The sequence below is a fragment of the Lynx canadensis genome, chromosome A3 (assembly GCF_007474595.2).
Source record: "Lynx canadensis isolate LIC74 chromosome A3, mLynCan4.pri.v2, whole genome shotgun sequence".
NCBI classification, from domain to species: domain Eukaryota; kingdom Metazoa; phylum Chordata; class Mammalia; order Carnivora; family Felidae; genus Lynx; species Lynx canadensis.
The window spans coordinates 91,109,993-91,254,171 of record NC_044305.1 but is presented as its reverse complement, the minus strand read 5'-3'; the positions used below and the strand labels follow the sequence as shown (position 1 = coordinate 91,254,171).

At 43.5% G+C, this 144,179-nt stretch overlaps 1 protein-coding gene across 1 annotated transcript; it reads left to right on the top strand.

Moving 5' to 3' along the window:
• The first annotated feature begins 44,893 nt into the window (after positions 1-44,893).
• EVA1A (eva-1 homolog A, regulator of programmed cell death) lies at positions 44,894-124,174 on the top strand. The gene is made up of 9 exons (XM_030311799.1): positions 44,894-44,902; positions 46,108-46,276; positions 47,605-47,699; positions 73,700-73,864; positions 77,272-77,388; positions 77,473-77,506; positions 101,251-101,373; positions 107,340-107,507; positions 122,882-124,174. The coding sequence occupies exons 1-9, from the start codon at positions 44,894-44,896 to the stop codon at positions 123,253-123,255; spliced, it is 1,254 nt and encodes a 417-aa protein (XP_030167659.1). The 3' UTR covers positions 123,256-124,174.
• The last annotated feature ends 20,005 nt before the right edge of the window (positions 124,175-144,179 follow it).

The following is a 144,179-nucleotide window of genomic DNA, read 5'->3' as shown; positions in this document are numbered from 1 at the left end:
CAGCACCTGGGAACAGGTTAAAAATGCAGACTCTCAAGCCCCACCCTAAGCCTACTGAGTCGTAAACTCTGGGGGTGGAGCCCAGCAATCTGTGCTTTAAGGAATCTTCCACGTGAGCCTGATGATTCTTCAAGTATGAGAACCATCAGCGTAGAGGCAGGGGAGATAGGAAAAGGCGCTTAGGAAAGCAAATTCAGGCCAAACAAGGTTCCGACATGTATTAGCTGTGAGACTTTAAGCATCTTCTCTCTGCCCTCATTTCCTTCTTGGTACTAGGATATAAGTATACCTGCCTCACCTGGTTGCTATATGGAGTTAATCCAGATAATCCATAAATAAAGTTCTTAGGTAGATGTCTGGATCACAATACGTTCTTTTTTTTTTTTTTTTTTTTAAATTTTTTTTTTTTCAACGTTTATTTATCTTTGGGACAGAGAGAGACAGAGCATGAACGGGGGAGGGGCAGAGAGAGAGGGAGACACAGAATCGGAAGCAGGCTCCAGGCTCTGAGCCATCAGCCCAGAGCCTGACGCGGGGCTCGAACTCACGGACCGCGAGATCGTGACCTGGCTGAAGTCGGACGCTTAACCGACTGCGCCACCCAGGCGCCCCTCACAATACGTTCTTAATTAGTGTTAAACTTACTTTAAAGATGCAAAACAGCTCCTAGACCAACAAGAAGAGACTATAAGCTAATCCATGTATTAATCCATGTATTAACTCACCCAAAGAAAAAAATCTTTTCATCCAAAGAGGGGTTGGTCATCATGGTTGCCTAGAAAACCAGAGTCATAACGCAAGATGTTGGCCAGTCACTGCCACAAAAGGAAGGAGCTTTCGCCAAGTGATTTGGGAAATTCCAGGTCCATTGATGAGTTCATCTTGGGGTAAAGATAGACTCATGGGGCTGTAACCAACATTTGTGGAGTTGTTTGGCTCCACTGATGAAATTATTCCTAGTATGAGGTGATCCCTTAGACTATTGCCATGAAACATTGCAAACCTATGCTTAACTACCTTTGTTCTGATTCTATGTTTATCAAGCAAGTCTCTCATTCTTATCTGATATGAAATTATGCCTTCAGAGAGAGAAAGTGCTTGTCATAGAGATGTAAGTATTCTGGTATGCTGGCCAGCAAAATTTTTTGTCTCATTATAATTTAATAACTAGCATTCGGTGTTGTCATAGAAGTCTCATAGATCTAGTTCATGTGAGTCTGACTAAAGATGAATCTGTTATGCCGAGCTGACGAATCTATTTCTGGTCTTCCAAGGCAGAGGGAAGACCCAGGGCCATGACAAATTCTCCAAAGCAAGCATATTACATATGAAGTCTTGTGGTATTTTTCTGCCTGGATAAAATACCTTGACATTACCTCAAAATCACACACACACACACACACACACACACACACACCCTTTATTAGCTATCTATTTCTGGGTGAGAAATTACTCCAAAATTAGACAAACATTTATTGTCTCACAGTTCTGCGGGTCAGGAATCCAGGGGGTGGCTGAGCTGGGTGATTCTGACTCAGGGTCTCTCTTCAGGCTGCGATCGAGTTGTGGGCTGGGGCCACAGTCATCTCAAAGCTCACCTAAGACGAGATCCACTTTCAAGCTCTCTCACGTGTCTGGTGGCAGGTCTTGCTGGCTGTTGGCTGGAGACATCAGTTGCCTACCACAAGGGCCTTTCCATAGGGCATAATCTGATGGCAGCTTCCCCGAGAGTGAGCTAGCAAGAGACAGAAAGCGAGTGGGGCAGAAGTCACAGTCCTTTTGTTATCTAATTTAGAAGCGACATCCCTTCATTATCGCTGTGTTCTACTCATTAGAAACAAGTCATTAGGTCCAGCTCACACTCAGGGAGAGAGGACCACAGGATCATAAATACTAGGAAGCAGGAATGGTTGGAGGCCACCTTAGAAGTTACCCGCCAGAGAGCCATTTTTGTATTCAAATGTGCATAAGTTTAATATTTGTCTTCTATAAGCAGCTCAGTATTGCCTCTCAACAGAGCCTGCTCCACTGGGTCATGGAATAGTGAATGTGGAGAAAGACACCACCCTGTCTTCTGTACATGTCCCGCAATTGTCCTTCCTTGTTGCCTCCTGTAACGTCTTCCCTTCATAGATATAATCACGCGTGGTAGTCAAATATTTAACAGTCTTGTGGCAGGGGCATCAGCCAGTCAGAATGGACCTGCCAATTCTTTCACATACCTGCTGCCCCTCTCAGCCTATTAGCAATCACTCTATACCAAAAGCTATGTAAACGTATGACCTTGAAAAAATGTTTGGAAAAAGGATATACTCAGGCAGAGTGTCTTCTGCTTTCCAAATCTGAATTAGCTTTTCAGATTGTGCTGGGGCCAGGGGTAGCATGGGCAGCACATTCTGGGCTATCTCAGCTCAACCAAAGAAAGCAATTCCATGGTTTATCTGTTCTGTGAACTAGACTTCCACGGTAAGATAATGTTTCCAAAAAAGGTAGCAAGGCTAAGCATGTTTGAATCCACTGAGTTGTACACATTAATTGATGCTGAGAGCTGAGACCTCCTGCATCAACAGAAACTGAACAGAAGAAAAGACCGCAAACTAACAACTTTACTGTGTGCTTCAGAAAACTGTTGTTCACGGAGTTACCTGGGTGGTTTGCTCTCTGGTCAAACAGCTGTCTTATCAAGGAGGCAGTTTGTTCACTGACCCAGTAAGTCACTTCTCAGGAGGATATTTTGCTCATAAAAGCGTGCCTTCAGACCCTCACCTTGCCATGTCCACTAATCCTAAACTACTATGCCAGCTACTTTCCTGCCTTGGAAAACCCACCTTAAATCATGAGAGCTTAGACTCCAAAATTCTGTAAGTACCTTCGACCTACTTTCCCCTTTGACTCTATCAAGGTGGTGTTTCCCCTTGCTGCAATAAGTAATAATCAGCTTTGCTTGGTCAAGAGGTTTTTATGTTGGTCTCTGTGCAGAGTCAACAGTTGACCATCCATTCGTTCAGCAAATATTTAGTAAGCCCTACTAGGTGCCAGGCACTATTCTAGGTACTTATCACATATCAATAAGCCAAACAGGTAAGAAACTCCCTACCTCGTGGAACTTACACTCTAATGGGAATAAAGACAATAAACCAAACCTAAGTGTGGAAATATAACTCTATTATGCACTAGATTCTGATCAGTTCTCTGAAAGGAAACAAAGCAGGAAGGAACAGGCACAGTGGCACCTGCAGTGGTTCAATTTTTAAAAAAAAACTTTTTTTACATTTCTTTATTTTTGAGAGACAGAGTGTGAGTGGGGAGGGGCAGAGAGAGAGGGAGGCAGAGAATCCGAAGCAGGCTCCAGGCTCTGAGCTGTCAGCACAGAGCTTGATGTGGGGCTCAAACCCACGAACCGTGAGATCATGACCTGAGCTGAAGTCGGATGCTTAACCAGCTGAGACACCCAGGTGCCCCTGCAGTGGTTCAATTTTAAGTGACATGGTTTACAGTTCACCAAGAAGGTAAACATGGAACAAAGACCTGAAGGAGTTGAGGGAATGAGCCATGTGGCTATGTGGGTGTCTAGAAGAGGAGTTTCCCAGTGTTAGAAAACAGCAAACACAAGGGTCCTGAGTTGAGAGGGTCCCTGCTCTGGACAGTGCAGAGGGGAACAGCAAAGAGGCCAGCGTGCCTGAGTGGATAGAGTTCAGGAGACGAGGTCCGAGAGAGAATGGGAAAGCAAATTCTGTCAGACCCTATAAACTTCTGTGAGGACTTTGGTTTTACTCTGCATGAAAAGGGCAGCTGCAGAGGCATCTGAGCAGAGGGACCCTGTGTCTCACATTAGCAGGATCGGTCTGGCTGCAGCATAGAGAGACGGAGGCAGAGACAGATGGAGGATGGATGCAGGAAGGATGCAGGGTGGATGCAAGGGGACCAGTTAGGAAGCTACTGAAATAACTCAGATTCTGTGTCTCCCTCTCTCTGCTCCTGACCCACTCTCCCTCTGTCTCTTTCTCAAACTTAATCTATGCGAACATGGGGAGGGAAGTACGTTCTGAGGAGGAGGGGTTGCCTCCCCAGCAGATGAAAGCTGCTCCCCAGGTCTGCTGTCTTGTTTCCCAGGCAGGCAGAGAAGAGCGACAGGTGCTCTGGAGAGAGTTCTGCAGACAGGAAACAACCAAAGGAAGGTGTGGTGGCTTGGTGGCCCTGGGCCTCCTTGTCTCGTTGTCCCTAAGTTCCCCGATTTCAGCGTATGGAGTCCATTTTAAACTGTGGGTAAAGTAAATCAATAGAAATTAAATACAGACATTTGGAAGCTAGTGGAATCAGGTTTTGGGCCAAAAAGACAACATAGCTACCCATTCCCACACTAGACATCTAATTTGTTATCATTTGCTATCACTATATCTCTGGACTGTGGTGCTTGCTCGTACACAGGAGTTAACATCTGAACATCCTTTCCCTTCCGGTTCAAAACATTGTCTTTGATATTTACTTACTCGCATAACTATTTGAGTCATGCCTGGACTCTTGTTTTCATTTGTTTTCAGCTTTATTGTTTTCAGTAACATACCAATTTGTTTCTTCTCTCTTTCTCTGTGTGTATGTGCGTGTTTAATTGTGGTAAAACATACAAAACACACATTTTACCATTTTTTAAAGTTTTTATTTTGAGACAGAGAGAGTGAGAGAGAGAGTGTGAGCGGGGAAGGGACAGAGAGTGAGGGAGAGAGAGAGAATCCCAAACAGGATCCACACTGTCAGGGCAGAGTCTGATGTGGGGCTCAATCCCACAAACTATGAGATCATTACCTGAATCAAAATCAAGAGTCTTATGCTTAACCGGCTGAGCCACCCACGTGCCCCAAATTTTGCCATTTTAATTATTTTTATTTAGGGGTGCCTGGGTGGCTCAGCCGGTTAAGCATCCAATTCCAGTTCAGGTCGTGGTCTCACGGTTCATGGGTTTGAGTCCCTCGAGGGGCTCTGTGCTGACAGCTCAGAGCCTGGAACCTGCTTCGGATTCTGTGTCTCCCTCTCTCTGCTCCTCCCCCGCTCGCACTCTGTCTCTTTCTCAGAAATAATAAACTTTAAAAAATATTTTTATTTATTTAATTCTAGTAAGCTTTACACCCAATGTGGGTCTTGATCTCATGATCCTGAGGTCAAGAATCACATGTTCTACCAACCGAGCCAGCCACACGCTCCTAATTATTTTTAAGTGTACATTTAGTGACAATTCAATTGCAGTGTTGCACAGCCATTACTACTGTCCATCTCCAGAATATCATCCCCGACGGAAACTTTGTACCTATTAAACACTCAATCCCTGTCACTCTCTCCCAAGCCTCTGGCAACTTCTACTATTTTCCATCTATTAATTTGTCTATCCTAGGCACCTTGTTTGCATGGAATCATACAATGTGTAGCCTTTGATGTCTGGCTTTTTTCCCTTAGCAACATGTTTTCAAGGTTCATCCATGTTGTGATATGATCAGAATTTCATTCTTTTTAAGGGCTGAATAATATTCCCTTGCGTGTATGCTACATTTTGTATATCCATTCATCTGTTAATGGACATTTGGGCTATTTCCTCTTTTGGGTTATGGTGAATAGTGCTGCTACAAACATTGATGTAAAATATCTGAGTTCCTGCTCTCCATTCTTTCGGGGAGTGGAATTGTTACGTCATATGATAATACTATGCTTCAGTTTTTGAGGAACCTCCTTTTCACAACCGTCACAACATTCTACATTCCCACAAACAATGTAGGAGGGTTTCTCTATATCCTCACTAACACTTGTTATTTTCTCTTTCTTTCATTTTTTTTCTTTTTCTGAAAATAGTCATCCTAATAGGTGGAAGTGATAGCTCATTGAGGTTTTGATTTGTATTTCCCTAATGATTATGAGGTTGGGGATCTTTTCGTGTGCTCATTGGTCATTGGTATGTCTTCTTTAGAGAAATGTCTACTCAAGTGATTTGCTCATTTAAAAATTGGATTGGTTGTTTTGCTGTTGAGTTATAGGAGTTCTTCATATATGCTGGATATTAATCTTCTATCAGATATATATGTCTTGCAAATAGTTTCTCCCATTCTATAGGTTGGCTTTTTGCCATCTTGATAGTTCCTTTTGCTGCACCAAAGTTTTTAATTTTGAAGAAGTCCAATTGATTTTGTCTTTTGTTGACTATGCTTTTGGTGTCACATCCCACAAATCATTGTCAAATCCAGTATCATAATGGGTTTCTCCTATGTTTTCTTCTAAGAGTCTTACAGTTTTAGCTCTTAAGTGTAGGTCTTTAATCTATTTTGAGTAACATTTCCTATGGAGTGTAAGGTAAGGGCCCAATTTCATTCTCTTGCATGTGGATATCCAGTTTTCCCAGCACCATTTGTTGAAAAGACTGTCCCTTTCCCCTTGAAAACAAAGGTTCTGTTTGCTATGGGTCTTGTCACAGTTCTTACCAGCAAGTTCACATTCTTCCCCTAACTCTTGTCACAGACACAGCCACCGCATACAAACTATCATGGGGATATTCTGCAGAATAGCATTACCAGCATAGAGAGGCAAGCTTGTGATTGGCTGTTGGGCAGTAACATGTTCGTGAGAAATGTCCAATCTTTAAGGACCAAAAAGTAATTCTCAACAGGATTCAGGGTACCTTGTTGATCTTTGCTATCCGAAGGGGGTAGAGCCCCCCACTCCATCCTCTTAAGTCAGAGGAATGAAAAAAATTCCCTTCACCAGGAAAATGCAAATGAATTTGCTTCCACTGGAAAGATGCATTGCATATAAGACGATGGTTGTGGTGATATTTTTCCAATATGTTACTAATGTTAAGTGATTATTCTTTTAAAAATGTAAAATCGGACTCTCATACAAATATAAAACAAACGCTTGTGAAATGTTCTATGCAGCTCATTAATTAATGAGGAAAACAAGAGGATGTTATATGACCCATCCAGAGGAGCCTCAACACTGTCCACGCTTATATTCAGATAAGCAGTGCTGAAGTGAATTCGCAGATAGATGCCACAGGATGATCTCACATTCCTCCCAACCCTATTTGTTTTCCATGGACAAGAATTACTTGTATTACTATCCATTTTCTATAACTTTCAGAGTTGTAGAATACCACAAAGCAAGGAAGGCTGGAAGTAACACTGATGGGTGAGCTCATTTCAGTCTTTCCAATTTCCCTACAGAAGAAAAGTGTACTTGAACCTGTAGTACATGAGTTTGCATGGTGGCAGATTTCGCTTTTCCCGGAGCATGAAGCTTCCTATTTGACAGCTGCTACTTGTCATGGATGATTTTCTTCTCTTTCCTTGGAATAAATAAGAGGAAGAGAATGGGAGCTGAATGGGTACAACTGGGTTTCTTTCTTTTCTTATTTTGTCAGTTTTCCAATAAAATATTGGATGTTCCAATAAATGCCCTAATATGCTATAGCAACCTTACTCCATTGTTTGCTTTAAAAAGTATACATATACATATTTTTTTCTTAAAACATCTCTTTAATGTTTATTTATTTTTGAGAGAGAGAAAGAGCACCAGCTGGGGAGGAGCAAAGAGGGAGACACAGAAGCCAAAGCAGGCTCCAGGATCTGAGCTGTCAGCACAGAGCCTGATGTGGGGCTTAAACCCATGAACCTGAGCCAAAGTCGGTCGCTTAACCACCTGAGCCACCCAGGCGCCCCTATCTATGCATTTTCAATTACAAAGTAAAAGCAAAGTTGATGACTCTCATACTCGTTCCTTTTACGTTTTCAGAAGAATATTTATCAAGCATCTCCTGTGTTTTAAGAACTATTACAGGCACTAGAGACCCACCAGTGAGCAAAATAAGGCCCCTGCCCTCCCTGAGCTTACATTCTTGTGGGGGCACACAGACAATAGGTGTAATATGACATCAGACAATAGTAAGTGCTCTGAAGGGTAAGAGAATGAAGTGGATAATGTGAGCAGAAAACGGAATGAAGTGAAGGAGGAGGCCACGTGAATACCTGAGAGAGGCTAGTAGCACAGGGACAAAAACTTATAGGGACATCAGTAGCCCAGCAAAATCATAGAGGCTCATATTCGTATACTAACAAACTTTACCTGCGCCCCCACCGTATATCAGGCACTCTGCTGCGTGCTTACAGTACAAACCCTTGGGGAGGCCAGAATATTACTATCACTAAGGATTCCTCAAGAGGAAGGTGTATTTCTGTCAGCTGATTTCTTGTTTCCTCTACCTGCCCCCCCATCATACATGGTTTTCCAAAATCCAACTTCATTGATTGGCCCTTCTTCTAAAAAGCATTTTCTCTCACTTAGCCTCCACTGTATGCTCTCAGAGAACTTGGTGCATATTTGCATTAAAGCCCGCATTATGCTTGATTATAATAATCTCTTTGTTGTCCGCCAGCCTTCCCCACTGGACAGCACACTCCCTAAAAGCAAGCTCATCACTGTATTCACCTCTGCACTTTTGAGACCCAGCACAAAACCTGGAATATTCTGGCTCTTGATAAGTACAGGCAGAGGGGACAAAAGTAGCGAGAGTTTGTGGTCGGGGGTGGGGGAGGGTCTCACTACTTTTTCATTTCTTCCCTCTAAATCTGGAATAAGTTTATTTTGGCTTTACAAAGGAAAAGCAATCCACTGTATTTCTAAAACATGAATGCACAGACTATGGCTAGTTCTTCCTTTAGACAGTTTTTCTGCATGATGGCGGAAAAGCAGCAATGGCCTCGAATGAAGCTAACCCAATGACAGAAAATGGTGACAGTAACTCACAGGAAACAATGATAACAATATTCTTATAATGGCTAGAAGATCATGTAATACATTTAATAAAGATTTTCATCCAAATGGCTGGGAGGGGTGTGGGGAGGGAAGTTGCTTGCGAGCTATCTGAAAAACACTGCATTCTGAGGGCTCTGAAAGGCAAAGCTCCACAACATTGATGTTACACTGCCCTCTGGTGGATACGGCACCACACAGCAAGGCTGGAAGTTCTAGGTCCACTCCAGTGTTTCTAGAGCTTCCCTTCAGAAGTCTTGTCTTTTTACAATTGAATGGTACTCTCTGCAAATACCCCAGGACATAAGTTGGAGAAGAAACCCTCAAGCAAATATACCAGGTTCTGAAATTCCAGATAGTCCTTTGCTTAATAATCCTATTCTTATTACTAATACGCATAAAACAGTTGATTAAGCCTTCTCACAATATTGTAGGCTGTGTAAATTCTGAAATGATGAGACACCTGAGGCTTGCAGGAAAGCAATGACTGGTCAAAGGCCACACAACGCATGTGTTGGATGTTTTACATAGTCACAAGTAAATACTGTGCACCTGCTGTGAGCCAGTCATAAAGATGGGCCTAGAGAAATAGTTTACTCTGAAAAAAGCATGACAGTACAGAATGGAGATTGCTGGGGTGGAGGCGTGTATCCCAGTTGCCATGGCGATCAGAAATGTGTTTTGTCCAGATTGGGGCAGTTGGGAAAGTTTCCCAGCAGAAAGGAGAATTGCGCTGAGCCCTGAAGATACAATGTATATAACTGAGGACGTCAAAAGACAAGTCAGAAGACCAGAGAAGGATATCCTTCCCTCGCTGACACATGCACAAATAGGAGACTCCAGCTGGGAGATGGATGGATGTAGAATGCTCTGTACTACAGGCAGTGCTGGAGTCTTCACTGTATTGGACAAGTTTTCTGGAAAGTTGAGTAACTGCTTTGGGCAATATAAATATATTTTAAAACCAGTAGCCAGTACTTTGAAAATGTGTTACAGATATCCTTATTACCAACATCAGATCTTTATAATATTCCCTCAGATTGTTCCTCCTCTTGGTCCTTCATCTTAGGAAATAGCAAACCAAACCTGACCCCCCTCCCAATGGAGTCCCTAATTATTCCTGTTTCCTATTTTAATAACACTTGGATTAAATGACAGATATTCTTTCAGGGCTTCGTTTCTTTTTCATTTGCCTCCCTCACCAAACTGAGATGTATGACATCAGGGAATAGGCCTGAGCTCTTGGGAAAACACTGCATACTCAGACTCAGAGCGGCAGAGCTCCACAGCACTGCTGGTTAAGCTGCCCTCTGGTGGACATGGCACCACACAACAAGCTGGAAGTTCTCGTTAGGAGAGGAGGATGGGGAGGTGGGTGCAGGGCATGAAGGGATTTGGAAGTCATAATGACTTCCTCTTTGGGAGGAAACTGAGGGGTGTTCAGAGATTTAAAGAAAAAGAATGACAAGGGTTCCATATCCCAGATGAGCACCGTCTCCCCTGGCAACAAAAAAAAAACAAGAAAGAAAGACAAGATCAGGTTTGCACTTGAGAAAGGTCTTTGTCACTGCGGAGTCGAGAATGGGCTGCAGCTGCAGTTTAGGGAGATGATTTGATTGAGGTAGGGGCAATGATCTCAGCAAGACATGCCAGTGCCCTGGGCTCAGGTGGCATCGGAGGATAAATGAGAAGTGACAGTAGAAATGAGGACAAAGAATCAACAAACCGCGCTGACAGGCAATGGGAGAAGCTCTGACTCCTTCCTGGGCATTTGGGTGGATGGTGGCATCATGTGCTGATAGGGGTTTGAGGTGGGGGGTGGGGAGCTGATTTGGGGGAACAGGCTCAGTATATGTTTTTGAACCATTACCTTTGGGGTGCCTATGTCACACGCAAGCAGAAAAGTCCTCTAGAAAGCTGGAGGGGGGGGTGGAGCCTGGAGCTCAGGAAAGAGGAGGCGGGGAGTGGGGCGGGGGAGGGACGGGGCTGCAAGAGCCACTGGAACCACGGAGACGAGACCACTCAGGAGGGGCTGGGATGTGAGACGGGAAGAGGGCCTAGGGCAGAGGCCTGGAGAATAGCAACTTCTAAGATTTATGTCGGTAAATGAGCCATCAAGGATCCAGAGAAGGAGCTGCCAGAGACAAAGAAACTTGGACGATGGGCAAGCTGATGGGAGAGAGGAAATGGTAGGTAGGTCGAGTGCCAAAGGTCCTGAGATGTCTCCTGAGATGGAGCTGACAACTGGCTCTTGATGTAGTTCCAGAGAGTTGAGTGGTAACCTTAGTGAGCACTGTTTAGTAAGAAGCCCCACCGCGGTTTTAAATTAATACTTTTTAGAAAGCGTATGAGAGTCAAGGGATTGAAAACACTGAGGAGAGATGTTACAGAGTAACTTGCTGAGATACAGCTAATTAATCTTAGTGCTTCCTTTTCCCACCCCCACTGGAAGGCAAGCCTCCTTCCTGTGTCTAAAGCTGGGAGATGGCCTCCCCTCCTTCCAACCCTAGGGAAATCCAGAGCTTATGATTTTAGGACCCTGAGGAGATCATGCTTCTTTCTCCCCGGGGAGACAAGGGTAGAGACAACTTTGGAGGAGAGGTTGAAGCCTCTGGATCTAGAGAGATTAGCACATTTAGCTGCTACTGAAGAAGGGGGGCCGGCGTTTGGAGGAATGCACGGTGCATGGGCAGAATCCCTTGCCCACTCTTAGGCATATAGGAAGCTAGATGGGGAAATCACTGCAAGACGCCAGCTATGGGGGCACCTGGGTGGTTCAGTCCATTAAGTGTCAGTCCTTCCGACTTCATCTCAGATCATGATCTTGTGGTTCATGAGTTCAAGCCCTGAGTCGGCTCTGTGCTGACAGCTCAGAGCCTAGAGCCTACTTCAGATTCTGAGTCTCCCTCTCTCTCAGCCCCACCCCAGCGTGTTCTCTCTCTCTCTCTCTAAAAAATAAATAAATATTAAACAAAAACAACCCCCCCCCAAAAAAAAGGTGCCAACTATTGAAAGGAGTGGCTGCAGGGATCGGCTCCAGACTATCCAGAATTAGTTTTACTAGAAAACTGAATTTTGCTGAGATGCTTGAGAAATATGTTTTCTAATCTAAAAGGCAATAGTCATAAAATGTAATGACTTAGCCTCCCATTTTCTGTCCTAGGTATTTGGGTATTTGTTTATAGAAACATATCAATGCATTTCAGTCAATTTTATTTATTATTTTTTTAACATTTATTGTTGAGAGAGAGAGAGACTGGCAGAGAGTAAGGGAGACATAGAATTCAAATCAGGCTCTAGGCTCTGAGCTGTCAGCACTGAGCCCAGTGTTCGGCTTGAACTCACCAATGGTGAGATCATGACCTGAACCGAAGTCAAATGCTTAACTGACTGAGCCACCCAGGCGCCCCTCAATCAGTGTTAACTAGAGAATCAAGGAAGGAAAGTAACAATTTGCTAGAGAAGGATCATTTCTAATTTTATAATAATGTCAATTGGTTTGCTATCACAAAAGTAATACATACTTGGAGGAAGTAGCATTTGATTTTACCCTACTTATAAGCAAATAAGTTAGCCTATTGCTGTTTCTTGGGTACTAGTAGAAAACACAAGACCACTGGCCAGGTGGCAAGGACTTTATTGCTCATGACAGGAAGCAGCATGAGCATGTTTGCAAAAATCTCTTTACCCCCAGATCCCACATGGGTGACACCATGGGACAAACGGGTGGTGCACATGCAATGTGTTTGCTTTGCATCTGGGGAACAGTGAACTTGGTAAGGGCTCTGCTTTTATAGCAAGCAGTAAACAAGCCTGTTCTTTTTCCTGGTGAGACACGACCTTATCCCTCAAGGCTGCTGACTGCAAACTCAACCTTGATTAAGGATCTGGGCAAAGAGCAGTCAGAGCTCTGCATTCCTGGCAGACCCAGTAAGACATGTAGGAGCTCCAGAGACCTGTGGAGGATTATCTCTCTCAATAGTACTTGTTATGGGAAAGGTGAAAAAATAAATAACAAATAAAATCTACCCCCACTTATGTTTCCCACCAACTTCATTGTGAATTTACTTCTACATAATGGATCCAAAGTTGAGCAAGGTTCATGGGCAACCATTGGAGTCACACATCAAGTTTTGGCGATAATATTTTTGAAACTGTGATATAAATACTCTTGTTAGGGATAACTAAAACTCCTCTTCATTCTTGTCCTTACTTCTTGGGACTGGGATTACTCAGGAAGGGCCACTGAGGGGTCTCCACTTTCCCAAATCTCAAGGATGGTACTTCAGGTGCCCCAAAGATGGTGCTAATGTCCTCTGTCTCAGAACATGCTGGAAGTTTCCCCACAGAGCCTACAACTGTTCACTTCTAAGCCCTTGTCTTTCACCAGCAGGCTGCCAAACCTCAGCAAGTACCCCCAAAATGGCTTAGAATAAGGACTGATCTCCACAGCAGAACACCCACATTCACTTCTGGGCTCAGAAGACCCCTGCTCCTTGAGCCGTGTCACATTTCAGAACTCTTTCTGTTGCTCCACTTACATTCATTATTTACCCTTCATTCAGTTTATTAAATATATATTGAGATGCTACCAGGCTGGGAACTCTGCTAGGCACTGAGAGCTCACACTTCTGCCCTCAGGAAACCAAACCTGAGGAAATCTCAGGCAAGTATTTTTAAGCCACATATTCACTACTATGGAAGTCAACTATGCCATGTGACCTTTTCATCATAGATAAATAAGGTGCTGTATTGCCATTTAAAATTAAAGGTGCAACAAGCCTGGCAGTGTGCAAGTAGCCCAGACAGGGGCCATGCCACTCCACAGTGAGTCCTGTGCCTGGGAGAGGGGAAGATAAGGTACACACCATTCTGACTGTGGCCCCAGTGGTGGGCTGGGGGCAGACATCAGGCCTGACTGTAGCCCCGCCCACCAACACAAGTTACTCCAGACAGCACAGAGGAGGTGCCCTGCAGTTCAGCGCCACCCCAGGGACTACCCAAAATGACGAAATGGAAGAATTCTCCTCAAAAGAAACTCCAGGAAGTAGCAACAGCTAACGAATTGATCAAAAACGATTTAAGCAATATAATGGAACAAGAATTTCGAATAATAGTTATAAAATTAATCGCTGGGTTTGAAAAAGGCAGAGAGGACAGCAGAGAATCTATTACTACAGAGATTAAGGGACTAAGAAATAGTCATGAGGAGTAAAAAAAATGCTATAAATGAGGTGCAAAATAAAATGGAGGCGGCCATAGCATGGATTGAAGAGGCAGAGGAGAGAATAGGTGAATTAGAAGATAAAATTATGGAAAAAGAGGAAGCTGAGAAAAAGAGAGAGAAAAAAATCCAGGAGTATGAGGGGGAGAATTAGAGAACTAAGTGATGCAGTCAAATGGAACAATATCCGTATCATAGGAATTCCAGAAGAAGAAGACAGAGAGAAAGGGGCTGAAGGTGTACTTGAACAAATCATAGCTGAGAACTTCCCTGATCTGGGGAAGGAAACAAGCATTGAAATCCAAGAGGCACAGAGAACCCCCTTCAGACACAACTTGAATAGATCTTCTGCATGACATATCATAGTGAAACTGGCAAAATATAGGGATAACAAGAAAATTCTGAAAGCAGCTAGGGATAAACAGGCTCTAACTTACAAATGGAGACCCATAAGACTAGTGGCAGACCTATCTACTGAAACTTGGCAAGCCAGAAAGGAATGGCAGGAAATTTCCAATGTGATGAACAGAAAAAATTTACAGCCGAGAATCCTTTATCCAGTAAGTCTGTCATTCAGAATAGGAGAGATAAAGGTCTTCCCGAACAAACAAAAACTGAAGGAATTCATCACCACTAAACCAGCCCTACAAGAGATCCTAAAGGGGATTCTGTGAGTGAAATGTTGCAAGGACCACAAAGTACCAGAGACATCACTACAAGCATGAAACCTACAGACATCACAATGACTCTAAACCCATATCTTTCTATAATAACACTGAATGTAAATGGACTAAATGCACCAACCAAAAGACATAGGGTATCAGAATGGATAAAAAAACAAGACCCATCTATTTGCTGTCTACAAGAGACTCATTTTAGACCTGAGGACACCTTCAGATTGAGAGTGAGGGGATGGAGAACTATTTATCATGCCACTGGAAGTCAAAAGAAAGCTGGAGTAGCCATACTTATATCAGACGAACTAGACTTTAAATTAAAGGTTGTAACAAGAGATGAAGAAGGGCATTATATAATAATTACAGGGTCTATCCATCAGGAAGAGCTAACAATTATAAATGTCTATGCGCCGAAATATATAAAACAATTAATCACAAACATAAGCAACCTTATTGATAAGAATGTGGTAATTGCAGGGGACTTTAATACCCCACTTACAACAATGGATAGATCATCCAGACACAGAATCAATAAAGAAACAAGGGCCCTGAATGATGCATTGGATCAGATGGACTTGACAGATATATTTAGAACTCTGCATCCCAAAGCAACAGAGTGCTTTCTTCTTGAGTGCACATGGAACCTTCTCCAAGATAGATCACATACTGGGTCACAAAACAGCCCTTCATAAGTATAAAAGAATTGAGATCATACCATGCACACTTTCAGACCACAATGCTATGAAACTTGAAATCAACCACAGGGAAAAGTCTGGAAAACCTCTAAAAGCATAGAGGTTAAAGAACACTCTACTAAAGAATGAATGGGTCAACCAGGCAATTACAGAAGAAACTTAAACTATATGGAAATTGGGGCACTGGGTGCTCAGCCGGTTAAGCGGCCGACTTCAGTTCAGGTCATGATCTCGCGGTCCATGAGTTCGAGCCCCGCATCAGGCTCTGAGCAGGCTCTGTGCTGACAGCTCAGAGCCTGGAGCCTGTTTCAGATTCTGTGTGTCTCTCTCTCTGGCCCTCCTCTGTTCATGTTCTGTCTCTCCCTGTCTCAAAAATAAATAAAACGTTAAAAAAAATATATATATGGAAACAAATGAAGATGAAAATACAACAATCCAAATGCTTTGGGATGCAGCGAAAGCAGTCCTGAGAGGAAAATACATTGCAATCCAGGCCTATCTCAAGAAACAAGAAAAATCCCAAACACAAAATCTAACAGCACACCTAAAAGAAATAGAAGCAGAACAGCAAAGACACCCCAAATCCAGCAGAAGAAGAGAAATAATAAATATCAGAGCAGAAATAGACAATATAGAATCTAAAAAAACTGTAGAGCAGATCAATGAAACCAAGAGTTGGTTTTTTGAAAAAATAAAGGAAATTGATAAACCTCTAGCCAGGATTCTCAAAAAGAAAAGGGAGATGACCCAAATGGATAAAATCATGAATGAAAATGGAATTATTGCAACCAATCCCTCATAAATACAAGCAATTATCAGGGAATACGATGAAAAATTATATGCCAACAAACTGGACAACCTGGAAGAAATGGACAAATTCCTAAGCACCCACACACTTCCAAAACTCAAACAGGAAGAAATAGAAAACTTGAACAGACCCATAACCAGTGAAGAAATTGAATCAGTTGTCAAAAATCTCCCAACAAATAAGAGTCCAGGACCAGATGGATTCCCTGGGGAATTCTACCAGACATTTAAAGCATAGATAACACCTATCCTTCTCAAGCTGTTCCAAAAAACAGAAAGGGAAGGAAAACTTCCAGACTCATTCTATGAAGCCAGCATTACTTTGATTCCTAAACCAGACTGAGACCCAACAAAAAAGAGAGAACTACAGGTCAATATCCCTGATGAATATGGATGAAAAAATTCTCAGTAAGATACTAGCAAATCGAATTCAACAGCATATAAAAAGAATTATTCACCATGATCAAGTGGGATTCATTCCTGGGATGCAGGGCTGGTTCAAGATTCGCAAATCAATCAATGTGATACATCACATTAATAAAAGAAAAGAAAAGAACCATATGATCCTGTCAATCGATGCAGAAAAAGCATTTGACAAAATTCAGCATTCTTTCTTAATAAAAGCCCTTGAGAAAGTCAGGATAGAAGATACATACTTAAACATCATAAAAACCATTTATGTAAAGCCCACAGCTAATATCATCCTCAATGGGGAAAAACTACAGCTTTCCCCCTGAGATCAAGAACACGACAGGGATGTCCACTCTCACCGCTATTGTTTAACACAGCATTGGAAGTTCTAGCATCAGCAATAAGACAACAAAAGGAAATCAAAGGATTCAGAATTGGCAAAGATGAAGTCAATCTTTCACTTTTTGCAGATGACATGATATTATACATGGAAAACCCAACAGACTCCACCAAAAGTCTGCTAGAACTGATACATCAATTCAGCAAAGTTGCAGGATACAAAATTAATGTTCAGAAATCAGTTGTACTCTTATACACTAACAATGAAGCAACAGAAAGACAAATAAAGAAACTGATCCCATTCACAATTGCACCAAGAAGCATAAAATACCTAGGAATAAACCTAACCAAAGATGTAAAAGATCTATATGCTGAAAACTATAGAAAGCGTATGAAGGAAATTGAAGAAGATATAAAGAAATGGAAAAATATTCCGTGCTCATGGATTGGAAGAATAAATATTGTTAAAATGTCAATACTACCCAAAGCTATCTACATATTCAATGCAATCCCAATCAAAATTGCACCAGCATTCTTCTCGAAGCTAGAACAAGCAATCCTAAAATTTGTATGGAGCTACAAAAGACCCCAAATAGCCAAAGTAATATTGAAAAGAAGACGAGAGTGGGAGGCATCACAATCCCAGACTTTAGCCTCTATTACAAAGCTGTAATCATCAAGACAGCATGGTTTATTGGCACAAAAACAGACACATAGACCAATGGAATAGAATAGAGACTCCAGAATTGGCCCCACAAATGTATGGCCAACTAATCTTTGACAAGCAGGAAAGGATATCCAATGGAAAAAAGACAGTCTCTTTAACAAATGGTGCTGGGAGAACTGGACAGCAACATACAGAAGAATGAAACTAGACCACTTTCTTACACCATTCACAAAAACAAACTCAAAATGGACAAAGGACCTGAATGTGAGACAGGAAACCATCAAAACCCTACAGCAGAAAGCAGGAAAAAAACCTCTCTGACCTCAGCCACAGCAATTTCTTACTTGACACATCCCCAAAGGCAAGGGAATTAAAAGCAAACATGAACTATTGGGACCTCATGAAGATAAAAAGCTTCTGTACTGCAAAGGAAACAGTCAACAAAACTAAAAGGCAACCAACGGAATGGGAAAAGATATTTGCAAATGACATATCAGACAAAGGGCTTGTATCCAAAATCTATAAAGAACTCACCTGAAACACAAGTAATCCAGTGAAGAAATGGGAAGAAGACATGAATAGACACTTCTCTAAAGAAGACATCCATGGGGCGCCTGGGTGGCTCAGTCAGCTAAGTGTCCGACTTCAGCTCAGGTCACGATCTCGCAGTTCGTGGGTTTGAGCCCCGCATCAGGCTCTGTGCTGACAGCTCAGAGCCTGAAGCCTGTTTCAGATTCTGTGTCTCCCTCTCTCTCTGACCCATGCTCTATCTCTCTCTGTCTCAAAAATAGATAAACGTTAAAAAAAAATTAAAAAAAAAAAAGAAGACATCCAGATTGCCAACAGGCACATGAAAAGATGCTCAACATCGCTCCTCATCAAGGAAATACAAATCAAAACCACACTCAGATACCACCTCACACCAGTCAGAGTGGCTAAAATGAACAAATCAGGAGACTATAGATGCTGGCGAGGATATGGAGAAACGGGAACCCTCCTGCACTGTTGGTGGGAATGCAAACTGGTGCAGCCACTCTGGAAAACAGTGTGGAGGTTCCTCAAGAAATTAAAAATAGATCTACCCTATGACCCAGCAATAGCACTGCTAGGAATTTACCCAAGGGATACAGGAGTGCTGATGCATAGGGGCACTTGTGCCCCAATGTTTATAGCAGCACTTTCAACAATAGCCAATTATGGAAAGAGCCTAAATGTCCATCAACTGATGAATGGATAAAGAAATTGTAGTTTAGGGGCGCCTGGGTGGTGCAGTCGGTTAAGCGTCCGACTTCAGCCAGGTCACGATCTCGCGGTCCGTGAGTTCCAGCCCCGCGTCGGGCTCTGGGCTGATGGCTCAGAGCCTGGAGCCTGTTTCCCATTCTGTGTCTCCCTCTCTCTCTGCCCCTCCCCCGTTCATGCTCTGTCTCTCTCTGTCCCAAAAATAAATAAACGTTGAAAAAAAAAAAAAAAAAGAAATTGTAGTTTATATACACAATGGAATACTACTTGGCAATGAGAAAGAATGAAATATGGCCTTTTGTAGCAACGTGGATGGAACTGGAGAGTGTGATGCTAAGTGAAATAAGTCACACAGAGAAAGACAGATACCATATGTTTTCACTCTTATGTGGATCCTGAGAAACTTGACAGAAGACCATGGGGGAGGGGAAGGAAAAAAAAAAATTAGAGAGGGAGAGAGCCAAAGCATAAGAGACTCTTAAAAACTGAGAAAAAACTGAGGGTTGATGGGGGGGCAGGGGGGTGAAAGGGTGGGGAGGGTGGGTGATGGGCATTGAGTAGGGCACCTGTTGGGATGAGCACTGGGTGTTGTATGGAAACCAATTTAACAATAAATTTCATATTAAAAAAATTAAATTAAATTAAATTAAATTAAATTAAAGGTGCAGGAAAAATAGTTGCTTGATCTGTGTAGAATCCTTAAGAAGAAGCTACTGTATTTATATGCCTTGATATTATCAGCAAAGATGCATTTGTGATGTTAAAAATGCCCCAGACAATGAATTGAGCAGAAAGTATACAAGAAAACATCAACATCTCTGTCGACAATGTTTACGAAGGAAGAAAGTCATCCAGAATGAACAACTAAGTAAATGAACCAAGACAAGATCTGCAAAGACCTTGACTTAGGTTGTGCTATCTCCCTCTCACTTTCCCAAGGTAAGAAGAGACTGGCCACTCAGTGGCAACACAGGCCAGCCCAGCTGTGCACTCTCAGTGCAACAGCTCATTGTCCTGGTACCCAGGGAGGTGCGGGCCCACAAACACCTCTCCAGTAGCACCCATCAGAAATAATCCCTCATGGGGTGGTCATGTCACTGTCCCCCACCTTTGCAACATGCTTTCCTAGCAAACACTAACACTTTGAAACAAGTTGGTTTTTTTGTGTGTTTTTTAAAACTTTAAAAAAGTTTTATTTATTTTTGAGAGAGCAAGGGCACAATCAGGAGAGGGGCACAGAGAGAGGGAGAGAGAGAATCCCAAGCAGGCTCTGCACTGTCCATGCAGAGCCTGATGTGGGGCTTGAACCCACAAAACATGAGGTCATGACCTGAACTGAAATCAAGAATCGGATGCTTAACCTACTGAGCACCCAAGCTCCCCTGTTTTTTTTTTTTTTTTTCAAGAAAAAACTTCTTGGATTCTATTGATTAGTTTTGTCTTTCCTTTTCTTTTCTTTTTTTTTTTTTCTGAGAGAGAGATGAGGGAGAGAGTGAGAGGGAGAGAGAGAAGCAGGGCTCATGCAAGGCATGGCTAGAGCTCACCTAAAGTGGGGCTAGTGCTCACCCCATGTGGGACTCAAACTCACGAACCATGAGATCATGACCTGAGCTGAAGTCAGATGCTTAACCAACTAAGCCATCCAGGCACCCCTCTTAAAGAAATTTTAATCTCTTAGCTCCACATTAGCAAAATACCGCTTTGTAGTCATTTACAAGTCACTAGATTTAGCCTCTAGCACTAATATTCCTTTGATCAATTTATCAAAGAAGATGTGAGGGGTTGCTGATTGTGGAATGGTATTTTGTAGTGAGTACATCTTCAAAGTGGCAGAAATCTAACTAAATAGTAATCAATTAATCCTATTCCCAGGCCTTTCCTCTGAGGGGCGTTGGCATCAGCCAACCAAGGGGGTGTCTTCAGGTCAAGACCACGCTTGCAGAAACTGTGTGCTAGGTATTATTGATCCTGGTATATGCAAACAACACTGAGCTTAATAACATGTTCAAAGCTACTTTCACTCAGCTAAATGACTGATTCAAGCCAGGTCTATCAAATCCCTAAATCTGTGCTTTTCAGAGCAGGGAAGAGAGAAAATTTGGTGAACATGGAGTCTGAGGGTAGAACACCAATCCTTACCCCTTCCCAACTGCAACCAGTGACCTGGTCCACTGCATGTCTTAAGCATCTGGCTGAGATTATATTCAAAGAAATGCATTTTTTGGTTAAAAAGAAAGAAAATAAAAGAAAAACCCTACTCAGATAATTTGAGGCTGTGTTAAATAAGCATGGATGGTTATTATCAAAATTCTCAGCCTATAATAGTGATTCTCAAGTCTTAAGAAGCAGCTTGGATATTTGGTTAACCTGGAGATTTATTTCTAAGCCCCACCCTCAGAGATCTGATTGAATGGTCTGGGGAGTTTAACAGGTATCCCAGGAGAATTTGCTGCAGGTGTGGAGAGAGCTGCATTTTAAAAAACTAAGCAAAGATATTTTGAAATAAATACAAGCTGTGAGTGCAAGAAGTGGTCCAATGTTCTCCATTCAGTGCAAGTGCCATCCCTTTGGAGAGCCCTCCTTAAATGGCCCAGCAAAGCAGTGTTTTACATCCCCAATATCCAGCCTGATTTGAGGTCTGAGAGAGAAGAGTTACTGCAATGGGATAAAGAAGATGAGTCTTGGGATCCAGTATAAACTCCCTTATGTAAGACAGAGGCTAATGAACAAGGGACACGTAGAGAGAAAAGTTAGGGTGTTCCAAAACCAGCAGAAAGGAGACCCTCAATAAGAAGAACAAGTGAAAGAAACAAAAGAAATGAGCAAAGAAATTATCCTCCTGAAGAATATTGAGTAGTATTGTTGCAGAACTCAGAGGCAGGCATAATTCTAATCTACAAATCATGGCCTGACAGTCAGCTCCAGTCCAGTCCTTTTCCACTGGGAGCCATGTTCTGAGAATCCTTCCTCCTTGGACTCAACATTGCTGACACATCCCAGAAAGGATTAAGGATAAGAATGTGAGGTCCATGAAGCAGCAGTGATGGGATTAGTGGTAGTCCCAGGTTTTTTGTTTTTTCTTTTTGCAGGAGGAGTTATATGCAGCAATCTGTAGGTAGGGGGAGTTTGAAGCTGTGTTTGCTAAGGACGTTATGAGACATTGACAAAAATTATAATCTGCATCAAATTTATTTCCCAGATAGAGATAAGTGAGAAGGGTTTGTGGTTTAAATGCCTCTCCCCAGCCACCGTGTTCTAACACATGGGATAGAACTTGATGATTGGTTGGTTTTATTATCTTTCTCTGCCTTGCTGTTTCTCCCAGGAGAGAGAGAAGCTATGAAAGTTCCAGGGTTGTTAAGTTTGCACTTGCCAAGGTTTGGTCCAGCTCATATCAGGGAAAGTGTGCTGTTTCTGGTGCAACCAGGACTATCAGACACAGACTATCTGTGCAGGCGGATCATCAAGGCCACAGACAGGCTTCAGTGGGGAAGCATGGCCGACCTAGAATGACCAGTGGTCTGTGTGTGTGTTAGTAGATTGTTTCCCACAGATGCTACCAGTCCATGTAGGCCATGAGTGGTTCCCAAACATGGCTGTTCCCTCTTAGTCCCTTGTGTGGAATTCTTCTTATATGTTTCCTATATGTTCAGAGACTGCTGGCTTGCTGGTCATCTCCACACATTCTCCCAGGGGGATCTCAAATTTGCCATGTTCCAAATTAAATTAATCATTTCCTACCTATCCAGATACTCTCCTGCATTTCTATCTTGATGGATGAAATACTCAGCCATTCAGCTGCCCAAACCACAATGTTAGGATCCTCACTCACTCCTCCCTCTGGCCTACCCTGGATCTACCAACCAAGACCTGTCTTATTAGTTTTACTTCATAAATGTTCCTCACACCCATCCCCTCCTCTGGATCCTTTAGCCACTGCTCTGGCTTAGGTCTACATCATTTCTTCAGTAGATCTGCAATCACTTCCTTACTGATCTCTCTTCCAAAGTTTTTCAAAGGAGAAAGGGCTATTGGCATTTTGAGAAGGACAGGTGTGCATTTGTGTACAATTTCCCAGTACTCTATGACTTTTAGCATCCATAGATGCATGCATGACATGTGGGCCCCTCTGATCGTAAGAACAATCCTCCCACAGATGGTGCTGGAAAGGTGTTTTAGTGCTGATCAAAGACCCAGGGATATCGAGGGAGCAAAGTGGAACCATAGGAACTATCAGGGGGGAACTGAGACAAATCTGGAAGCAAGACCTGTCTCCTGAGGGGACTTTTATACCCTCCTGGTGTGGGAATATGCTCCTCCAAGGGCCTTAGATACAGCAGGCATCACATTTCTGCTCTACCACGCCCTGTCCTCCTTCAGCTGTGTCTTTGGTCTCTTTCTTTTCCTCTTCTCATTCTACATATTACCCCAAGAGACTGATTTTACTTGCAAGCCCCCTGCCTCCAAGCTAGAAGCTGAATTCCCTTCAGTTTGGGTGGAAGGAAACCCCCCCTAGTCTGGCAAAAAAACACCCCCCGATATTAATTGACCTAAAGCCTGGATCCCAACCTGTCAAAATATGCCAACATATGGTCCCATGGGAGGCACACCTAGGGATCCTCACACACTTGGACAGGCTACTCAAATGGGGACTTCTAAAATGATGCCAGTCCCCATGGAATACTCCCTCTGCTGCCCATGAAAAAGCCTGGGACAAATGGTCACCGTGCTGTACAGGACCTAAGAACCATTCATGAAGCAGTCATCACACTGCATTCAGCATTGTCTAACCCATACACTCTACTAGAACTCATACCCTTGGAAGCAAGATGGTTCACATTTCTAGATTTAAAAGACGCCTTCTTCTGTCTCCAGCTAGCACCTAATAGCCAACTCCTATTTGCTTTTGAATGGGAAAACCCTACCACAGGGCACAGTTCACTGGGACTAGACTGCCACAAGGATTCAAAAATTCACCAACCTTATTCAGTAGGGCGCTGGCATCTGATTTAGCCAGGTTTCTGGGACGGGACCTAGGATGTGTCCTCCTTCAGTATGTGGACGATCTTCTGCTAGCCAGTCCCACACAGACCCAGTGCTGGGAGTGAACCAGGGCCATATTCAGGCTACTAGCAAGGCAAGATACTGGGTATCAAAGAAAAAGGCACAGGTTTGCCAGCAGGAAGTTAAATATTTGGGCTTTAAAATTTACCCAAGGCAAACGGTTGCTGGGAATTGAAAGGAAACAGGCAGTCTGTACCATTCCAGCTCCCACTATCTGCCAGCAGGTCTGAGAGTTCTGGGAGCAGCAGGATTCTGTTGAATATGGATCCCAGGGTTCTTGGAGTTGGCCAGACCTCTATATGAGGCACTAAGGGGGAGGAGAGAGCACTCCTTTTATGGGGCCCTAATCAAGAAAAGGCATTCGAAACTATAAAAACAAAACTCTCAGAGACACCAGCCTTGGGACTCCCAGATGTATCACGAGATTTCAACCTGTTTGTACATGAGAAGAATGGGGTGACTCTGGGGGTTCTCACCCAGGAATTTGGAGCTTGGTGAAGACTAGTGGCATACCTTTCAAAGCAGACTGACTCAGTTGTAGCGGGATGGTCATCCTATCTGAGGGTCACTGGCAGCCACCACACTTTTAATCAAGGAAGCAGACAAACTCACGTTGGGGCAAAACCTAAATGTTAAGGTTCCCCATTTCTGTTATTACCTTGATGGATGCCAGAGGGCGACACTGGCTAATGCATGCACCGGTGATACATTATCAGGGACAGCTATGTGAGAACCGACGACTAAGATTGGAAGCTGTAAAAACTCTAAACTCTGCCACTTTCTAGTCTGCAGTGGCGGGGGCCCCCAGAACACGATTGTCTACCAGTACTTGATGAAGTCTATTCTAGCCGATCCAACCTATCAGACAGGCCCTTACAAAATCCTGACCTCGTCCAGTACACCCACAGCAGCAGCTTCATGAACAAAGGCAAAAGATACGCTGGTTATGCAGAAGTCTCTGATTTTGAGGTCATGAAAGCAGCCCTTCTACAAGGATGGTCAGCCCAAAGAGCAGAACTGTGGGCCCTAATAAGAGCACTAGGACTCAGTAAAGACAAACGGGCCAACACGTACACTGACTCGCACTATGCCTTGGCCACTGTACATGTACATGGGGCTCTATACAAGGAGAGAGGACTTTTGACTGCAAGAGGAAGAGAGATCAAAAATTGGGAAGAAATCCTAAATGCCCTATTAAGGGCAGTCTGGGAACCGAGGAAGGTAGCTGCCATCCACTGCAAGGGACACCAAGGAGGAAAGGACTCAGTGTCAGAAGGTAACCGATGAGCCGACACTACAGCTAAACAAGCAGTGGGAAAAGAAACAACAACCTCAACAATCATGCTGCCCTCAGAACTGCCAACTTCCCCAAGGTACACAATCCATGAAACAAAATGGGCACAATAGGAAAAAGGAGGCCAGACAAAAGACAGATGGTGAGTACTTCCAGACCAGAGAGTCTATACATACCGGAGCAGCTAGCCCATCAGGTGGTTCTCCAACAGCAGGAGTTCACCCACTTAGGAAAAACTGCCCTTGAAACCTTATTGAGCTGTTACTATGTAATTGCTCAACTCCTGCCCCTCTGTGCCTCAGTCTTTCAATGCTGCCTCCTCTGTGCTCAAAATAATGCCAAACAAGTCCCCACTGGGCCCATGGAAATCCAATGCTGTGGTCAGGCACACTGTGAAGATTTAGAGGTAGGCTTTACCGAAATAAGACCCAGTAAAGGATACAAATATCTTTTGGTATTCATCTGCATGTTTTGGGGCTGGGTTGAAGCCTATCCCACATATATAGAAAAGGCAAGAGAAATAACCAGGCCCTTGCCAAGGGATATCATTCCCAGACATGGTATACCGTTAACCATAGGCTCAGACAATGGCCCAGATTTCGTGGCCACATTGGTGCAGCAAGTAGCCAAAGCCCTAGGTATCCAATGGAACTTACATGCAGCTACCAGCCCCAGAGTTCAGGGAAAGTGGAATGTATGAACTGGACCCTTAAATCAGCCATGGCAAAACTATGTCAGGAAACTAACTTGCCCTGGCCAGATATACTAACTCTTCTCTGAATATGCTCTACACGCTGGGCAAAAATGGGATTCTCCCCATTCGAGATCCTATATGGAAGACCCTTCCACTAGCCAAATTCAAGGGGGACCTGACAGAGATATGGAATTTAGAAATACAAAAACAACTACAAGGACTAGAGAAAACTGTATTTGAGACACATAGATGAGTGACAGAATACCTATTTCCCTAGGAATAACTGTACATCTCCACAAACCTGGGGATCAGGTTTGGATAAAAGATTGGAAGAAGGAACCCACTTACACCTACATTGAAGGGTCCTTATTTAATTGTGCTAACCACGCCCACAGTTCTCAAGGTTGCAGGACTAACCACCTGGATCCACCATTCCCGAGTAAAGGCAGACCACCTGCCACCTGACAACCACTCGAAATGGAAAGTAACTGCTAACCAGGATAATCCTCTCCAGACCCCCCTTAAGAAGACAGCAGACGATAAGTGGCCTGCAGCCAACACCTGAGAACTCTCTGTAACCAGAAGCTTGAGGAAAATCAAGCAACTTAAATGAACTACAACAAATCGTTCTTTCTCAGATTTCCTTGTCATCCCCTACCTACTTCTCTTTCCATACTTGTTGCTATACTCTTTGCTGTAGGGCTGGACCTGCTAACTGCCGAAAGGGGAGGACTATGTCTTTTCCTACATGAAGAATGTTGCTTCTATGTCAACCAATTGGGGATAGTCTGAAAATGGTCCAGCAGTTAAGGGAGTGAATCAACAAAGACAGGAATTAGCAGATTCATGGAACTCTTGGAGCAACTTATGGAATTGGGCATCTTGGCTCCTCCCTTTAGCTGTCCTCCCCTAATGCTTTTCAGAGCCCTCCTGTGTGGTCCTTATATTCTTAATATGCTAACCAGGCTTGTTTCCTCTCATCTAGAAGTTATAAAACTCCAGATGATGCTCCAGTTGGACCATCCTAGCTGTTGCTACTCTCCTTTCGATGATGAAGAACCTTAGCTGCCTCACCCCTCCCTTCAGCGTCCCTGTCCAGCAGGAAGAATTCAGAATGGTCTTTGCCCCTCCTCCCATGGCAGCAAAGGGTTCCCTGGCCCCCACAAACTGATTTTCTGTAAGTCTGCCACAGCAGCTTGAGAATTAAGAGGGGGAAATGAGAAGAAAATCTAGTAAAAACAAGATAAAAGGGGCCAGCCAGATGTCCAAGGCTGGATACTCCCCCTGCATACTTTTGGCTTCTGTAATCTTGTTTGCTTCCTATGTCCACCAACTGCCCAAGTACCATTGATAAGTGTCCCCTCCCCCCTTTCTTTTGTTTCTCAACCCCCTACCATCCCAGCCATAAAAGGAGGCCGATGTCAAGGTTCAGGGCTCAGACTTTGGAGGTGACTCCGCTGGGCCGGCACAAGTGCACAATAAACAGTCTTCTCTGATTCCCTGAGTGCATGTCGCTTTTCCTGGGTGCCGAGTATTTGCTGTAACACAGGGTGGGCTCAGAGAAAGAAAGTGTGGGGCAGGCAGTACCCTCTGGCCTCCTTAGGTCTTAAGCTTATAGTATTGGGGCTCTGCTGAGGCTGTTTAAAATGGTAGGCTAGACAAAGGGATTCCAGGTGGAAAGACAGACATCCAGCATGGATTTGACAAATTTCTTTTTTTTTTAATAGTATTTTTTAAATTCAGCAGCGGGGGGTGGGGGGTGGGGTGGGCAGAGAGAGAGAAGGAGAGAATCCCAGCCAGGCTCTGCACTGTTATCACAGAGCTGGACGTGGGACTTGAACTCACAAAACATGAGATCATGACCTGAGATGAAATCAAGAGTCAAACCCTTAACAGACTGAGCCACCCAGGTACCCCTTGACAAACTTCTTAAGAACTAAACCTGGCAGACAGAGTAGCAGAAACCAACTTGGGATCTTTATTTCAAACATTACTCACAGTATGCCCTCAACAAAAGTTAGTTCAAGAATTTAGAGGCACCTGGGTGGCTCAGTCGGTTAAGCGGCCAACTATGGCTCAGGTCATGACCTCACAGTTCATGGGTTTAAGCCCTGCATCAGACTCTACTGACAGCTTGGAGCCTGGAACCTACTTCAGATCCTGTGTCTCTCTTTCTCCCTGCCCCTCCTCCACACATGCTCTGTCTCTCAAAAATAAATAAACATTAAATAAAAAAAATTTTTTTAAATGAACATGATAGAAATGTGGTAAAAAAGAAAAAAAATAGGACATAAAAACTCAAGTTTACAAAATTTAATTCTTTTTTTTTAACGTTTATATATTTTTGAGAGAGAGAGAGAGACAGAGAGACAGTGCAAGTAGGGAAGGGGCAGAGAGAGAGGAAGACACAGAATCCAGAAACAGTCTCCAAGCTCTGAGCTGTTCAGCAGAGAACCAAATGTGGGGCTCAAACTCATAAATCAGGAGATCATGACCTGAGCTGAAGTTGGACACTTAACCAACTAAGCCACCCAGGCGTCCCATACAAAATTTCTTTTTTTTTTTTTTAAGTTTGTTTATCTATTTTGAGAGAGACAGAGACAGTGTGAGTGGAGGATAGAGAGCGAGAATCCCAAGCAGGTTCCAATCTGCCGGTGTAGAGCCTGCTGCAGGACTCCAACTCATGAAACCGTGAGATCGTGACCTGAGCCAAAACCAAAAGTCGGATGCTTAACTGACTGAGTCACCTGGGTGTCCCTCAAATTTACAGAATTTAAAAGCAGATAGTATGGGGACTGAGTAGGTCCTAGGGGAATTACTATGTGGACCCACAATAAACATTTAGTGAGCACTTACTGGGTGTCAAACATGCTAGGAACTGGAAATGAACGGTGGAATAAGACATCCTTGGCCTCCTGGAGGTGCTGTTATAGAGCATGCCTTTCTCATAGGGCATGAATCCTCCCTTTCTCTTTCTTCTCTACTAGGGATTTTCTGACCATCCTTCTAGACTAAATTCAAATCTTACTTGCTCTATGAAACCCTGTCCAACAGCTCTAAGAAAAAAGAAAATTATCTCTTTCTTCTCTTTGCTTCTAGAGCATTCTTTTAAACTTGTTTTATGTTTTTTGTGCTTTATTGCTATTATTTGTTTCTATTTTTGTCTCCTCCACAGAGTGTGTGTAAGAGAAACACTTTGTGCTGTTTGGATTTGGCTCTGTTAGATTCATGATGTTAATTAAAATTTGACTCACAAGTGGGTTTTGAAAGCAGTAGATTGTGAGCAGTATATTTTAAAAATGGAGAAGAGAACAGAAACCATCAAAGTGATCCAGACATTATAAGGATGAATAACGTCTCATGAAATTTGTTTCTGTTATCTATTTGGTTGTCCTGAGTCACAATAAAATGTTCTTATTGAGGATAAGTAAAATAACAAACAAACAAACAAACAAACAAACAAATAAATGGAGGCTCAGAGAGTTGGCGTAGACCCTAGGAAGAAAACTATATCCGGAGATTCTGAATCTTTCAAACTATGACGGGATCTGCACCATACAGAGAGCAATGGGCCAACTGATACAAGTTCATAGCTTAAATGAGCAAATAAAAGAACCAAGGGTTTTGATGGAGGCAACAAACTATGTCTGTGAAGATGGTAAATATTTTAGATTTTGTGGGCTATAAGGTGTCTGTCATAGCTACTCAACTCTGCCATGGTAAGGCCAAAGGAGTCACAGACAATATGTAAATGAACGAATGTAACTGGATTCCAATAAAATTTGAATTTCGTATATATTCAGGTGTTATGAAATATTATTCTTCTTTTGATTTTTTCAATTATTTAAGAATGTGAAAGCCATTCTTAGCTAATCATGTTTTAAAATATACCATTTCTTTTAAGTAAAATGTTTATTTATTTATTTTGAGTGAGAGAGAGTGTGAGTGGGGAAGGGGAAGAGAGAGAGGGAGACAGAGAATCCTGACCAGGCTCCTCACTGTCAGCACAGAGCCCAATGCGGGGCTCGAACTCATGAACCATGAGATCATGACCTGAACCGAAACTAACAGTCAGATGATTTACCCACTAAGCCACCCAGGCGCTCCTAAAATATACCAGTTAATAGAAAATATGAGGTCTAGTAAGGTCTACACATCAGATGACTGCCACTAAAAAGACAGTTTGTTACTCACAGTTCCCAAGAGGAAAGGGTCCATCATGTCAAGGGATGGGGGGAGGGGAGAGCACACAGGAAGCACTAGGGTCACTCCAGAGAACAGGGAGAAATTGCAGGCAAAATCCCTTTTTTCTGGTTTCTGTGGGAAGGAATGAGTGAGTCAGGGTAAGCGTGCTTAGGATTGGCTAGTTTGAATAATTTCAGCAGGCTCTGGGGCACAGGGTCTGTCCCTGGTTATCTAGTACCTGGCCCTGGGGGGATTAGGGCAGGTGGATAGTGGCCTGGAGTGTGAGAGCCCAATAAAGGGGATGGTTGGGTGTGTGGGCTCTAGACTGGTTGGTTTGTATTTGAACAGTGTGCTCATACGTCTTTAAGAATTGACTAATTTAGGGAAGGCCAGGGTCCAGGTGTCAGAGCATCAGAATACAGAAAATAAAAGACATGGTTAACACACATGGACCGTGTGAAAACAGGGGCAGGAGGGGCACATGGGTGGCTCAGTCATTTAAGTGTCTGACTCTTGATTTCAGCTCAGGTCATGATGGTTTGTGGGATCCAGTCCTGTGTGGGCTCTGACAGTGTGGAGCCTGCTTGGGGTTATCTGTCTCCCTCTTATTCTCTGCCCCTCACCTGCTCAAGCAATTGATCTCTCTCTCAAAATAAATAAATATACATTAAAAAAATTAAAAACAAAATAGAAGGCAGGCCAGATTTGGCCCATGGGCTATAGATTGCCATCCCATGGGTTAAGAGCCCAAAGATAACGTTGAATGTCACACACGCAGTTGTTGTGAAAAATAAGTATTTTATAGCAAATTAATAAATGTGCCAAATCATGAAGCTTCTTGATTCTTGCACATAAACATTAAAGAGCGAAATCATAATTTAGGATAGTAAGAAACACCTGCATCCATTCAAACTTAAGGAAGACCTCATCTTATTTGGCCTATGTATCCTCTAGTCCTCAGAACATGATATTCCCTAACCTGCACTATCTGTCTTTACTGATAAGGGCAATAGCTAGAACAGAACTAGGAATTCTCAAAGTAGTTGTCAACATGGTTATATCTGCACAAGCCCTCTAGTAGAATATTAGTGAAATCTCTGTCATCTCATCATTTTACCCAAGACTAAATTAAAGTTTTTAGAGTTCATAATCTAATTATACCATTGTGAATCCCTGAAGGCAAGGATACTGTTTTCCTTCCCATTACTTCCTCCTCCTCCTCCTCCTCCTCCTCCTCCTTTAGAGTAGAATTTAGTGATTTATCACTTATATACCACACCGAGTGCTCGTCCCAACAAGTGCCCTCCTTAATGCCCACCACGCATTTAGCCCATCCCCCCCACCCAACACTTTTCCAGCAACCCTCAGTTTGTTCTCCGTATTTAAGAGTCCCTTATGGTTTGCCTCCTTCTCTGTTTTTATCTTATTTTTCCTTCCCTTCACCCATGTTCATCTGTTTTGTTTCTTAAATTCCAAATATAAGTGAAATCATATGATTTTTATCTTTCTCTGAGTTATTTTGCTTAGCATGATACATTCTAGTGACATCCATGTTGTTGCAAATGGCAAGATTTCATTCTTTTTGATTGCCAAGCAATATTCCATTGTATATATATTACATCTTCTTTATCTGTTCATCAGTCAATGGACATTTGGGCTCTTTCCATAATTCAGCTATTGTTGATAGTGCTGCTATAAACATTGGGGTGTATGTGCCCCTTCGAATCAGCATTTTTGTTTCCTTTGGATAAATACCTAGTAGTACAATTGCTGATTTGTGGGGTAGCTCTATTTTTAATTTTGTGGGGAACCTCTATACTATTCTCCAGAGTGGCTGCACCAGTTTGCACTCTCACCAGCAGTGCGAAAGTGCTTCCCTTTCTCCACATTCCCGCCAACATCTGTTGTCTCCTGATTGTTCATTTTAGCCATTCTGACAGCTATGATGTGGCATCTCATTGTGGCTTTGATTTGTATTTCCTTGATGATGAGCGATGTTGAGCATCTTTTCATATGTCTGTTAGCCATCTGGATGTCTTCTTTGGAAAAGTGTCTATTCATGTCTTCTGCCCATTTCTTCACTGGATTATTTGTTCACTGGGTGTTGAGTTTGATAAGTTCTTTATAGATTTTGGATACTAACCCTTTAACTGAGACGTCATTTGCAAACGTCTTTTCCCATTCTGTGTCTCCCTCTCTCTCTCTGCTCCTCCCCCATTCACATTCTGTCTCTGTCTCTCTCTCAAAAATAAACATTAAAAATTAAAACTTAAAAAATGAGTTTTAAAAAAAACTACGTATGTGTTCATTTCATAATGGAATAAGAAACGGATGCACAGTCCACACCCAGATCTTCTCTCCATCCTGTGCCTTTTGTGGAGTGTTGCTGGACAGCTGTAGTATAGTGCCCAGCATGTGGGCTCCAGAGCCACAGTACTAGGGTTCATATGCTGTGCCTTGTGACTTTGGGTCTCAGTTTCCTCATATGGAAAATGGGGATAGTAATAGCACCCATCTCCTATAATTGCTCTGAAGACGTGATGAGCAAATACATGCACAATATTCAGAATGGTGTCTGCAAAACAGTAAGGCCCAAATCAGTGTTAACTATCATTACTATTTGTACATGATGTTAATACCTAAAAGAAAACATAGCAAGCATAATGACATGAAATGGTTATAAAAGTCTGCTTACAGTGTTGTGTTGAGTTGTGACACAGGTTAGAAGACTTTCCATTCAAAATAACAAAAAGAAAATAGTTGTGTTGCTCAAAACCATACTCTAGCTATGGGAAGACCCTGGTTCTGCAAACCATGTCCTTCCAGGCTCTGGAAGGCCTACGTTTGGCTCTGTTTAGACTGCCCTCTGGTGGAGAGCTTGCAAGAGGGCTGGAGGCTAAAACCACCATATTCTCACTTAACACAACAAAACAAAAACACATAGACAAACTCCCCTTCACTACTTGCAGAAAGTGATTTTTTAATGGAACTGTCTCACTAGCCAACAGCCCGCAGCATGGGTTGTGGTGTGGACTCCGGGTTCTGATTGTCAAATATGCCCTCCTTGTGAGGCCCACTGAGCTCTGCCATGCTTTTCAGTGCACAAAGCATTGGTTTAATCCTTACCAATGTGCGATGGGCACATTGATCCCCATTTTAATGATGAGGACACTGAGATTTATAGAAAATCAATGACATGCTCAACATCACACATCAATAATGTATTGGGTTGTCTGTTATTCTTTTTTTTTTTTTTTTTTTTTTGAGAGAGAGAAGGTGGGGTGGGGAAAGAATCTCAACCAGGCTCCATGCTCAGCACAGAGTCTGACACAGGGCTCAGTCCCACAACCCTGGGATCATGACCTGAGCCAAAATCAAGAGTTGGGTGCTTAACTGACTGAGCCACCCGGGTGCCCCTGGGTCATCCATTATTCACTGTGCCAAGTAGACCCAGGGACAAGGAGTTGAATAATCCCCTCACAAGGGCTCAGGGAGTGCTATGAGAAAACCATTACGTGTAATGGTTGCTGGGGTAAGAGCTGGCCCAGTGGCCTGGGGGAATGGTCAGAAATGGCACTTATACAGACCTGGAAGAGTCTTATACAGTCCCCAGGAAGAGTCCCCAGAAGTGGAGCAACTGAACTCAGTCTTGAAATAGGAGTGGCACCTTGCCAGATGACAACATCTGGGGAATATAGGCCTCCTGAAAGGCCTGGGGAGTAAAACCTCCCTTGTAATATAATACCTTGTAAGACACATGGGACCCAGCATAAACTATAATATACATTTAATCTTTTTACTTTGATCATTAAGTTTAAATTTTTAAAATTATTACTTTTTCACAATTTGAGTTCATTATTAAAATTCTGAAAATTACAGGAACACAAATAATAAATATTTTGGTTTACATATTTCATATCCTTTTTGTCTGCATAAAGAACAGTGTATATATCAACCCAACGAGAAGTCAGGAACATTCTCCTGTGTCAACACACATGCACATTCAACACATTCTTAACGTTTGCCGAGGGTTAAATCTCATAGTTGCACCACAATTCATTTGGCTGCTACCCTGCTGGTGGACATTAGGGCCATTTACTGAACAACTCAGAAGCTATGCCAAGCTGAGCTGGAGAATGGGGCCGAGATACAAGCAAGCTGGGGACAAATCAAGTAATAATTACCCAGTGACCCACCCTTGCCTTTCTTATAAGTTATTTGCCTTAGATTTAACTGAGATTTTGAAAACTAGTCTGGGTATTTTGCAAGAAGAACAAATAAGCAGAAGTACCCTTTGAAACCTTAAATGTAGACGTGGGTTGTATGCAGTGAAATCTCAGAGCCGGGCTGAAGTGGCCCCTGGGAACAGGTGGGTGTGTGAAGGCACCAGACTGGTGATCTTCCTGAGGATGAGTTCGTTATGGGAGTAGAACCTGAAATGGAATATAACCCTGTTTTAAAAAAGAAACAAAAATATTCCGATGTCACTTTATCTTGTTTTGAAAATGAAATTTGTGTCCACAAAAGTGTGGTGTGCTTATATCCTAATGAAGCCTTACAAGATTTTCTGAGCTCCAACGTAGACATGAGTACTTTAAAGACTCCCAATGGTGTGACCTTGAAATCAACACACCTTGGCTACTTCTTCCCCCTCTTCCCCTTTTCTTCACCCTCTCCCAGTTGCTTGATTACCAACTTTGTGCCAGATGTATTGCAGGCACTGGGGATACATATGGAAACACACAGACCTTACCTGTGAAGACCTTTTGCACAGTCCCTGGGCCAATGGCAAATCTACAAATGCGCATGTGAGGGCCGTGTGTGTAGGTCTGAGGGAAGCAAGTACAACGGTGTCGATGGAGGTCAAAGAGCTTTACAGAGCAGCTGACGTTTGAGCAGAATCTTGCCAGGAAGCAAGGGGGAGATGCTTGTGCAAAGGCACCAAGGGTGAAATCATGAGAAGTACACAGAGAGAAGTACATGGCACCCGGAGTGCTGGGAGTCTGCTGGAGGTGCAGCCAAGGCTGGAGAGTGAACAGGGCTTTCTACAGAGACAGACTCAGCCTTTCTGCCACACCCAGTGAGGAGGCATCAAAGGACTTAGTGAAGAAATTACAGTATGTGATCACTCACGATCTTTCTTGGTTCCTTGCCTGCAAGCATACTCCACCCTGAAATGGCCTTCCCAATCCCATCTTCCTCTTCATCTGGCTAACTCTGATTCATTCTTTAAGTTTCAGCTCAAAGGTCACTTCCCCCAAGAGTCTCTACCAGAGACATCCCTTCTAGTTCTGACACCGCTACTCAGTACCCACATCATGGCCTACCATGATGGGCCTCCGTCACCTGTAAAATGAGGATCACAACATTGTCCCACTTCTAGGCAGGGACAGGATGTGAGGAGGAAGGGAAAGGGATTGCAGACGATGGTTACTGTTGATTGGTCTGTCCCTGGAAACACGACAGCAGCAGGGAGATGACTGTGGAGGCAGGTTGCAGTCCTGAGAAGACTGGATGTTGGGTGGGGGCTGCTCAGGGGCAGAGGTGGGATGTGAGTCATTGGGGGAAGAGTTGGTACCTTGCAGATGGTTTGGGGATGGCGGTGGGGCAGAGAGAGAGAGAGCTGAGAACCGCTGTGACAGGGAGAATCAGGGAAGTTCAGGCCCAGAACTGCCTCTTCAGCCTCCTCCCCAGGCCCTGAAGAGCATCACCAGGTTTGGGGCAGCCCCTGGAGAGTGGTGTCCTGTAAGAGCTGGGCAGAGCCTCAGGGGGCAGGCCGTCACCATGGAGTCCTCAATGAAGAGAGGAAGAGAGAGAGAGGGAGCACCTCAGAGATCTCTGAACTCAAGAGCACCCAGTCTGCTGTGATCCCCAGCGCGTGGGCTACTTCCTGTTCCCACTAAGGGTCACAGTGGAGGCACTAAACTTTCTCTAGCAGGCTCTGGAGGGTAGAAGATTTAGCTCCTCAGCAGGGAGTGATGCAGACGGAGTGCCCGGTAATGATTTGTTGCATATATTGCAACTTCTATGTTGAACAAACCCAAGTGGGACATAATCAAAATATATGTTTATTTTTGCTCTACCACCTTTTAAAATTTGCCTAGGACCCTTGACTTTTCCACTCTCACTCGGACCATAACAGTCTTGCAATCACTTCAGTTGCAAACAGTCTCACTCAAATAATTAGAAAGGCTGATTTGTGTAATAATAATAAAAAAAAAAATCAGGATAGAAATCAGCATTTAATCTTGCTCCCTCCTCCTAGCTATAGCAGGAGGTTGGTGAAAACCTGCTGTCTAAGAGGCAGGTGGTCAGCTTCTAACTTTCTCGGTTTCTGTCCCCGAGACTTGCTAATGAAGGTTGGCAATCTGGGGTGGGGGGGGGGGGGGTTGGTGGTGGTGGTGAGATAATTAGGGTCTCTGGTGGTGGGACTGTGTCTGAGGGATCCTCCTCAGGAGGCAGGTATCTGAAGCGGAGACTCCCCCTTGTGCCTCCTGAAGGGACTCTTCAGAGACCCTCTGCGGCTCCCTCGGGCCACAGCCCCCGTGACGTGGGCAGTGTGTTCCGTCTCTTTTGATGTTCTCCTGCGCCCCTGGCTGGCGGGTGGCCCACCGCTCATGGAATCTCACTGCTGGGGTCCCCTCGGACTCCCAGACTCTGCTCTCTGGCAGAGTTTAAAAACCTCCCTGGCCGGGTTCTTCCAAGTCTGGGAAGCCCTCGCAGGTCCTCACTGATGAGTCCCGGGACAGCAGCTGTCACGTGCGTGCAGCCTCCTCTGTCCTGTGCTGCTGCCCCGGACGCCTCAGCAATCAGAGCACCTCCTGCACCGTCCCGGCCCCCACCCCTGCAGCCCCCACCCCTGCAGCCCCCACCCCTGCAGCCCCCACCATTGCAGCCCCCACCCCTGCCCCTGTGGGAACACAGCGCACTGGGATGTTCTGCTGCAGTCCGGGAAGGCCCCTCCTCAGGCTGGAGGGGAGGAGGCCTCCCCCCAACACTCCTCGAAGACGGAAATGCGCCCTTGGCCACAGTGCCCTCCAGAGAAATCTTTTCACAGCTCCTCCCCTCCTCTCCAGGCACTGCACAGACCCTTCTGTGTTCCCAGTTAGGGGACAGGGCCCGGGGATCACAGAACCTGCTCCAGGAGATGTTCTCTGAATTGTAGATATGGGGAGCTGGCTCACACCCAACTCTGCGGCGCCCGGTGAGACTACGACAGGAAAAGTCCCATCTGCCAGCTCTGTTACAGTGTAGCTGAAAACGCTGGCAGGTGGAGTGTCAAGTTCAGACACTCTCAGTTCACTGCTCCTCTGCTCTCGCCCCCCTCGCTCACAAAATGTCTGTTCTGAGAATCAGGAACCCGGAACCACCCGGGGACGGGACAGACTAACATCTAAGCAGTCCTTATTCATTCACTTTAATGGCCTTTGAGTCATCAGTTTTCAGGTGAGGCTATCGGCTGGGACTAAATTCAACTGAGTATGGAAGTGGGTAGGACTGCCCACAAACTTGCTATGCAAAAGCGGGCACATCTCTTTCGTTTTCCAACACATGGCAAGTAACCTCCACCTATTTGGCAGAAAACGGGCATCTCCTTGAGGTCAGCCCCCTCACCTGTCAGAGAAGGTGGGAGAAGGTCAGGGCGTGCGAGAGACGGCCTCAGGATCCGCGGCACCCGCCGCCGCCGCCGCTTCCCGGCGCTGCCACACGGTGGCGCCGTTGAAGGACTCGCCGCCTCCACAAAGCGGCTTTTGTCCGCGTCCCCGCGCAGCCGCTCAGGTTCTCCCGGGGCGGGTGACCCCATTCCCTCAGCGGTAACCTCAGCTAGGGGTGACCCCCACTTGAGCTCACGAGGTTGCAGCTCAGCTGAGTTCTGCCTCCAGTGTTTTTTCACAGCCGCCGTCCAGGTGCCAGCTGGTCCCTGGAGCCCCAGGGCAGCACAGGCTGCCGCGAATCCTAACGAGCCTTTGTTTTCAACTGGAAACACAAAGCGAGCTCTATCACCTCCCCTGTCTGGACAGAGGGCTTGCTGGCATCCATCTAGACTTCTGAGAAAATTACCCTCGGTGACTCGTGAGGGGAGTCCAGGATGCCCTATCTCTTCCCTGCTGCTCTCCTCCACCTCTGCTCAGCCCATGAAGGCCACCACGCTGGTTTTGTCTGAGTCTACAGGCCAAAAGAGAAGTTGGTACTTTTCCCACGAAAGCAGGGGACGACAAGTGTAATCTTTTAATCTCTCGCAGGCACCCCTCTTGTAAGTCACTCTGCCTCAAAGTAAAACTGTGTCTAACATGCTTTAAAATATAGAACAGTCCGTGGCCCTGACCTTCAGAGCAGACCTCTGGGAGCACATTTGAAAAGGGTGCAGAGGTACGACCTCTCCGACTTAAGGAAGTGACTTTAGATTCCAAGGGCTTGCTCAAGCATGGCAATTAGTTTTTTAAGCTTGCAAGAGCAAAGGGTAGACTCCATTCAGATGCAGAGTGGGGAACCCAGTGGTTTCTGTTGTTGTTGTTGTTTTCAGAGATGGAAGTCACAGAGTGCTGGATATCACACCAGTGACTAAACCACCCCTTACCTTTACTCAATAGGAGCCAGGCACCCGAGGGAGCAGAGGCCTCCCAGGGTGGGATGATACATCCCAGTATCCAGGATAACACTGGCTGCCATCTTTGAACATGGGCTATACTCAAAGCATCTGGGGTGGGTGGGGGTGACATACTTTGCATATGTTATTTCTAATCCTCCTGACCAGGCTATTTGGTAGGTATTTATTACCCCCCTTTTACAGATGAGGAAAGTGGCTCAGAGAAGTTTAAGTAACCAGTCCAGTGTCACACAGCTCGTTATTAGTGGAGTTGGGATTCAAACCCAGATCTTAGGACCCTACAACTCATCCTTGTCCCATAATGCTACGCTGCCTCTTGGGAATGGTGTCTACTTTGGAAGAGGATGGCAAGGAGAATATAATTGGGTGTGGATCTTGCCATATTTCAGGGTTCCTTATGAAATTTCAGTTTTAGACAAATGATAGCTTTGCCTATGAGTCAGCCATGAAAATCATTCTGACTTACAGTCCCTGGCAGAAAGAGTGGGTGGGAGCAAAGGACACAGAATGAACATGACCACTTCTTTTTCTTGGTGGCATATGGGTTCTTGTTAATCTGGCATCCTCTTTCACACGTCTGAGTCCTTGCTCCCACTGCTCCTCTCCTTGGAGTTACTTTCACCCTCTACCCTGCTCCACTTGGGGAAGGTTTGTCTCCTCCGCAGAAGGCTTTCTTTCCCCAGGGCTCCCCTAACACACAGGTGGAGCTAGGCACTCTCTCATCTGTGTTCCCATTGTTCTTGTCGAGGCCCCAGTGCAACAGACATTATTCAAGGCATTATTCATTGTTTGTTTAGGCCCAGAGGCTGGTAGGAGGGGAATTCTCTTTTACTCAAGACCAAAGCAGATGCCAGGAATGATCAGAGCCCCAACCACTCAAGAACAAGGAGATCGGAAGGCATCTCCCTCAAAAGGGGGCCATGGTCAGGGGGTGAAGCTGGGGCCAGGAGCAAGGAACCTAGAGAGCAGAGTGGGAGCAAGCGCAAGGCAGGTATGAAGGTGCATGTGATGCAGTGTCTGCATGTAGATGGTCAGTCCTCGGTAAGCGGGTGATGAACGGGGAGAAAAGGATGAAGTGATGAACAGCCTTCGTAAGCCAAACCTGAGGCTGTATTTGTCATAGGCAGTTACCGCAGGATGGGTTGAACTCGTCATGCTCCTGGAACTTCCCCCTGTGTTTCCCAACTGACTTCCCCACCAGTTTGGCCAGACCTGGACCACTTGAATTGGTAAACCACAGGGACCATCCCAGCCAGCCACACTCTGAGCACTGCTTCCCCCTTCAGGCGCCTGTTTCCAGCCCTACAGGGTAGTACAGAATGACTCACCCCCCTCATTTGGGGGCCAGCCCCTACTCCTGGCTTTGAATCTAATTGTGCCCAACACCCCTTTGTTTTTCTAACTAGGTGTTGGGAATTTCCTTGGTTAAGCCTCCAGGTCTTCCTTCCTTCTGGATTTAATGAGCTCATTTATTTTTCTTTTTCAGTTAGCAGGTTTTAGGGCTGGTTAATGAGTGGTGGGGTTCTCTTTAAGAGCCAAGTTGGGCCAAGCTCAGGGCACTGTTCTGGCCCTTTCCAGTTCTGAAGTCCCCAGAGTCTCTTGCCGTCTCTCCGGCTCTCTGGCAGCCACCCTCCTCAGTGCAGTTCCCATCTGTGGAAGTTTCTGGAATACAATGACACATAGGCCTCAGGGTTTTATTTTGTTTTGCTTCTTCACATCTTCCCTGGGACAGTTGTTTCAAAATGATCTTGTGCCTTCTAAAAAGAAACTGTTCAGGTGCCAGGGAAAGAGATCCATTTTTAAATGCAGTTTCCTCTTAGGTTTTGTCTGAAGCTTTTGGTAGATTTTTGGGTTGGGGGGCTGGCTGTGAATTCCAGGGAGATTGCCAGAGGCTATTTAAACCTCCTTTGTGTGAAGTATTGTAAAGAGCTGCCAGGAGGGAGCACTAATAGAAGGGAACTTGGAAGCCTTGCTGTGGTGGTTAGCACTTGGGAAATTTTCAGTCCAGAGAGAATGAGAAAGAATGCAGGGTCCATGTGGCAAGAATAGGGATCCACAGGGACTCAATGGCTTACTCAGTTCCCAGAAGTTCCTTGAGGTAATGACTTCACAGCTGCTTTGTTGAATCATGTACCACAGAAAGTTTAGCTCAAAGAATCCCCTTGAATGTTTGTCCATCCATTTGTCAGTCTGTCCGTCCATCCATCCATCCATCCATCCATGCAACCATCCACTTGAGGCAGGCCATGGGCTAGGCCCTGGGGTGGCGGGAGGAATGACTGGACACAGTCCTAATGACCACAGATTATCTGCACACATTTCAGAGTGAGGATCCTGTGCAGGAGAGTCAGAGAGACAGTGGGAAGGCACCAGAGGATAAGTCACAGAAACCTCAGCATGCCATGTTTGGGTAGTTTGCGGAGCTGTGGTTAACTCCTTGTTTCCTGCTGAACTCCTGAAGCTTAGGCAAAACACTCCCCTCCTGAACTCCATTCCCTACTGTGAAGTCACACCCTTCAGCCTGCCTCTGGAGGGGTCCAGGAGGAGGGTAGCAATGGACAGCCTGAGGGGGCCAGAGTCACGGTGGCCCCAAATGCATTTTGGAGCTTGCTGTGATCTGACCCCAGCAAAGACCAGAGAGGGGAGGCAGCCTGCCTTTGGCTGTGTCAGCTGTGCGTTCTTCGTTTTCTAGGGCTGCTGTCACAAAGCCCCACAGAATAGGGAGGAACAGAAGTTTATTGCTTAACAGTTCTGGAGGCTAGAAGTCCCTGGTCAAGCTGTCAGCAGGGCTGATTCCTTCAAGGGCTGGGAGGGACAATCCGTTCCAAGCCTCTCTCCTAGCGTCTGGAGGTTTGCTGGCAGTCTTTGGCATTCCTTGGCTTTTAGCAGGACCACCCCAATCTCTGCCCTCATCTTCACATGGCGTTCTCCCCATGTGTGCGCCTCTGTGTCTAAAATTTCCCCTTTTATAAGGATACCAGTCCTATTGGATGAGGGTCCATGCTTATGACAGTTACAGCTGCCATCACCCCAATTCCAAATAAAGTTACATTCTCAGGTACTGGGGGTTAGACTTTAAGATGGGAATTTTTAGAGGACATGGTTCAACCCGTAATACCACGTTTCTGATTTTATTGCCCTCCTGCTACCATCAGCAATGCCTGTGAGGAGGCGGCCAGAATGATGGTGCCTGGGAGGGCCGGGCGGGAGGTCAGGGGTGGTGCCCCAGGAAGAAATCAAAGGGTGGTCTGCAAAACAGGGAAACATCTGCTGGGAGGAGAGCATTTGTGCTGGAAAGTAGCATGTCCTGGGCAGCTGCAGCAGCAGGGAGTTAGCCGTGCAGGGGTTGGTCCCCTATGCCTTTGTGCCTAGAGCTGGCAGGAACCTGAAGGGAAGGAAAAAGCCCCAAGCAGGCAGCCCCACTTGCCTGGGACGAAGCTGCCAGGGGAGAGCAGGGTCAGGCTGCCCCTACAAGCTGGGTGAAGTGATCCCTGGAACCTGAGGGACAGGGGAGAAAAGCAGCCAAGGTCCAGAGTTCTGAGGTACATCCAAGTAGTCTGGTGGGCAGGAACTGGCGTGTGGGGCTGCTTGCAAGGGTGCCTGCGGGGACAGAGGCTGTGTGAGTGACTTGGCGCTCCTTCGTGCAACCATCCAGGATTTGCTGCCACTCTCTTAACCACAACCTCTTTGAAACACAGATGAATTTAATGGAAAAGCGTAATTATAGTGGGGCATCATAACAGAGCACTTGTAGGCTGTGACAATTTTGAAAAAGAAAATTGGGGACATTTACCTCACCAAATATTAAAATTTAAGATAAAGTGATTGTCATCGAGAAAATGTATTTTGGCACCTGAATAAATAACTCAGTGGAATAGGCTTGATGTCGGGAATGAACGTAGTGTGTTGCCATACTTAAAATTGGATAAAGGTGACATTTCAATTCAGTGGGAAAATTATGATTGATTCAAGAAATGGTGTTGACCTAATTGGCTCTCATTCTGGGAGAAAAAAAGCAAGGTAGCTACTACCTCGTACCGTATGCAGCAATAAATCTCAGATGGGTTTGGGTTAAGGATATAACTCTAAGTAAACAAATAAGCACATAAAGTATTTGAAAAAAATTTAGTGGAAAATTCACTTTCCAAATTTACAAATTTGTATAACTTTGGAGCAGAAAGGATATTTTTAATAATTGTAGAAATCCCCAAAACTGAGAGAAAAAAGGACACATGCCTACATATTTTTTTTTCAAATTTTAAGGAAAAAAAATGCCATAAGGAAAGTCAAATGACAAACTATAGATTCAGATAAACCTGGGCTGCACATATGAGAAGATGTTATCCTTAATTTACCCAAAGCTCATATAAACTGGTAATAAAATGGCAAAAGGCAATAGGAATGTAGGGGAAAACATGAACAGGCAATTCACAGAAGAGAAAATAAAGATTAAAGTGGAGCTGAAAAGGATTGGTCAAAAGGAAGTTCAAATTTAATGATTTTATTTTATCGAATTTAATGATTTATTTGTCAGATTGGCAAAAATGAACAACACCAGTAACATCTTGTGCTTGAGAGAATGTAGGAGGATGAACGCTTTCATACCTTGCTGGTAGGAGTACAAACCACTGAAACCTCCAGGAAAAATAATCTGGCGATGCTTTTTAAAGTTTAAAGTGCCACCATTGACTCAGCAAACCCATTGGGGGCAGTTATTCCAGTAGATGTAAAAACACCCCTATCCAAGAATATATGCACATGAATGTTTACAGAAGCACTCTTTGCTGTGGCAAAATATTGGGCAATGCATAGTTATCTATCAACAATAAAAGAACTGAATAAACATGGTGTCTCCATGCTATGGGATATTATGTAGCTATCACAAAGAGTTAGATTTATCAACATACTCATGTAGAGAGATGCTAATATATTAAGTGCAAGAGCAAGTTGCGGAAAGTGTGTACGCTATGATCCCTTTTCATAAAAAATTCAAATAAGCAGATGAAACTGAATGTACATGCCCATATTGCGTTTGCGTGTATTTGTCCCAGTGTCGAGAAGCGTGTCTTAACAGCATGTGCTACCTCAAGGCGGAGGCATGAGATGGAAAGATTTTTAACTTCTTGTTTCTGTATTTTTGGCCTTTATGCTTATTACAAGAATCACGTTTTTGCTTTTTAAATTAAAAGCAATTGGATAAAGGCAATTTTAAAGGGAAAAAAGGACAAAGTGTTTAAAACACTTCTATGACTCATCGGGCCCTCAGGATAAAGTCCACTCTCTTTAACAGACTTACAAGGCCCCTGGGATCTGGTGTCCATATACAGTACCAGCCTCTTTTCCTTTTGTTCTGCTTTTTTCCCTCTGTTTTCCAGCTGTGCATTCCCAGAAGCATTCTTGACCACATTCTGTTCTCACCATAGACCTCCTTCCCATGGGCTGGGCAAAGTATCCACCTACCTATTCCAATAGCTCCTTGTACCTATATCCCTGTGGGCTATAGGGATTGTGGGCCTCCCCCTCAATCACCTGCTAGCTTAGTGTTCTCCCCAATGGATGGTAATTACCAAGAGGGCAGGAGTAGCATTTGTCATGGTGTCCCTAGTGCCTTGTGTAGCTCATTGTAGGTGCTAAATACAATAAATGTTTGTCAAACGAATAAAGGAAAGAAGGATGAAATGAATGAAGGAACATGAAGCATTAGAAATACCAAGAAGAAAACATAGTCTGTGCCCTCAAAATTGCATGTTAGAGAGACAGGCCTGTAAATAGCCCAGTTATAATACAAGAAGATAATTATCGTTATAGGACCAAGGGAACACAGACTACCCCAAATTGCCTGGGGGAAGTCTGGAAGGTTTCACAAGTGAGGAAATATCTAATCAAAGATGTGAAGAATGAACAGACATTTACCAGGAAATAAGAGGATGGTGTGATGTTTCTGGCACTAGGACCAGCCCCTGCAAGGACATGAAGGCATATTCTGAAAGCTTTCAGTGATTTAATATTGCTTGAGCATCAAGTTCAAGGTTGGGGAAAAGGAGTATATGAAAGAAGACAAACGGAGGCAGTTATACTGGAACCAACTCATTCATGAAGGTCCCTGCAGGCCATGCCAGTGAGTTTAGAGTTTAGAGGGGGAAGAACTGTGGAAGATTTAAGCAGGGGTGTGACATGAGGGGTTTTAGATCACACTAGCGGAATGAGAAGGGTAAGTGAGGGGGGGGGGGGTCTCAGATGATGTCAGATGAAGGGAGATTGGCCCAGTGTGCAAAACAGGAAGGAGGTCACTACGATATTCTCCTGGTGAAGGCACCAGGCTGAACCAGGGCAGAGACTCATGCAGTAAAAGGTCAAGTTGATGTGACTTGGCACTTGATGATGGGCTGGCATGAGGACAGGGGTGGGGGGCAGTCAAAGTGGACTCTCAAATTTCTGACTCGGCAGCTTGTTTCCTTTATCACAACACAGATTAGCAGAAGAGAAGCAAGTCTGAGAAAGGCAGAAAATGGAGAACTCAGTTTGGGCCACGTTGACATTACTCCTTTCCTAGGGCTGCTAAGTTCTATAAACTGCATGGCTTCAAACAACAGAACTGGAATTGTCTCACAGTTCTAGAGGATGGAAGTCCTCATCAAGGTGTGGGCAGGGCTTGCTCCCAGACTCTGGGTGGGATTCTTCCTTCCCTCTCCCCAGCTTCTGCTGGTGGCCTCCAACCTTTAGTGTCCTTGGTTTGTAGCCACGTCGGTCCATCTCAGCCTATGTCCTCACGTGGTGTTCTCCCTGTGTGTGTCTTCCTATTGCACTTTTCTCTTCATAGAAGGACACCAGTCATACTGGATTAGGGCCCACCCCAGTGACCTCATCTTAACTTGATTACATCTGCAAAGACCCTATTTCCCTTTAAAGTCACATTCATAGGTACTGGGAGTTAGGATGTCAGTCCTTTGTCCGTGGGGCGGCTGGACATAGTTCAACCTATAACACTGAGTTTGAAGGGCCATGGGACCTTGGGTGGAGAGGTCCAGGAGGCCTCTGGATAGATGGGAGTGAGGGCTCAGGGGAGATGTCTGGGATGCATCTTTATTTAGAATCTATCAGCAAAAGACACCAGCATGAGGTGATCATAGCAAACAGGTGAGTGGCCAGAGAAGAGAAACCTTGGGGAAGGTCCTGTTTAAGGAGGTGCAGGGGGCAGAGGATCCCATGTAGGAGGTGACTGAGAAGAAGGGTCAGAGCATGGTGTGCGTGTGAGGGACTCTGTGGGCATGGCTGGCACTGAGCTGGCCTGTGCCCTTCCTTTACCAGGAGCTGACCATCACCCCCTGCAGTGCCAGACTGTGTTTTCTGTTGCCTGGTTCCTTCATGTCTGAATCTCTCCCCCACATTTGACATGGCCTTTTTTCCCTTATTTAGGAAGCCGTGGAGTCCTGGAGCCATCTCCTGAAGGAGTCAGCATGGGCATTACAAGATGTTGTTGGGGCAGCCGCCTCCCTAAACCCAGCACTACAGTACAGCATTGATAAAGCAAACAAGGCTGGCTTGTTTGTGTTTTGCATTTCTTCAGAAATGAGCTGGCAGTTTTGTAATAACACTGAGGAATTACACTTTACAGCATCACCAAAATATTCCCATATGGCCATAAAAGTGTTGTCCAGAGTGTACACAGTCTTTCCCCTCCCATCGCACACACCCACTCACCCGTAAGAGAGTCTGCAAAGCCAGCTTTTGGGTATCAGAGAAAGCTGCAGATTCTTCAATGTGAGACTGAGAGTCAGGGCAGTCTCCAGTGACTGAGCCGAGGACTTCTGAAAGGTGTGCCTTTAAAATATAGTAAACAATAGAACGTGCTCTCCAGGAGGGCTGGGTCCTCCTTGGCTGGGTTGTTCCCTGTTGGAGGCTCTGCATCTGGCAGACACTCAACAAACATCTCCAGGCTCTGTGTGGCCTAGGATGTGAGATGAGTGTCCACACTGGGATCTGGAGTCACTGGGTCAGCAATGCTCAGCCAATGTGGGCTCTCCACCCACAGATGCTGGGTGAGCAGGAGAGAGATGTTTGCATGGTCACCTTTTCTTTTCCCCCATGGGGCTCTGGTGACCAGTGGCCAGGCCAACTGTAGATCGGCAGTGCTGGGCTAACATTGCTCATTCTAGTAAGACCCATCTTCTCCGGCTCTGGGAAATGTATGGCAAACCATGACTAGAGTGTCTATTTGCATTATGACTTAATAAAAACAATGGCTAATATTTATCAAGTATTTGCTATGGATCAGGCTCTGTGCTAAGTGTTTAATATGTATTATTTCAAGTAAGTCTTGCAACAACTCTTTGAGATAGGTGCTATCTATATCACCATTTTAAAACATAAACCAAACTTAAAATGATGAAATCACATTATCCAAGTGCTCGCAGCTAGAATGTGGTCCTGGAGGTGTTTGAACCCAGATTGTCTGGGACTAGGGCCCACCTACCGAGCCCTTTGTTGTGCTTGTGAGTTTTGTCAATCTCCCGTCAAGATTTCTTGTTCATTTACTGCATGCTTAACTTAGGAATTATTGCCCAAGAAATGGGGCAAGAATGACGTGGATGGTTAGGAAGCCCTCAGGAAAGCTGCTGTCAGGTTCCAGGAATTAGGATACAATTTTGGCTTTGGGAAGAAAAACAGCAGAGAGTCTAGCGGGAAATGCAGAGGGGCCTCGGCGCCCAGGGTCATTGCTGCCCTGTGAGCTCTGCATGTCTGTCAGGCTCTGTTAAACTGTCACCGCATGCATGCTGGTTTACAAAGGGCATGGACCTGCAGACTGGGCTTCTTTGTCAGTCAGCAAATTATGCAGCAGATCCAGTGACTCATCGCCTTTGGGGGTTGGCAAGGCCCTCAAAGATAATCCAGTTTGACTCTTTGATTTCACAGGTGAGAAGCCTGAGGCCCAAAAGGCATATCGAGGACTGTGGCAGATTAAAGATGGCTGCAAATTCTTTGACACCGCTCCCACTGAGAGCAGAACTGTATCCCTCCCCTGGAATCTGGGCAGGTTCTGTGACCACTTAGCTAACAGAAAGCTGTCTAAGTGACATGGTACCAGTTTCTGGACTCAGGCCTTACTTAAGAGACTGGTTGCTTCTACTTCCTGCTCTGTGAACATGGACTCTTGGAATCCAGATGCCATGCTGGGAGGAAGTCCAAGTAGCACCCTAGAGACACACAGAGAGAGGAATTGCGGTCCCTGGTCAACAGCCCCTGCTGACACTCCATATTTTGTGGCCAACTTGGTAGTGGATCCTATAGCTCCAGGCAACCACTCCTTCCTGGAAACACATGGAACAGAAACAGCCATCTCTGCAGACCCCTGCCCCAAATGCGGATCTTGAGCAAATGAAATGCTTGTTGGTATTTTAAGCCACTAGGTTTTGGGCTGGTTTGCTGTGCAGCAATAGATAATCAGAACAAGAACCAAGTAGTAGGTGTTATGACCCTCAGTCAGTGTTTCTTTCACTCTATTTTATTGGCGCTCGTGACTTCCTTTGGGTCGCCTGATGGCTCACCAGTCTCAGTGGTCTGTGACATTGGAAAGGCTGGTGCATTACCTTGCATGAGGACTGCTGGACTTGAATGTCTTCAGCGAAAGTTACCAAACCTAATGATCATAAGAATCCCTGGAGTCCAGGGGTTAGGTACATAGATTCTTAGGGCACATTCCAGCATATATTGAATAAGAATTCTTGGGGGGGACACCCAGACATTTCCATCTTTGTTTGTTTCCCAGGTGATTCTGAAGATCAGCCAGCTTTGGGAGCCACACTGATCATGAATCATTTGCAATTGAGAGAAATGTCCCAGTATCACCTATGTGCGCAGATTATCCTAAACTAGATATTACTGAAATGTTTCCATTTATGTTAAAATTCCTGGGTGCAATGAGTTATTTCTATTCTCCAGTTAAGCCAGCCTGGGGATTCCATGTTCTTAAAATACTTACTCTTCACTTAATGTGATGATGGCCTGGATATCTCTGATGCCCCTGGACCAAGCCAATGTGTGTAAATAAAAGGAAAGAACCCATTAGTCGTTAGTGTTGTTTGCTAAATATTTATGGCTTTCTCCTCTTCTCACATACTAAGATTGCATTTCCTGGATCCCTGTGATGGAGTGGGACCATATACATAACTCTAGTTAATGAGCAGAAGTGATACGTGTCACTCCTGGGTCAGAGCATTTTGTTACAAGTGCAAAACGCTCCAGAATTCTCTCTCTCAAACTGCGTTGTGACTGGCAATGTTCTGGGTGGTACTTGTTTTCTCAGCATGATCCCCTGACTGAAAATGATGTATAGGGCCTCCTTGCTGACCCACAATGGACACATGATATTAGCAAGAACAGAATTTTTATTGTTTGAAGCCACTGAAATTTGGGGGACACTTGTATTATAACATCATTGAGCTAGCCAAATGATATAGCCAGAGATGTTAGGCTTATCACTCTGAAGCCTCCTATCTCTGTGTCTAGTGGGAAGGATATGCCCCATAGCCAATTTGAATTTTTTTGTGTTTCCTCTTTATAGACTTATTAATCACAAAGTTCTATTCCCTTTCTTGCATGAATGAACACTTTTCCCCCCAGTAAACTTGTCAGGGAACTGTCAGTATTCTCAGAACAGCCAGTAAGCGTTGAGAACATGATGTTATCAGTTGAAAGGTAATAGCTTTTGTTTGCCTATCACAGGGGACTCTAATAACGATGGATCCTGGGGCATAAACTGATTCAGTGAAAATTCTACTTAAATGTATAAAACACATTGTGTAATAGTATCTTTTCAAAGGGCTGTCTTATAAAAATTTTTTAAAAATAAAGGGCTAGGTCTTACAAGGCACGTTTCTTGACTTTTTTGAAAAGCTGAAGGTGTAAGATGATCTTTTTGTCAGTGAAATGAATGTGGGTGTCCTACACTCAGCAAAATTGTGCTCTACATATTCAGATTTTATTGTTAGAGATAGTTTTTCTCTCATTTTGTAGTAGAGATGCTGAGAATCCTGGTATCAGAGAGAGGAAGGGCCGTGTTGTCTCCTAAGCCAGCCGTGGTGCTACACCTTAGGCAGCTGCAGCTTGCCATTGATCCTTGTTCCTTTCCTTGGGATGAGAACATGCACTGAATAGGTGCTTTATTTCATCTTGTTTGCAAAGATAGCCACCAATGCTTCCTGGTATCCTAGGTGGTGTGTTTATTTTACCAGTTAACAAATAATTAAGTATCTCCCTATTTGATCTATATTTGAGTTTGGTTTCTGAATTTAGAAGCTTTAATGTTTTATTCAAGTAATATGTGTATATATTCTAACAGATAATTCAATTATTGCAAATAATGCTGAAACCCCTCTTTGCTAACTCCCATTTCCCATTCTCTTTTCCAAGGTGGATTGTTGTCATCAATTATATGTGGATCCCTTCACATTTTTATACACCTGCTTACACACAAAAATGTACCTGTAAAATTAGGTGGTATTCATGCATTTTAATTTTTATTTCTTTACATACATGGAATCCAGTGTACCTACCGTTTGCAGATTTCTTTCTTCACTTACTAACATATCTTAGAAAGTTTTCCATGTTGGAACGCCTGGGTGACAGTCATTTAAGTGTCCAACTTCAGCTCAGGTCATGGTCTTGAGGTGTGTGAGTTTGAGCCCCACACTGGCCTCTGCAGTGGTAGTATGGAACCTGCTTGGGATTCTCTCTCTTTCTCTCTCTTTCTGCCCCTTCCCCACTTTCTCTTTCTCTTTCTCTTTCAAAATAAATAAACTTAAAAAAAAGTTTTCCATGTCAGTATAGAGAAATCTGTTTTCTATTTAATTGTTTCCCATAACATGGCTGTGCCATAGTATATTTAATAATTTCTTTATTTAAAAGCATTAAGGTTATTTCCAAGATTTTGTATTACAAATAGCGTGGCCACAAACATCTTTAATATGTGATTTGTGCAAATATGCGAATGTTTCTTTAGAGTTCATACAGAAATATGGAATGGCTTTGTCAAAAAGTCTCAGACTTTCATTTTAATAGATAACTCTCCAATCTCCCTCCAGGTGGCTGGATCATCACATAAGAACTGCCATTTCCCACTCTTTTTTCCATCATTTATATTAAGAAACTTTTATCTCAAAGGTGAAAATGATATTTGCATTCTCCAATTAATAGTGCGGTTAAACTGTTTCTATATTTTTATTTCTATAAATTACTTCTTTAGAATCTTGTCTCATTTTCCTATTGGACCGCTTGTCTTTTTCTTACTGATTTATTGGCATTCCTTTTATTTTCTGCATATTCTTCCTTTATCTGTTGTATTCACTGCAATTATTTTCTGAGGATTTCTTTTAACTTTTTTGTGTTTGTTTTTTCCTGGATGCCCCATTACCTCTGTTTTCCATCAGTCAGGTTCTTGTGTTCCTTGAGTCTGGTGTCTCTTTTTAAAGGTGTTAGCTTTCCGGGGCACCTGGGTGGCTCAGTTAAGCAGCAGACTTCAGCTCGGGTCATGATCTCAAGGTTTGTGAGTTTGAGCCCCGTGTCAGGCTCTGTGCTGACAGCTTAAGAGCCTGGAGACTGCCTCAGCTTCTGTGTCTCCCTCTCTCTCTCTGTCCCTCCCCCAGCTCACGCTCTGTCTCTCTCTCTCAAAACTAAATAAATGTTAAAAATTTTAATGAAAGGAATCCCTCAAAAATAAAGGTGTTAGCTTTCCTTCAATGTTTGAGGATTTGTGATTATAAGCAATTCTCCGTATATGGTCTTGTCTGTTAGCTGTGATGCATGTGTTACCTGCTTACTAGCCTGCATAGCACAGGGTGAGAGGTAGGGGAGAGAGGCATTGCACGCTGCTGTACTTATACTCTAGTGCACCCAAAGTGTGGCTAATGAGGAGCAAATTGCTGCTAGGTGTGTTACCTTGTTAGTTAGACTCGGGCAGAAGAGCTCCTCCCACTTGCTGGGGGGTGTGAGCTGCCCAAGGGAAGAGTCAGCTTCTCTGTCCAAGCACATGTGCTTATTGCTCATCTGTAAGTGCGGATATAGCCCAGTTGTTTGCTGCCTGATCCAAGTGATCAGTCCAAGTGGGAGGCATGGGAGGAAGAAGGGAAGATGGAAAGAGAGGAAGGAGGAAGGATGCTACACACTTGGTGGCTCTTACAGTTGAAGCTTAGAGAAGAACCCAGTTAGTGATTACAGGACCCTCCTTTTCTGACCTCCTGGTAGGCTGTGCCGTTTTTGCTTTGCCTTTCATAGGTGCCCACTTCTGTGTGCATTTTGGTTGTGGTTTTCTCCTTCAATCCAATCCTATCTGTATTCCATGTTTTAGTCACTTTCCCCTGATTTCTGGTCCACTGATGGTACATCTTATTTTTCATTAAAATTTCTAAAAAATATTTATTTAATTTTGAGAGAGAGAGAGAGAGAGGGAGACAGAGAGAGAGAGAGAGAGCATGCATCAGTGGGAGAGGGGCAAAGAGAGAGGGGACAGAAGACCCGAAGCTGGCTCTGTACTGACAGCAGCAAGCTCGATGTAGGACTCCAACTCACAAATGGCAAGATCATAACCTAAGCCAAAGTCTGAGCTTGACCGACTGAGCCACCCAGGTGCCCCACATCTTATTTTTCAGAGTGGATTATCCTTTCTTTTTCTTTTTAAATTTTTTTTAATGCTTATTTATTTTTGAGAGAAAGAGACAGAGCATGAGCAGTGGAGGGGCAATGAGAGAGGGAGACACAGAATCAGAAGCAGGCTCCAGGCTCTGAGCAGTCAGCACAGAGCCCAGTGTGGGGCTCAAACCCATGGACTGCAAGATCCTGACCTGAGCTGAAGTCGGACACTTAACCGTCGGAGTCACCTAGGCACCCCAATACTGGATTATCCTTTCTAAGAATTTGGAGTGAAAGCAGAAGTTACCATGTGAAATCTGTCAGCCATCTTGAATTAGAAGATCAGAATTCATCCGACCTGATTTATATTGCTCTATTCAGTCAGATAATTCTGAAATATTAAATGCTTCTCTTGAGCAAGAGAACAGAGGAAGATTGGGTGGTTTGTCTCATTAATGTAAATATTCTCATCTACCCTTAGTTGTGCTAGACTATTTATGTAAGCTAAACAGGATAGATAGAAGGGAGAAATCCTGACAGTGTAAAAAAAAAAAAATCTATTTTCAGATTTATCTCTGACCGTATTTTCTACTGGCATTTCCCCAAAGGCCCAATCCTGACTTATGAGCCGCATGTGTCCATTGTTTTTGAATACTATTTACATATTCATATCCTAGTCAGTTTTCAAGTTGCAGCACGTCTACAGCCCTCACTAATAAGTCTCCTGGGAACAAAACTGTCCTCCAACAAACCTGGAGCAAATGAGATGGAAACAAACAAACCGTAAATCTCACAGAGCAGCCTTGGCTTGTGGCTTGTGGCTTGGGGCAATATTTTTGTAAGTTGCTCATGCCCATGACAAATATGTGCCCTTGCAACTTCTCCTTGACTGGGCTTTGCCTCCAGTGAACAGGGAAAACTCTGCTCATGGACGGTGGGCCTTGGCAAACAGCTCTTAATTTTTCCTTTCCATCTTGTTCCCTTTCAGTAGCCCAGGCTCTGTATGACCTCCTCCCACCTATGAGCACAGGACAAGAGAAAAAAGGACCAACTCTTGATCTCAGTGAGTTTCAGTCAATGTGTTATTTGATCCTGGGGTGATGCGGGGTTTTGCGCCCCCCCCCCCAACCGATATACACAGTACCTTGGGAAAATTCAGTTCTTGTGTCACAGATGGGCCACCACAATGAAGCGTAGGACTGGAATCTACATTTATGTTAACAGAGAAGATAGGTGACCGCAAGATAGTTTCCATGAATCTATCAGGAAATTTTCTCCTGTGAATGTTTGTATAGGTTTTCTTACACGATAAGAAAGAGAAAGTAAACACGGCTGAATTTTCTTCAAGACTGTATCTTGAGAAATATTTGAATAAGATGAAGCAGAAAATAAAAGTTGATTTTATTTAACATAGTCAGAAGAGGTTAACTGGGCTTTGTTTTCAGATCACCAGTTTGAGGAAATTGACTGTATCCTGAGAGATCCCATTTATCTTGTTCTCAGTGGCTCAGAGAAATTTACATCCTTGAAGAAATGACAAGACATGAACACACTGACCTTGAAACTGCAGGGGGAAAAAGTCAAGAGGACCTCTCATTTATGGAAGGTAAAGTAAAGATATTCAGATTCAAATTGGACATATCTTCCCTTATCAAACTGCCCTGAATTCAGAGGGAATACAGATTTGTGGGAATTGTAGATACTTGATGGAAATGAATTCACAGTATTAAAAGAAAGTCTCAAATTTTTAAAATGCATATGAATCATTATTTATGTTTCTGTAGCTGCTCTTGGAATGGAAACTTCAAGATATTCAGAACTGCTGAACATTAGCTCCCAGCAGTCTGACTATTTGGGTGAAAAGTGTGTTGTATCCACTGGGAAGAAGTCATAATCCTGAAGTTCTGGAGATAGGGATATACATACTAGACTAAACTACAAATATATTCCATAGGCTTGATAACAATGTTGCCTGTTGATACCATATCCATAATTAACAGGAACAAAATTGAACTCAGACTAGTAACAGGCCTTTAAATGTTTTATGGAAACAAAATTTATTAAAATATGTTTTGATTTGCTTTGGCATTCAAGCTAAAAAGGCCCATATTTCTGGCTAGCAAATGGAATATCTGTAAAACCTACATACAATTCATACACATCTGCGGCCCATCACTGGAAAAATAAAATGCCCAGCTGGATGGGGTATCTTTGGAGGGGTTCTGACTCTTGGCTGGTCTCCACAACAGTTTCAGGATTCCTAAATGCCCGAGGATGATTGTGCAAGATGGGTGCAGGTGCTGGTATCATTTGGCCAGATTTTTCCCCATGTAAATGGGATGATGCTCTCTTTCATCTTTGTGCTTAAGGTTCTGTTTTCATCAGCTTTCTGTAAGGAGCCCTCATCAGGGGGAATGACAGACTCATTCAAGCAAAGGCTGTCCATGATACAATGCAATCCCTGCATGCTTTATGCTCTGTTTTTTTGCCTGTGGCGTTCCAGCTCCCTGACTTGGATTTTCCTTGGTCTTTTTTTGCATGATGATTGTTGCATGATGCATTTTTGGTAATAACACTTAAATCTTTGTTCTGGATAAATGCCATCCTTAAATATATGTTTTTCAGCTTGGACTATTGCCACACTTATTTTACAAACATTTGTCTGCACTAAAATGTAATTTTAGATTTTTGTCCAAGATCTGTGACAGATTCTAATCCCCCTCACTTCCCCCACCCCGGCTTTGTTTTCCATCTTTATATACAGGACACTCATCTCCAGTGGAGATATCTTTGGCATACTTTTCTATCTTGCTGGCCCTCTTTCCTCTAAGCCATTTGTGACTTAGAAGCATGCAGACAGTTTTTTTTTTCTTCAGTTCTAATGGATTACGCCATAGTTCATGTTCTTAAAAAAAATCCTTATAAGTGGTTTTATGCTGTGCAATCTTCAGACATTAATTTGCAGCCCTTCAACATTCTATAGTCAGGCAAAGCCTGGGGGAGAGAGGAGAGTGGTTGGCCTCTAAACCCTTGACACAATGAAACTAGCTCAAATCTTTGTATGGATTTTTTTATTATGAAAGTAATATAATACCTATTGGAGAAAACAGAAAAAGAACCCAGTATCCAGAGGAAACGTGTATTCATTTTGAGTGTCTTTTTTTCTATTCACTTAAGTTGCATAGTAGTTGGGCCTCCAACTTAGATTTGTATCCAGCTTTTAAATTTCATATGACATCATAAATATTTCCTTATGTTAATATTAACTTCATATGGCTTCAAGACATGTAGTCATAGAGATGTACCATAATTTAACAGCTCCTATATTGTTGTTTCCCAATTTTCACAGGTGTATATAATGATGTAATGAACATCTTTGTGCATTATGGCTTTTAAAAATTATTTTCTTAGGCTGGTAGTCTGCTGCCTAGGACTAGACTCAAAACTCCAGAGAAAGTCTCTCCAGCATGAAGTTCAAATATAACAGGGAAATCTGAAAAACCTCTTATGTACCCATGGTACATAACAAAAGAAACTAACATAGGTGCCATGCATTGACTAAAGTATAGACTTCTTCTAGATGTCCCTAGTTTTTTTCCTGATGTCTTTTTTTCTGTTCTAGGAGGCAACCCAAGACACCCTATAGCTTTTAGGATTCAACTTTTAAAACATGGTAATAGGGGGCGCCTGGGTGGCTCAGCCGGTGTCTGACTCTTGATTTCCGCTCACATCATGATCTCATGGTTCCTAAGTTTGAGCCCCGAGTTGGGCTCTGTGCTGACAGTGCAGAGCCTGCCTGGGATTCTCTCCCTCCCTCCCTCTCTGCCTCTCTCCTACTCTCTCTCTCTCAAAATAAATAAATAAACTTAAAAACAAACAAACAAACATGGTGATAGTAGTTCATTCAGGAAAAGGAGATGAGATGTGTGTTTTCTGGGTCCTTGCATAGCTAATAATATCTTCCTGACTCCAGCCTTATGGGTGGGATTCTTGAGTCACAGTTTCCTGCCTGTTTTCCCTCTTTAAGTATTTGAATATAATTATCATGTTCCTTCCGTCTGATCACTCTGAGCCCCTTGAGTTTTCCTCCTGTGAACTGGTTCCTCATATGATCTGGCTCCCTGTATAATAATTGGCAAAGCTTCACAACTCAGATTGCTTGCAGCTTGTCAGAACCTCACTGGTGGTTTGCTGTCTGGCACTGGATCCAAACTCAAGCGGTCTCATCAACATGAAGTATAGTAGAATTTCTACCACTTCCATCTTCAACACGAAAGTAATGGTTTTTTGACACAGCCCCTGATTATGATACCTCCTTTAGCAGCTGTATCTCTTTGTTGACTCATACCGAATGTCTCTTCAAATAAAATGTGAATACCAAATCAAAAGTTGGTGATAACATGAGGAAATGCTTATGATATCATATGAATTTGAATATTGCCTGTTCAAATAAAATAAAATGCATGAGTTATTTCTCGATCTTAATCCATGCTTTCTCAGTGGGAGTGACTAGTGGAAATATCTCTACATTTCAATGGTTTGTGGCTCTCCAAAGCTGAGCCCTACCCAACAAAATCTTTTTCCTTAGTATTTAATTTCTTTTATGGAGAGGTTAAATCACATTAAAATGTTTTCCTTAGGAGAGGTGATAATGAAAGTTATACAGTTGTTATCTTCAACAAAATACAGATTGTCCCAATCTGATAAGTTAATTTCATATCTAGGGAGGTCTAAATGTAAATCTTTATTATGAATTGACCCAAGCCATCAATAAATAATAAACTACTAAAAGGCAGCATCTTGGTTATAAGCAAAATTAGTACCTTGGTATGATTATTAACAGACCAAATATTCCCCCTCATAGATAACATGATATCATTTTGAACACATAATGAAAGACTCTGCTATAATAAAATGAAGACAGAATAGGGTTAATGGTATTTCCTTCATTTATCAGATTAACAACCCAAGTTAAATAGTAAGTGAAATCAGTCTGGAACAACTATTGATATATCTTTCCCAGTCTTTAATGATCATTGCACTCTCTCTTAATGCTTATAAATCATCACTACCTTCATCACCATCAGCATCATCACTATTTTTATTGAGCAACTGGTATGTGTAGGTTCAATGATAAATGTCTTACCTTCATCACCACTTATAATCTTCACAAAAACTCCTGTGGAGGTAAGTATTAATAATTTATTTTACAGAAAAGGAAACAGAGGCTCAGGGAAGATAAGCATATTTTCAACTTTCTATTTCTCATAAAGGGGTGAAGCTGGCTTTCAAGGCCTGCCTGATTCCAAAACCCATCTGAACTTGCCTTGCATTCATATTGTCATATTTTTATTTTCATAGTCACTAATATGTTCCAGACTCCATCTAATTGGCATCATTCCTGGGATTCACTTTTCTCCCTGTTTGAAAATTTGAATATTACTTTATTAATCTTCACTTTGATTTCTTGGAAACTATTAACTACTTCCTTGATCATATTCTACGTGTTCCTTCAGCAAACTGGCATGGTATAGATTTGGGCCTGGAGAATTAACTTTACTTAATTAGAACCAGCTTACCACCGCCAGCACAATTAGGGTTTGAATTTAGTATAGAAAGAGTTTGGGAACCATCTGGTTTAGGTAATGAAATCCCTTGGGTCTGAGAATTTGCTAAAGAAAAAAGCCCTCCCTACTAATCCTAGCTCTGAGGGAATTCTGCCAGGAGAATGCATGTTCTAGCTTCAGAGTTAGTATGGCTAAAAATTTTATGAATCATTTGACTCTCTCCATATTAAGCCCTGGTCAGGTTTTCCTGTTTTGCCCAGGGTTTGACCTGGCCATGGTCAACATGTGAGGTAGATAGGTTGTGGGGACAAGAAGACTGCTTTAAGGCAGCTGAAGTTGACAGGTTGGTGGCATTCAGCATGGCTCTTGCAGGATATGGAACCCTCTGACCAATTCTGGGTCACCAATTCCATTATGGCTGTCTTCTCTTAGAAATCCTGGGGCTTCTAGGTTAGCCCAATGTTTGGTGCTATCCTGCTTGACTCTTAGTGCATCTTAAGCATAGGAAAGTATTAAAACATTTTGATGGATTCACATGTTATGATAGAAAGGGCAACAGGTCTTTGATTTTTGAATTGGGGGAAAAATACAAAAGAACTACAGAGAATGAACATTAATGTGCTGAACTCCAAAAACCAATAAATGGTTGTCAAATTTGCTTTTGTTTCTTTTTCTTTTTAAAGAGGTAAAACATTACAATAAAGTTGAACTTCCTTTTGCTCATCTCCCTAGTTCCATTCACCTTCTTCCTTCTCCAGAAGCAAGGACCACCACGAATTTGTCATGTATAAATGTACATACATATACATCCACAAACAATATATCATCGTTTTTCACAAAATGTACAGAAATGGTCTCATATGGTACATATATGCAACTTTCCCCACCCAACATTATATTACTGAAATTTATTTATGCTGATATATAAAAAGTACATATAAAATAAATAAAATATAGAATAAGTATATAAAAATATATAATAAAAATTCAGCCACTAATTGTATTATATTTTATTACTTATATCAGTACTTACCCATTTTCCTTTTTTTAAAAAAATTTTTTCTTGGGGCGCCTGGGTGGCGCAGTCGGTTAAGCGTCCGACTTCAGCCAGGTCACGATGTCGCGGTCCGCGAGTTCGAGCCCCGCGTCAGGCTCTGGGCTGACGGCTCGGAGCCTGGAGCCTGTTTCCGATTCTGTGTCTCCCTCTCTCTCTGCCCCTCCCCCGTTCATGCTCTGTCTCTCTCTGTCCCAAAAATAAATAAACGTTAAAAAAAAAAATTAAAAAATAAAAAAATTTTTTCTTAATGTTTATTTTTGAGAGAGAAAGAGAGTGTAAGTGGGGGAGGGGCAGAAAGGGAGAGGAACAGAGGATCTGAAGCAGGCTCTGTACTGACAGTAGAGATCCCGATGAGGGGTTGGAACCCATGAACCATGAGATCATGACTTGAACCAAAGTCGGATGCTTAACTGACTGAGCCACCCAAATGCCCCTATCTCTTTTCCTTCTGATGGAGGTTTGGGATGTTTTCAATATTTTATGATTGCAAACAGAGCTCTCTTCTAGAGCATAGGGTTAGGACTTCACCTCAGGTATTAAGTTGAAGTTGGAATGAGTGGGTTGTCACCTTCCATGTTCCAATTTTTATGGAATGATTCTCCAAAGTGGTTGAATCAAATAGAACTTGCATTTGCAGTTTTGACAATTCCTGTTTTTCTTTACCTTAGCCAAAAGGAATATGTCAGACTTTAAGCTTTTGTCCCATTGAGAAATGTTAAATGGAAGCTCAGTGCTATTTTGTTTCATTTTCCTTGTACTAGTATTTCATATGCTAATCATCCATTTATGTTATTCTGTGAATACCAGGAAGGAACACTTATCCCTCTCAATAAAGTGACCTTTATTGTACTGAAGTTATAGTTTTGATTTAATCAAATTAATCAGGCCTTTATGATTTATGATTTTTTTATGATTTTTGTATTTTGTTTAGGAGTTCCTTTCCTTTCCAAGGTCATATAGATACTGTTATTTTCTCATTCAGTCTGGAAATTATTTTTTGAATGGTGTAAAATGGAGGTTCAATGGCATTTTCTAGCTGTGAAAATTTCTGTATGGAAATCAAGTTGTCTCGGTTCCATTTATTAAATAATCTTTTCCCCAGTGATTTAGAATGCCTCAATCTACTCTATACCAAAGACTTTAATATATCTACTTTATACTGGGTCTATTTCTATGCTCTTTATTCTATTCCACTGATCTGTTTGTCCATCTCTGGGCTGTTATTCTTGCTGTCCTATTTTATAGTAAGCTTATAAGGTAAGTTCTTTGTTCCAGAATTATTTTGGCTGCATCTTGGCTTTTTGTTTTTCCATATGCAGTTTAGAAGAAATATGTCCATTTCAATGAAAGCGCCTATTGAGATTTTGATTAGAATTGCATAGAATTTATATGTTAATTTGATAAGAATATTATACCAAATATCTTCTACTTCTTCCTTCAAATTCACCCTTTCATTATTTTTTTTTAGTTTTATTTATTTATTTTGAGAGAGAGAAAGCAGGGGAGGGGCATAGAAAGAGGGAGACAGGGAATCCCAAGCAGGCTCCACCCTGTCAGTGCAGAGTCCGACATGGGGCTTGAACTCATGAACTGTGAGATCATGACCCAGGCCGAAACCAAAAGTGGTATGCTTAACCGAATGAGCCACCCAGGCGCCCCACAAATTCACCCTTTTAAGATAAGTAAAACATTACAATAAATTTGAATTCATTTCTCTCTTACTGTCTTACTCTGGAAGGCTTTTACTCAACTACTTTTCCAGATCTCAGTTTCCCCATATATAATATGGGATTAACAAGAGTAGTTGTGATAAGAATTGTTACAAGGAATTCATATGTCTAGCCATATATGTATAATATATTCTAATGATATATTATAACATTGTAATGATATATACTAGCCCTATATGTAGGTTAGTAAATAAATGAATACAATATCCTAAGAGTTAAGGAACAGAATAATATCCATATGAAGAACAAGGATTTGTGAAACAAAAACAATTTCGATATGAATCCTGAACATAGGAGAATCTTGACATAGCAAAAAAAAAAAAAAAAAAAAAAAAAAAAAAAAAAAAAACAGAAATCCTGGAAATGTCAGTATATTCTCTGAAATTTAAAATACAAATCAATACATAAAATAAGCTCTAGATTGGGAACTCTTTAGAGATAATTGATGAGTTGGCATATGGTATGGTAGAAATCACACAGAAGCTATAGAGCTAGAGATTTTAAAAAAAATGAATGTGATGATATGGAAGGCAGGCAAAAAGTTTCCAACACAAATTAAAGAGGATATAAAGAAGTACAAAATAAAGGAAATGGGATATGGCAGAAAATCAATATTAGAAGCAATAATAGCAGAATGTCAGAACAACAGAAAAATATGAGTTTTAAGATTGTAAGAATATACAGGGTGCTGAGTAGGATGAAATAAACTCACAAGTGGACATATTAATGGGAACTCCAGAACATGAAGGATAAAGAGAAATTGTTACCAATTAATAAAGATAAAAGAAAAAAACAGTTAAACTGACAAAAGACATTACATTAGTAACAATAGATGCCAGAAGACAGTAACACCTTTAAAGTTATGAAGGAATATCTCTGCCAACCTAGAATTCTGTACCCAATCAAACTGTACACGAGGAGAGAAAAAGATACATAAACTGTACCCAAACTGTACCCAATCAAACTGTACACTCCTGTACATGAGGAGAGAAAATAAAGATATTCTTAGAAATATAAAAAGCATGAGTACTGACCTTTCATAGACCCTTGGAGAAAGAGTTACTAAAGGATGTAATTCAGCAACAAGATATGTACATTCATGCTGATGACATGGGATGGAAGAAATGAGGCAAAGAGAGTAGAATTTATTGGTAAATCTAATGAAATAATTTGGGGAAGTTAAAAAGATGAAACTAATGTAAGAAAGCTGTGAATTTCAATAAGGAGATAATACATGTAAGGCCTTTCTCTTCAAGGTGTGGATGGGTGACAATCACTTGATGTAAAGCCAAACTGTTAACAAACCACAGTCCTAAGTGTGGTCTCAGCTTTCAGTGGTCATCGCTGATGAGGTGAGCCTAGCTCTGGTGTCTTGGCAGGCACAGGGTGCTTTTAAGTCTCATCATGCTTCAGGAGTTGAAATTCCTCATCTTAGTTAGCTCAGACTGCTATGCTAAAACACCACAGGCTAGGTGGCTTAACCAACAGACATTTATTTCTCAGAGTTCTGGAGTCCAAGATCAAGATGCCGGCAGTTTCAGTTCCTGGGGAGGGCTGGCCTTCTGGCTTCAGATGACTGCCATCTCACTATATGCTCACATAACCTCTTTGTGTGCTTCTGGAGATACTGAGCAACTCTGGTTTTTCTTCTTCTTCTCGTAAGGACACTAATCCTATTATGGGGACTCTACCCTCCTGGCCTGAGCTAAACCTAATCACCTCTCAAAGTTTCCACGCCTAATACTATCACAAGGGGATTAGGGTTTTAACATGAATTTTAAGGGGAAACACTCAGTCCATCACATCCCTAAAGGGCTAGGATTCTAACCCTCTCTGTCCATTTCTGGATTCATAGATTTATGGCTTCAGCCCCTGTTCGTTGCTATCTCATTCTTGTTTGTGAGCATGCCTTATCTTACTTAAAAACATTTAGGGGCACCTGGGTGGCTCAGTTGGTTAAGTATCTCATTTCGGCTCAGGTCATGATCTTGCGGTTTGTGAGTTTGAGCCCCATGTCAGGATCTGTGCTGACAGCTCAGAGCCTGGAGCCTGCTTTGGATTCTGTGTCTCCCTCTCTTTGTTGCCCCTCCCTCCCCCGTGCTCTGTCTGTCTCTCTCTCAAAAAATAAATGAATATTAAAAACATTTTTTAAAAACTGTTTTTACTGTCTTTGGAGAAGGGAGAATTTCAAGCCAAACTTGCATAGTATTATGCATGTTTCACTGACTGAAACCCCCCCAAAGTTTCAGCTGGATTATCTGTAGTCAGCTCAGTATCACCACCACCCACTTCCACCGACAGACTCCCTGTATCACCCAAGGAGAGGCCAGGAATGACATTTCCCAAAGTTCCCTTCTCTTTATGATCCCAGGGTCATGTTGGTCACTGAGAGGCATTTGCATGAGATTGGAAGGCAGAGGAGTGGGACAGTCCACGCTCATCGAAGGCAGGTGTGAAGTTCTCAGCAGCTGCAGGGTCCTCTCCTATGAAAGAACCTCTCGGGTACAGTTGTCAGCTGAGATTGCCAACGGTAGCTTCTAGAGAATCTCTTGCTTCAGAGTTGCCAGCTAAGATGGATGGAAGGAATTTCTCAAAGTTTTCTGATATCTAAAGCAGCTTCCAAGTAAGCTCTTCAGACCCTCTTATGATGGTAATGCAGGCTGAGATCATCACAAATAGACTCCTTGACTTTTGCTCCCTTGTCCTGCAAACACATGTGAAAGCCTCAAATGCCCTGCTTTAAAGTCTTTATTACTTAGAGTACATCAAGGGATGTGGTAGCCACATTGATATAGCCCCACGATTGCTTTCTCTTGGTATTCATGACTTCACGGAGTCCTTTCCAGTGTCAATCAGGGATGGCTCTGTACATAGAGTCAGGTGGGAGGAATGGTGTATGACTTCTGAGACCAGGTCATAAAAGACGTTACAGCTTCTGCGTTGGCCTTTTGGAAGTCTTGCTCTGGGGAAAGCCAGTTTTCGAGTCACCAAGACACTTAGGCCTCTGGAAGGCCTACCTGATGGGGAACTGAGACACCCACCAATAATCAGCATCAGTCTGCCAGCTGTGTGAGTGGAGTGAAGACTTGGAGTGGACCCTCCAGTTCCAGGTAAGTCCACAGATGACTTAAACCCCAGTCAACCTCCGGAGAGACCCCAAGCTAGTATTTCCCAATTGGGCCACTTCCAAACTCCTGGCCCCTAGAAACCATGAAAAATAATAAATGGTTATTGTTATTATAAGCCACTAAGGTTTTTTTTGGGGGGGAGGGGCGTGTGATTATGCAGAAAGAGATAACTAATACAAGTAGTTTCTAATTTCCTGACCTATCCCTTATTTAAAAACTTTTCATTCTTATCTTTCCTATATTGCCTTACATACCTATACAGTCACTAAATAATGGAGTTAGACTCATTGCCATTTTTTTGCTTGGATTTGACAAGCCCAGGCAGTTTGCTGGGTGTGAGTGTGTGTGTGTGTGTGTGTGTGTGTGTGTGTGTGCTAAGTAGGCTCCATACCCAATGTGGGAGCTTGAACTCACGACTCTGAGGTCAAGAGCTACATACTCTACTGACTGAGCCAGCCAGGCACCTCAGCTTGTGTTTTTTAAACCGGCTGCCAATTTCCAGCTGGAAGTGTTGTTTGTATCTCCAAAAATTATCAGCATGCCAACTGCTTATTCTTTTTGCAGGAAGAAGATGGCAGGTTTGAGATTGGTCAGGTGTGACTGGTTGAATCCCGTCTTTACTATTTTTGGTGGCTGTATAATCTTAAGCACATTTCTAAAACTTTCTGAATATTAGTTTTCTTAACTATTAAGTATGAATAATAGTACCTACCACACAAGTTTAAAAGCAGGTTAGGGGCGCCTGGGTGGCGCAGTCGGTTAAGCGTCCGACTTCAGCCAGGTCACGTTCTCGCGGTCCGTGAGTTCGAGCCCCGCGTCAGGCTCTGGGCTGATGGCTCAGAGCCTGGAGCCTGTTTCCGATTCTGTGTCTCTCTCTCTCTCTGCCCCTCCCCCGTTCATGCTCTGTCTCTCTCTGTCCCAAAAAATAAATAAACGTTGAAAAAAAAAAATTTAAAAGCAGGTTAAATCTTAAGAGCGTATTCAAAATTTATAACATAGTGTCTGGCACATAGTGATAATTTACTAACAGTTTCGATAATGATGATGGCATTGATGATCAAGTATACACTTTGGTGTTTGGCGTTCAAGACCTCCCATAAGTACTTTCCTGTTTCAATTGTCTACTGCCATATAACATACCACTCCCGCATTCGTATCTAGCAGCATGGAACATTTTATTATTTCTCACTCTTGTGTGGGTTGGCTGGAATCACTTGAGTGGATCTTCTGCTCCATGTGGCATCAACCGCAGTCATCTGGGGCTAGACTGGGTTGGGATATGCAAGATGGCTCACTCACATGGCTAGTCTTAATAATGTCTGTTGGCCAGGAGCTCAGTTGGGGATTTGATCAAAGAGCCTACACATGGCTTCTACATATGGCTTGAGCTTCTCACAGCATGGTGTCTGGGTTCTAAGAGACAGTGTCTCAAGAGCAAAAGTTCCAAGAAGCAGGAAGGACAAGCTGCTGATTCTCTTAAAGGCTAAGTCCCAAACTGGCACGGCGTGTTTCTGCTACCAGCCCAGATTCAAGAATAGGAGAAGTAAAGGCTACCTCTCCATAGGAATAGTGACAAAGAACACGCCATCATCTTTAATCAACTGTATTTCCCAATTTCCTTTCCAAAAATCTCCCAAAATTCCCTTAAGGGGATCCTAAGGAGTGTAAGTCTACTAGCATTTTCAAAATATGTCTTGCTCTTTGCCTCTTTGTTCAGAGCAAGTCCACGCCTCTCCATAAAGCTTTCCCTTGGATACCTCTACCCTCTGGGGGACCCTTAGAATTGACTGTCAGGATCAGCCTTTGATTAGTGCCTCCTGCATAGTTTTATGACAACGCATGTACCTGTCACTTCCAGACTTGAAAACTGATGCTATATGTAGCTGCCCACTGAGTGGGTTTTTCTACTTCTTGGCTTTCCCTGTAAGCCTGGTATAGGTCTTGCCATTAATTAGTATTTTCTGATATGAATGATAGGTTGTGGGGAGACAGTGGTGATAAGGAACTGGCATGTATTGACCGCTTAGAGTCAAGCATGATGCTAAGTTTACACACTTTTTACCTTTTCCACGACTGTCCTATAAGGTAAGCGTTATCATTCCCATCCAACCGCTGAGGAAACTGAGTACTAACCCTGCTTCACACCGAGTAAGTGGAAGAACCAGAACTGGGTGCAGGTCTGTTTGATGCCAAGGCCGTTATCTTTCACTGGTATTGTCCTGCCTACAACTCCCTGAAATGAGGCTATCTGGGAAAAGAAGGGAAAACTATGCAACTACAGACTGTGGTTTTTAGAACATTTGAACCATAAACTCCCCATGGCCAGGGCATGTTCTTGTCAGCCTCTCTGCGTGCAGGCATTTACCACTGCCTGGGACCAAAGCTAAACATTAACCCACACCAGCTCTGCTTTTTCTTTCCGTTTGCAAACTGTCATGGCTCCCAGTGGCTCCCAGAGGGCCATAGACCCTCTCTTTTATTATTCCCTTCTAAACAGCTTCTGGGCATCGTGATGACATGTTTGGAAACACCGTGGTATATTTGTGGTGACTAAACCTCGCTAAAATGCCTGGGTCCTCAGCTTCTACAGGCTCCCTGGCTCCAGCATCACCTGGGAGCCTCTACTTTATGCCTCTGTTTGAGGAATCTCAAGGGGGTGCTTGTGGCTCCTTCTCCCCAGGCTTGGAGGGGAGAAAAAAAATGCTGGCCAGGCATTTCCAGAGGGTTTCACGGGGATCAAAGAGAGAAAAGCAAACACTGAGGGAAAATGTGCTATTTATTCTTGGAACAAAGTTACGTTGGCAGCTTTCTCCTCCCCAGTAATGCTTGTTTTCCTGAAAGGATTACACACGCGTTTGCTTCCTCCCACAGGATTTAACCACCACTCAGCTCCTGACCTGCACCGTCTACCTCCCGCCCCCTCCCAGCCATGCTCTCTCCCAGTTTTCTCACAGGCTGGGCAAAAATTAAAGAGATTAAAATCATCCATGAGAGAAAGTGGGTTAGTGCAGCTGCTGTAAATGCCCATGTCAGCAATCCAAGTCAGCAGCTCAAATAAACTTGGCCATGTGAGTGGTGTCCTGGGCCACAGACGGGAGGATCCCAGAGATTTTTAGGCCTCCCTCCCTGGTGCAGGAATAAGGAGGCTTAGTCTGAGTGAGGAGGGCTGCCAGGTGGAGGTGTCTTTCTTTGGGAGAGCAAATTCATTCTTGTTTTTCATGGGCATTTCTGCTTTTAATTACGCGATTAATTAAATTCATTGAAGGTTATGTGGCACAATAATGTACTGAGATATTCTTTTGTATCGTGTTCTTTTTGCCGTATTCTTCTTTCCTCTGCCTCAAGAAGGTAGGAAGACCGTGGTGTGTGCTTGTTTTGGGGGGCCCTTGGGCATTTACAGCAGCTGCACTAACCCACTTACAGACTTTCTAGTAGGAGAAGTCATCCTTATTCTTGTTTTTTTTTTTTTTTTTTTTTTTTTTTAGCTGCCTACATCCATTGAGGGGAATTGTATTGTTCTGTGTGGGGGTGGGTGGGGGGGGGTGAAGAGTTGGGGGAAGGGTATGGGGGTGCGGTAAGGGAGGAGGGGTGGCTTTGAGTTTCTGAGGGTGTGCATCCTGACTGAGGCTAAGGGAGTTCCTGAATAGGAAAGAAAGAACAGGATCACTGGGGTGTTCATGAAGTGTGAACACCTGGACCCAGCACCCACACTGGGGGCTGCTGGAGGGGGAGGGGAGATGTAGAAATAACTAAACATTAAGGGCTGTGGCCTTACGAACATCTACGCAAAAAAATTCCAAGACCCAGGCCTCAGCAGAAACTGCCCCCTGGTTCCAAGCAGGATTTGGACAATAAGCCTAGATGTGGTAACAAGTGCGGACAGAGTCCAGAGGGCCCTCTCTGCATGCTCTTTATGGATTACATCACCAGGGACCTTCCCCTGACCCTGGGGAGATGGCATGCCCCAATAATGACTGAGATTACATTTCCTTATGGAGACAGTCAGAAGCTCAGAGCAAATCCAATTCAATTCAATTCAAAGAAATAAGTGCGTGATGTCCCCTGCACCCTAATCATGTAGTAGCACCTACTAAGTGCCAGGCACTGAGCCAAACTCTGCAGAGCCAGCTCCCACTGCCCTGGCAGCACCGGGCCTCAGATGAGGCAACACGGTGCAGAGCTCACAGTGTAGACGTGTCACTGATGCTGCAGACTCAGGAGGCTCTGCCTCAATTTGGGGGCAGGGAAGCCTTGTCAGAATTGCTCACCTTTGTTCTGAGTCTTAGAAGATGAGCTGGAATTCCTCAGGGGAGGATGGGGGTGGCGTCGAGAACATTTTGTACAAAAGGTACAGAAGCGTGAAACAGCATTGACATGTTTGGGAGACCGTAAAGAGGCTGATGGGGTGAAGGCTCGACAGGTTGTTACTGGATGAGTGGGAGAGGCAGGCAGGGGCCGACCTGAGGGGCTTGGCTAAGGAATCTAGACTGGATCCTGTGAGAGGCGGGAGACCCCTGAAGGATTTTAGTGACAAGAACAGATGTGTTTGTTATGAAGCAAAGCCAGCTCAGGAAGGTCACAAAGGAGGAGGGATCACAAAGGTAGGAGGGGATCTAGGAGATGGGGAAGTGCACACGTGAAGGGGAAAGTGTGCTGAGGGAAGCGACCAATCGTGGCCAACACTGCAGGGAGGTCACCAGCACAAGTTCAGGAGCAGTAACTGGATTTTGAAATTTGGGGGCTCTTGGTGACTTTAATTAATGAGGGCAGTTTCAGGGGAGTGCTGGGAACAGACCAGACCACAGTGAGTTGAGTACTGAATGGAGGTTACGAAAGTAATGATGGTAAACACACCCATTTGTTCGAGACTTTTGCTCATGAAAATAAATACAGTAAAACCTTGGTTTGTGAGCATAATTCCTTCTGGAAACATGCTTGTAATCCAAAGCACTTGTACATCAAAGCAAATTTCTCCACAAGAAATAATGGAAACTCAGATGATTTGTTCCACAACCCCAAAATATTCATATAAAAATAATTACAATAAGGACGACTTCCACTATCACTAATGGAATCACTGCTATCTCTCGGCTCCATGGAATCTTTTTCTGCATGGGGACCATTGTATACGCTCGCACAGTACAGTATTAATGAACTCTTGTCATATACTATATTTAATGCAGCCGAGGAAAGGGTCTATACCTGCAGGTGGCCTGACCTAGAATGAAGCAAAGCATTCCTAAGCTTACTCTTGGATGGAAAAGCAAAGAATGGTTCATAGGTGCTTTGGCAAAAAATACACTAGTGCCAAATGTGAGCACCTCCCAATGTTCCGAAAAATCATTGATTTCTGCCAAACATTGCGGCCTGAGACCAAGCCTCTGAGCATGGGTGAGAGATGGTCACCCACAATCCTGCAGAGAGAGAGAGAGAGAGAGAGAGAGAGAGAGAGAGAACAACCATTGGCTCAGTTGTGATCATGTGACATTGTGTCAAGTACTACTCGTATTGCAAGACATCACTCGTTTATCAAGTTAAAATTTATTAGAAATGTTTGTTCGTCTTGCAGAACACTGGCAGAACAAGTTACTTGCAATCCAAGGTTTTACTGTATTTAGAGAAGCATCAATAAATGGGTACATAATGTAGAAGGTTTATTTAACAATAATGTGGGTTTTTTTTTTTTAATTTTGGAGAGAGAGAGAGAGTGAGAGAGAAAATATTTAGCAGGATCCACACTCAGCACAGAGCTCAACGTAGGGCTCAATCCCACAACCCTGGGATCACGACCAGAGCAGAAATCAAGAGTCAGATGCTCAACCAACTGAGCTACCTAGGTGCCCCTATTAATGTGTTTTAAACGATGGAGCAGGTTCCAGCATGTTCAAGGTTGCAGGGAAGGATACAGTGGGAAGATCAAAGACAAGGAAAGAGGAAGTAGAGTAAGGAAGAAAGTTCCAGCAAGCAGGGGTTTGAAGGGCAGAGAAGACCCCGTAACCTGACCAAACTTCCTGTATGCCCAGGGGCTTTAGTTCACACATCTGCGTGGATGCTCTGTCACCCTGTACATCTCATTACAAATAAACCCTGTGCTTCTGAGAAGTGTATTCAACCATTAGAAATAAAGCAAATGGGCCATATGGTAAATACATTAATCAAACTCACTAATTTAAAGAATTCCAAGTGTGGACTTTTAGGTGAAGCAAATGAATCAAGCCTTTCATTTATCATCTCTTCTTCTGTTAGGACCATGGTCTTAGACTCCTTGTTCACACTCAAAGTAGATCCCAAACTCCATCAGCTGTGCCCAGACACAGAAGGCTGACTGGTTGCTGGTTGCACAGACCAGGTGAGTAATAGAAATTACTCTAGTTTTAGCACTGGGTTAGTGCACTCTCTTCAAGGAAATGGATAGTTTGGTACGTTTTGTCATCTGTCCTGCTTGCCCATTTACTTTTCAGACCAACATGCTCTAATTTGTCTATGGTTTTCTCAAGCTCACACCTTTCACATTTATAGGAAATGAGTCTTGGAGGAATTTGGAACCACTGCAGGCAGTCTTGTAAGGAAACACTGAAAGAGGGCACAATGTCCAGTTCAGTTACCCTGGTAGGTTGAGCTAATTTAATTTAAATTTTATAGTCTGTTTTAAGCTCTACTATTTCTTATTCCTCTAAAAATGTGACTTTTAATTTGCCACATATGAAGTGTAATTTTTTTAATGTATATTTATTTTTGAGAGAGAGAGAGACAGGCAGAGTGTGAGTGGGGGAGGGGCAGAGAGCGAGGGAGACACAGAATCCAAAGCAGGGTCCAAGCTCTGAGCTGTCAGCACAGAGCCTGACATGGGGCTCAAACTCATGGACCGTGAGATTATGACCTGAGCCGAAGTCAGATACTTAACCAACAGAGCCACCCAGGTGCTCCTGAAGTGTAATTTTTAAAAAAATGTTTATTTATTTTGAGTAGGAGGGGCAGAGAGAAAGAGGGAGAGAGAGGATCCCAGGCAGGCTCCTGGCTGTCAGCATAGAGCCCGATGTGGGGCTCCAACTCACAAACTGGGAAATCATGACCTCAGCAGAAATCAAGAGTCGGACGCTTAACCAACTGAGCCACCCAGGCACCCCAAAACATAATTTTTAAATAGGTCATGAGACTAAAATTATAGTAAGATATTTCAGTTTTATAATGAGTCCATGGTATTTTCAATATAAAAGTAGAAAGAGATATTTATATTCTGGGTAACTTTTTAGGGTCATATATATTGTGGCTAAAAGATCTAACTTGCGTTTTCTTAAAGGACAACTATTAGCAGTTTCACTAGGCATGCTTCACAGTTCGGTCTTCTCATATATATTTTTTTTAATAACTGCAAACTCTCGCTTTTACAGTGGCTTGCTGTTGGTTAGAGTGGCTTGCTGTTGCTTGTATGATTTGTTAAAGTTCCGTTTATGTGTATTTACCCTTGTTGGCTGAGATGAAGAAAGTAAAGGAGGTGTCAGCCTGGGCATGAGAATCTCCCTATGGAAAATGGAGGAGGGAAAAAAGATGCAAAGTTTATACTAGGCTATGTTTATGCTTTAACTGGTGGATATGTTTCGACGGCCACGAGCCATCATTAATCAGAGGTAATGTATTGGGTAGCAGCAGCTGGCTAGAGAAATATTTTGATTTCTACTCTAGTACTCCAAGTAAGACACAGTGGTTGAGCCAAGAGTATTTATTTTATTTTTTTTTTCAACGTTTATTTATTTTTGGGACAGAGAGAGACAGAGCATGAATGGGGGAGGGGCAGAGAGAGGGAGACACAGAATCGGAAACAGGCTCCAGGCTCCGAGCCATCAGCCCAGAGCCCGACGCGGGGCTCGAACTCACGGACCGCGAGATCGTGACCTGGCTGAAGTCGGACGCTTAACCGACTGCGCCACCCAGGCGCCCCAAGCCAAGAGTATTTAGATTTCAATTCTTCTGACTGGGGCCTGTGACAGAAATAATTTCATAAGAGATAAGCCTCCCTTTTGAAACAGAATAGAGAGGATGCTTAATTGCTGTTTTCTCCTCATTATCTCGTCCCTTTTGGGCACACCACATTTTAAGAAAGGTGGGGGAGGTGATTAGCACATTGCGGGAGAGGAGGGACTCATCTGTACAGCTTATATTCCCTGGGCTTTTTCAGTCTATTAAAATTTCTTTGAAACAACTGACTGGTGTGCTCAGCAACCCCTCATACAGGTAAAACTTCACTTGCAGAAAAGGCAGAGAAAGCTAGGGCACATGGATATTATAATTTGGTTGTCTACATCTGGAAAATAGAACTTCAGAGAGGACATAGCCATCAACATTGATTTATTTGGTGATTAAAGGCATCCATTAGCACTTGTAAAAAGTTGGTAAAAGTTGGCCTGTTTAAGAGTGTGTTCCATTCTCTGACCTTTGCTGTCTGGGAGGTGTTAGTAGCTAAGACTATCAGATGAGCAGTTTCATTTGAGCAGGCTGTTGTGAGACAGTGAGTTAAAGGTGAGACAGTGGGTAAAAAAAAAAAAAAAAAAGAAAGAAAGAAAGAAAGAAAAACAAATTGTCCTGCTGCCCCAAACTAATATTTTAAACAAGTACACATTTTCTTTCCAAGCTCACTTTTGTAAGACGAATAAGATGAATAAATGTGAAATGACCACAGGGCAGAACATTTAAAAAAAAAAAAAAAATCCCGGCCTCTTGATTTTCCCGAAGTGACATCATTAATGGTGACACATTGGTGTCTCTGTCTGCACATCCATTAGCCTCTCATTGGGCCATGAGGCAATTTCCTTTGTCTTTCATTATTCGGTTTACATGACTGCTCTGTCGCTCCTGGAGATCATTTACTACTTCTGGAATTCATAAGCGCTGGACTTTTGAAGGCTTCTTGTAAATAGCAGTGCCATAGGAGAAGGGGCAAGGATTCTGGTTTCAATCATTTGTACCTTCTTGGGCCAGAACCAGATTTCCTACGTTTGACCATGTGGGGATGACCTCACTCGCTCAAGGTTGAGATAAATCTAGGGATTTTTGTCAGTTTGGCATCGTCTTCACATGCTTTGGACAAGGGAGTGATTTCAGTATTTTCCTTTTCCTGATGACTTTTGGAAACCATCCACTCCTAGACTGAGCTTACTGTTTTATAAACTTCTCATCTGTTGGGACCTAGGTTTTGTTTCTGCATTGCCTACAGAAATGGTTCTCAATCCTGACTGCATGTTTTGATTACCTGTAGAGGTTAAAAAAAAAAAAAAGTCCCACCCATAGAGATTCTGATTGAACTGGTCTGGTCTGATGTCCAGCCTGTTCTTACAAAACACTCCCCAGGTGAGGACCGAGTGTCACGTGTCGGTTCCCTATGGTATCTGGACAATTCCCTGTGAAGGGCAAGTGGTCTGCAGGAAATGACAGTTAACTGAACTGCACCGATAGGTACATGGGCTGCACAGGGCTGGGTGGTTTGGACTGAGGACACACTGGACAAACCTCACTGCTGCAGCTCATCATTTCGGGGTAGAATCTTTGGACCTGCAAGTCTCACCTTAGTTCAGCTGGTAGCTTGGCTTTAATTTGTTGTCTGCCTTTGGGTGTTGTGCCTTGGTTTCCTTATCAATAAAATGGGGCTAATCAAAGCCTGAGGTCATATTTTTGTTTGAGGCAAAAACCAGTAGTAAAATTTGCCACCACAAGCTTTTTGTAAAATGGTCACATTGCTGTCATAGAAACATGGATGGGAGTTTTGAAAGTGGAAGCAGCAGGGATGTGTCTGGGATCCTGGTCAGCTAATCCATGGGGCCCAGATGCAGACCTATGGATCCTCCTATCTGATCCTGCCATCAAGAAGTGGCTGAAGGAATGTCACAGCCTCCCCTCACTGGTGGTTAGAACTACCGCATCTCCTTTGTGCTAACGGAGGGGACCTTCCCACGAGTTGGATATGCTGTAGCCCAGGACGTCAGTGTGCGGTGGTGGAGCCCTGTTCTGGGCACCGGTGCCCTGGGGGCCCTGCACACCCTGCAGGGAGGAGCAGGCCTGCTGGCAGCCACACCAGTAAGGCTGCTCACACTTGAGCCCAGCTCCCAGGCCTGGACCTGGACCATGGAGTGGTTACTTCAGATCCTGGTTTCCTGAGATAAACTTTTTTCTCTAATTCCCCATCCCTGGCTGTACCTAGAGCTGCACGCTGCACCTGCACACATGGGCTCCCTCCTGCTTCTGCCCCTGTCCAGCTTGTCCTATAGATCTCAAGCCCGGCTTGTGCGCTCACCCACCCCCACCCTTCAGGCCAGTCCAGCAGATCCTACGGGCCCGGGGGGAGCAGCTCTGCAAGGCGGCCACTGAGCATCTGCCCTGGTCTGGCACAGGGGCCTCATGCCCCTCCCTTACATCTGACCTAATGTCGGAATCGCTGGGTAATGCTATTCTTTCATGATGTCCTCATGCAAAATAGATGATGCAAAATAGATGATGCAAAATAGAAGATTTCCTCTTTTATGATAGTTGTGCTATTAGGGAAATGCTGGATCTTCTCGTCTTGGGATAAATAAGATGAGACCCTGATTACTTTCAATTTCTCTTAGTCTACAGGTTATGTCCCCTCATCACCTCTAAGGCTATGGGGTGTCAAGCCACACAAAATACCTGAATAAAAAGGCAATCACAGACAACTATTTTACGGGTGGGAAAATAGAGCATAGAGAGTTTTCTTGATATGTAATTGTACAAGTGAATGGGACTTGAAGTGAGGACTCTTTTCCATGGAAGGGGCAGGGTCAGGGGTGGGGATGGCAGTGGACATGGGCAATGGTGGCAGTAGAATGTACTGCCTAAGGAGCTTGGCTGCAGGGACAAACCTGTCAGGATGCTGTGAGGATTAAAAGAAAGATATGTGACAAGGAAGGGCGCAGGGCCTGGCAACGGAGAGGCCAGTACGCGTACAACATGTGCACATCCACACGCTTCACTGAAGCCAGCGGCTTCGAGCAGTCCTTTTCTAAGGTTCAGCCATAGCCCATGGGGTGGTCTGGGACAGCTTCTGGGAGCATCTGTTTCTGTAGGACCCTGGAGCAGTCACTTCAAAGCCATTCCTTCAAAGTTGGTCTCTATGCAAATATGTATGTTCTGGAGAGTGAGCCTAAGACTCCCAAGAGGGTTCTTGAGCCTCCTAGGTCGAGCTGTACAACCAGAGGCAGGGGCTGCCTTAGACAGCAGCTCTCATCCCTCTGTATCTGTGGCTCCTAAAACCAGCTGGAATGCAGGGGCTCAGCAGTGGCGTTCATTATAATGAAATGAGGTGATCCTAAGCAGAGTATTTAGTCCAATGCCTGTGCGCCCTAAGTATTCAACAAATGTTAGCAGTTCTTAACAGCTGTTGTAAACCCAAAGCTAGGTTCATGGATCAGAGAGTATTTCCAAATGTCCTTCCTCCAGGTTTAGGGGGGCAAATAAATAGGCTCTGGATTAGGGCCAGATTATGGTAAATCTATGCCATCTATTGGCATTAGTGTGTTTAATTATTTACTCATATATTTAGCACACATTTATTGAGCACCAATTATGTGTGTAGCCCTGTGCCCAGCACACAGTCCTCTGATCCCTCATGTTCGTGCATGGCCATGCACAGGGCAGACACACATATTACACCAGGAAAACCCACTTCTTAATACGGCCTCTCCATCTGCCTGCTGATAAAGCTGGAGAGTTAGGGAGATCTCTGATCGCGGCACCTTACAGGCTAGGGTGTGGAATCTAGAGTTAGTCAGGTGTGTATTTTACAGATAAGTAGACTGACGCCTGAGAGGGGAGTAGTGCCCAAGTTCAGACAGTAATTTAGCAGCCATCTGAGGCTAGAGCTGCTTTCCTGATGAATTTAGGAAACAAGGGTGGTTTTGAGCAGACCAGTCACCTCTGTGTGGGAGAGAGATAATTAGTCTTTACGTTTTCATTTAGACATGGGTGTTCTTTTCTTTTCTGAAGAGGTGCATTTCAAGATTAAATGAAGTAGCTCTTGAATAAGTCTAGAACAGTGGTCCTCAATCCTGACTGTATTAGATCATCTGGAAAGCATTTCAAAAATACTGATGTTGGAGCCCCACCCCAAAGCCAATTAAATAAGCATTTGAGAGGGTGGAACAGGGGCCTCATCATAGTTTTTAAAGCTCCCCAGGTATTTCTAATATACAGTAGGGGCTTCACAGTCTAACATGCAGTCACTCTAGTATACAGGCAGTGGTCTAGAAAGCAGTGCTTCCGAAATTGTAGCGCACGTGTGATTTTCTGGAGATCATGCTAAAATGCAGATTCTGATTCAGTAGGTCAAGTGGGACTGGAAAGTACCTATTTCGAACAAGCTCCCAGTTGATATTAATACTGCCAGTCCACTAGGGTAGCAGCTCTAGAAGGCACCCTGGATTCTCTTCATACACTGGCCACTGGTTACTCCAGCCAGAGGTCTGGAAGTTACTTCTTTCCTTCATCGTCTCCCCATCTGCCCCAGCAGCTCTTGGTCCCCGTCTCTTGTCAATTCCACCCCACTGCACCCTGCCCTGCGGCTCCTCCGCTCGAATCCTTTCTTGATGTACTGGATCCACATTCTCTTCCCCCTCCCCCGCCACCACTCCGCACTCCCGGCCATGTTCTCTGCTAGACTGCCTCTTGATGGGGCTTTCTCATTCCTCCTAGCCTCTGCCCAAGCTGTTTTTAATGACCTATCTCTTAAGAGACCACAGCATCCCTGGAGCTTCTCTCTGCTTGTACTAGTCACCTAGGACGATGGTCCACGAACAACATGCCCTTCTGATTCATTTCTGCGTTGCCAGCGCCCAGCTCAGCGCCTATCAGGCTTTGCATAAATAGTTGCAGAATTTAACAAACAGAACCTCAACTCTGAATACGCAAGGCCAAACAAAGACCTCAGCGCTCTCCTTCTGATCAAAATGAACATTCCTTCGAGATTATGCATCAGGCTTTAAACTTCCCGATTGGGGGGGGGGGGGGAGTTGATCAAATTTAACAAAGTAAGTACCTATATCCTGTCTTCTGGGCTGGGTGGTTTAATAGGGGGCTCAAAGCAGGCGACGGGACAGGAATGAGAGATGGATGCTGGCAAGAGCTTGGAGGTCTGCTTTCAAATCTCCACTCATCCCAGCAGGGGGAAAGGCTAGAGTTCTGGGACAGGGTGGGGACGGCGGATGGGGAACCTTCCGCGGCCCTGGAGTGGGTCGGAAGCGTGGGGAGGCAGGCAGGAGTTGGGGAGCGTGAACTAACTTGGCGTGGAGGGAGGCGCCGCACGCCGCAGCCGTTCAGGTTTCCCGTCTTTCCAGCGCCCACACGGGCCGCTGGCTTGGGGAAGGGGGCGGGGGAGAGGGAGGGCAGGTCCGGAGCCGAGGGGGTGGAGGAGGGGGGAGACCGAAGGAAATGAGACAACCTTTTCCTCCCACTGACTCGGGTTGCTCCAGCGTCTGCGGGGCTCGGTGCGGCCGCCCGTGAGCGCCGAGGCCAGGACCCCGCGCCCCGTGCCAGCCCTGGCGTCTCCTCCACTGGGATTTCTTTCCGAGGCGTCAGTGCCAGCCCAAGTCCGGGGCACCGCTTTGCCGCTTCCCCCCCCTCGGTGATCGGCTCCGGGTCCCCCGGCTCGGCTCCGCGCGCCCCGAGCGCAGCCCCCGGAAGTGCGCGCCGGCGGCCCCGGCGAAGGTAAGCGGCGCCCGAGAGCGCGCCCCGGGAGCAGGGGCGCCAGGCATCCTCAGCGGGCCTGGGCGTCCCCTGAGCGCCCCCTCTTCGGAAGCACCCAGAGCACTTCTGACCTGAAGCCGCTCCTTTGTTCCTGACCCCCTGCCCAGGTGTTGTAGGCTGGGTCCCCGAGGGAACTCTGCTTCCCAGTGCTTTCTTTTTTGCTTCCTCTTCCAATTTTCCTGTTGCTTCCCCGCCCCTAGCTTCTTTTTCTCAACCCCCAAACTCTTAGCTCTCTGACTCTGCAGCCGGGCTTCGGAGAGCGGGTCCTTCCTTCCCAGATCTCGGCGCTTCTGTCCTCCTCCGCCTCCGGGAGCACGGGCTGACCTGGCCCGCCCGCGGCAGCGACTGGCTTTGACCCCGGGCCTGCCGGGTGCGGACCTGCCCCAAATCTCTGTGGCGCACGTTGAACTCACTGATCTCACCCCTTTCGGAGGCACCCAGTTCGCCGTGCGCTTTTGGCGACCCCCAGGACGCCGGAATCAGAGCCTACTGGGGAGTGGAAAGGCTCTTGGCGCCCCCTAAAGCCTCAGTGGGAGGCTCTGCTGGTGGAAAAGGGCGCAGGCGGCTCCTTGGTGTTCTGTCCGGGTTCCCCACGATTGTAAGGAGTGAGGGGAGCACGGGATCCCGGACGCAAGGAGGCATGGAAGTAATGAGGATATCTCTCTGAAGGAGAGGAGGGCCAACCACATCGTGCTAGCTTGCCATTTTGCTTTTAAACTGCCTGAGTGGTCACATCAAGCCTCTGAGTAGGGACTCTACCCTTATTTTGCAAACGGGCAAAATGAGATGCAGAGAGGTCAGGTAATGTGTCCAGGGCCACACAGCTGGGAAGGGGCCCAGCCAGGATTTGGGTACCAGTTGGTTTATACCACATATCCCATATCCAACCCTGTACATGGTTCCTCTATCCGGAGTGAGCAGGAACTCATCACCTCCCAACGGCTCACACCATGGAGGATCAGACTTTTTCTTTTTTGAGCAAATGCAACTTGATGCTTTTCAAACCCAAATGATTTATTTAGTTCCTACTATGCTCGAAGTTCAGTGCCAAGCCCTGAGGTTTCATCTTTGACCCTCACTCCTTCAAACTCTAATCATCATCTGGTCTCTCCAGAAATACATAATTCTGCCCCAGAAGGCTGACTTGAGTCTCTTTCCCGAGAGGCAGTTAAGATCAGTGGCTGGAGTGTTTGGATCCTGGCTGGGGCCTTCCTGTGTCTTTCTACAGCTGGAGCTCCTGTCTGTAAAATAGGGATGGGAGGGTTTAAAGCAGTTGTTCTCAACTGGGGTTTCCATTTTTGCCTCTCCAGTGACATCTGGCAATGTCTGGAAACATTTTTGGCTGTCAACAGGTAAGTGGGAGAGGATGCTATTCATCTGGTGGGCAGAGGCCAGGGATGCTGTTAAATAGCCTGTGATGCACAGACACCCCATAGCAAAGAATTACCCAGTCCCAAATGTCAATAGTGCTGAGGTTGAGAAACCCTGGTGTAATGTATCAGTTCATGAAGAGTGCTATTATTCCCAGCTCTCATCCTCTTATCTGCTCTAGTTTGGCCGACTGTTCCGGCCTCTGTCCCCAAATCTCCTTGTGTTCCAGTGCCAGAATTCTATTGTTAAAACCACAGCAGGCCACGGTACTACACTGTCTCAGTACCCTTGTCGGCTCCCCAGTGCTAACAGAAGGGATGGGAATCTGCACATGTTTTACAAGCACCAAAGGTAGATCCTGTGCATATTAAGTTTGAGAATCACTATCTTGCAGAGTAACATCTTACCTCTAACACTGGTTCACATGGCTGTTCACAGTAAGACCTCAACTTACCTTCCCAGCCTCACCTTTTTCCACATCTTGAGGCACCTGCCTTACCACCCAATTTACTATTTTGCTATTCTAGGTCCTGACTTTTTGGAATGCCCTTCCTCCTCCTCGACAAACTCCTCATCATTCCCGGAGACTAAAGCTCAAGTCCTCTGCTGTGTGAAGCATTCTTCAGTTCCTACAGCAATTCTGTTGCTCCCAGCTGCCCCAGCTCTGGCCCTTCTCTGCCTTTTTCTTTCAATATATCTTTCCTGTAGTGTTTACTATATAGGGATCCTTTGCTCACCCCCACACTGGTCTCTGTGTACCTAGAACTAGCACAGTGCTGTACTCGTGATGGTGGTTAAGCTTGTGGGCTTGGGAGTCAGGCTGCTTGTGTTCAAATCCCAACTCTGCCACTTATTAACTCTGTGACCTTGAGCAAGTTGACTCAGTCTCTCAAAGCCTTATTGGTAAAAGAGGAAGAAATAGTCTTATCTTCTCTGCAGACTGGTGCAACTAACTAATGAGATAATAATTGTTCATCTTAATACTGATGGCCACCTCCATGCCGGGACATGGTTCAAATTTAGAATTTTATGTTTTTACTCATTCAATCCTCATAACGTCCCTTTAAAGTTAGAACTGGTATTGCCCTGTTTGCCAGACAAAGAAATGGAAGCAGAGAGAGGCTAAGTAGTTTGCCCAAGTCACACAGTAATGGGTGGTAGGGCCAGGATTCACATAGACAAGTAGACTCTTGGCACTGTGCAGGCAGGAGGCTTATATGTGGTCCTCCACATATAATAAGTAGTCAGTAAACATGAGCTGGGTTAGTTGTGTGCATTAATAAAAGCAGAAGTCCACAGGCTTTTCTACTCATGCCACACCTGTGAGCTAAGATTGTGCCATTATTTTTTGCAACTCTTGTTCTTTTCCTCTCCTCCTTGCCCGGAACCCATCCTCAGAGAGACAGGACACTGGGTCAGTCTTCTGTCACAGTGCAGGGTCAGCACCAGTGAACTTGATGCTAAATGGAGCCTTAAGTGTGCCCTAAGGTTAGGGTCAAGACAGCATTTCCTGTTTGGGGAGGAGGATATGGAGTCAGTACACCTGCCTGGGGAGAGAGGTGCAGATTTGGGGTCAGGAACCGTCTGACTCCAGCTTTGTCCTTTTCAAGCACGTGCCCTTTGCAGTGTGCACCTAGCACATAAATATCGGTGAAGTCAATCAGTGAAGGTACAATGGATGGGTGAATGCCACCAGCTGGGTCTCCTACCTTACACTTGATTCAATGCAGAGTGCACTTTCTCTCCAAGTGTTATAAGGACCATTTATATATTAAAAGTAAACTTGTAAAGAGAATTTAATGCCCCCTATGGGGTTTTGGAGAACCAGGTTTGGAACCAGTCCCTGACCTCCTATTTGAGTTATGTGTGATGTCAGATATGAGGTTTACAGCTGATCACTTCACCAACTTGGAATCTTTTACTTCCCTGAATGCAGCACTGCCTTTGAAAGCAGAGCCCCTTCCTTGCTGTTCCCTTGGTCACTTGCTCTGTAGGCCAGATGGCCTTGCATAAATAACCTGCACATTTGTGTATTCTGGCTTCTTCCATAGCTGTGGCCCCCCTGAGTTTGCTTGTTTTGGCAAGTCAACCCCCCAACTTCAGTGGGATGAGGCTACCTGGTATGTGCAAGGCCTTGTGTTTTGTTGGGGGTCACAGAAATACTCCAGTAAGGTTGGTTTTGAGGATGGAGCAGGGGGCGAACCTCCTTGTCCCTCAGCTCGAAACCCCTCAGATCCCCTGGGGCACCGCCGTCCCCCTGCACCCCACACTCTAACTGCCTCCTGGCATTATCCCCTTGCCTGGGTTACTAGCTGGCTCATCTGAGAAACAGATTCCCCTGGGTGCTAATGACTGGAGTAAAGGTTGGATCCAAGATCTTTGGGGGCATCACCTGCATTTTTACTGAGGCTTTTAAGGTCTGGTCCAGTAGGTAAACTATCCCAAAACAGGAATGTCAGGTCCAGTGCCAAGTTTTCAGGTCTCTGACATCACACCTTGGCCGCCACCTTGAGTATTACCTCTTAACTGACCAGCAGGCAGATTCTTAATGAAGCTGGTTCCTACTTGTGTGTCTGGTTCTAGGGAAAGACAGCTCACCTGTTTAGTCTTGGGCTGTGTTCCCTGTGAAATCTACCACTGGTGTTTGCCTCTTTGTGAAAATCTGACGCTGTAAGGGGCATTTGGTTTAGACTAACCTAGATCGCACCTTGAAGTATCAGGGTGGGTTTGGAATACACATGGGATAAGTAGTTGGTGTTGGGTGCCAGAGATATGAACATGAAGAGGTCGCGGTCTTTATCATCACGGTCATAGTCTGTGATGTGTGAAGGACACGTGAACAGGTCATCACAGTGTATTAAGTGGAGTTAGAGATACGAGCAGAGACCTGGGGGCTGAAAGGCACCAGCCACTAGGGAGTCAGGAGACGTTTCCGAAAGAGGAGGATGTGGGAGGGTCTTAATGGAAAAGTAGCTTGCTGGGTTTGGGGGGTATTGGTGAGCATGGGTGTGGCAGACAGGAAACTGCATGTACATGGTACAAAGCCAAGAAAGGGCCTGACAGATGCGAAGGTATGTGATGATGAGGTCTGGTGATGGGCCTGGAGGGGTGGTGATGAACTTTTCAATGCTCCAGGAGCCTGTTCCTGTTTTTTGGGAGACAATGGAGTGACATTTTAAGCTCAGGTGTACTGAGCTCTTTGAATGATGGCTCTCCCTCCTGTCTCTACTGGCCTGTTTCCTCCAGGGCAATGGGACCAGAGCCCAGGGGCCGTGGGAGGGACACTATCTCCAGTGAGCCAAGAAACCACAGTCACAAACAAAGCTGCAATGGTGATTGTGGATTGTTTTGTTTTCTTTCCAAAGCCCTGGCTGATGAACTGTGTGGATGGCCCCTCCTGAGTCTGGGCTTTTGAACGTTACCTTTAGAGCATCCAAAAGTCTGTATGAATTGCTACACAATTGCTAGGTTTCTCCAGACGGAGGTAGAGAGGGAGGAAGGAGGAAAGGAGAAGGGTGGTGAGGGGAGATTGATCAGCTCTGATTTACAGGAAATCCAGCACGTGGCTCTGGTAGATCTACTGCCAGGGTGGCCACCTTGGCTGGGAACTGTGTTTGCGTTCCTAGCCCTCTGTTTGACCCCGAGGTCAGCCTCTTTTGCGTACGGCTCACCACAGGTGATGGATACATGTGCTTGCTGATCAGACCATTGATATAGGTGTTTCTGGAGGTCATCCCAAGACTTCCCTCATTTGTTTACCACTTAGTGACCCCCTGCCGCATAGGAGGCACTTAGTAAGTGATAAATGAGTGAACGAATGCTGCAGCATGAAAGTCAGGGAATGGTCAGGGAACGGAGGCAGAGGGAAGGGTGGTCCCTTCTGAGGAACGTCATCCCTCCAGGGAAGGCGGCCCCCTGGGTGGTGGCTGGTAGGCGATTATAATCGTAGCCCCTGGGGTAGGTGTGAGAAGCCCTGCGAAGGGCTTTGCTTGCTTTCATTGCATTTCTCCTCACCACCACCTTCTGAGGTTGGTACTGGAGGAGGAATCAGGATCCCGCCCACAGCCAATAGGCAGACCTGGGATCTGATCAGGCCACCCACCGACTCCGAGCCCTTCCCCATGGCCTCAGACAGTTTCAGGATGGTCATATTATCATCGAAGATTCTCTTAGGAAATCTAATTTGCAAAAAGGAAAGTAAGGCGTGTGGGTTTTGTGGGGTGTGAGTTGGGGGGTGGGAATGGCCATTTCGTTTTCATTTTGCCCCCTTCTCTGTCACCCCTGCCTGATGTCTGAGGCCTTGCCTTCTTAGGGGTTTGAAGCAGTCAGAAGCTCTCTGCTCTGGGGATCAGCACCTCTGTCCTCCTCCTCTCGCCTCCTCTTTGATCACCCGGGCAGCTTGCACTTTGTCCTCCGAGGTGAGATGAGGCGGAAGTGCTGCTCAGCAGAGAAGCAGCCGTAAACTCAGAAGAAAAACAGGCTTTTTTACAAAACACCTGCTGTAACTGAAGCCTCTCCCCTTTGCCCTACGCCCTCCTGCCTGTGTCATTCAGATGGTCAGTAGCTGCAGGGAACAGATGTCAGGGGATCTTGTTTCTGCAGGGGGACCCCTGATCAAAAGGGCTGCCTAAAGCTGTCTTCCTCTGGGCACCTCCACAAACACAGCTGACTTGTCCTTTTACTCCCTCACTTTATTGGGACAAGACAGGCCCCAGCAGCCCATGGGAGAGGGTGGGAAGGGCCTCTTGCTGGAAGACGCATGCGTTATTTTCCTGAAGCTCCCATCCTTCGTGCCACTTGGGTGAGCCCCCTCTGACAGCAGCAACCTTCCTTGCTAAGGTGAGATGTGACTGGGAAACTGTGGGTGGGCAGAATGAGCACTGCAAGGGGAGTCCAACATTATACTCCGCTGCACATTAAAGTAGGATGCACTGTGAGGGCTTTGTGGAAATACAGAAAGCAATGACCTGGACATTTAGAGTCTGGAAAAGACACACATGAAAGTGAAGAGCGTCCCTGGGGATGGAAGCTTGTGTGCTCACAGAGACAGCTTGGTGGCTTTGGTGTGTCTGCTCAGCTCAGACTGTCGGTGTTTACTGACACCCTTTGTGGCAGGCACAGTTCTAGGCCCTGGAAACACAGAGAAGGCCAAGATACTCTTGCTCAAGAACCTCAGCAATCCAGTGTGGACACTGGACACTCAGAGATAGCCTATAGCATTTTGCTGTTCATCTCATTAAAGTAACTTCTCTGGGGGCGCCTGGCTCAGTCAGTTAAGCGTCCCACTCTTATTTCAATTCAGGCCACGATCTCATGGTTTATGAGATCAAGCCCTGTGTTGGGCTCTGTGCTGACAGCATGGAGCCTGCCTGGGATTCTCTCTCTCTCCTTCTCTCTCTCTGCCCCTCCCTTTCTTGTGTTCTCCCCATTACCCCCTCCCCCCCACCAAATAAATAAGTAAATAAACTTAAAAAAATAAAGTAAGTTCTCTGAATGCAAGATATAGATTGCTGGAGGCTACTGTGAACTGTGGCTTATAGCAGGTGCTCGACCAGTGACTGTGCTGCCACTCTAAAATTCTGTGCTAGAGGCTATCGCCGAGGGTTGTAGGCATCCAAAGGAGGGGCGCCTACACCCAGCTTGGACAGCAGGTGAGTCAAAGAGGATGTGCTTGTAGGAGGCTGAGGTGGAGGCATCCAGGCTGCTGAGAAGAGAAGAACATCAGAGGCAGAGGAAGCAGGAAGAATACCACATGGCCAGGGCAGCAGGCATGGTGTGCTCCAGGGAAGGAAGGAACTAGGCATGGATGGAGACAAGGGAGGCAGATCTGTAAAGGGGCAAAGGAACCACATCAGGGAGAGTCTTGATGAAGAACTTAGATTTTATTCTGTAGGCACTGGAGAGCTCCTGCAGGATTTCACACAGAGGAGAGACTGGGTCAGAGTTTCATTGTAAAAATAGACCCCTCTGGCAGTAAAGTAGATATTGGAGAGGAATAATATAGGTGGCAGGAAGACCAGTTGGGACACCGTTGTACTTTAAAGAGTGGAACGAGCCTGGGGTTTGGAGGCAGAGAGACCTCTATCTATATCACCTTTGTGTAACAGGCTATTTATTAAATGTCTCTAAGCCTCTGTCTTCTCATCTGAAAACAGGGACTCCCGATTCCTCCCTCTTGAATGGATGGTGTTCAGTATTATGTATGATGAGGTGTGTGAAGTGTCTACTACTGTGATTGATCCGTAATCAGTATGTGATGATAGTGGTGAAAATTATTTTTAGTATTATTGTTATTTATTGTCATCAGGTGAGAAATACTGAGGCTCTGAGACATTGGCCGTAAGGGCAGGGAACTGGACACAAGCTCAAGAAATACTTTGGTAATAAAGTTGACACATTTTGGTGACTGATTTCGTGGGGGAGTAAGGGAAGGGCAGGAGTCCTAGGATGACTCTGGGATTTTGGCCTGGGCAACCAGGAGGAAGGATAGTGGGGCTATTATTCATTAGGAGACTTAATGGGGAGGAGGGGGAGGAGGTGGAGGAGGAGGGGCTTGCAGGAACTTGCAGGAAAAGATGATGAGCTCAGTTGTAGACAAACTGAACTTGAGGCATCTTAGGGATGGCCACGAAGACATGTCTAGTGGACAACTGGTTTGTAGGTTGACATTTAGGAGAGAAGTCTTAAGGAAGGCTCAAGGGCCAACTTTTGACAAGAGGTAATGAAGCCATGGTATGGCTCAGTGCCCAAAGAGAGATAGAGCATGGGAGGAGGAATTATGATGCTTATTGAGTGTATGCTGTATGTTCTGAATACTTTCTATGTGTTAATTCTCTCAATAACCATTGCCAGGGAAAACTATTACTGTAACTATTTTATAAATGAATAAATGGAGGCACAAGGGCAGCAAATCATTTGCCAGAGTTCATAGAGTAGTAAGTCATGGACTTGGGATATTAGCCCAAGCAATCAGATCCAGGCCTGTGCTACCTGTCTGTACCAGACTGCCTCAGAGAGTGGGTGGTCTCTGAGGGAGGGGAAGGTGGGAACCTAGTGAAGATGACAGGAAGGGCCTGGGTAGAGAGGCAGGAGGAGATGAGAGATTGGAATGTGGAAGAGGAGAGTATCCAGGAGGGAGGAATCAATAACATCAAATGATGTGGAAATCCACTAAGACAAGAAGTGTAATATCCATGGATTTGGGAATTAGGGAGCTATTGGTGACTTGATGAGGAGACTTTGGAAGATGAGGTGGGTTAAAGAACAAATGTGAAATGAGAAGGTGTTGATACCAAGTATAGGCAATTCTTTCCAGAAGCTTGGCTTTGGAAGTAACGAGAGAGAGGTTTTGGGTGGTAGGGGTGTCTCAGAGCTGGAAAGACCTGTTAGTAAAATAAAGGGAGGGATGGAGTCAGAGTGGGCCCCACAGAAGGGCCGCAAATGCACTGTGCACACTGGGAGAAGTATCTCTATGTTCATTTTTCTTTTTCACACGTATTTTTAATATTTATCCCCATGTTCTGGATGACTTCCATGTTGATGGTTGGAAATCATTCAAGAAGCCCCTGATAGGTGCTTCACATGTTAGGGGGAGTAGAGAAAATTTCTTTCACAATGCCCGGTGTGAAGCATCCTGTGTGGTTAAATCCAGATCATATCAGATCACGTACAATACGTCATCTACTGAATTTGTCTTTGAAATACTCTCTGAGATAGCACAGTGTGCTGGGGCCCCACATCACATATGGGGAATTAGTGTCTGCTCTGGAGACACCAGGTTGGTAAGGACGGTGGATGGCACAAAGCCTGGAGAGGAAAGGACTCACAGCACAGTGTGGGGACAGGGAGGGACACTGGCTTTGAAATGGACATGAGACCTATGATCTGAGTGGAGGGAAAGGAGATTGGGGATGAAAGTAAATTTGCAGGAGACAAAGAGTTGCTTGGATCTGACAGGAAATGGAAGGCACATGATAAAGCGATTGTCACCCTACACTTAGAATGACCCTAGATGATTTGGCTTCTGCCACTGAAGTTCTTAATAATGGAAAATATTGACATTTCCTTATAAATGCTTTGTTACCAGGCTTAAAGGACACAGGTCCAACAGGCTCTGAGAAGATACATTTATCTAGAGCCAAAGACAATCTCTGTGTTTTAATACATAGGTTTCTTTTGTTGTTCAGACCAGAGGTAGATACCACAGAGGGTTAAAAGCTTGACTTAAACAACAAATTCAGCTTTGCCTTAGTTCATGGTGCTGACATTCCGGAGGCTCAAGGCTAGAATTAGGGTTTGGCTGCCAACTTCATAAATTTGCCTTGGTTGAAATGGCATCTTTGCTCTTCTTGGATACATCTCAGAGACATGCACATACCTTCACAGAGAGCCTTTATGGATGGGGCTTCCAGAGAGACATGGTCCAGAATCAGAAAGGTTACACAGGAAATGGCTTTGGGATATTTTTTTTTCCCCCACATGAAGCAGCAACTCAGCTGAATTATTTGCTTGATCTTGAGCTTGGATTTCAGAAAAAGTGAACAGTATGTCTTTCAAGAGTCACATTTCAAACTTGAAGGTTCCCTTGGTACTATTGGAGGTACTACTGGAGTAGGAGTGATCCAGGGAAGGATCATTTCAGCCTAAAACCCCTCCCTATTCTGTCCTACCCAGGTCTCTCACCCTTTGGCTGGGTATGGGTGTGATGGACAGACAGGACACTCTCCCTAGAGACAGGGGGGAGATTCCAAGAATGAGGGTTTGTATACGTGCTCCAAATATCTACAACAGAACCATCAGTGGTGCCTATGCCCTTCTGACCTTCTGGACCATGGGAGTACCTGAAGGGTCTGAGAGGCAATATCTGGTATGTTCAGGAAGTAACAGTTTTGATGCCTTAGGTTCTTTCATTTGTATTTATTAGTCAAATCTTTTTTTTTCATCTATCCACTCATTTGCTCATTCGACAAACTGAACAACTACTGTGTGGCTGGCTCCAGGCTACACGATGGTTATGTGGTGGTGTATCTTAACAGTCTGGTTGCTGCCTTCTTAGAGCTCACAGTTGTTAGGGGACAGACATTAAAGAGATAAAACACAAAGAAATGCATAATTACAAACTCTGGTAAATGCTATGCTGGGAAAGAACAGTGTGCTCTAGGAGGGATAAAGAGAGAAGACAGTTTAACGTGGGGGTGTCTAGTAAGGAAGAGAGATATGAAGATCCATATCTAGGGTCTACGATGTCCCATTTATTGGTGGCATATCACTTCTAAGGAAGGAGTGTCTTTGGATAGGGCTGAGGGGGGCAATTCTAGAAGGCTTCATAAAAGAAGGAATAGTGAAGAACAGATAGAAGTATTCTATATGGAAAGGGAATAGAGGTGTTCTGGAGGAAGGGGGCCTGGTGTGCTTGGAGGACACTCATTCAGTGAGGATGGAGATTAGGTTGCAGGTAGGGGAGTAGCAAGAGGTGAGCCAGGAAATAAGCAAGAGCCAACTCACACAGCACTGACTTTCTCTTGGAGGCCAGTCAAAGGAGGGACTGGTGAGTTATTGGGGGGCGTGTACTACTAGGACAAGTTATCAAGAGTCCAGAAAAATTTTTCTGTGAAGGACCAGAGAGTAAATATTTTAAGCTTTGCAGGTCTTACAGTCTCTGCTACAACTACTCTGCTCTGCGACTACAGTGGGAAAGCAGCCATAGGGCATAAATGAATGAGCATGGCTCTGTTCCAATAAAACTTTATGTACAAAGCAGGCAATGGGCTGGATTTGCTTGTGACTGTAGTTAACCAGTCCCTGCTCTGGAATAACAATTCTGGTGGCTCACTGGAGGTTCGACTGGAGGACTGGGAGAGAATGGAGGCAGGGAGGCCAGTTAAGAGCCATCGCTTTAATTCAGGGGAACTAAATAGAAGATCATAGGGAGAAATGGTTTGTGACACACTCTGAGGTGAAAGTGACAGGACTACCTGACCAGTTTGATGGGAACATGTCTTGTTGTGTCTTCAATGCTCAGTGGACCAATTCTTCCAGTGAAAAAAATATATAAAAGTTCAGACATTCTGTATGTGTGACTCAGAACCACACACATATCCTGGGAGGTCACCTGCTGGTCACAAGACACCATGCTGGGTGCATTACTTAGATTGCTCCATTGTTAAGCACAATTCTTAAGAATATCAAGTTGTATTTCCAAACTGAACTGTAGAAATACTAAGTCATTGGCCCACAATCACATAGCTGGTACATCATGGAGCTGACATTGAACCTGGGTCTAGTGTCAAAGCCTGTGCCATTCCTAAATGTAATCTCCTGTCCTTGCAGGGCATGAAGTCCCTCTCCCTAAGTCTCCCAGCTCCCTTCTCTCCTTTCTTTCTGTCCCTGTGAAGACCCATTCCACCCTTTAAGGTTATCAATTAGCCTCCGGCACAGCAAGGACTGGACGTGTGTTTTAACTGTGGAAAATACCAGGTGTGAGCTTACTCTTCTGTGCTGGACAGAGGACGTGCAGCAAAACTCAGACCCAGACTTACTGTTCTAACCTGGTGATCTGTGCATGTTATAATATGGAGAAGACAGTGTGAGGGGCGCCTGGGTGGCGCAGTCGGTTAAGCGTACGACTTCAGCCAGGTCACGATCTCGCGGTCCGTGAGTTCGAGCCCCGCGTCAGGCTCTGGGCTGATGGCTCAGAGCCTGGAGCCTGCTTCCATTCTGTGTCTCCCCCTCTCTCTGCCCCTCCCCCGTTCATGCTCTGTCTCTCTCTGTCTCAAAAATAAATAAAAAAAACGTTAAAAAAAAAAAATTAAAAAAAAAAAAAAAAAAAAAGAAGACAGTGTGGCATTAGGTTACAGATTAGGAAATCCCTGAATGCAAGTGCTGAGATTAGAATATTGTCTGATTCACTGCCTGATTTAGATACCCAGGAGATGTTTGTCAGATTGAGGTAATAGTGTCAGATGGAGATAATGGTATCAGATGAGGGAAAATTTGTAGGTTTAAACTCTAGAGGCCAAGGTTAGCCCCTGAAAGGACAAACCTGACCAGGTTGTGGTCAAGGAAATCAATTCAGTTACCATCTCCATTGGGTTGTCTAGAAACCCCACTGATCATTAATTTAGTATCTGTCCAGATTCAGCTAGAGACAGTCTGCACTGAATATTTTAAACAGGGCTTTAGAGACTGAGAAATATCCAAGAACAACTGAATTATGTCATGGATACAGCAGTCCTTTTAGTGAGACCTAGTGAGCAGAACTGGGTCACATGGTAAATGGAATGGCAAAGAGACCGCCATGGTTGGCGTGGATCAGTCGCATGACCCGTCACGCCTTGGCCCCTGGCAGATGGACACAACAAAAGGGCTCCTGCAGCAAGCAGGAAGGGGAAATGCCTTTTGGGGAGATAAACACAGGTGTCTGCCACAGCTGTTGATCTGCTTCTGACCACCAGCCTTCTCGCTCGCTAGGACTGCTATAACCAAGTACTACAAACCGAATGGATTAGAACAACTGATAATTACAGGTAACAACAGATAATAAATTCGTGAGACAAATTTATTGTCTCACAGTTCTGGATGCTAGAAAAAGTATCAGTAGGGCAAGGCTCCCTCTGAAGACACTAGAGAAGCATCCGATCCAGATTTCTCCCCGGCTTCTAGTAGCCAGGTAGCTTCCTGTAGCATTTTTATCTTCTCCCTGTGTCTTTACATCATCTTCCCTGTGTGTGTGTCTGTGCCCAAATTTCCCCTTTTTATGAGGACACCAGCCACAATGGATGAGGGTCCATGCTAATGGCCTCATCTTTACTTGGTCAAACCTGCAAAGATCCTATTTCCTAATAAGGTCATATTCTGAGGTACGGAGGTTAAGACTTCACCATATGTTTGTTTGTTTGTTTGTTTGTTTGTTTGTTTGCTTGTTTGTTTGAGGGACGCAGTTCAGCTCATAACACAGCCCAGGAGTTCAGACTGCTTCCCGACGCCAAGGTGACTGAGTGGTATCTACTCTAAGTAAGGTATCTCCACCGATGGTCATCTTTCTGTTCACTTCCTCGATGTGCTGCTGGGGACATGTGGATTCTGTCTCTAGTGGCTCCTGATTTGTCATATTTCAGATGGTTTCCCTTCCTGACTTCTCAGCCTCTGCCCTGGCCAGTACTCTCTAAGCCATGCTCGAGTGCATTTGTCCTCTTAAACTGTCCTTCCCTACTTGGCACTTTGCTCACTCATTTACCAGTTTGTAAAATGTAAGTGTTGAGTTCCTGTTGCATTCCGGCCACTACACTAAGTTCTGAGGATGTAAAGATGAAAAAGGTGACAAAGACAGTTCCTGCTCTCAGGGAGTTTTCGTGGGAGACCACACAAGCAAATGGAGTGAAACAATTGCATAGGGAAGTGTGCATGCAGCTTATGAATACTGTGTTGTCCCCAGCTTAGTGTCCTCTTTGGCTCCCTAGTGCCGACAGGGGAGAGTCCAAGCTCCCTAGCAGAGTATGTCAGGTCCCTTCAACAGCATCATCTCTTGCTGTTCCTTTCCTTTCACTTTGTGCTTCATTCCTTTTGACCCACCTGCTATTCCCCAACTATACAGATTTCCATATCAAATCTTGTCTTTCTACATGAGTACTGTCTCTGTTGGAATGTGCTCCTCCTGCCCCATCCTCAGCTATTACCCACTTGATTGCAATTCCCATTTCTTTTTGGAGACTCACTTCTCTGTCCCCCCATCCTCTCTTTCTCCCTGTGCTCCCCTTTGGGAATAATACCTGCCTCCTCCAGAGAGACACTGCCTGGAGCTTGTTTATCTCTGTAACCCCAGCCTCTAGTATCCTGCTTGTGTTAATAGGTGCTTAGTCAATAAATGAGTGAGTGAATGAATACATGAATGATTCCTAGTCTGTGCTTTGCTCCTACTCACTTCAAGCTGCACTTTCCTTTGGACTTCTTCCCTCTAAATCATTTGACCATTACTTTTCTTCTACCACAAGCCCAGAGACCTCACGGCTCCTGATATTCTCTCCATTACGCTGACACCACTGTTATGCTGGCCCTGGTGGTCAGTGGCCACATGTGACTACCCATTCACTGCCATCTCTCTGGGGTGCCCTGCCTCACACGAAGAAAGGCCTGCTTCCTTGCCTGTAGGAACCTGGTTCTCCTAGGACAAGCAAAACTGCCTCCGTGGCCTTCTCTGTGTTTCTGTTTCCAAAGCTTCTCCCTTTCCCAATTTTAGGAGCAACAGACTGCCATTTCTGCTACACTGATAATTCAACAATTATCTTTTTGAGCCCCAAGTTTGTACATAGGGCTCTGCTGAAGCACATCAACTGTCATCTGATTTCTGCCCTTCTAATCAAGAAGATCTGTTCTTTAATCCCTTCCTGCTAAATATATTGGGTTTCTTCTATGTATTGAATGATCTAGTGATTCAAAAAATTTTTTAGCATTAAAACTCTTTAAGGGATGGGGCGCCTGGGTGGCGCAGTCGGCTAAGCGTCCGACTTCAGCCAGGTCACGATCTCGCGGTCCGTGAGTTCGAGCCCCGCGTCGGGCTCTGGGCTGATGGCTCGGAGCCTGGAGCCTGTTTCCGATTCTGTGTCTCCCTCTCTCTCTGCCCCTCCCCCATTCATGCTCTGTCTCTCTCTGTCCCAAAAATAAATAAACGTTGAAAAAAAAAAAAAATTTAAAAAAAAAAAAAACAAAAAAACAAAAAACTCTTTAAGGGATGGGTGCCTGTCTGGCTGAGTCAGCCTGATTTTGGCTTAGGTCATGATCTCACAGTTCATGGGATCAAGCCCCGAGTCAGGCTCCACACTGACAGGCTCCACGTTGACATGCTCTCGCTCTCAAAATAAATAAAAATTAAAATAAACTCTTTAAGTTAAATCCTATATGGCATATCAATGAGTAAAATGGAAAAAAAAAGCCCAATATTTTGTTGCATGTTATTTTCTGTGATAACTCTAGCTTATAACATACAGTGAATAATGGAAACAATGACATTGTCATGAAGAACATGAAAATTTGAAATGGAGGGTCTGGAATGACGGGTACAGCCTCCAGACACCCTCACTATTAATGTGTCCCTGATGTTTTATATTAGCACCATGGCCTTGTGAAAATTATGACTGCCAGCCATTGGTAGTGATAACACTTTTAAGCAGGATCCCTTGTAGATTCAGGTTATTCTGTTTAAAACAAGCCAGAACTTTGAAAGAGGAATACAGGAAAAATTGCTTATAATGTTGACTCACTAACCCTATGTGAAAACTGTTTGCATTCCTTAATTACAAAGGATCTGATTGAAAGGAATAGATGAACAGGTTCTTCAAACTATTTATATCTTTGTTTGGCAGAAAACACTTGCTCAAAACATAGTGTATCATTATGAAACGTTAATTACGTTATTAAAATTATTTTCAGAAACTCCAATGCCTGTTTCTCTCTAGTAATCACTTAAAACCTTTAACACAGCAAAAGGAAGGAAGGAAGGAAGGAAGGAAGGAAGGAAGGAAGGAAGGAAGGGGGGGAGAGGAGGGGAGGGGAGGGAAGGGGAGGGGAGGGAAGGGAAGGGAAAAGTTAATTTAATTTGGCAGGTGGAGTCCAAACTTCAGTTGTCATTTTCACTTCATCAGTTATAGGAGGGGATGGTAACAGCATGGCCCTGCATTGCTGAGTTGGTATTTTAAGAGCCTGCCGAGAACTCTAAAAATAATTTTTTAAATGTGTATTTGTTTTTTGTTTTTTTGTTTTGTTTTGTTTTGTTTTGAGAGAGAGAGAGACAGAGTGCAAGCAGGGGAGGGGCAGAGAGAGAGGGAGACACAGAATCTGAAGCAGGCCCCAGGCTCTGAGCTGTCAGCACAGAGCCCGACGTGGGGCTCGAACTCATGAACCGCGAGATCATCACTTGAGCCGAAGTCGGATGCTCCACTGACTGAGCCACCCAGGTGCCCCCCCAAAAGCTTGCCGAGCACTCTGAGGCTAAAACAAGCACTAAAGCTGCCAGTGATACATGGTGCAGCATGTTGTGTGGTCACTCCTTGCTGTACCGTTCACTCTTAGATCTTTATATGAGCAAGCACTCCATGGTTCCCCTGAGGGTTGCCTGGCATTTAACTGAGCATGGCCCACGTGAGCCAGGGTGGCAGTATCTACACATCCGATTTTGCAGCATGAGGAGACTTGCTGCGGTCTGAATTGTTAAAAGACATTTTTTGGAACTGCAGCTTTCCTAATTAATTACATGTGTTCAAACATATGCACGGTTTTGGCAGGAGAACCTTTATTCCGAAGTGAGCATGAGTGTGTTGACCTGTAGCTCATGGGGTCTGCGATTGTTCACGCTTGGCCTATCACACATGTGACTGTATCTGCTTCTGGTTTGAAAAACATTTTTAAAAATGTAATTTGATTCAAACATTTGTAGAACCTTCGAAACATGTAGGTTGGGCTCCAGTGTATCAGAGTAAGGTGTAAGACAGCTGTGGTTTCAGGGAAGCTGCCGGAGCTGGCTTGGGAGGGCCTCCCTGTTGGAATCAGAGAGACGTCTGCCCCGCTCGGGAATGTTCACCTTCCAGATGCTCAAGCCTTGTGTTGACTTGAACTGCAGTGGCACAGAGCAGGTCCTGTGTGGCTGTGGGACTAGCTGCCCCTGGCAAATAGCCATCAGGAAGGGCTCAGGTGGAAGCTGCCTGCCTCCAAGGACTGACGTGGTTCCTGCCAAGGAAGGCTGGCACACCCCCTACCTAGACTTTCTCATTCCTTCATCTCCCCGAGGGACTAAACTGGCCTTGCAGACTCCCTGAACTCAGGGATTTTGCTCCACCCTTCTGATCTATCCTCTGATGTTAACTGTAGTGAACGGAGAAGTCACCTTGGGACCAGGAGGCCCACACAAAAAAGAATCAGATGACTAGGAACGTGCCTTGTTCCCATTTGCATGTTCCTCGGTGGGGCGTTATTTCTGAGTTCCCCACATTTGCAGATGCCTCAGATAGCCTGGACTTGGGGGAAGTGCCTCTGGTGGTGGACCAAAGCCTCTGTGTGAGGAATACTGGTTAGGAATAACATGGCAAGTGGATCGCCTTTTTTAATGATGGTCTTGATTAAGGACCCACAAGTCTGCCCACATGTCCAGCCCTACTGCAATTTTTTTTTTTTTTTTTTAATGTTTACTTATTTTGGAGAGAGAGAGACAGACAGGCAGACAAACAGACAGACAGTGTGAGTGGGGGAGGGACAGAGAAAGAGGGAGTCACAGAATCTGAAGCAGACTCCAGGCTCTGAGCTGTCAGCACAGAGCCTGACACGGGGCTCAAACTCATGAACTGTGAGATCGTGACCGGAGCTGAAGTCAGAGGCTTAACCAGCTGTGCCACCCAGGTGCCCCTTACTTGCAGTTCTAAAGAGAAAGCCACACAGGATTCGGTCAGAGATTCAAGACATGTCGGTATGGCTGACTAACGGGGCTGGAATTCTTTTCAGGCCCAGTGTGGTAGGAATGTTGTGATTCTGTCTGACCACTTCCTGCCAGTCCACATGACAGTTTCTTCTTTCTGCAACTGACACTGGCAGGCTGGTTCCCTCTAGAGTCCAGCCATGGACCTTTTCCTCTACATTTGGTATGCTTCGTCAGGGCACATACCAACTGATGACTCCCAAGTACCTGCAGTTATCACTCCAGGATCACAGCATGACTCCAGTCTTGCTTTCTTCCTTTCCAGTGGTATTCCCCCACACTTCTTTACATTTATTACAAACTGGACAGACTTTATGTTCCAGGGTTTTCCTATACTTCCTCCATGAAGGAGAATATGATGGAAGGCCCCTCTTTTCAAACAGCTTATAGCCTAGTGCAAAATATTTTTTAAAAAGCACACGCTCTTACTATATGCAGAAGATTGGCACACAGGGTTATAGAAATCTATCCAAAAGGGAGAACAATTATGTATGCAGGGGAAGATCAAAGAATGTTCTTGCAGGAGGTGATGTGATATGGATCCTGAAGGATGGGTAGGACTCAGAAATGCAATAATGTAGAGAAGTACATTTAGCAGAGTAAAACCCAGAGGTGGAACTGGTTGGGAAGTATACAAAGAAGAGAGTGATTCTATTTGCTTGACATTGGGCTGTTATTGGAAAGATTTTTACTGTGTAGGAGATGATTTTAGGACAGAGGAGTGGCATTATTAGAAGTTTCCTAGTGCTCAGCCTGGCTCCTGTGTATGATGGTGGTGGGGGGGGGGAGTGTTGGGTGGGAGGCTTTTTTGAGTTAGGCAAGTGGCCGAGAGCACGGAGAGTCAGAAAGGATAGGAGGTAGAATTTTCAGGGCAAGGGAGAGGAAGGGCTCATGATAACCCCCAAGTTTGAACCCGAGTGATTGGGAGGTTCAGGATATTATGAACACTGCACAGAAAAGAGGAAACGGGTGGGCAAGGAATGAATTCAGGACACAATGGGCTGGAGAGATATCTGGCAAATCCAAGTGGAGACTCCCATTCCCCCTTGTCCAACCTCAGTGTTTTGGACTCCTCTGTCAGGTCACTCCTCTCAGCTACGACCAGCCTGGCTTTGCACCTTATCTGACTTGAGGCACTAAATACTGACCCCCTGATGGGCTGACCTAGGGCTGATGATGAGAACCTTGTTGTTCATCTCCAAACCCTCACAGGACCAGCCTTTGCTCATCCATCTCCTTTGCAAATTTGTGTTCTCTTTCTTATTTCTCACTCATCTAGGCCTTCCTGGGCCAGAAGCCCCTGTCTCCAGGCTGGTGGCAGGGCCCTGGAGGCTGCCTTCCTGGGTTTTTTTTTTCCCACCAGCTTAGGGGACACCTTGTGGCTTCTGGCCGGTGCCTATTTTTAAGGCCCACAGGACTGGCTCCACTTTGCTCTCTGCAAAGTCCAGTCCTCAGGGCACATATGGTCCTTAGGGATGGGTACAGGCCCTCTCTCGGCTCCCAAGTGCTACTTCAAGTGCAACACCATACCTCCCCAAGTGACTTCCAGGAAATGAGAGGTGTCCAGCAGGTGCACAGCAAAGCACACTCTGCACCCTGCATCCACCTGGGACCTTTGATGAAAGCATCTTGCATCCTGCCTCCCTCTGTCCCGCCCTGGTTATCCTCCCACACCTGGACACCTGACCTTCATGCTACATGGAGGTCTCTGCGCTGCTGGTGCTGATGTTTCCTGTCTTGGCCATTTCTGCTGCTGGTTGCACCTGGGTGCTGGCAGTGCTGTAATCCTGTTCCATGGAAGCTTCCTTTGTGTTTGTGGTTTGGGGCCTGCAGAAATAAACCGAAACTGGGGAGGGTGCTGGGAGCATCCAGAGCCTCTGTGACTGATTTAGTCAAGCATCTTCAGTCACTTTCTTCTCATTCTGAAGACTTCACATAATTAAAACCATCCCTGGCCAACACTAAATAAATTTTGCACATGCTGCTTGAATTACTGTGCAGTCTTACCCCAGTGTGGCTTTCTACGAGATTAATATTTCACTGAAACTATTCCTCTGGGTAGGCAGAAGCCAGCAGCTGTGGAAATTCAACATTTGCTTTATACAATGAAACTCTAGGACAGGGCTGCTTTTCACATTTCTCAGATATGTAGCCCATTTGGAAAAAAAAAAAAAAAAAAAAAAGCACTCTTGGCAGAGTCCATGTGGCATGAGCCAGATATCCCAGCTTGTGTTACTATATATTTAGATATAAAGTGATGAGAAAATGTGCTTCTAAATGCTTATCACATAACACCGGCGCATAAAAGTTGGAATTACTATTTATTGAGCACCTACTATGTGCCAGGCATTTACATACTCTGTATCCTCACAAACACCCAGAAGCGCACCAGACTGGGCCTATTTGCCTTCTGATCCCTGTTCTATCTTGGACAGCAGGAGCCAACCTGCAGGCTGCCTTGCTCAGCCTCAAGGGTGCTCTGGTTTCCTGCTGGGTTTGGCCCATGGAGGCACCACTGGGACGTTAGAGGGTAGAGGAAAGGAGGAAGCCAGTGTTTTCTCCCTCCGTCTCTTCCTCAAGCATCTCCTCTAGTAGTGGCCACATCTCTGTGATTCCAGATTCTTCCTGGTGACCCGGCTCTTGGGCAACACTGCGTCCTCCCTTTGTCCCTTCAACTGTCTGCTGTCCAATTTTGCTACTCTCTCGATTGCCTCATGGTCCCACCCCATACAACCTTACTCCAACTAATTTCATCTTTTAAAACTCATGTCAATTTGAGGGGTGCCTGGGTGGCTTAGTTGATCAAGTGTCCAACTCTTGATTTCAGCTTAGGTCATGATCTCACAGTTCATGAGTTCAAGCCCCACATCGGGCTCCTTGCTGATAGTGAGGAGCCTGCTTAGGATTCTCTCTCTTCTTCTCTCTCTGCCCTTCCACTGCTCTCTGTCTCAAAATAAATAAGCTTTAAAAGTCATGTCAATTTCAGAAGTACTTTAACCCTCAAATTTGTCATTTCTTATGTGAGGCTTCACATTTCAGCCTCTCTTTCACCTTCCACCTGCATTTCTATCTTTATCATTGTAATCAGTTCCCTGCATTAAATTCTTTCTGTTGAAAATACTTAAAACAGTTTCTGTTTCTCTGCTTCCATGCTGACTGATGGGTTGAGATAGGAATCAGACTCATTTTAATGATAAGGTCAACTAACTTGTCTCAGTCTTAAAGATAGGGGATGGTGGAGCTGAGGTTTAAATTCAGGCCTGATCCTGAAGCTTATGAGGTTTTCCCTACATTAGCCTGTGTTCTGTTCATTGGTGCTGCATGAACCAAGTCTAATTTCTTCTGCATAATCCCTTCATATTCTAGAAGAAGGAAACTCTCACCACCTCATTCTCCAAGATTTCCCCAGATGAAATTCTCTTCCCTTCAACTGTTGCTTATAAGAAAGAATTTTTAATTTCCCCTGATATCTTGGTTGAGTCTTTTGGATTCATGCTTTTTAAACTTTAATGTGAAAATTATGATTCAGGATGACTCTGGAGACGGTTTCAGATTTACATGCAATTGTAAGAAATAATACAGGGAGCCTATGTTCCATTGAACCAGTTTCCCTAATGATAAAAATTTGCAAGACTGTAGTACAATGACCACAGCCAGGATGTTGTCACTGATACAGTCAAGATGCAGAACATTCCCATCATCACAAGCCTCCCCCTGTTTCTCTCTTATAGCTGTGCTCACCACCCTTCTGACCCCACCCCCTCCTTAGCCCCTGAAACCACTAATTCGTTCCCCATTTCTATAATCTGACACTACAAGAATCTTATATAAGTGAAACCATACAATATGCAACCTTCTGAAATTGAATTTTTTCACTCAGCATAATTTTTTGAAGATTCATCCAGGTTGTTGCATGAGTTAAGATTTTGTTTTGTTTTGTTTTGTTTTTCTGAGTAGTATCCTATGTCATGGATGTACCTCATTTTGTTTAAATATTCACTCATTGTAGGAAATTTGGGTTGTTTCCAGTTTGGAGCTATTACAAATACAGCTGCTATAAATACCTATGTGGATTTTGTGTGAACCTAAGTCTTCATGTCTCTGAGATAAATGCCAAGGAGCAATGCAGTTGCTGGTTGTATGTTTGTATGTTTTTTTTAAGAAACTGCCAAATTGTTTTCCATAGTGGCTGTTTAATTTTACATTTCCATGAACAATGTATGAGTGATCCATTTTTCTACATCCTTATCAACATTTGATGTTGTCACTATTTTTGAAGATTCTTTATATATTCTACATACTATTCCTTTCGGCAGATAAATAATTTGCAAATCCCCCCCCACCCCCAACCCTATAGTTTGTCTTTTCATCCTCTTTAACACAGAGGAAATATGTTTAATTTTGATGGTGTCCAAGTTATCAATTTTCCCTGTTTTGGAATGTAATTTTGGTGTCAAGCCTAAGAATTCTCTGCCTCATCCTTGATTCCAGTGGTGAAAGAAGTAGGAAGATATAAGGTTCTGGTTCTGGTTGGAGAGGGGGATTTCTGAGTGTGAGTCAGTCACCCATAGTCACTATGGGAGGGCCTAGGAACAAAGAGCAGAATGAAGACATGGTCCCTGCTCTTAAGGAGCTCGCAGCCCAGATTTCAGAGGTGGCGCCTTTCCAGATGTGTCCCTGGAAATGGTTTGCTGCAGTGGGTTGGAGGGGAAGTTTGATGGAGCAAAGGAAGCCAAGTGGCTGGTAGGCTAGCATGTTGGATGTGTCACGGTGTTTATCAGTCCTGCAGAGAAAAGCAGGTTTCTCTCTGTGCAATAATTTCTCTGGGACCATGTGTATCCTCTTCCCATCCTGTGGTGTAGGAGCTCTTTTTCCATTCAAGCTTTTGCATCTCAGACTCCATGTGGCCAAGTTGGCGTCAGCTCTTGCGTGGTTTTCACTAGTGTAGAGGGGAGGGTGAGTGGGCATCAAAGACCTGCTTCCACCCTTTGGTGCCTGAGTCTCTAAAGAGCTATCAGTTCTGTGCTTCAAGTTTCCTTTTTGTTCTTGCCCTTAATTTCTTCACGAGGCAAATGGAGATAGGAAGGTGCCACAAATTCTCTGTGAGGCTGAGGCAGCTGGGATAAGTATCTATGAGACATAAATAAACCAGCAGAAGTCACATGCGGCAGGAGTCGGCAGGAAGTGGTGCGGACAACCGAATGGGTGGGTATGGTGTGTAGGCGTGGAGCAGAGGGACTCCGGGATGGACTCCAGTCCTTCTGCACACTTTTCAGTGAAGCTGGCAACATAAAGAAGCTGTGTGGGATTCAGTTGTTTCAGGGACTCCCGCTGGCCTCCCTAGCTGGGCTGAACATAGCTTGAGGCCTTGAGACTTCTGGCTGTGCGAAATCACACATCAGCATTTCCAGGTTTTTTGTGCCTACATAGAGCTGCATGAGGCTTCATTTCATGGCCCATCTGGGCACTGCTATCTGGGAACCGAATTTCCTCCCTTCCTGTTCCAGGGAGATGCTGGCCTGAAAATTTCAGTGGTGAGGGGGCACGTGGACACATCCCATTCTGGCTGTTTTGTGGGCTTTGGCTGACTGGAGGAAAGAGGAAGCAAGCATCTCTGATCTTTTACCCCTTGCTTCCCTTTCTATGAACTTGGGAGTTTAGCTTCTTTGGCTGTCTGGTTCAAATTCCACATTAAAGTCTGGCAGTGGGCTTTATCCTCTCCAGAGATGCTATTCCATCTTTTCAGAGGTCCAGGTAAACATCATCTGGGCTTCTCTGTGAGGTGCGTGACGACACTAGGTCTAAGGCATGATGTGGTCTCCTGAGCATGTGATGGCTTTCTGATGTTTTCTGTGCCATTTCTCTTTTCTTTCAGAACTTGAGAAGCCAACTGAGGCCAACCAAGTTTCAGAACCTTTACTGCCTCACACCAGCGTCAGCAGGGATGAACTGTTTTTGCCAGATAATCCTCTGTTCCTGACAGCACATCTCTCCCCAGGTAGCTAAGGGGATAACGAGTTTTTACTACCCTCTGCACACTATGTAATAAGATAGTAACCTGCATGGGGGCTAACACACCAGAGCCTACTCATTGCTGCTACTAAAGTATAAGATGAAACGTATCATCACCTGGCACATTCCATTTTATACATTCAGTGATTACACTCAATATAAATGAGTGGACTCAAGGTTCCAGAGAATATGATTTTGTACCACTGGAAATGAGGTTGCCTCTAGAATGGAAGCCAGTGAAAATAGCATATGATACATATAATTAGCCATTCAGTCTACGAGATGGTGCTCATAGACAGGCTGTCATCTTCATCAAGAGATTAGCATGTGTTTAGGGAGACAAAATTATGAGATGTAAGTGATGGGCAGAAGCTGTGGTTTTTCAATTGTGTTGCAGTTAGTCGGTAATCAGGAGAAGGAGCTTTGGGTCAGGGATGAAACAAAGCTGTCAGAGAGTAAGAATTGTAAGAACTGGTGGGTTCTGCCCAAAGAGAAGGTGCTGTGATTCTGGTTGACTGGTCCTGGAGTGTCCTCTCTACACATGATTTTCCCCAGAATAGTGTGGGATTAATCTGATGGGTTATCACCAGGAGAAAGCCTTGTCTTTGAAAATATGCAGCTCCTTGGTTGCAGTTTTGCCCTTGCCATGATAATCACCAGGATCTACTTGTCTAGAAGAGGATCTGATTTAGCTCTTGTGCCAGTTGACTCTCCAGTTACGAATTAATAAACTGCTATTGGTTGATGTGTTCCCTTGAGGGCTTGGTTAATGTGAGCTATTCTTCAAGAACCCATTCACTTCTGGTCACTATGAATATTGAGTTGTTGGCCCAGACCTTGCACTCATGTCCTGATCAAGGCCTGCCAAGCAACCCCTCTCTCTGACACCTTCCTGACGGTACTGGTGATGAGCACGAGGTTCACAAACACTGAGAGTCACTTAGACTGCTCAATGAAGGAATGATGTTTATTTCAGAACAGGGTTTCTCAAACTTGATACATTCCCATTTTGAGCCATTTAGTTCTTTGTTGTGGGGAACTATCCTGTGCATTGTAGGATGTTTAGCATATCCTTCCCTCCTACCTACCAGATGCCAGTATCAACCTCCCACTGCAATTGTGACAACCAAAAATGTTTCCACATATTGCCAAATTTCCACATATTGCATTTGTCCTGGGGGGCAAACTACCCAAAGTTGAGAATCATTGATTCTAGGAGCTAACCAGTGGTAAGGGACTTCCTTGAGGAACAGACCACAAATTGTACTTGGGGGTGGATGAATGCTTCATGCCCCTTACCTTCATATTGGTAGGTGTATCGATCAGGGTTCCCCAGAGAAACAGAACCAGTAGGGTATATATATCCTATTCATAGGATATATATATGTGATTATGGAGACTGAGAAGTCCCAGGATCTGCCATCTGCTAGTTGGAGACCCAAGAGAGCCTGTGGTATCATTCAGTTAAAGTATGGAGGCCTGAGAACCAATGGTGAAAATCCAATCTGAAGCTGGAGAAGATGAAATGAGATGTCTCCACCCAAACCGTAAGACAGGAAAAAAGGGTCAGATTTGTCCTCCCTCCGCCTTTCATTCCATTAGGTCCTAAACAGACTGAATAATGCCTACCCACGTTGGGGACAGAGGTCTACTTTTGTGAGTCCACAGGTTCAAATGTTAACCTCATCTGGAAAAACCCTCACACACACACCCAGAAATAATGATTAATCTGGGCACTCCATAGCCAGTCAGGTTGACTCATAAAATTAACCATCAGAGTAGGAGATACAGAAGAATTTTAGTGATAAGTCAGCCCACTCAGAGCCAGTCACAGCCCTGGTATCATTTGGTGTTCTAGGTGGCTTAGAAACACCCTCAGAGACTTATGCATACAAAACTCATGCCTAAATGCTCTTTTTGGTTTTCGGCTAGCCAGCATTTACTGTGAGTCTCCTTTCATCAGGCACCGTGTTAGATGCTTAGGTAACAAGGATACATCAGATGCCTTTTCAGTCTAGAAGAAAACCTGTAAACTGATCACTCCAATTACACTATCAAAGATGCAATATTAGAAGAATACTTGGAGACTTTGATAGCCAAAAAAAAGGGGTTTGAGTGATTTGGAGCTTTACTGCAGTGGACCTTGTTTTTTTGCCCCCTCAATCATGAATATTTATTGAATTTTACACAAACATATTTTTGCCTGTAATGATGTGATATAGTTTTCCTCTGAATCTCTTAATGTGATAGATTATTTACTATCCAATTTTTTAATAAGTGAAATTACATCTTTTACTTGTAATTAAACTATATTCATAATGTGGTATAAATTAGAATTTAATTGACTTCAATTTTAATATCAGCATAAAATAATTCTGCTACCATTCCTGTTAACTTGAAACCAAAATTTGATTGCAGGATTTTTTAAATGGGTTAATCTTCAAAATTCACCGTTGTACCTCATTAACACATTATTACTATTATTTTGAAATTGTCGTAAAATATATATAAAACAAAATTTACCATCTTAACCATTTTAAACTTACAGTTCAATGGCATTAAGTGCATTTCATTTACACTGTTGTGCAAGCATCCATTTCCAGAATACTTTTCATCTTGCAAAACTGAAACTTTGTACCTTGTACCCACTAAACAGAAACTTCCAATTCTTCCCTTACCCTAACCACTGGCAGCCACCATTCTACTTTCTGTTTCTGTGAATATGACTACTCTAGTTACTTCATAAATGTTGAATCCTATAGTATTTTGGTTCATTACGGTTCTTTTGTGACTGATTTATTTCACTTATCAGAATGTCCTCGGGGTTCATCCATGTTGTAGTACGTGTCAGAATAAGGGGGAAAAAGTTACAGAGAGGAAAGGAGGCAAACCATAAGAGACTCTTAAAAACTGAGAATAAACTGAGGGTTGATGGTGGGTGGGAGGGAGGGGAAAGTGGGTGATGGGCATTGAGGAGGGCACCTGTTGGAATGAGCACTGGGTGTTGTATGGAAGCCATTTGACAATAAATTTCATATTAAATAAATAAATAAATAAAGACCTTAAAAAAAAGAATTTTCTTCCTTTTAAGTCTGTAATATTCCATTGTATGTATATACCATATTTTGTTTATCTATTCATCTTCCTTCCTCCCTTCCTTCCTTCCTTCCTTCCTTCCTTCTATACTAGCCATCCTAATGGGTGTGAGGTGGTATCTCATTGTAGTTTTGATTTGCATTTCCCTAGTGATTAGTGATGTTGGGGATCTTTTCATTAGTTTATTGATCATTTGTGTATCTTCTTTGGAGAAATATCTATTCAGGTCATTTGCCTATTTTTTAATCAGGTTGTTTGATTTTTTTGTTGTTGATTTTCTAGGAGTTCTTTATATTATCTGCATATTATCCCCCAATCAGATATATTACTTGAAAATATTTTCTTCCATTTTTGCGGGTTGCCTTTGCACTTTGCTGATTGCGCCCTTTGATGCACAGAAGTTTTAAGTTTTGAGGTAGCCCAGTTTATCTATTTTAACTTTTGTTTCCTGTGCTTTCAGCATCTAAGAAATTGTTGTCAAATCCAGTGTCATAAAACTTTTCTCATATGCATTCTCTTAAAAATTGTATAATTTTAGTTCTTCCATTTAAGTCTTTGACCCATTTCTAGTTAAATTTTTAATATGGTATAAGGTAAGGGTTGAACCTCATTCTTCTGCAGGTTGATACTCAGTTTTCTCAACACCATTTGTTGAAAGGACTGTTTTTCCTCATTGAATGGTCTTGGCATTGCTGTTGAAAATCATCTGACCATATATGTAAAGGTTTATTTCTGAGCTCTCTGTTCTATTCCAATTGGTCCATATGTCTGTCTTTATTTCAGTACTACATTGTTTTGATTATTATAGCTTTGTAATAAATTTTGAAATCAGAAAGTATGAGACTTCCAACGCAGTTCTTTTTCCAGATTCTTTTGGCTACTTGAGATTCCTTGAGATTCCATATGAACTTTAGTATGGATTTTTCTATTTCTGGAAAAGAAAGTCATGGGGATTCTGAGACTGCCATAGGACTTTTGAATTCTCTTTTAAAGGAAACATTTGCCAGACAGATAAGGGGAGCAGGGGGCATTTTAGACAACAGGAAAAGCATGATCAAATGCATGAAAAGATAAAAGAGCTTGATATGTTTGGGGAACTAAAAGTAAGCTGGTAATGTTGGAGCATTAGGCATGTTGACATTTCTGTGTATATGCGTGTGGGTGTAGACTCGAGGAGATGAATTAGGAGCTAAGGTAGGAGTCAGATATTGTGGAAGTGTCTGTGTATTGTGCGAAGAAGTTTAATGGGGATTAGTTGAAGGGCTGGGCTGTGGAGTGAAGTGATTATGTTTGTACTTTATCAAGATGGCCCAGTTGGTGAGAGTGTGCACTAGATTGGGCAGGAAGAATTTGTTAGCAGAAGGATTAGGTGAAGCAAAACTCCCAGAAACGAACTGGCGAGACTTGTGCTATGGTAGAATTAGTGGGGAAAGATAGGAGGGAATGGATCTGAAATAGTTTTGCACCACTACATGCTCAGACATTTCCCAGTGACTTCACTCTCTTCCTGGGTCCTGAAGTCCTCAGATCTGCAGAACAGTCTCTGAACTCAGAGCGGTGGTTCCAACTATTCACTTGTATCATATAGTTGTGACCTTTTAAGAACTCCAGTGGCTGTTGACTACGGCCCAGGGCTCTGGCTCAGAGGTGCAGGGTCCCTCAGCAGTAGCCGGCCCCTCTCACAGCCCCTGAAGCTCCAACTCCTCATCCTGCCACTCCTGGGCCTCTGGCTGCTCCAACGACCTTGTGGTTATTTCTGTCTTACCTGTGCACTGGTCTTCCTTTCCTTGCTTTGGTTTTCCCTGAGCCCACTGGAATCCACCAGAACGTGAGTTGTCTTCTCTGTTGTGACCCATTCCATCCGCCTGTGGAACTGCAGCTCCCCAGGCCCCCTTGTGTGGTCCATGTTACTGAGGCCATGACCCACCTGAGAACCTGCTTCTTCTCCAAGGACTGGAGTCCTCTGCTTCTTTAGCTTTCCCCAACCTGACATCCCTCCACGCACTGTGACTCAGTTCCCCACCCTCAGCCTAGAGCAGCATTGAATAGGAGTTGTCAGGGTCTTTGCTATTTCTTTCTCCCTTTATCTTAGCGAGGGTTTTGCTGAGTGAACTGGGTGATAAGAATGCCAGGTCTGAGCTGCAGCAGCAGCAGAGACGATGTGCTCCAGCAGTCGGAGGCTGAGCCACTTAACACGGAGATCCCAAGTCCTTGTTCTGAACCCTGGTGGGACCATTCTGCTGGTTGGCAGCAGGTGTGTTTGGTTGGCCCATTCCTGGTCACAGGTGGAGTCATGGAACTGCGGGCAGGGAGTGGGCTCAAGCTCCCAAGTTCTTGTGGCATTTTAGAACGGGAACCACTCTGGCAGTTCTGGGATAGTCAGCTCTGACCCATTGCCAAAGACACACATTTGGTGACCTGTAGGATGAGGCAAACGGATCAAAGTACACAAGGACTGTTAGTGCAGGAGAAAGCAGAGCCAGGCAAGGAGTGGGCTGCTGCTTGGGGTTACAATGAGCGATTGAAGTAATGATGGGCTGTGCTTCCAAGGCGAGTCAGACAGAATGCGATAGAAAGTTGCAGGGAAGGTGAAGGAGAAGTGTTAAAAAGGGAACTGGGGAGGAGATGGGGAAGAGAGAGGGGAAAGTCCAGGAAAAACAGAAATGTACAGAGCTGCTGCTTCCTTGAAAGCCATGAAGCTTGCAGAGCAAAGGAGGACAAGACCCCAGATCCCTGGCTGGGAAGGCTGGTTGGCATTTAGGGGACTGGGTCTTTGTTGTTGAGCCCAGGCTACCTGGAACATGGCCTCAGAAGAGCAGAATGTGTTCTCATCACTTACTTTGTGTTTCCAAACAGAAGAGAAGCGAGGGAGGTGCCACCTTGATCCAGCTGAAGCATTTCCAGGAAGCTTCTCTCTGGATGCCACGTCGAGGCTGCCCTGCCGTAGCACAGAGCTGGTGATTGCCGAGTGTGTGGACATGGCTTTGCTCAGCAACATCCTGGCGGCCTATTCCTTTGTCTCAGGTAGTTGTCCAGTCTCGGCTGGGCCAGGGTTGAGGGCTGAGGGTATCTCCTGCGTGGCTATCAATGGCCTTATACTCCGAAGAGAAATGCTACACAAAGTGGAGGGATCCTGCTGTGCTGAATTTTGAGATGAAAGATCTTCTGGTTTGACAGTTAAGCTTGGTATTCTCTAATTCAGCAGATGATTTGGGGGCTGGGCTCTCAAAGTTTTATCTTGCTAAAAATATTTGGTTTCCTTGGGGCTCAAGTGAGTGAATAAAGTAGCCTGAGGCTATTATTACTTGTCATTGTGCACTTGACTCCAGGTGAGAGAGGCTCATGGAGTATCCTCAGCCTGCTTATTTCTGTGCCGTGGTTCTCAGCCCCACCCAGGCGTGTGTGTGTGAGTGTGTGTGTGTGTGAGTGTGTTTGTGTGGGGGGCATGTGTTTGTGGGACTGTATGAGGTATCTGATAATCTCCTGGGAGACGTGAAGACATGAAGCATGTAAGTCTGAGACAGTCTGTTACTTGCCCCTTCCTTGATTCAGAGTTGTACTCTTAAGAATATAGCTCACTGTCTCCTCAAGATGCTTAAGAATAGAGAATATGCTGTTCATATAAGAGAAGCCATTTAAAAATACATGAAAATATACCTCAATCAAGCTGAAATTTAAAAAAAATACATAAAAGTGCTCAATGGTTTGAGTAACCAGACGAATTTTCTGCTGCTTGAGTGAATTTTATTTTTTGATAGTTTGCTTTGGCTTTGTTTTGTTTTGCCTCTTGTCTCAGGATGTTGTATAAAAAGGAAGGGGCTGAGGCCCTGATTCGAATTCCTCTAATCAGAGGGCCAATTTTGCTTTCTGCTTCTCTAGCCAGGGTTGATGTGTGGTGACCTCAGAGTTCAGAGGTAAAACCTGACATTTCTATTTACAGTGGCAAATCTGAGCCAGGGTTGAGGATAGAGGAAGCTCATGGCTTCTCTTTGAGAGAGGATCTTGGATGATATGCAACCTAATTTTAGAAAGGAGGACTTCTCAGGGTGGCAAGATGCAGCACATGGCCTGCACATGCCTCAAAGCCAGGGTTCTCCCGTCCTGGGTCAGTAAAGGCCTGGGTCATCAGTCAGTCCCTCACCTCCCTAAGGAAGTCTGGTGCCTGCGGCCTCCTTCCCCAGGCACCAAACCCCAGAGGAATCTCAGCTTTGCTCTTTCTTCAAGGCTGTACTGGGGAGCAAGGGCACTGGAGTTGGAAAAGAGATATTTGAAACTCTGGTATCATATTTCATAAGCAATTGAATGACGATCCTCTCAACTCTGTAGTGAAGACAAACCCAAAATGAAGTGGGTGGTGGCAGGGAGGGCCTGGAGGTTGCAAGGCCTCGAAGGCACTTGCACATCAGCTGTTGTAAGAAAGTATCTCGGGTGAGAACATACAGGCTACTGGACTTCGGAGTTGTGCTTGGCACAGGAGGTTCCTGGCAGTTTTCCATTTCAGCCAGCATGACCCTGAGTTCTGACCATTGAATGTGGTAACTCATTGAATGGTCTGGTGTTTACTGTGGGTCTTGTGATCTTGCTAGAGCTGAAGGAGTACATGGCCCTGTTTTTCTCTCCCCTCCAACCTTCCTCCTTCCAACCGCATATTCTGGAATTAAATATTGATTGAGAGACAGGAAGATAATGCTTCTTTTAAGTAAATATGGGCTGAAATAAAAAGAGAATGCAAGGAAATGGAAAGTAAAGTGGCCAAAATAAAATGTGTTCGATCTAGTAAATAGACTTGATGGCTGAAAATTAATTCTGAGTGTGATGGGGGAACAATCCTTGTAAAGAAAATGAATTAAGAAAATTTAAAATATGAAGGTGAATATAACAGATACAAAAATAATTGTTTTAAAAGAAGAAAACAGAACAAATGGATAGCAGGCAATAATGAAAAGTATGTTAGAAGAAAATTGTAAAACATGTCCTAATCTTGTAGCTGTCTCATGTTCTCATTCAGCTGAGTCTGGTCTTCAACTACACAGGGGCCCCTGATCCCTTCTAATTTCTTCCAGAGCATCACTTGACTCTTATTTTGTCCATGTGGTCCATCATTTCAGCAACATATTTGCTGATGCACACAACTCCCTTATTCTTTGTCCAGCTTCTGATTAAAACAACAGGCAAAACACTAACTCTAAGCAAACCCTACTTTCTCCCCTTTCTCCCTCTGCGCTGAAGTAACCAAATCTGCTACAACTTTGCAGATGGAAGCCATTGGAAATCCATGGTATCAAACCTCAGCTGGGACTGAAGCACTATCTTGTTCCCACGCATCACAAAGCCATTTCAAACCCTGGAAGTTCTAGTAATTTAAATACCTATTTATCAAAATGTAACCTACGATTAAATGGCAAATGCAAACAGAGAGAAAAAATGCAGCATTAATGAAGAAGGGCTAAAGTTTATAATATATAAAGAGTTTTTACAAATCCATAAAAGATCGGTGTCTCAAAGAATAGTAGCAAAGAACAAGAATCAGCAGTTTGCCAAAGAAACAATGTAAATTGCTGATAAGACACACACAGCTTGAGTTCTAGCAATTGAACAAATGCAAAATAAAAGCAATGAGTTCATATTTTTATTTTATAAAATTCTCAAAGATTTGAGTGATTATGTATATAATTTCAATTTTGGAGACAGTGTGGGGAAGTGAGTACTCACAGTGTTATGGAATTGTAAATTGCTACAACCTCTCTAGAGAATGATTTGGGAACATCTGTCAAAAGCCTTAGAAACTTGTGTGTCATTTAGCCAGCAGTTCCACATCTAGGAATTTATCCTAAGGACCTAACTAGGGACATGGGCAAACATTTTACTATGAGAACAATTGATCTCAGAACTGTTTATAATAGTAAAAAATCAGAAAAATGGGTGAATATTAATTGAAGCAGAAAGATGTGCTGTTGAGTGAATAAAGCCTGTTACTATATAGTATACACAATATAATCCCATTTATATTTGTATATTCACATGTATATGTAACCACATTTTATTGCAAATTATATCTGGATGTTGGGATTTTATGAGTGCATTTGTGCATTTTTAATTTTCTTTTGCTTAGCTGTATGCTTAAGTATTCTATACTTCATTGATATCACTTTTGTAATAAATAATGTTATTTTATTGGAATTTAAGATTTAGAATTATATCATACATATATTTTAAAAATTACTACTCCCTTATTCTTTTCTGACTTCTAGACCTAAGTATCTAAATGCCCTGAACATTACCACTTGGGTGTGCCATAAGCATTTCAAATTCAACCTGGCCTGCAATGGAATATTGTCCTTCTTTTTAAATTGTTCTTTCTTTGGTGTACCATCTAGGGCATCAGTTTTACCAGAAATACGATTTCTAGTCTTTGGTATGCCTTATTCACTGCCCATATACAATTGGTTAGGGTTGATCTATTTTGCCTCTCAATGTTTCTCATATGGGTCCCCTCCTTTTCATTCCCACCATCATTGAATTGATCCAAGCCCCACTAAGTTTTTGCTTATCTTATCATAATGATATTTTCCATGGTCTGCCTGCCTTCAGTCTTGCTTCATAGACTGTGTTTTATAGCAAAATGATCTTTCTGAACTGTAGCTGTGATGATGATGTAATTCTTTTTATTTTTTAGAATACTTTAGAATACTTATTATCTCTGGGATGAAGTTCAAGCACTTTTGTATGTTTTAATAATTAGGATTGTTTTAAGCTGCAAATAATAGAAAATCTCAACTTGGTGGCCTAAACATATAAGAGTTATCTTACCTTCATAAGAAGTTTGGAGGTAGGTGGTCCATTGGCTCAAAGATGTAGGGACCAGCATCTCTGTGATTTTCATGTTCTTTCTATTATGGCTGCACAGTGGCTGCTGTCACTCTTGCCCTCATTCAAGATGGTTAAGAAAAGGAAGGATGTTCCAGTAGATCTCTTCTCATATTTCATTGGCCAAAACTTTGTTACATGACCATTTAGCTGAAAAAAATGACAAAGCTTTTTCAACTTTTAGACCAGTGACTCATAACCAGGTGTGATTTTGCCCTACAGGGGATTTCAGGAAATGTCTGGAAACACTTTTGGTTGTCACAAATGGGGTGGGGTGGGGCTACTATTAGCATCTATCAGTAGAGAAACGTCCTATGATGCACAAGACAACCCCCACAACAAAGAATTAACTGGTCCAAGAGGTCAATAGTGCTGAGGTTGAGAAGACATGCTCCAGAGGCAAGTAAGGGAGAAGGGATTTGGGGGTAGTGTAAGTTCTCCAACCTGCAGTTTCTTATGTGGCTTACCAGGGCTTTTAGTGCCTGAACTTGACTTCTCTGTGCTGTCATTTAGTTGTAGACCTCCCTGACCAACACCTCACTCCAATTATTCTAAACCACTTGCTAGGCCTTTTCTGACCTCTTTGCCTTTGGCAGTCATTTCCTTTCCCAAGAATTCTTCCCTTCAGTCCTCGACTGGCTAGCTCCCTCGCAGTCTTCAGGGTCTGCTATTTACTCTCTTTGCTCCCCCACCCTGGCTTAGGTGCTCATCCGTGTGCTCCTCACACATGTTTTGTTTCCCTTGATCTCAGCACTTGGATTGGAGGAGTTAACATTTCTTGTTTCAACTCTGTGCAGCCAACCCCTTGGGATCATAATATAATAATTTATGATGAGGATAATAATCTCATTAATAGTAATAGCCTCATGAATAACTTCTAATAGGGTTAGAAAGATTAAATGGAATGATTGCTCTTTAATTTAATGTTTTGAATTGATAATACATTCTCCTGCTCACTCTTCCATTTCCTTCATAGTTTCTTCCTTAAAGTCACCTTCTCAGTTAAATTCCCTCTGGTCACTCCACCTGCCTGCTCCCCTCCAGCACACATCTGACACTTCCTACCCTCCTTCCTATTTTTACTGTTTTCTTCTCCTTATCACCTTATTACCATCTAACATACAACTATTTTATTTGTTTATTTTATTTAATATCTCTCTGAATAGACTACAAGCTCCCAGGAACACTGGGGTTTTTGTTTCTTTCCTCAGCCTCTAGAATAGTGTCTGGCACCTATTAGATGCTCAACAAATCAGTGAATCAACATGGCTCCATGATCAAACAATATAAAAAGATACATAGTGAGAAGTTTTAACTGCCCCTCCATCCAGTCCCCAAGTTTGACCTATCATCAGGCTTCTCTGCATCCTTCCAGGGTCCTTTGTGCACAGGTAAGGAAATATGAACATACAGTCTCATTCTCTCCCCTTTTATACACAGGTAGCATTTCATACATACTGTTTTGTACTTTGCTTTTTTCAGCGAGCAACCAACGTATCATAAAGATGTGTTATAGCAGTGTATAGAGAGCTTCCTTATTCTTTTAGACAACTATATCCTGTTCTTATGTACAGATGAACCATAATTTAACCAGTCCCCTGCTGATGGCCGGTGAGAGTGATTCAAATCTTTTCAAATGGGCAACAGAGTTGCAATAAATAAAACAAACCATGGCATATACACATGTTCAAGTGTATTTGTAGAATAAGTTCCCCAAAGTGGAATTGTTGGATCAAAGTATGTATAAATTAGTAATTAAGTTAAATATTATCAAAGCGCCACTTAAGAAGGAATTTTACGAATTTACTCTTTTTAAGATGCATAAGAAGGTCCTGCAACAGTATTTCCCAACTGTAGGGTTTTTGACAATCTGATAAATGAAAAATATACATAAATATCATTTAATTTCTGTTTCTCTCGGTCATAGGTCAGGAAACCTTTTCTGTAAAAGGTCATATAAACAGAGAACAGTCTCTCTGTTCTAACTGTTCAACTCCTGTGTTGATAATATGAAAGCAGACATAGATAAAACATAGATGAAGCGGCTGGCTGTGTGCCAATAATAAAACAGATGGTGGTCAGGTTTGGCTTATGAGCCATAGTGTGCCAATTCCTGCTCTAGGTGAGCATCCTTTCATATATTGAAGGGCCATTTGTATTTCTTTTGCTGTGAACTGTTCGTATCTTTTGTCCATTTTCTTTATTGGTTGGTCTTTTTTCTTAATGCTCTTCCTAGAATGCTCTTTATGCACTAGCTCTTTGTCTCTGTTACATATTTCAAACATTTTTCATAATTTTGGCATTTGTCTTTTAACTTTGTTTACAATAATTTTTTTCAATGCAGAAGTTTTGGGGATCATTTTTTCATTTAACTAATATTCTTTGAATATGTAATTATAAGTACAGTGGTGTGGACTATGTGTAGTTCGCTAGAATTTGAATCATTTTTCCTGAGACTGGCTTGAGAAAGATTGTCTCTTAACAGTGAGGGGACCTAACCCACCATAACTCAATTAATAGTCACAAATTGGGAGCTTGGAGAAAGTACCATAGTTTCTGTTCTGTGTAATCCCTCTTCTGGAAATCCTGTGGGAGTTGAGAACCTTTGTGTCTTTAGCCCAGAAGGCACTGTAAATTAACAGTAAATTTTTGTGGAATAAAGTAACCTTTTATTGACCTATAATATTTGAACAAATTTTAACAATTGGAATATACTCTCCTGGAGAGGGCTTGGTAAAAGTAGTACTTTCATTCACAGCCAATGGCAAGAAAATTTAATGTACTACTTTTGAAAAGCCACTTGGTGATATGTATCAAGAGGTATAAAAATATGTATCCCTTCTAACACAAAGATTTCTTTTCTGAGGGGGCGCTTAGGTGGCTCAGTCGGTTAAGCATCTGACTTTGGCTCAGGTCATGGTCTTGGGGTTCGTGATTTCAAGCCCTGCATTGGGCTCCGTGCTGACAGCTCAGAGCCTGGAGCCACTTCAGAATCTGTGTCTCCCTCTCTCTATGTCCCTCCCTCGCTCATACTCTGTCTCTCTCTCTCTCTCAAAAGTAAATAAACATAAAAAAAAAAAAGCGTACTTTAAAAAGAATGATTCCTTTTCTGAGAATGCATTCTAAGGCAACACATGAAACAAACAAGCAGAAAAGGAAGTAGTGTTACACACAGAAGTACTCTGACTATACATTTGTCCAAACTCACAGAATGTACAACACCTGGAGCCCGAATGTAAACTATGGACCTTGTGTGATTATGATGTGTCAGTGTTGGTTCATCAACTGTAACAAAGGTACCGCTCTGGTAGGGGATGTTAATAATGGGAGAGGCTATGGGTGTGTGGGGGTGGGGAGTATGTGGGAAATCTCTGTCTTTTCTTCTTAATTTTGTTGTGAACCTAAAACTGCTGTAAAAAGTCTTAAAAGCAAACAAACAAACAAAAAAACCCATGCAGATAAAAATATATAAACTATATAAATATAATGAAGTAAATATAAATAAATATGTACATATTCTTATGACAGGAAAAAAGAACGGAAGAACATTCACTACACTACACAATATGTAGTTATATTCAGGTTGTGAGCTTATGGTTGTTTTACAAATTTTTGTCATTCCCTACTCTTTTAATGCTATGTACACACATACATGTACATTTATATGTATGCACACATATATACACCTACATACATCTATATACATGTTAATCAACATACAATAAATTTATTAACTGGACTTTTAGAAACTGTGTATTCATGATTTAATTCAATATTTGTGAGATACACATAATGAGCAAGGCAATATGCTAGATGCTGTAGAAATTCAAAGTGAATCATGTGGATTCTGCCCTCAATTTGCTCTGTTATATGGGAAAAATAGTAGTTATATAACTAATTGTAATACAACTACATAAAGTGCTGCCTAGATTGGAGGGGCTAATTAATCACACTCTTCCTTCCAGACTCAAGAAGCCAGAAACGCATCAGAATAGGGTACTGACTATAGCAGTGGTTAAGCCACAACAGAGAATGTTCTGGGCCTTCTACCTAGCTCCCCTTAGTCCTGGGGTGATACGATGGCAGGTCTTTCCTGATGCAGGTGAAGAAAGGTGAGCAGGGTGGATTAGGATGATGGGTAAGGGAACAGAAGGCCTCTTTCGGGGAGTGCTTATGGCCTGGATGGCCTCAAAAAGGTGAGGATGGCCTCAAAAGAGGTGAAAGCAAGGGAGTATACTCCAGAGCCAGCCTAGTGGAGCAGGGATTCTCCAATATTCCCTCTTCCTGAGGAAGAACAAGTCAGGGATGGAAGAAGGAGGGAAGCTTTCTCCAGCATTTCAGAAAGGGCAGAAGTGTTAGTAGGAATCTTCGCTTCTTTATGGTGAGGGACAGAATCTCATAAAGAGGAATCCTTGCAATGCCTGAAGAGTTCAGAGAAAAAATGATGCTAAATACTCCCTGATACTACAAAAGCCCTGTTACTCTCTTTAAAACCTATTTGTAAAACTTTTTTTCTTTCCAGTCAAGGGATTGCAAGCTTTGAGGCCAACAAGAAAAGTCTAGGCAGGAGAACCAATTACACTTGCATGGAGACCAGCTGATCTGGCCTGGGCTGCTTCTGCTCTTTTGCAGAGTTTGCTGGGCATGGTCTGACCTCTGAAGGTGCAAATGAAATTAGTCCCAGGACCTCCACATAGAGCCTTTTCCTGCTCATGAAAACAATGACCCTGCAGGAAGCAAGATACAGCAATACATTTATTTTTATTTACTGAGGGAAAACAACCGGCAATAGCCCTCCCCACTCTACTTCCTGGGCAATTAACAGCTGTCTGGATCTGGCCAAGACCAGGGTGGATCATTGGCCAAGAGGAAGTGACCTGGAGCAGAGATGAGAAAAAACAACCACGATAGAGCTACAGTTTCGATTTTTGCAGAAGCATGATGAAGAAAACCAAAACAAATTATATCAGCTGTGAAAATCAACCCTGAGTCACCTCCTCAGGATCCAGTGAGGCCCAGTAAACTCCCTCGCTCTCTCTCATTGCTTTTGCTGGGCTTCTCTAGGAATCCTTGTCTGAGACTGCTCTAGGCAAAAAAAGTATGTTTTCTGGTTGGAGTAGCAGGACAGGATGGACTAGTTAAGCTGGGGAGAGGGGAGAATAGTGGTTCCCAAGATAAAGTTCAATAACCATCTTCCAAGTTAACCTATGTAATGGGAGGCTGTGAGGGCAGGGTGTGAAAAACATGGAGAAATACATTCACAGGGAAGAAAGGGTGGGATGAGAAAAGGAAGGAAGGTAAGGGAGAAAGGGAAAGAGGGAGGAAAACAGATAGATTAGATGGATGGAGGGATGGATGGGAGGGAGGGAGAGAACTCAGAAGGAAGAAAGAGAGGGAGAGAGGGAGGAAGAAAATAAATAGAGTGAGTTATTATTTATTGAATGCCTATCTTTGTCAAGATCATGGATAATGCTGGTCATCTGTAATACCTTTAACCCTTACCACAATTCAGTGGGGTAGGTAAGTGGTGTTTAAGAAATGGCTTAGATGAGGCTTCAAACTGATGCAGTTCTGCCCAATCGTTTTCCATCTTGGTAAAAGCATGGATTTGGGTATCTTTTCTAGAAAGCCTCCTCAGAGCCCCATATCTGAACTTTAGCTTTCCACTTACCTTTATGTTTCCAGAGATCCCTCTTTATGCTTCGTAACAGCTCTTCCCTTTGGTCCTGGAATGATTGGGTCTGCTTCCCTGCTGGTCTGCTCCTTAAGGCAAGAGCTGCCTCAGTTCACTCAGTTTCTGCTGGATATCAACCAGACAGAGTTCAGTTTCATCCCCCTTCACTGAACATGTACTTATTTATATCAAGCAATTAATTCTTATTAGATATAACTGACATAACATTGTATAGATTTAAGGTGACAAGGTGTTGACTTGGCATATTCATATATTGCAGTGTGATTACCATCATAACATTAGCTACCATGTGTCTCACGTCCCTTAATTATTATCTTTTTTTTTTTTTTGTGGTGAGAACAATTAAGTTCTCTTAGCAACTTTGAAGCCTGTAATACAATATTGTTTTCTGTAATTCACTATGCTGTGCATTAAATCCCCAGGACTTATTCGTCTAGTGGTTACAAATTTATAGCCTTAAACAACACAGCTACGATTCTCTCATTCTCTAGCCCTTGTTCCATCACTATACCCTCTGTTTCTGTGAGGAGGGCCTCTTTAGATTCCATATATTAGTGATAACATACAGTATTTGTCTTACTTTGTCTGACTTATCTCAATTAGCAATAATGTACTTATGGTCACAACACATTTTCTTTATCCATTCATCTGTTGATGGACACTTAGATTGTTTCCACGTCTTGGTTATTATGAATAATGCTGCTGCAAACATGGGAATGCAGACATCTCTTAAAGATAGTGATTTCACTTCCTTCTGTTTCCCTGTTCATTTCAATCGATGTAGAAAATGCATTGGCAAAATACAACATTCTTTCATGATAACATCCTCAACAAATTGGGTATAAAAGGAACATAATTAAATATGATAAAGGCCATATATGACAAGCCCAAAGCTAACATCATGGTCACTAGTAAAATACTGAAAGCTTCTCAACTGCATACAAAAGATCCACCATTTTATTCTTTATAGTTTTGATGTCATCATTTACCTCTTTTTACATTGTGTGTCCATTAATAGATTGTAATAGTTATAGTTATTTTTAATACTATTTTCCTTTAACCTTATACTATCATTTAGTGGCTAATACGTGATTCTGTTACAGAATTAGAGTTTTTAAAATCAGACTGCATATTTACCTTTACCAGTGTGTGGTATACTTTCAAATGTTCTCATGTCACTAATTAGCATTTTTTCACTTCAACTTGATGAACTCCTTTCAGCATTTCTTGTAAGGTAGGATAGCCTCAGCTTTAGTTTCTATAAGAAAGTCTTTATTTCTCCTTCATATCTGAAGGATAACTTTGCCATATAGAGTATTCTTGGCTAGCAATTTTTTCTTTCAACACTTTAAGTATGTCATTCTACTCTCCCCTGGCCTGTGGAGTTTCTGCTGAGAAATCCACTGATAGCCTAATGGGTGTTCCTTTATAAGTTACACTCTTTTTTACTCTAGATGTGCTTAAGATTCTTTTTCTTAATTTCATTATAATGTGTCTTGGAGGTGTTTTTGCTTTAAGATAATAGGGTGATCTAATAGCTTCATGAACTTGGATGCCAAAGCCTCTTCTCGGTTTTTGGAAGTTCTCAGCTATTTTTTTTTTTTTTAATTTACACAGAGAGAGAGAGAGAGCACACATGAGCAGGGGGGAGGGACAGAGAGAGAAGGGGGGGGGAAGAGAGAGGAACTACCAAGCAGACCGCATGCTCGGCATGGAGCCTAATGTGGGGCTTGATCCCATGACCTTGGGATCATGAGGTGAGCCAAACTTGAATTGGACACCCAACCGACTGAGCCACCCAGGCAGCCCTCAGCTATTATTTTAAAAATAATCTTTCTGGCCTCTTCCTCCTCTCTTCTCCTTCTGGAACTCTGATTATGCTAATATTTGTACATCTGACTGAATGGTCAGGTCACATAAGCTTTCTTCACTCTGTCATTTTTTTTCCTCTGTTTGCCTTTGATTGGGTCATTTGAAAACAACTGGCTTCTAGGTCATTTATTTTTGTCTTCCATTTGATCTACTCTGCTGCAGATTCTCTCTATTGCATTTTTCATTTCAATCATTGAATTCTTCAGCTCCAGAATTTTGTTTGGTTCTTTTTTAAGGTTTCTATCTCATTGCTAAATTTTTCATTTTGTTCATGTATTTTTTCCCTGATTTCATCGAATTGTCATCTGTGTTTCTTTATAGCTCGTTGTTATTTTGAATTCTTTACCTGCTAGATCATAAGATTTCATGTCTTTGAAATCTTTATTGAAGGATTATTATCTTTTGGTGGTGATAAGTTTCTTGATTCTTCATGTTCCTTATAGCTTTGTGTTGCTGCTTTGTCTTTAAAGTAAAAGACACTTCCTCAAATCTTCACTAGTTGCCTTCAGATGGAGTATATTGTTCATTGATCCTGTTTTATCTGGACTTGCATTTATACACCTGCTTCACACTTCTTACTCCCTCTTGTGGCAAAATTTTTAAAGCTTTTATGTCTTTTCTGGATCTTCTTACAGCTCACCTGGCTGGCTACTAGAAACCTCCCTTTTGTTTTCCAGAAGGTGGTGCTACAGCTCAAGTTTGTGGTTTCTCTCTTGCCCACAGATCCTAGTCTATTTTTCTGATAGCACTCTAGTTTACCCAGCTTTCTTTTGCTGCCAATCTTGGAGCCTGAGTAAGGAGCCACCTTAGAGCAAGGGAAAGTGTAGGTTTAGCACTTGGGGCATGAGGAGTGTCTGTCAGCTGGTGGAGAGATCCTTGGCTGAGGTTCTCCCAGTGGATTGTGGGTGGACTTTCTCCAGACATCCTGAGTGCAGTCAGCATGAACCATGTCTCTTTAATGCCCTTTGATAGTCTTATCTGTCTCTTTCCCAATTTCTTCCCTCCCCTCAGTCATGGGGGTCCCACTTTAGACTCTGGATGTTCCTGGAGGGAAATGGGTTTTTCCCTGCTGCATCCAGCGTAGCTGGGGTAACCAGACACTCACACACAGCTCTCACTTCCCCCCACAGAGTGGTGCCACCAGATAGTTCAATTCTGTGCTGTCAACTTGGAGGGGAGGGGCAATGCCGGAAAAGTTCCTTCAAACCCCTTTATTGTTTGTTTGTTTGTTTGTTTGTTTGTTTCCTTAAGCGATGTGCTGGAATTGTTTCATCCAAGTCAGCACTTTTCAAAATTTTCCCCAAACACACCTGGGAAGGATTGGTGTTGGGGTTGCTAGTTCCACAGCCCAAACTGAAGTCTGTCTGTGGTCTATTATGGGATGATCAGGTGGGCGAGACTCCTCCCGGGTTTCTTGAGCTATGTTGTTGGATCACAAGACTCCCACAGAGACACTTTTGTTTGTGGATGGATGCTTAATTAGCTGTTAAAAACAAGAGACACAAAAAGTAGGGATATGTTACACTGCTATGATATTGATGTCACTTCCTTTTCACCACATTTACGTTGTTGACTACTCTTGCATCTACTATTAGTGTCCTCTGTTTTCTTCACTCCTCTTCATACCTCTAATTTATATCTGTTTTATTCACATAACTGTCTTTTTGGCAGGAGTTTTGGAGAGAAGGAGGTATCATAAACACATGTGTTCAATATGCTGTGTTTAGACTGATAGAGCCTTTTTTTGGGGTACAATTTAGGATGCATAAAACTTCAAAATGCCTATGCCCTTTGATGCAGTTATTCTATTTCTAGGTAACTAACCCGTAGAAATAATTCTGCATGTGTATAAAGAGATGTGTACAAGAACACAAGCATGTTGACTCTAGCATTGCTCAAAATAGTAAAAAAATTGTAAACCACTTATATTGATAGTATTAACGAAATGGTTAAATAAACTTTGATATGTCCACGCTACAGAACACGGTGCAGCAGTCAGAAAGAATTCTGTTGACATATCTGGAAAGTTCTCTAAAAAATATTCTTAAATTAAAAAAAATATATATGATACCACTTATATTCTTTAAAAATCCACAAAACAATGTGTATTTTGACGTTTATTTTATTTTTGGGACAGAGAGAGACAGAGCATGAATGGGGGAGGGGCAGAGAGAGAGGGAGACACAGAATCGGAAACAGGCTCCAGGCTCCGAGCCATCAGCCCAGAGCCCGACGCGGGGCTCGAGCTCACGGAGCGTGAGATCGTGACCTGGCTGAAGTCGGACGCTTAACCGACTGCGCCACCCAGGCGCCCCACAATGTGTATTTTGATTCATACTTACAAGTGAATACAGATTATGGAAAACTAATTTGTTGATGGCAATCTTGGGTCATAGCCCATTGATTATGCCCTGTGACTCAAGGCCAGGCATGCCCCTATGTTCTCATACTTGCCTAGAAAGGGAAGGTTATTCACCCCAAGTCTCTCATCCTGTTGAGCACATCATACAGGGATCATCATTGGGCTCACTAAGCATATTGCACATCAACAGAATGATTATTTTATTTTCTCACCAAGGAAAAGTTCAAATTTCTCCCCCACAAATTACCTGATGAGGTTATTATAAACTACCTACTCTGGCCTTTCAGTCTGTGATTGTATAAGCTATCTATTGCTGCAAAGCAAAATACCTCAAAACTTAAAACTTAAAACAACACACATTTATTATCTTGTCATTTCTGTGGGTCAGGAATCTGAGACTGGCTTAGCTGCAAGGCCAGGGCTGCACCAGGAGGGCATGGTTCACTTCCACGTTCACTCGCATGGCCATCGGCATGATTCAGTTCCTTCCAGGCAGTTAGCCAGAGGCTACACTTAGTTCCTTGCCATGTGGGCCGCTCTATAGAGCAGCTCACAACATGGCAGCTGGCTCCATCAGAACAAGTCAGTGAGAAAAGCCAGAGAGAGAGAGAGAGAGAGAGAGAGCATAAGCAAATTGGAAGTCAGTCTTATATAACCTAATCTTAGACTCATCCATCACTTTTGCCATATTCTATTTGTTAGAAATCCTTGACTGGGTCCAGCCCATTAGGTCCAGCCCTCAAAGGGAAGGGCTTGTGCAAGAGTCTGAATACTAAGAGGTGGGGGGGGGGCGGGGAGCATCTTGGAAGCTAACTACATTTGTTGACTAGACCTGTAACGGTATAGTTAGAATAAGGGAGGCAGCTATTCTTGGTTTTATTTATAAATTTGTTGTCAAGAAGAAGAAGAGGAAGAAGCAGGAGCAACTGCTGCTGCTTATAGCTGTGATTAAAAGGTTATTCAGGGGTTGCAGGAGCATATTCAGAAGCCAAGAATTTTCCCATATAGGCAAAAATGGGCTTTAAGCACAATACATCTATGAGAGAGAGAGAGAAGAAACAGAGAAATTGAGCATGCACATGAGTGGGGGAGAGGGTCAGAGGGAGAGAGAGAGAGAGAGAGAGAGAGAGAGAGAGAGAGAATCTTAAGCAGGCTCCATGCCTAGCACAGAGCCTGCTGGATATCAGGACTGTAAGACCATGACCTGAGCTGAAAATCAAGAGTCAGATGGGCTTAACTGACTGAGCCACCCAGGTGCCCTTAGACACATATATCTCTTAAACAAATGACATCTAAGTACACTTGTGCTTATAATAGGTGCTAAATAATACTTTTCTTTCTTTTATCTTTTTTTCAAAATTATTTCAAATTTAAAGTTGCAAGGATATAGGAAAAGAATCCCATACACCCTATACCCAGATTCAGTACTTGTTGATAATTATGTTCTGAATACAGTATGCAGTCTGTCACATAGGAAGGCAATATGTGTAACCATCGGAACTTTGAGGTGTGCTGAGACGTGTGCAAGGTGGGTGGGTGGGAGCTCTGTTTCCTCTGCGCATCTGGAGTCGACATCACTAATGCCTCTGTTTCCTCCCGCAGAAAACCCCGAGCGCGCAGCTCTGTACTTTGTCTCCGGCGTGTGCATCGGGCTGGTGCTCACTCTGGCCGCCTTGGTGATGAGGATCTCTTGCCACACAGACTGCCGGCAGCGTCCCCGGAAGAAGTTCCTGCAGGACCGAGACAGCAGCAGCGACAGCAGCGACAGCGACGACGGCAGCTCGGACACGGCGTCTGACATCTCCATCAGGAGACACCGCCGCTTCGAGAGGACTTTGAACAAGAACGTGTTCACCTCGGCCGAGGAGCTGGAGCGCGCCCAGCGACTGGAGGAGCGGGAACGCATCATCAGGGAGATCTGGATGAACGGCCAGCCCGAGGTGCCCGGGACCAGGAGCCTGAACCGCTACTACTAGGGGCGGGAACGGATGCCCGCGTCTCAGGAAGCCGCCGGGGAGGGCCAGGGTCCGCCGGCAGGGTGGGCACAGGGCTGAATGCAGTTCTGCTTAAGCCCTGGGGGCAGAGATAAGCAGGACACGCCCATTTCCAGACAGGAGGACTCATCTTTCCTTTTCGATTAAATTCATGGAGAAGTAGAAAACCCAAGTCAGTTCATCAACCTTTCCAGGTCTTGGAACGGTGCTGAAAACCCTCTCCAACAATGTGGGTGGAGATTAGAGAAACGGGACTGTGGTTTCTCTTGATTTCTGAGGATCTCAGAAGTTTCTGCAGACTTCATTGCTTTGTGTTATTCCTTTACAAAAGGAAGATTTTCATGGCATGAAGGCTAGGAATAGCAGGGTGAACTTAACCCAGTAAATGCAATTTTCTAAATGACCCCATGCTATGGAGGTGATTCTCATCCAGATAGCATGATTTATGCTTATTATTTAAGGCTGATTTTTAAAAATCTTGTGTTGCAATGGCAACCTTGTCCATTTTAACTGGCACCTCAGGGATTAAAATCCTATTTTTTAGTATAGTTCCCACCTCATTCATGAAGATGGATAGAATTAACGTATTATGGGAGATGTGTCAGTGAACTAGAAAATACAAATAACCTCAAAGGATGAAGGGTTTTATTTTAAATAGTTTATAAAATATATATTAACATGCATATTTGAAGATGCTGCATAAGAATAAAAGATGTGTCTCCCCTTGCCTCCCACCCCTTTGGAGGAAAGAAATTTTGTTATAAATCTAGATACTCATGATTTTAAACATTTTGTTAAAAAAAACAAGTTTGAATTTCCAAGAAAAGAATGGGAATGGGAGATGAGGAATAAAGCCAAAATTAGGATGAGATAAAAAAAAAAATAAATACTACATAAAATCTTTTTTGTTTCATGTCCATCTCTGTGGTTATATTTACCTTAAATGACAGTCATTTCATAGGTGGCTATGGTCTTTTGCCAGGCTCTTTTAGTAATTGGGGAATTAGGAGGAATGGAGAAACTGGAGAATAAAGAAATGGCCTTTGTGTGACTAACTAGGGACTTTTTTTTTAACATTTTTTAAAGTTTATTTATTTATTTTGAGAGAGAGAACGCATATGCACAAGCAGGGGTGGGGCAGAGACAGAGAGAGAGAGAGAGAGAGAGAGAGAGAGAGAGAGAGATTCCCAAGCACCTCTGCACTGTGAGTTATAGGTCTGTTGGCTCCCTTCTCTTGACATGCAGTGTGTTCCTTAGTCTGTCTTCTGGCCCTTCCTACTGAGAGTATCTCCATTGGCATCCATTGGTGTCATCAGTATGTCTGAAAGAATGGTCCTGAGACTTCCTCTGCTGGGGTCTATGATAGGGACTTGGTGGGCTGTCTTAAGAAGTGAATGATCACAAAGCTCTGTTTGCCCAGGGGATAATATAGTTAGCTTGAAACCTTGGTGGCTGGTCTGATTATACCATTTTGGGTTGCCTCATTGGCTAGTAACAACTGCCAAAAATCTTGTTAAATCAATGTCTTTGAGTCTGGGTTCCCACCCTTGTGCTTTCAGTACCTAGGCAATAATTGCCTGGGCTTTAGGTTAACCTCATCCATCTCCGTCTCTGTCTTTTAGAAAAGTGAAACATTGAGGTGTCTTCATCCCCAGGATTCATCCAAAGCTGACAACAGGGAAAGATATGACCCTCATTAGGCAGGGGCTAAGGGGGCAGTGGTAAAGGTGTTTGGGAAGGTTCTGGGTCATCTGGTTTTCTTAGTCGAATATCCTGATGCCTTTCTGGCAAGTCCATACAAGTTCCCATTTTGAGGGCGGTGGGGGCTTTGCCTGAGGCACAAAATACTAGATAACAGTTTAACCCACTGCTTCACTTTCATATACCCAGGATTCCAGCTTTCAGTCAAAGATAGGGAGACCTTACATTCCTTATCTTGACCCAAGCAGTTCTACATTTAGGTCTGTCACTCCTGGCTCCAGTTTCTGCAGGAGGCCACATTCATTTGCAATAGAATGATACCCAACTTAAGAGCATTTATTGGTTCATACAACTGGGAAAGGTGAGGTTGGATCCGGCTTCATGGATGATGGGGTCCAGCTGCTGAAATGTGATCAAAAGTTTGTTCTTTCTCAGCTCTCACCTCTGTTTCTCTCTATTGCTGGTCTCATTTTCTTCTCCTTCAGAAGAAACTGTGACATATGTAGACCAATGTAGTGTATTGGATTAATTGCTACTGACCAAGCATCCATACAGCCACAAGTGGGGTGTGTGTGTGTGTGTGTGTGTGTGTGTGTGTGTGTGTGTAGGCAGTTTCACAGTTTACTAAGCTCAGGAGACAGCATGGCAAGGATGCTTCTGATGCAGCTTCCCTGGTCTTCCATGTTTCCTCAGAGAAACACCGGCTGACAGTTAAACATCTGACATATTAGGAAGCATAGTCACCCTAGGAAACTCCCACCAACTTCCTTTAAGAGTCTCTTCCTACACTGTGAGGCACAGGTAGTCACTATCAACTCATGGCACATCTCAGCCCCCTCAGCGGAACCTTCACTAATGGCAGGGAGTACACTCTAGGCGCTTTTGGATTTAACATCATCCCAATATAAGGACACAAGAGGAGAGAAACATCTTGCTTCAAGGTTCAAGATTAAAATCACAGGGAAGGACTACTTGGCCTGGCTTGTGTAGTATGCCATTCTAGGAGTTTTACCATTACAGGTACTATATTTAAGTCGTTAGGGATGCCTGGGTGGCTCAGTCAATTGAGTGTCTGACTCTTGATTTTGGCCCAGGTTGTGATTCCAGGGTCGTGGGATCAAGCCCCATGTCAGTCTCCGCACTGAGTGTGGAGCCTTCTTAGGATTCTCTTTGTTTCTTTCTCTTTCTGCCCCTCTCTCTGATTTTCACACACTCTCTCTCTCTTAAAAAAAAAAAAAAAGTGATTCTCTCATGGTCGTGAGATTGAGCCCCACATCAGGCTCTGAGCTGATCATGGAGTCTGCTTGAGATTCTCTCTCTCCCTCTGCCCTTCCCCCCCTTATGTAAGCTCGCGCTCTCTCTCAAAATAAAAAAATAAATATAATAATTAAAAAACACACTTAAGTCTTTAATCCATTTTGAGTTAATTTTTGTGAGTGGTATATAATAGGGCCCAATTTCATTCTTTTGCATGTAAATATCCAATTTTCCCAGCATAATTTATTGAAGAAGCTATCTTTTTCCTATTGAGTATTCTTGGCTCCCTTGACAAATATTACTTAGCTACCTATGTGTGGGCTTATTTTTAGACTCTTGATTCTGTTCCATTGGTCTATGTGTCTGTTTTTGTGCCTGTATCATACTATCTAGATTTGTAATATGATTCGAAACCAGGAAGTGTGACACTTCCTGCTTGCATTTCTTGCTCAAGCTTGATTTAGCTATTTGGGGTCTTTGGTGGTTCCATATGAATTTTAGGATTTTTTTTCTATTTCTGTAAAAAGTGCCTCTGGAATTTTGATTGGATGCATTGAATCTATACATGGCTTTGGGTAGTATAGACATTTTAATAATATTAATTTTTCCAATCCACGAACATGGGATATCATTCCATTTATTTGTGTCTTCTTTAATCTCTTTCATTAAACTCTTATAGTTTTCCAGGTACAAATCTCTCACTACTTAGTTAAATTTATTCCGAAGTTTTTAATGTGTTTGATGCTATTGTAAATGGCATTATTTCCTTTATTTCTTTTTCAGATGGTTCATTGTTAGTGTAGAGAAACACAACTGGGATTTTTGTACTTTGATATTATATCTTGCAACTTTACTGAATTTGTTTATTAGTTCTAAGAGTTTTTTGGTGAAGTCTTCTAGGTTTTCAATATGTGACCTGCAAACAGAAACAATTATACCTCTTCTGTTCTTATTTGGATGTCTTTTTTTTTTCCTTTTTATTTCCTAATTTCTCTGGCTAGGACTTCTAGTACTTTGTTGAATAGGAGAGCTGGAAGTGGGCACCCTTATCTTATTCCTGATCTTAGAGGAAAAGTTTATTTTTAAGTTTATTTGTTTATTTTGAGACAGAGAGAGAGAGAGCACAGGGGAGGGGCAGAGAGAGAGGGAGAGAGAGATTCCCAAGCAGGCTCTGTGCTGTCATTGGGGAACCCTACTTGGGGCTCAAACTCACAAACAGTGAGATCATAAGCTGAGCTGAAATCAAGAGTCAGCCGCTTAACTGACTGAGCCACCCAGGTGCCCCATTAGAAGAAAAGTTTTTAACTTTTCACTGTTGAGTATGATATTAGCTTTGGACTTGTCATATAAGGCTTTTTTAAAGTATTTATTGAGAGTTTTTATCATGAAAGGATATCTTTTTTTTTTTTTTTAGGTTTATATATTTATTTTGAGAGAGAGAGAGAGAGAGACAGAGAGAGCACAAGCTGGGGAAGAGCAGAGAGAGAGAGGGAGAGAGAAAGAACCAAGCAGGCTGAGGGACGATGGGGGACTTGATCTCTTGAACCGGAACTGTGAGATCATGACCTGAGCTTAAATCAAGAGTCAGAGGCTTAACCAACTGAGCCACCCAGAGCCCCATGAAAGGATATCTTTAAATTCTTATGTTTTAATTGGAGTTACTTTATATTCATTGAGGATATCCATCCATCTCCCTTTGCAATAATTCATGTTAGATTCAAAGTTAACTTATTCCTGCCTCTCCTCTTGTTATGCGAATTTTTTTCACATCTATTTATGTTTCTCATGGTACTTCTTCCCTTTCATTCTGATATTTTATTTACATGTATACATTGCTAGCATTCACTGTGTTGAAGCAAAATGGCAGTGCTTCCTGCCTATCGCCGTAGCTTTTCACAAGAGTTTCAGCATCTTTCTTATCAGAGTGGCTGTTCTGATAAAGGCAGCTAAGCTTACTCTTCTAATCAGCTTTGGGCAGAACAAAATTAGCCTCATTTATTATGTCTTTCCTCATCGCCTCAGCCTGTATTGAGATAGCACAAATTGAAAAATGGACCCCTCTTAAAAATTGTAATAAAAAAAAAAAAAACTGTGGGCAGAAAGAGGTGTCAATCTGCTAATTGCCTACCAGCCCAAATCAGTCTGTATAGGTCAGGATACTTTATTTCTTTGCCCTAAATATTGGATTTAATATTTAACAAACATAGAACCACTAAGTATCAGGCTTCAGGGTTAAGAGTCTCCTCAGGTCTACTTGAAAATCTGCATAATGACCTCACTTTATCATTAATTGTAGATTTGGAGATTCATGAATTTTTCTTTACGTTTTAAATATATGAATTGCTCTTTCACCCTGGGATAAGAATATCTTCCTTATATTTTCCAGATAGAGTCAAATATTCCTTTGTGTCCCCACTGTTCCTTTCACACTCACACTCTATGTGATTTTTGTGCATCTGCCTTTGCGCCCTAGCTTTTAAGCCCCTGGTAGCTGTATCATACCTTACTCACCTCTGTATTCTCGGTGTGCATGCAGGACCTGTAACACAGTAGCTTCTCATCAGTTTTGAGTTAATGAAATAACACAAAACCTCAGAGAATGGGAAACAGGGCTAACTGCAATGTGCTGTTCTACAGAGTTTCAAAGCCTTAACTGTTTGCAGTGAAGATGATTTTCTTAAGTTTATGAAGTTCTGCCTTATCTCCTTTCATTTACTCTTTCCTCTTCTGTTAACCATTTTCTTGTCTCTTTCAACTGTCATATCTCTCCCGTCTTCTTTACATTAACTCAGCTGTGACCAGGTGGTGGGGCTTTCCAGGCACTTTGCAAGTTTAATCCAGCACTGAGAGTCTTACAAAATTCTTACAGGTTTATAAGGAATGGGCATACCTTCTTGAAATTGCAACAGCTATTCTTAACCTCATTGATAACTAGTTTTCCAGTTCCCTGGGCTTGAAACAAATAAAGGGAAACTTTTAAATCAGGCTTAACCACTGGGAGTGTGTCTCTTGTGTCTCCCAAATAGTCACCTCATCTATCCTTTATTATTCCTACTTTCAAGATCATCTTGGCCTCACTTGATCTGAGGCACTTGACCTTCAGTTGCATTTAAAAATCTCCTTTCTATAGGAAAAAAACATCATTTGGTCCCTGAGAGAGGGAACTGCTGTAAGAAAGTCTCTTTTCCTAGCTCTCTGCTGTTTCTTGGTTTCTTTCTTTCATCAGTGGACAGAGATCAGGGCCTAAAAGTGGTATCGATGAAATTCATCGATCTTAATTAATGGAAGCCCTTCCAGCTCCCATCTGAAGAACACAGGAACTTCTGAGGCTCTAAGAAGAAAGATTTCTCTGGGCCCAAGGCCAGGCCCCATATTTGGGAGTCTGCTCAGAATTGTGCAATCAACTCCACATAGTCAAAAAGACCAGGAGATGAACTAAAATCCATCCCTTCTACTCCCGAAAATTTGTGTTTTTATCCATAGTCTCCAGTCTTTTCATGGAGAGTATTTGATGCCTTAGACTGTGTTACAACACCAAGTCTCATATATGTCTTTGGAATGGAAATATTGTTATTACTCAGTGTACTATCTGAATATTCCCTAGTGAATTCCTTGAATGGAAAGAATGCATTTCTGAACCAAGAACTTCTGATAGAAAGGAGAGATACATAAACAAAAAGACATTTTCTCCTTATGATATTACTGTTATTTTGCAGAATTAGACTTTTGAGTATCCAGGACTCAAGGGGCTATTCCTACCTTTTTGAATACGTCTCCAGGCAGCCAATTTATTAGTGTGTATTGAAGGGTATCTGTAAGTGACAGAGGCAAAATAAAGTAGAAGTGATTTAGCTGAATCACATGAGCTTCTAAGGAAGTGCTTTGTAAGAGATTGTAAAGCAGAATTCTACAAACTGCAGCTTCTGGCCCAAATTCAGCATACTACCTGTTTTTGTACCACTTACAAGCTAAGAATAGTTTTTATATCTTAAAATAATTATATTTTATTTTATTTCATTTATTTTTACAATTTATTTATTTTTATTTTTGTTTAATGTTTTGATTTATTTTTGAGACAAAGAGAGACAGAGCATGAGCAGGGGAGGGGCAGAGAGAGAGGGAGACACAGAATCTGAAGCAGGGTCCAGGCTCCGAGCTGTCAGCACAGAGCCCAACGCAGGGCTGGAACTCAGACTGTGAGATCATGACCTGAGCTGAAGTCAGACACCCAACCGACTGAGCCACCCAGGCACCCCTAAAGTAATTACATTTTAAATGGTTATGCATGCACCTACATAATATCCTCAATTTTGCTTGGGGCACCTGGGTGGCTCAGCCGGTTGAGTGTCAGACTTCGGCTCAGGTCATGATCTCGCAGTCTGTGAGTTCGAGCCCCGCGTCGGGTTCTGTGCTGACAGCTCAGAGCCTGGAGCCTGCTTCAGATTCTGTGTCTCTCTCTCTCTGCCCCTTCCCTGCTCACGCTGTCCCTCTTTCTCTGCCCCTCCTCCACTCACGCTCTGTCTCTCTCTCCTTCGGAAATAAATAAACATTAAAAAAAAAAATTAAAAAAAAATCCTCAATTTTGCTTGACCCACAAAGCCTAAAATTTACTATTTGGTAAATTTATTATTTGGTTATTTATGGAAAAAGTTTGCTGATACCTGCTTTAGCATAATCATCTGGAAATATCAACAAAGAATAGGATAAATGCAGACTTCTATTCCCTCCCCAACTGTGGCAGGCTGAATAATGATTCCCTAAAGATATCCATGTCCAGATTCTTGGAACCTGTGGTTATGTTACCTTACATGACAAAGAGACTTTACAGATAGGATTAAGTTAAGGGGATAATTGATATAAGAGATTATTCTGTATTTTTGGGGTAGGCCCAATGTAGTCACAGGGTCCTTATAAGAGGGAGGCAGCTGGGTCTAAGTCAGAGAGGATATGTGATGAAGAAGCAGAGTTTTCAGGGATGTGGCCATGAACCAAGGAATATGAGCAGCCTCTAGAAACTGGAAAAAGAACAGATTCCCCCCTGGAATCTCCAGATGGAACCAGCCTTGTCAACCCCTTGATTTTACATAAGGCTCACTTTGGACTTCTGAACTCCAGAAATATCAGATCATAAACTTGTGTTGTTTTAAGCCACTAAGTCTGTGGTAGTTTGTTACAGCAGCAATAGGAAATTGATATGTCTATCAGCCTGTGCTCCTTGGGTTGTAGAAGAATTATAGGCTTCACTATAGAGTCTCAGACAATATACAGCATGCCTATAGACAAGCTGGGTAAGAGGAAGAGGTGCAACTGAAGAAGAAGTTTAGAGTGTAGAACACGTAGCTGATTGCAGATTGATGGTTTTAGAGAGCATTTGGAAAAGGCACCCAAGGAAGAGCTCAATTGTAATCAGTTAGGGAAGGAGGAACTGCCAAGAGGAATGTGGCTGAAAGTCAGGGGGAGGTAGATGATTGGCAGACCTGGGAGATGAGACATAGTTGCATTAGCTAGCCTCAGGTTTCAAATGACCTCCACCAGGTATCTATCTGACATCTAATGATGTCTCCATTGGCAGAAGAAGAGAAAGGACAGAGGCCCTTAAAATGACAAGGGTGTGTTTTTGTCAGTCATATAAACTCTGTGACTTCTTTTCCAATCAGAATATTTATCTCTACCTGCTTCTTATGTTCAGATCAATTCCCCTGTCTCCAAGAATCCACCTGCCCATTTTGTTTTCTGTAATTTGCACATGGTGGTATCCTTGGCAACCAGTCATTTGTCACAGATACAGCCCTTAGAGCTCAAAATCAGGTCCTTATTTCAAAAACTATTCACCAAACAAAAAACTATTCACCAAACACACCAATATCTGTTAAGATAACGTTTCTCAAAATTATGTTCTGCACCTCACCAGTTACCACTCCTTGGAACTAGGGGTCCGTAGACCCATAGACACTTTTGGAAGCACTTCCTTAAATCAGTAAAACTGAATGTAAAACACAGGTTAAAACTGAAATTTGGAGTGAGTTCCTGCGTGTGTTCCAGGCCTTCGAGGAGCTACCCGTACATACAATTCCTGAGGTTTTCTCAGAAATTTGGGTCCATACTGAAATAGACCCTACAATTCAAAATTATTTATGAACCATATGAGTATAAAAGCATGAAAATCCAGAGCTACTTTTGGAGGGTCTCCCCAAATATCTGAGTAGTTTTTAAACTTTTCTGAACCAACTTGCATGTGAGCACAATGATGCACAATGTCCCCTTTCCCAAGATGTCTGCAGCCCACAATAACCAGTTCCTTCCAGGTGAAGGACACCATCAGCCAGGATTTCTCTAGGGAGCAGCACGGTGCTACTAAAGGCCCCCTTGACATGCAGGATGCCCAACTCTACCCTTTTGCCTAACCTAAAAGTGTGAAAAACTTTTAAGAATGCTGAGGTTCCCAGGCACCTGGGTGTCTCAGTCGGTTGAGTGTCTTGACTTAGACTCAGGTCATGACCTCCAGGTTCGTGAGTTTGAGCCTCACATCCAGCTCTGTGATGACAGCTCAGAGCCTGAAGTCTGCTTCGAATTCTGTGTCTCCCTCTCTCTCTGTCCCTCCTCTGCTCGTGCTTTCTCTCTCTCTCTCAAAATAAATAAACATTAAAAAAAATTTAAAAAAAAGAATGCTGAGGTTCCTTTGTTGGATTTGAAACAGAGCCACAAGGATCAACCTTGACATACTGCAAATAAAGAGGCAGGCGATTTGTTAATTGAGTTTAACTCCTCTTACATACTCAGTGCTAAAAGGGTATTCGGCAGGTAATTTCTTGTTTAATTGTCTGTCTCCTCCACTAGATTCTGAGTTTTATGAGGTCAATAAACCTGTCTTTTCAGTATTTCTAGCACAATGTCATGCCTTAGTGTGTGCTCAGTAAACATACATTGAATGGATAGCTGAATGTTAAGTTTGTAGCATCCCAAAGCTCTTTTGAAATTCAGAGGCAATTTTGGCATTGTTGCTATTGCTATACAAGGTGGCAATACTAATTGTGTTGTTGTTACTTTCTGCCAGGCTATTTGAGCTGCCAATAGGGAGAAATTTGTTCTTTTGGTAAAAATGAACAAATAAATAAAATAACCTCTGATTATATCTGGAGATTTTATTAATATGAGGAAAACCTATGAAAGAGTAGAATGTTGGGGTGCCTGGGTGGCTCAGTCAGTTAAGCTTCCGATTTTGGCCCAGGTCATGATCTCACAGCTCTTGGGTTCGAGCCCCGCACAGGGCTCTGTGCTGACAGCTCGGAGCATGGAGCTGCTTCAGATTCTGTGTCTCCCTCTCTCTCTGCCCCTCCCTAGCTCACACTCATACTCTCTCTCTCTCTCTGTCAAAAATAAACTTTAAAAAAAAAAAAACAAAGAAAAAGAAAGAGTAGAATGTTTATAAAGCACTTTTTTTTTTTTTTTACCCCTGAGATTCCTTGGCATAAGTTCTAGAGTTTCCACTGGTATCATTTCCGGAAGTGTTAACTGTGTACTTATTATGTTTAAGACACCAAGAGAATTGTGTCCTTTACCTCAGTTTGCAGAGGAGGTAAGAAAGTACACGATGGCCTCTTTGCAAAGTATAATATGATAAACATAAGACTGAAAGACACAAAGTGCTAGAACTTTCCAGCGGCTGGGGAAAATAGGCATAGAGCTGCCTCTGTTTCTCTGAAGCATTCAGCCTTAGGAAGAATGAAGTCTCTCTGACACAAGAAGGCCAATTGAATACACATTCAAAGTAGGTACACATCCATTAGCCATCTTTTCTTGAAGCAGAATGCCTCCTAGTTGGTTGAGGAATAGCATATACACACAGTATTGGCCTTTTTCTACAGGAAGGGCAGCCTTATCAGTACATTCTAGTTACCAGTAATGTTTACCCCCACATCTTGTTCGTGCTTCATGCACCAGCATACTGGGTTATTTCTTCTTTACCAAAGCCTTTCGTAGATAAGTATTCTTATATATAACAGAAACTTATAAGACAGAAATCTATCATCCAAGATTATCAGAAATTGCCCATCTAATCTAGGCCTTCTGTCTATTAAAAATAATTTTAAATTACTACATAGGGGTACCTGGATTGCTCAGTTGATTAAGCGACCAACTTCGGCTCAGGTCATGATCTCGTGATCCACAAGATTGAGCCCTGCATCAGACTCTGTGCTGAAAGCATAGGGCCTGGAGCCTGCTTTGGATTCTGTGTCTCCCTCTTTTTCTGCCCCTTCCCAGCTCATGCTCTGTCCCTCTCTCTCTCAAAAATAAATGAACAGTAAAAAAAATTTTTAACGTCTACATAACAATTCCTTTCTGAATATCCACAGAGGTCTTGGAGTTGGGTCTAAAAGTGGTGAGGACAATGACAAAGGAGAGGAAGGACAGCATCCTGGTTGTAGGCAATAGTCAGAAAAAGTTTCAGAGGTGGAATCAGGGGCAGTGGGTAGTTCCATCTAGCTAGAGGCATGAGACATCTTAGGGAAGAGGTGGGGATTAAATCCTAAAAGGTAGATTAGATTCTAGTTTCTGGAGAGTTGGACTTTGAGAACTGACTAATAATACTGGCCACTTGTATTTAAGCAATGGAAAGCAAGGGAAGATGTACGAACCAGAGGGTTATATGATCAACATATGCTTCAAAAAAAATAATAATCTGGATTGGAGAAGGTAGAGTCTTGTAGAAAGCAGTTTAGGCAGAAGACTTTGCAATAGTTTGGTTACAGAATCAAGAAGATCTAACAACTGATTAAATGTTGATAGGAGACAGAGGAGAAAAAGAAGAAGTCCAAGAGGGATCTGAGGGTTGGAATCTGAATTATTTAATCTTGTGACATCATTAAAATATAATAGTAAGATTAATAACATTTAAGAAACACAGTTTAGTTTACATAATATTTTTACATATATTAACTCTTTACAACAGAAAAAGTGAGTCAGTGGAGAAAATTGGTTTTGGGAGGAGTAGACTAGTTGACATCTGTTGCTTTTGCCTATCCAGCATACTTTCTCCTTTTTCTCAATTTTTCTATAAAAGACTACAGTTCATGTCATTGAAGCCAATTGATAGCTTCCAAGGACCTGGATCAATAATTAGCATATTTCCACATTTCAGTCATGTGATTGGTTATAGGATGGTCAGTGTCCCAAGTTAGCCCAATGAAATCAATTGTAGAATTATTGATGGAATATAGGAAAAAAGAAGTTCTTTCTTTCTCTAGGTTTACTAAGGCAGTGAAAGTAGGCCTGGTACTTATGACACCTATAATATGAATGTATTCTAATAGGGAGACCCTGACTTAGAAAGAAGGAAGTGAATACATACACACACACAACTGAGAAAGAGAAAGAAAAAGAGAGAGGAGGGAGGGAAAGGGAAGGGAAAGGAAGGGGCGGGGAGGGGAGGGGAGCTGAAGGAAGCTGAGGGAAGAGGTTGAGATTCAATTCCTAACAATACTGAGTTCCTGGATCCAGTTCAGGATTCTTACAATTACGTAGGGAAATATATTCCTCTTTTCCCCATTTCAGCTACTTTAAGTTGGATTTCTGTCATATGCAGTGCAAAAGACCCTGGTGAATGCAGTGATGATGTGTTTGGCTTCAAACATATAGAATCTCAGGTTCCAGAATGATATCTTGGTGGACTGTAACTCTGAAGAGAAGCTATAACCAGGGATATATATTTGAAACTCACCTGCTTGAAAGGGATGTTAAATCTTTGGAAGTGACTGAGTTCCTCAAGAGCAAGAATTCAGAGAAAGGTGGGAGGGAACAGAGGGCAGAACAATGCTTAGTCATAGGAACTGAGAGACAAAAAGAGAAAAAAAGAAATGGTCTTCAGGGTTAAGTAGAAGTTAAATAGAATGAAGTTTGTCACTGGGCTAGCAATTGTAAGTCACCAGCCACCATTTAGGTAGTGATTTGTAAGGTCATGGGTCTTAAAAATGATTACAAGAGGATAAGATATGGATTTCCCCTTATATAGTACTTTACTTTATCCTCCATTGGCATTTATAGATTTTAGTAAGACATAATGTATATTATCCATCTTTACCACTCTGCCTGACATCCAGTGGGTACTCAATAAATGAATGAATAAAAAGAAAATTGGCAGATGTATGTATAGAGTGTTTTTATTTAGGAAATGGGTTTTGTCAGGGAAAACATGTTATTTACAATGTGCTTCAAGTTGAAATCTGAGGATGTGCCTCTAGCATAACAACATCCACAATTTAAGGCTGGCACGTAGGATAAATCAGCCTAGGTAGCTGCAGAGCCCTGTGACTGTGAATGAGTCATAAAACACAGGAGACTTGAGTTATGAACTCAAACATGCAAAGCAAACATTGTAAAATGATGGAAGCACCTTGTATTTATGACAAGAAAATCGAAGAAGATAATCCATCTTCTATCATTAGGCTCTAAATGATCAGCAAAACCTGGTCCCTAGATTCATTCTTTATTTTTCATTCTTTACATTTTCCTCCTGGCTTTAGAAAAGGAAGGCATTTTGGAATAGGATGGAAAATAAGCCTAATCATGAATTTTAACACCAACCAAATGGCAGTGATAGTTTGGATTGCTAAGAGGATTTTATGGCTCCGTGGAAAAGAGTCGATGGCTCTGATGGATTATTGCTGTCTGGCATGGGCAAGGGAAGGGGGTAAATCTCTATTTCATTCAGATCTCTGCTCAAATAACACTTCAGAGGGGCCTTCCTTGATCCTTCTATCTAAGATTATCTTCTTATTTTTCTTTACAACACTTTGCACAATCCAATATTACATCATTTTTACATGTTGTATTGTCTATCTTCTCTTCACTGGATTATAAGATGCACAAGGATTTCACTGCTCCTAAAACAGTGTCCTCAGCAAACACTTAACTGAATGAATGAATGAATGAATGGTTTTCATGCTCTGTGTTAGTCATACTGGACTGTGATAAAGATCATTTTTGGGACTGGAGAACTCGGAGACAGTATTGCATATGAGCAGTTGCACCCCTTTCGGATTTTTACTGTCTCTTAGTGAAAGGAAAGGAGAGTAGAATCCCTATAACCCGTGTATACAAGCACAGATATCCACTGAAACTTGGTTTTCAGAAAAGATAAACAAGCACAACTTCCCCCTTCCTCCCTTTCTCAGAGGCTGTATTTGGAAAGCAAGGCTGGGACCACCCACAGAGCTGGGGATCTGGGCCCGCATGTGTGTGTTCTATGCTGGCTCTTCCACTTTAATGGAAGAGCTGCTTAAAAGAAACAATCACAATCTTGAGCGAGAGTTAGAGCAATGAATCATAACATTGTAGTGACACTAATTTAAGATTCAAAGGGTTTGGGAAACACAACTGTCAAACAGCAGGATAAGCGTGGCTGGGTTTGAAAGCCTTAGTTATGAATGAGTGAGCACGCTTTTACCAACAGCAGGATGGAAATACACAAAGGGACACCTTGCTTTAAAGTTATTTCATTGCTTGGGGTTTGGGGCCAGAGTGTAGGAATCCCTGAACCAAGTCCCACTTAGGTCCCCCAACTGAGTGCTTGATTTCCCTGGGGGAACCTTTTTTGAAGGGAAAGGTAGCTCTGATCCCACCCTGGTGGAATGGGTGTCATGGTGGTCAGGATCCGAGAGGCAGAGTGAGGCCTCGGAGCCAGGGGAAGCAATGACTGCCAAACTTAGGGGTCAGGGCAGAGGTGGGGGCCAGAAGCAAGGCCAGCAAGTGGGAATTAAGGCAAGGATGAAGGGAATGAGAGATTCCAGGCGCATGTTGGTGCCTGCGGTGAGTAGTAACAAAGGATTATTATGAGGACTGGGGAAAGGCCAAAGAAGAGGCAATGACTGCATGGCAGTCAGAGCGAATGTTAAGGGATTGCTATGTGGGAGAAAATGGACACATGTGCTCTATTTATTCATAATTTATGTTTGCATAACACTTCCAAAAAATTTAAGGCGGCTTTCAAGAATAGAAACAATTGCAGTGCAGCTGTTAAAACAGAATAGAGAAATATTTTTTAAAAAGGAGAAGTAACAGGAAACAAATTTACTAAACGCTTAGGAAAAATCTGGCTATGTTAATTGGACATTGACTTTAGCTCTGAATCTCCTAGCCAAGGAAAAGAAGAGGAAATTTTTCATAACTGGCAATCAAAAGAAAGTAGGATTAAATTCCAGTTTTCTCTTTTATTCAGAATAAAGAGAACAGAACCTGCCTGTGGCAAGAGATGGAGTATACCCAGTGAAAAGCAGAGAGAGAAACTGAGGATGCTGCTTGCTGTTTGGGTCCCATTCTCCCTCTCATGCTGGCTCCACACCCTCGTGACTTCTGGCCATAAGATTCTCACCCTCTGTCCATCTTCTTTCCACCCATCTGGCTGCTTGAGGCACCAGAGAATGAATGTAAGCCTTTCACCGCCTTTTTGCTATGCTCTGAACAAACCCACACCCTTTTACCTTCTGGCTTTTACTGAGTATTACTTTGGGTGAGACTTCAGATACCACAGAGACTAGAAAAGTTTTCCTTCTCCTGCTGACATTGAAACAGACTTCTGTCCTCACCGATGCCTTTAGTGGATGGGGTAGAGCTCTTACACACCCTATTGTATCCCTCTTTCATTTTCACCACAGGGATGGGCACCCAGCCTGCCTCCCACCTTCCCTGACCTCTGAGTCCCATCGGGTCTGACTAGCCACGTGAGCTCTCACATGTCTGTGTTGGTAGACCATCTTTACCTGAAGGATAAAGAAGGGGCATAGGATCTTTCCCTCTCTTCAGTGGCTTCGTGAATTCCATCCACAAACCCTGATATTATTCTCACCACCCCTTATCATAATACTCTTTACACTTCATTGTAATTGCTTGTTTAGTCAACCTGTCTGCAGCTTGCCAGCGCCCCCCGCACCCCCCCGCCCCACCAAATACCAGAAGCTACGAACAGAAAGGGCTAGCCTGTGCCTGTCTGGTTTGCTGTGGCATCTCCGGCACTTAGCCAATGCCTGACACAAAATGAGCATTCAAAAACCATTTCATTTATTTAACAAAGATTGATTAAGCAACTATTACAGGAGTGGCACTCTTCTAAGCATCTGAGATACCCGAGGAAACAAATGGACAAATTGCTTTTCCTTGTAGATCCTACATTCTCCCGGATTTCGGTAAGTGAATAACTAATGGTCATGGAGGCAATAAGGAGGAGTTAATTAAAGAGCAATGAAAGGGGTCAGGACAGTCCAACAGTGGTTCTCAAACTGGAATGTGCCTCAGAGCACATTGATAAACATGTGGACTCTCAGCCCAGCTCCAGGGAGTGTGAGGCTGGTATGGGGCAGGGGCTCTCTCCTGTGGGTGGTCCTCAGACCACACTTGGAGCCATCTTGTCCGGTCTCCTAGTGTCAGAAACTTGAGAGTAGAATTTTGATGAATGGGGTCAGGAGCATGGTGGGTTGGGTCAAAGTGACATTCTCGGCACAGCAGCGAGTTGTGAAACAGTTTTAAAAAAAATAATAAAAGCAGGTGAAACTGTCTTTTATCCCAGGTGAAAGACTGGCTGACTTCTGCCTTAAATCAATAAAGGATGTCCTGCCCTGAGGCATTAATCCTCTGTTGGCATAAATAACCAGGTATCAGAGAAGTCTCTGGGAGGAAAAGGAAAGAGGCTTGTGCCATATTTTTTACTGAGAAGCCAGGGTGTATCTACTGGCTTCTGGCTCAAAGCATCTGCTTTTTACCTACATATATGACAGTGAGTAGATGGCAAATGTATTTTCATGCTCTTCACATTCTTTGGAATTGAGGCATGTAGGTAGGCAGCCCAAAGGCACCATTTTCTCCTGGGCTTTCTCTACCTCACGCAATTTCCCTGTCTCACCCTCAATCCTTCTTAGAAAGAACACATGTTGGAAATGAGGGATAGAACCATCTCCCCGTGGCCCCACTCAGACCCTACCTCAGCATGTGTGGGCCTGATGTCAGCACCTGGGACCTCCGCCTGAACTAGCCAGGATAACACTGGGCCCCCTGGGCTCCAGAGAAGCTGTGGGGCGCCACCAAATGCCTCTAATGCCCATAACGCAAGCCCTCTGGTGGGCTACCCTCTCCTGGCCTCTTGATCCTACATGCACCTTGCTTTCTTTCTCTCACTTCCAAACCTTTCTACTCTGCCTTGTGGAAGCCTCATTATAAGGTAAAAATAAAATGATTGTCCTATATTATCCACCACTTTCCTGAGGGTTTTCTCCACATCTTGTTTTAATGGAAACCAGACTTCAATCTATGTGTCACTTCTCCCTGCGGCCCCCTGGGTTGGAGGCTTCTTGTTCTCCTAAGTCCCATGAAATGCAAGACAGGCAAGAAGTCCCATCATCTTTGAGGTATATGCCATTGGCTGTGTACCAGTCTGGAGAAACCCAAATGTTTATCTTTTTGTTCTAACATATAATCCCCTGATGAAAAACAAAAATCACCTGAATGTGCAAAATGGTGCTTCTACAAAGCATTGTTCCCTAGTGCTGCCCCACAGTCTCTGAGATCCACACTAGTTGTCTCCCTCCCTGTCTCTCTCTCGCTTTCTCTCTCTCTCTCTCTCTCTCTCTCTCTCTCTCTCTCTCTCTGTCTCTCTTCTTTATTTCTCCAATTTCAGCATTTCAAACATTTACAAGACTGGTCAACCTGCCTCCCTTCACTCTCAGCAGTTGAGTTTATGCTGTACTGTGAGGTAGGGCCCTGGAGTGTAGCAACAGCCAGCAGAGATCAGAAGTAGGAGCTGCTGGGCTCTGAACCCGGGGCTCTCTGCTTCTTGGCTATGTAACTCTGGGCAAATTTTGTTTGCTTGTTTGTTTGTTTCTCTTTGCTTCAGTATCCTTCTGTAAAATGAGGGTGATAACATTTACTTTGTAGGGCTATTATGATGGTCAAAGGAGTTAATGCAAAGGAAGATAAGAATAGAGTCCAGAATATGATACAAACCTAAGAAATATTGCTTATTGTCTCCTTTTGTATTTCCAGGACTCTTTCTTTCACTAAGACTGTGGGCTTCTAGATATAGAACCTTCAAGGTGGAGGGCAGAGATGGGTCATATTCGCATAAGACTAGGAAGCTTTACTGATGTCTGCACGTATCATGGGAACAGGCATTGTGAGGTCTCAAGTCCAGGTCAAAGGAAATTTTCACAGAAGTGCATGTAGCTTATAACCTCCCCACCCGTTGCACAATCCTTCCCAGTTTGGTCTTTGCTTATCACTAACAACTCGTATCCCTTTTCTAAAAAGTTTTTTTAACTTTATTAAGTTTTTTTATATTTATTTTTGGGGAGACTGCAAACAGGGGAGAGGCAGAGAGAGGGGGACAGAGAATCTGAAGCAGGCTTTGAGCTGACAGGCTGACAGCAGTGAGCCTGATATGGGGCTTGAATTCACGAACCACAAGATCATGACCTGAGCCAAAGGTGGATGCTCAACCGAGTGAACCACCCAGGTGCCCCTAATTTTTATTAAGTTTTTAATTTTAATTCCAGTATAGTTAACAACTCATATCCCTTAATAAATGGAAGAGGTACCTTAAGGAAAAGCAGCAATTGTGTCTAAAAATGCAATCTTTGGGGCGCCTGAGGGGCTCAGTCGGTTAAGTGTCCAACTCAGCCGTGAGATAGAGCCCAAAGTCAGGCTCCTCACTGAGCATGGAGCCTGCTTGGTATTCTCTCTCTCTCCCTCTCTCTCTGCCTCTCCCCTGCTTACACACATGATTCTCTCTCTCTTTCAAAAATATATAAATAAGCTTAAAAAATAAAAAATAAAAATGCAATCTTTGCCCTGATTCAGAATCGTTTGCCCTCAGGGGTATAATTTTGGCATTTTGTGGCATAGAAAATCTGCTTATGAGCACCAAGAAATCCATGTGGTGGATCCAGAGGATTCTAGGAGATTTTTTCCACAGTGTCTGGGAAATACCAATATTAGAAAAATATATCTGCGTCACAAGAGGAGAACATGGTGTGTGGTGAACAAACCATCACAAAGGCTCTATTCTAAATGGTGGAGGGATGCAGTCCTAGGCAGGCATGAGCCATCAGCTGCAGAAGCTTCGGCCCTCGGTGCAGATACCTAATCTAGATCACCTCCACCCCAAGTACATTTGCATTTTCTATAAATCTACCTAACATTTAGTTTGTTTTCATATTAAAAGACTCAGGCTTCCTCTTCTATTATGCCCAGATGCCCTTGACATTGAAGTGCAATAAATTCCAAACACTCCAACCTGGCCTCAGGGGAGACTAAAGTGAACCACAGTTAGGCATAGATCATGGAGCCCAGATGTGGGGATGGTGCCGGCTCTACCACATGCACAAACTCATGTTCCCACTGGCTGACTCACACAGAGCACACCAGAACAGAACACCTGAAACAAAACAAACCTGGCTCTCCCAAGGTGAAGAACAGCCAAAATATCAGATCTGCAAAGGGAGTCCCTAATCTCTTAATAAAAAGCAATAAGAAAAAACAAGAATAAGGAAAAAGTGTTATTTGCAAAATCCTTCTTTTCATGTCATCTCAAATAATTTGCCATTGTTCTCCCTCTTGTCACAGGCAATGTAGACCCATTTTTTCCATCTCCTTAGGCCAGGTTTATTGCACCTTCCAACATCTGGTTCACATTTTTTTGTTATGTTACAGTTAACAGCATTAGAAGTTTCCAGGTCCTTATCCCCATCCCCAGGAGTTCTGAATCCCATTAATGAGAAAGATCTGAAAGGTCTGTATCTGTCCTACAGGACAGATACTTAGAATCTATGGTCATAATGGCAATTTGGTCTTCATCAAGGTGGCCTTTAGCAGGGTTTGCCCAGGACTATCTTGGACTTCGTACTGAATCTCCTCAATTTCAGGTATATTGGGACACATACTCACCCTACTGTACCCAAGAACTTTATTAAAAACACTGATGTTGAACACCTCTCTCCAGACAGTGTCTTTTAATTGGCATGGGGCGGTTGGGCATCAATATGGTTCAAAAGTTCTACAAGGTGGTTCTGATGCTCAATGAAGTTTGAAGATCACACCTCTAAGATACGATCAGTTAGTTTTGATCAGGCCGGTGAAAAAAGGTTTCTCTTAGGACATGATGTGTCCTCTAATAGATGTCTAGCCTGACCCAGTTTCTCAGAGGCCATTCAGAAATACAGGTACTTGGGCATCTGGGTGGCTAAGTCGGTTGTGTGTTTGACTTGGGCTCAGGTCATGATCTCATGGTTCATGATTTCAAACTTCACACGGGGCTCTCTGCTGTCAGTGAAGAGCCTGCTTCAGATCTTTTGTCCCCATTTCTCTCTGCCCCTCCCCTACTTGCTCTCTCTCAAAAATAAGTAAACATTAAAAAAAAAAAGAAATACAGGTAATTGTGGTTTAGCACTCTCCCAGTCCTCAAACAAGCAAAAAGTGCCAAACAGGGAAAAGAGAATATCCAACAAAATTGAATAACTAAATTCATCATAGGGATATACCTGATACTGCTCTTAAAATCCCCCCAAAATTAGATGAGAACAATTTCTAGGAACTCATGTATCTTACACCATAACATCTGGTTCCTCAAGAATCCAATGCCAATGAATTAAAAATTCAAACTGAAAAGGCCACCACTCAGGCTCAGCTGATGCCTCAATGGGGTCTACCTTCCATTGCTGACTGCGCCATCCCCAGCTACCGACTACATTCTCCTTATATTAAGATATCCCTCAATACATGCAAAAGAAAATCTGGAAACCCTTGGCAAAATCTGAGGATGCTTTTCAAAAAGAAAAATAAATTTAAAAAACATTTTAAAAAAAGAACAAATGAAACCAAACCAAACAAAAAAAATTAAGAGCAAAAAAAGCAAAGTATTCTTTAGTAGTTTTCAGTAAGTTTTGCTGCAGCTTGGATGAATTTTCTGT

Bases quoted from the DNA above. Each gene is read 5' to 3' on its own strand.
- EVA1A (XM_030311799.1), top strand. The intron at 77,389-77,472 runs GTCCGGGGCACC...CCCCGAGCGCAG, and splicing joins AGGCGTCAGTGCCAGCCCAA to CCCCCGGAAGTGCGCGCCGG. The intron at 77,507-101,250 runs GTAAGCGGCGCC...CTTTTCTTTCAG, and splicing joins CGCCGGCGGCCCCGGCGAAG to AACTTGAGAAGCCAACTGAG.